The sequence below is a fragment of the Mirounga angustirostris genome, unplaced genomic scaffold (genome assembly GCF_029215605.1).
Source record: "Mirounga angustirostris isolate CCGP_5_RB_7025 unplaced genomic scaffold, mMirAng1.0.hap1 SCAF_15, whole genome shotgun sequence".
Taxonomy (NCBI): domain Eukaryota; kingdom Metazoa; phylum Chordata; class Mammalia; order Carnivora; family Phocidae; genus Mirounga; species Mirounga angustirostris.
Window position 1 is genome coordinate 72,492,625 of NW_026991723.1, and position 144,179 is coordinate 72,636,803.

The 144,179-nt window shown below is 37.4% G+C and overlaps 2 protein-coding genes and 1 pseudogene across 3 annotated transcripts; 1 reads left to right on the plus strand and 2 right to left on the minus strand.

Moving 5' to 3' along the window:
- The first annotated feature begins 5,299 nt into the window (after positions 1-5,299).
- Positions 5,300-39,340, plus strand: GNG10 (G protein subunit gamma 10). 2 transcript variants are annotated; one of them, XM_045882926.3, is made up of 3 exons: positions 5,300-5,455; positions 10,105-10,236; positions 39,070-39,340. In XM_045882926.3, the coding sequence occupies exons 1-2, from the start codon at positions 5,375-5,377 to the stop codon at positions 10,228-10,230; spliced, it is 207 nt and encodes a 68-aa protein (XP_045738882.1). In that variant the 5' UTR covers positions 5,300-5,374; the 3' UTR covers positions 10,231-10,236; positions 39,070-39,340. The 2 variants fall into 2 exon arrangements, with proteins under 2 accessions (XP_045738882.1, XP_045738881.1); XM_045882925.3 differs by lacking the exon at positions 39,070-39,340 and adding an exon at positions 11,260-12,221.
- On the minus strand, positions 18,403-103,148 carry SHOC1 (shortage in chiasmata 1). Its single transcript, XM_045882923.1, has 27 exons — positions 103,104-103,148; positions 100,417-100,537; positions 96,378-96,468; positions 88,705-88,889; positions 80,744-80,906; positions 80,214-80,328; positions 78,652-78,802; positions 76,937-77,038; positions 75,545-75,653; positions 62,554-62,648; positions 61,569-61,838; positions 56,307-56,720; positions 53,926-54,045; positions 52,276-52,452; positions 49,415-49,519; positions 46,319-46,497; positions 45,151-45,223; positions 40,797-40,866; positions 39,131-39,309; positions 37,363-37,480; positions 36,614-36,725; positions 34,345-34,466; positions 30,240-30,333; positions 26,089-26,220; positions 23,525-23,674; positions 21,897-22,857; positions 18,403-18,503 (listed from the first exon to the last, which is right to left on the minus strand). The coding sequence occupies exons 1-27, from the start codon at positions 103,146-103,148 to the stop codon at positions 18,403-18,405; spliced, it is 4,554 nt and encodes a 1,517-aa protein (XP_045738879.1).
- LOC123849899 (casein kinase II subunit alpha-like) lies at positions 63,788-65,233 on the minus strand (annotated as a pseudogene).
- Positions 103,149-144,179: the final 41,031 nt, after the last annotated feature.

A 144,179-nucleotide genomic window follows, 5' to 3' on the forward strand; every position in this document is an offset into this window, starting at 1 on the left:
TCAGATGGTTAAGCATCTGCCTTTGGCTTAGATCATGATCCCGGGGTTCTGGGATCAAGTCCGCATCGGGCTCCCTGCAGTTTGGGGAGCCTGCTTCTCCCTCTGCCTCGGTCTCTCATGAATAAATAAAATCTTAAAAAAAAAAAAAAAAGGACACTGACATTTCTAAAGACTACTGAGATTCTTAAAAACAGTGGAAATTAATAAGTTCTTATTTTTTTACTTCAGTTTTTAAATTCTAATTGACTATATGGTAAAACTGGTTTTAGGTGTAGAGTTGATTAATTCATTACTTACATATAACACCCACTGCTCATCACAAGTGTCCTCCTTTAATCCCCATTACCTATTTAGCCCATTTTCCACCCACATTCCTCCATCAACCCTCAGTTTGTTCTTTATAGTTGAGTCTCTTATGGTTTGCCTCCCTCTTTTTTTCTTCCCTTCCCCATGTAATCTGTTTTGTTTCTTAAATTCCACATATGAGTGAAATCATATGGTATTTGTCTTTCTGACTTCTTTCGCTTAGCATAATACCCTCTAGTTCCATCCACGTCATTGCAAATGGCAAGATTTCATTCTTTTTGATGGCTGAGTAATACTCCAGTGGATATATATACCACATCTTCTTTATCCAGTCATCAGCTGATAGACATCTGGGCTCTTTCCATAATTTGGCTATTGTTGATAATGCTGCTATAAACATTGGGGCGCATGTGCCCCTTCGAATCACTATGTTTGTATCCTTTGGATAAATACCTAGTAGTGCAATTGCTGGGTTGTAGAGTAGCTCTATTTTTTTAACTTGTCACAGAACCTCCATGCTGTTTTCCAGAATGGCTGCACCAGCTTGCATTCCCACCAGCAGTGTAAGAGGGTTCCCCTTTCTCCGCATCCTTGCCAACATCTGTTGTTTCCTGAGTTAATTTTAGCCATTCTGATAGGTGTGAGGTGGTAACTCACTGTGGTTTTGATTTGTATTGTAAGTTCTTATTTTAACCAAGAAAAAAATGTGTAACAAATTTTTTAAATAATATATTGGTGATCTGCGCATTTTAGCTGGGGTAAGGAGGAAAGGATTCTCTGTCCCTGGGCCTCACCTATTTTCAGAGCTCTAGGAATAACTACATCTGTGGGAACAGACTCTACTCCTCCAGATGAGCAGTGACTTCTCTTGGAAGCTAAAATGAAAGTTCTTCTCCCTACTCCCACTTTGTGAGATACTACATAAGTCACTTTCCTTAGTGGCTCTTAGTTTCCTCATCTCTAAAATTGGGATGGATTACATTATATGAAGGTCTCTTCACTCTGAAGTTCCATGATGCAAAAATGATGGATGAGAAGACATTTTGGTAAAGTATAAAGCAAAACACAGATGGTCAGTGGCACCAAGCTTGCCTGTCTATGGATCACTGTGGGAGGCTCTGTGCTAGAACCTTGCTGTTTCTTTCCAAGTCAGACCATTCCTCTCCAAAAGAGTAGCACAATCAATCATACAGAGGAGGGCAGAAATAGTGGGTGTGTACAGCATGAAAAAGGGAGATGGGACTCACCTCTAAACATTTTCTGCTACCTGTGGTTAACACACAAGTATTACATTATGTGTCCCCTCACTCACAGCCCCCAAAGCTGCCTTTTCTAATTGGAGATAATCTCACTGCTTCAGCTGTCATTGTGCTGTGCAGATGTCTCCCATATCAACATCTTGCCACTTAACATTTCTAACCACCTAGAGGCACATAGCATTACAGCTGAAGACTTGGTTTCTCCTAAGCCAAACTCATCTTTGTTCTTTACTCCTCCCTTCAAGCCTAGGCCTGTTTCCTAACATGTCACAGGCACCAGTTCTAGCCTGCTCTCTGCTTCAGAACCTTTACCCCATTTCCTTTGCATTTTATAACCGCCATGGAATATACCTCATTTAGTCTTTTTAATTTGTTCTCCATCCCACCTTTGTAGTCCTACCTAGGGCTTCATTCCAGCCACTCTCCCCACCAAAAAGACAAAACAAAACCATTATTGAAGTCATTTTATTTCAGTTTATTTCGTATCCTCATCCCAGATTAATATTCCCAAAATATGTTACCATGTGGCTATGCCACTGTTTGCTACAAACTTTTCTATTTCTTTTGAGGTTTTCTGTGACTTCCAGTCTTATCAGCTTTGTATCTTCTATTGCTCACTAGAGCCTTCTCCATTCTTCATTCATTCACTCCATATATATATGGCCTGGTCTCCCCTCACTGGAATGCTTTTCCCTGTGCTCTGTGCCATGTGCAGGATTCAGATTTTCAAAGTCTTGGTCCTGCCATTTATGAGGAGCTTTCCCTAACCCTTCCAGTCTATATCTTTGCTCTGAGTTCTTTGCCACACCTTTTTGACACATGACCATTCTACTCTGCCTTACTCACCAATCTAGTAATGTTCCCAACATGTAGTTTCATCTTTTGACTAGAATATAATTTAAGTTTTGTGGTACGGAAACTTGTCACTAGAGAGAGCTTTAACATTTGCAAATCTGCTCATCATAAGAAAAACTTTAACACTGCAAAGACTGAACACATAGCTCACAAAATAAAAAGAAATGTTCAGTCTCAACACTTAAGATACTTAAGAGATTTGAGATGCAATATTTCATCTATTAGGTTAGTAAAGATAAAGAACCACAACATAGAATTGTGAGGGTGCAGAGAAATAAGCAGTCTTCTGGTGGGAATAGCAGTTGATTGCTACCACCTTCTGGAGGATCAAGTTGGGAAAAGTGTAAGAAACTGTTTATATTTTTAGTCCATCAATTCCACTTTTAGGAATGCATTCAAACCCTGCTCCCAAACCAAACATGCACAAAGCTGTATATTTAAGGAGGTCATCACAGTGTTAAGTAATAGGGCAGTAGGTAAGTTATGATCCAGTTGTACAATGGAATATCATGCAGTCATTAAAAGTAATAGATGTAGGGTATATCTTTTCTGACTGCTCTTGGCCCCCTTCTGGGATCAGCATCCGGTTTTCCTTTGGGGAACAACTCTTCCCTTACCCCCCTCAGTCCATGTAGTTTGGGTATCTTAGCTTGGGTTCCTCAGAGAAACAGACTCTAAGAGATTTTCATGCAGAAAGTTTACTGGGGAGAGTGTCAAAATCAACCCCTGTGGGAGAGGCTAGGGAGTGAGGATTGGGCAGAGGGAGGAGGTGAACTGTGAAGTAGTTGCCATAAAGGCCTCAGATGATCCCAGCAAGGAGCTGTAGAGGTGGGATCTTTCAGTGTTGTTCTGACTCGAGGCAAGGGGGTTAGGGTTCGGGTCTTATACATCCCACATCAATTTGGATGAGTGCTGACACTGGGAGGGATGGCTATCGGCTAAGGGCAGTTTCCAGAGAGGGACTTAGCTGAGACATCAGTTGCAGCTACTCCCAGCTGCTGGGGGAATGAGTGCCTCAGTCCTAAATGGGGAAGTTGGGTGGTGCATCCCTCATCCTCCTCCTGGCTAGGCACAGCTAATCTGGGCATTCCAACTCTACATAATGCTTGCTTTCAAATAATGATTGGTTCAGGGTGGGCACATGACTGAATAAGGTTGGTAAGATCCAGTATAGGGGTTTTTTTCGAACAATGAGAAAGAAAAGAGGCGCTCTTGCTCCTAAGTTTGCTAGGTTGGGACAATGAAAGCATGGAATGGACCGTCCTTCACAGTACCTCTTAGAGAAAGTCTATTTGTCACTGAAGAAAATGAGGCCAACACCCAAAAAAAAGCAGAGCCAAAAGGTAGAGAGCCCCAAAGCTAGTATTTGGGCAATTAAATCCACTACTTTAAAGTCCCTGGGCTTTGCAGTTATGTAAGCCAATATATTACCTTTTTGCATTACTCAATTTAAACGAGTTCTGACATATACAGCTGACCTTTGAACAATGGGGGAATAGGGGCACTGACCCCATGCAGTCAAAAATCCACATATAAATTTTGACTCCCCCAAAACTTAACTACTAATAGCCTACTGTTGACTGGAAGCCTTACCAATAACAAATAGTTGATTAACACCTATTTTGTATGCTGTATGTAATTTTTACTGTACTCTTCCAATAAAGCTAGAGAAAAGAAAATGTTAAGAAAATCATAAGGAAGGGGCACCTGGGTGGCTCAGCTGGTTGAGCTACTGATTCTTGGTTTTGGCTCTCATCATGATCTCAGGGTGCTGAGATCCAGCCCCGAGTTGGGCTCCATGCTCTGCAGGAAATCTCTTTCTTTCCTTCTCCCTCTGCCCCTCCACTCTCTCTCTCTCTCTCTCTCTCAAATAAATAAGTAAATAAATAAATCTTAAAAAAAAAAAAAGAAAATTATAAGGAAGAGAAAATATTTTCAGTACTGTACTGAAAAAAAAAAGTATAAGTGGACTCGCACAGTTCAAACCTGTGTTGCTCAAGGATCTACTACTGTACAATGGTGTACAATGATAAAGGCAATATGCACAATACATTAAGTGAAAAAATTTAACACAAAACATACATTTTACATATAGTAATGATGCCGGTTTTGTAAAACAAACTAATGTACACAATTTAAAAAAAAAGAGGGGTGCCCGGGTGGCTCAGTCAGTTCAGAGTTGCCTTCGGGTCAGGTCAGCCCCCCTCCTGGTGGAGTCTGCTTGAGATTCTCTCCCTCTCCCCTCCCCCTGCTCTCTTTCTCCGATAAAATAAATAAAATCTTAAAAAAAAAAAAAAAAAAGAATGCAGCACAACAGAAACAATGTCATAGTTAAATGGTGAGGTGGACGGGGGGTGGGGGAAGCTGAAGTTAGTTTTCTTCTATAGGTTCTGGAAAGATGTCAAGGCCTGGGATTTGAGCCCTGCTTACCCTACTTACCTACCGAGTCAACTGACGGGGTTCCCACGGAACAGTAACAGGTGACTCACAGACCTGTTACCGTTTCAGGGGCTCCTACCAACCGTCCTCCCTCTCCCCCCAGCCCCGTTACAGCAAGGCACCGAAGCCTTCACGAGCTTATTTCAACTCCTTTGCCACCTGGGCTCCAGCCCCACGGAGTCACAGTTCCGACTTCTCAGGAGTGCGTCTCCACCTTCCCGAGCCCCAAAGCCCCCAACCCCTCCGGAAGACCCGCGGCGCTGAGGAGATGCGCCCACCGCGCCGCTCCGCGTCCAGGCGCAGCTGCGGTACTAACCACGTTTAGAGATCAGGGGCGACTCGGGGCCCGACGCCATCGCTTACCTGCGGCTCCTGTCGCGCGGGGGACGGCCACCGGGAGAGGCGGGGCAGCGGGCGGGCGCAGCGGCTTCCCCGCCCCGGGGCGGTGCTCGCGCTCCGGGCCTCGCGGCTCCCGCAGCCCGGCTCCCCCGCCTTCGGAGCCCAGTGCCGCCGCCATGTCTTCCGGGGCCAGCGTGAACGCCCTGCAGCGCCTGGTGGAGCAGCTCAAGCTGGAGGCCGGCGTGGAGAGAATCAAGGTGAGGCGGGCGGCGGCGCCCTTTCCTCAGGGCGCGGTGACGGCGCGCTCCCGCCGTCGCCCGGGAGACGTGAGGGGAGAGGCCGGCTGCCCCTCGCCGCGGCTAGGTCGTGGTGGGCGGCCGTGAGGACGGCGGCCCGGTCCCGGCCAGCTGCCCGGCCTCGGCGGGGATGCGGCCGGTAGGCGGAGGCCGGGCCTGGTGGGCCGGGGGAGCAGGGCGAGTCCTCCGGAGCGTGGCCGGGGCCGAGTGCCCTGGGGGCGTTTCCCAGGCGGCGGTGCGGACCCGAACTCGGGGTGGGGGCGGGGTGGGGGCTGCGGAGCGGGGCGCACGCGCGCAGGCCAGGGATGCGGGCGACGCGGGGCCGGCCTGCTTGGGCTGTTTCGGGAGGATGCGGTCCGGGCCTGCGGAGGCGACGAGGACCGGCCTTAGTGAAGGATTGATGGGACGAGAGCGAGAGCTCGGAGGAAGACGGGGCTCGGGTTTCTGGCGTGGTGACCGGGTGTAGGGCGCTGCCCTTCGCCCCAGCAGAGAGGAGGAGGGAGAGCGGGTTCGCGGAATGAGGAGTTCAGTGTTGGACACGTGGACTTTGCCGAGATATCCAAGTAGGGCTGGAGGCTCAGAGAACAAGGCCGAAAGAAGTCATGAGAATGTATGGGAGTAAAAATTTATTAACGAAAAAACCAGAGTGTGGAACCCAGGACCAGCCACAAGATGGCTGAGAGGAGAGGAGAACCAAGGGAAAGCAAGGAAGGAGGGGTTTTCAAAAATGTGGGGCTTAGTTCTTATGTCTAATGTTTAGTCAGTTGATTGAAAAGCATCTGTTGTGTACTGTGTTGAGCAGCTAGGGTAGCATTATGTATAGAATGTATGTTCGTGTGTATGAATGAACACTGCTGTGATATTCCATGTACCTCCATAGTGCCTTTTCTCTGTAGTTGGCACTATTCTAGGTACTGAGAATATGGTGATAATAGTGGCGAAGATCATCAATAAACACATTAGCCAATGAGTAAAATAATTTCAGACCATAGTGAAGATTATAAAACAAGGTAAAGAGAGTTATGGAATGCAGAAGAGGTTTTAGTAACATATGTAGTAGTAGAAGCAGAATCTAGATTGTAAAAGGGTAGACAGGCCTTTTTAAAAAAGAAATCTGGTTTTAAAGAGGAAACAACTTTTTTTTTAATTTAGGAAATGAAAAGCTTTATTTCGAGGTTGAGGGAAAGGAACAAACTATTTTTAGATTGAGGGGGACCAAATAGAGAAGGAGAATTGGAGGTAGAGGAGACAGGCAGTCTGCCTGTGGGGACATGGCTTGGAGGGGCACCTTCTGAGATAGGAGGAAAGGAGATCAGGACGTGTGTGAAGATAGATGTTTCTAGACATATGGACTTAAGGACTTGTATGATGACAGTTTTCTTTGTGAAATAGGCCAAGTTTTCTTCTAGGGCAAAAGGGAGGGAGCTAATGGAGTCACAAGAGTGAGGGTGGAAGAGAGTGCTGATGGGAATGGGAGAGGAGCCCCTACCAGGCACATCCATAGACACCTTGTGACTCTGAAGACCCAGCTCCTTTGAGATTGGAGACTGATTGCCCTACTTGTGGATTTTTTTTTTTCTCCACTAGCACTTAGCCACCCAGGAATCTGAGTGTCCAGGGTGAATGGTAGTTGATCCAAGTAGTGGGTTAGCAGAGGCGGTATACCAGAAAGATGGAAGTGAGGGCAAAGGGCAAGGAGCTTGAGGGGTTGGCCAGAAGGAGGCTAAACGTAGGCCGGATAGAGAAGGAACTGAGCCAGCCTCCTGGTGATGGGCGGGGCAAAAGGGGAGGAGGAGTTCTCCTTGAGGTCAAAGAAGGGATGTAGTGAGAAGGAAGTAGCATTCTGGATGGGTGGGAGAGACTGTGATCAGAAAGTAGGAAGTTGAAGTGTAAAATTTCAGATGTGGAGCAGTTATACGTGTTGGCTGTAACTGTTGGCATTGAGGAGAAGGCTGTCTGAGGAAAGGAGGTCAGGGAACTGAAACTAGGGTTGTTGAATATGGTCAGGATGATGTTGGCACCTGAGAGGAAAAGGAGAGCTGTGGGCCAGATGCCTGCCTACCTTGTGGAGTAGCTGGGCAAGATATTTTCTACATTTAAAAAATAATTTTGGGTGATGAAACAGACCCAGAGAATTCAAGTGAATTGCTCAAGGTTACACAGATAATAACCTTATTTGTGAGGTGTTCTCATGGTAGTATGGTTTCAGGTGTTTGGTGGGCTTATCTCAGGCAGTAGGAGTCACAACATTCCAGGGTCTAGTTTGCCTCATTGCAGGGCTCAATAATGAATGAGTGCGCTCAGCACACCCACAGATGTCTTCTCTTTAGCAGACTTGCTAACTAGTAAATAAACCAGGACACCAGTTTTCTAGCATATAATGGAGGGCATCCCTTCCCAGTGATTGGAATGCTTGATATCCTTCCAAGGGCCCCTTCTCTGTTTTGGAGAAATCTCTGAGAAGTTGCTGGGTGAGCATGGACTCAAACCAAGGAAAGCCATATAATTTGGGTATCCTACCTCCCATGGCAAATGACAGCTTCTAAGTGTTTGGGCTTGTACTCCACCCTCTCCCCACCCCCAGAGTCTTTTTCCTGTAAAAGTGCTAGAGAAATGCTGACCACTTTTATTCTTCTCTTATTTTCTCTGCATATCCACTCGTCTTAACTTTTTGACCATGTTCTTTAGGCCAGGGTCCAGTTAGTCCCATTTCTCCAGGGATCTTGGAGGATAGTCTCCTTCTACCCATCATGTGTGAGTTCATCTGTTCCCTCTGTTGGAGAGATAGTAAGCATGAGCATAATTGGTTCTAAATTCCTGTGAATTAAAAACTGCTATATATAACCATTAATTCCAGTTATAATTAACATGAAAATGTCAGAACTTCTTTTGAGGGAAAAGGAAGCTTAACCATTAGTTTGATAATATTATTTTGTTTTTATATTTATATAATAAAAACTTACTACATTAATGAAACCAGAATTCCTAAAGCATTCTAGAAACTTAGATGGTAACCATAACATAAGGGGCTGATTTTCCAGTTATTTAGAAGCTTGGAAAATTAACACAAACTAGTAGTAATACTTGAACAGCAACTGGAACCATTTTAGTATGATAGGAGTGAGATTTTATACAAAACACCTTCTCAGTGCACATAAAATGGAACATGAGGAAAGCCTCGATGTACAAATCTGCATCAGATGGAGGCTAAGAAGAAAGGTAGAATAATATTTATCAGTGCTGCCTAATAAACTTCTCCAAAACTTAGTGATTTAAAGCAACATTCATTAATTCGCAGTTCTTAAGTCAACAGTTTGAGCTGGGCCCAACTGTGTACTTTTGCTGATCTTTGCTGGGCTCTTCCCACGCATCTGCAGTCAAATGGAGGGTTGGTTGGTAGCTGGATGATCTTCTCCACAAGATCTCCAGTAGGCTAGCCTGAACTCATTAGATGGTCTTAGAGTTCCAATTACAACAAGAGAGGTAGCAGCAAGGGCTCTTGAGACCTACAGCTTAGAACTTGCCCATTATTTCTGCCACATTTTCCTGGTCAAAGCAGGTCACAAGGCCAACCCAGATTCAAGGAGTCTTAGGTAAAGACTCTACTTCTTGGGGCATCTGGGTGGCTCAGTCGGTTGAGCGTCTGCCTTCGACTCGGGTCCTGATCATGGGGTCCTGGGATTGAGTCCTGCATCGGGCTCCCTGCTCAGCGGGGAGTCTGCTTCTCCCTTTCCCTCAGCCTGCCGCTCCCCCTGCTTGTGCTCTATCTCTTTCTGTCAAATAAATAAAATATTAAAAAAAAAAAGACTCGTGCTCGCTTCGGCAGCACATATACTAAAAAAAAAAAGACTCTACTTCTTGGTGAGAGGAGCTGCAAAATATTGTGACTGTTTTTGTAGTCTGCAACAACTGTATTGCTGACCATGTGTCAACACTATTCTAAGTGTTTTACATGCATTTAGCTCATTTAATTGTCTCATCAACTCACTGAGTCAGGTACTATTACAAAATACATTTCACAGATGAGAAAACAAAAACTGAGAAATTAAGTTAACTTGCCCAAGATCATACAGGTAATGTTGGAGCTAAATAGGAGTCCAGGCATTCTGGTTCCAGAGGCTGCACTCTTAACCAAAAAGCTATCCTGCCTCAAAAGCTTGGTGGAGAAAACTTGTCACTTGTTTTGGGCAGACTGGATAAGGCTCCAGCCTTGTAAATATTAAAACAGTTTGCTCACATGGCAAACCTGACTATATAGTGCACGCTTTGTAAGTGAAAATTTGTAAAGGAAGTACTAGAATGAGCTCTTTCTTTTTTTTTTTTTTTTGAGCTCTTTCTTTACCAATTCAGTCTCAAAACTAGGATTCTAACTGGATAAAGATACATCTTTATTTTTCCTTTATTGAGGAAGCAACTGAATAAAAAAATACCCTTAATCATGGAAATTATAACATTCCCTCTTTCAAGTTCAGTTATTAGAACTTTCAGCAAAAAAGAGACTTTGGAGATCACAAGATGTGGGACCTTTATCAAGTGGTAGGATCATTTTTTGGAGTATCAAATGGCTCTGGCTGTGAGCAGCACGTCAAGCTGTTGTCCCTTTGTTTCAGGTCTCGCAGGCAGCTGCAGAGCTTCAACAGTACTGCATGCAGAATGCCTGCAAGGATGCCTTGCTGGTAGGTGTTCCAGCTGGAAGCAACCCCTTCCGGGAGCCCAGATCCTGTGCTTTATTCTAAAGGCTGGTGAGTAATGAAACACCATGCTATCTTGGGGCCATGGCATTATCACAGGGCTTCCCAAGGGATCGGGCAACTGAGTTTTGAATATCTACTATAGTTGGGGAAATGAAAATAAGAAACAGCAAAATGCACCTGAAGGGTGACTCTAGTCAACATGCCTGTGGAATACATCTCATTAAGGGAGTCTCAATCCTCTTGGGCACTAACTCATGAGATGTTAATATCCTTATGTGCTTGAGCTCTTTAACTGAGTTGGCTGATAGTAATTTCATGACCTTAATCCTACCATCTCTGTCCTAACACCATCCCGGAGTTGTGATTTGCTGCTTGGTGCTATCAGCAGACTTGCTGCTCTCTGGACTAAGGACTCCCCAGAGGAGACTTGTTCCTACCACCAGCTATGATTTCTTTCCTGGAGGCTTTCAGAATATATCTGTTTTAATAGAGGAGGAAATGTAGCTAGTAGGGAAAAGCGTGGGTAGAGTTAAAAGAGCTTTACAAATTGATTACTGAAATGAAAACACCTCTTTGGTGGCATATTAGAAATTTCATGGGTCCTAAAGTGTTGTGTTTCATTCATTCACATTTTCTTTTTTTTTTTTTTCTCCTTTTTTTGGAAGAGGTCAGGGCATAGGTTACTGCAGTCTTTTGGGGCCAGCATATTTCAAATTATGTGTTCTGAGGGGTTTTCATACAGTAAGTAATCATCTTAGGTCCTTTTTCACATATTTGCAAAAGGAAATTATTCATATTAACGGAAGGAAATAATCATGCTATCAGGTACTATTGTACCTTTTAATGGAAAATGTCCACATTTATGGTATTAAAATAATAGTCTTATGCTGGCATAGCATTTTCCTTTTTACAAAGCACCTTAATGGGTGTTACTCATTCAACAATGTAGCTTAGATGTTTTTTATATCGTTACTTTCTACTTTGAGAACACTAAAGTGACCTGTAATGATGACTAGTTAATTATGTGTATAAATCTTACTAACGTGAAAACCTACCTAATTCTCTTTCCAGTAAGGAAGAAGTTCACTGAGGAATGCTTTTAAGCGCAAAGTGATGAATAACTAACTGCCTCCAAGTCTCAAGAAAACACTTTTCTCCAGACAAATGACTCTTAGATATTTCAGACCTTTCCTTGGCCAAGTCCTATAGCCAAAATTCTATAGAAATTGATGAGTTTCTACTCAGATAAGGAAACTGGGTGAGGGGGAAGACTTTAGATAATAATGGTCAGACTCTTGGTAAAGTGCTTTTATATTAAACAAAAATGTTACCACCAAATACACCTCTTTCATAAGCGAATTACTGGTGTTTCTATACCTGGAATATTATGTTTGTTTTATTTACTGGATGTTTACATTTTGGGAAGGCAAACATTTTTGTTTGTTAAAAAATTGAATATTTGTAATTTGTTGTTCCTAAGATTTTTATACCATAACAAAACTGTTCTTTTCTCCTGAATTTACAGTTTCTAAATGAAGACGAGCAAGTGTAAAACTGGGGGAAGAATAGGCTTTATTAATAAAATGATGTCTTGATTTTTCTAAATGAGAAGATTGCTTTATTTTTAACACTAAACATGGGAGCTGTTTCTTAGCAAACTTGTTTGGAAAGATTCATGTTGTGTTGTGTATTAGATTGCCCCATCTTGTGTATCTTCGAAGCAGATTTGGTCTTTGTCTTAAGTTCCTCTACCTTATAGTTGTGGTTGTACTTAAAAAACAAAAAAATACACCATTATCTCATGTCTTTAAAAAAATGTTTAAATATGTTACTCAGAACATTGCAAATGATTAAAAACAAAATAATGTGAAAATATTACGACCTAAATAAATTCTTAATGTCACAAGTGTTTTACGTTGATGATGTGCCTTTGATTTAATTTGGGACACTTTTAAAAGGATACTTTGTGTTTGTAATAATCTTTGATGAGCTTGGAAATAAAATTTCTGCTTAATTCATCATTTTCTATGATAGCAACATTTTCTGTCTGATTTTGTTTTAAGGCGTCATGGATTTTTGTTTCCTTGTGAAATTGAGTGCTAGAAGTGGGAAGTGAGATTTTTGCTTGTAAGTCCTTGTAGAACTTTGTAAAAAAAAAAAAAATATATATATGTATAATTTGCAGAAACGTCTCAATTTCTGGTGACATTTGCACTTCGAAATAGTTATGTATAAATCCATAAATATATAAATGAAAATATCTTTTAGCATAGTGTTACCGAATAGAGAAAATAGAAGCCATCATCTTATGGAAACTCCCTTAATTTCTGGCCACTAAACTTCCAAATCTAAGTGATCTGAATCTCTCCCTTCAATCAAAATTCAGCTGTCCCTTTTCTAACCCTGCTATTTATTCTCTGGATCTGTTTCACCTTCTCTGAAATCACACTATCCATTATCCTTTCTCCTTTATCTTCAGCTACTTTATTGGATCCTTTCTGTCAACATTTAAACATGTTCCAGTCTCCATTTTAACAACAATAAGCATTTTTAAAAATCTCCATTAAAAAATTCATTTTCATTTATAAAAGATAAGTAAGTCCTAGAGATCTACTCTACAGCATAGTGCCCATGGTTAGTATATTGTATTATATACTGAAAATTTTACTAAGAGTTGATCCTAAGAGTTTACTAAGAGTTGATAATAAGAGGGTGGAAGGAAACTTTTGGATATGATGGATAAGTTTATGGTGTAGATTGTGATAATGGTTTCAGAGGTATATACTTACCTCCAAACTCCTTAAGTTGTATACATTATTATGTACAGCCTTTTGTATGTCAAAAAAAAAAATATTTTCTTGATTCCAATTTCTCCTTTGGCAAAAAGTTGGTAAGATACAACAAGAAACCATAGGTGTCTCACTTAGGAATATAGATATTTGCCCTAAATATAAGCAAATCAAATTCACTAGTATATCAAGAGAAGATACAACCTGACAAAACTATTTTGATAAAACCTGTCAGTGTAATTCATTACATTAATGGTTTAAAGTGTAATTCATTATATGAATGGTTAAAGAATCTATGCCAACAAGTCATTTGACAAAATTCAAGGACTGTTCTGAGTAAGAACTAAATGGCTTAGGGAAATTGGAAGAGATGATAAAGACTATCAAAAGCAACAGCAAATTTCATACTACATAGTGGAATGTGGAAGTATTCAGCATGTTAGGAACAAAACAAGCATACTTTTTATCACTATTATTGTTCAGCTTGCTTTCTTTTTTTCCCTTTTTAAAAAAGATTTATTTACTTGAGAGACAGAGAGTGAGCTGGGGGAGGGGAAGAGGTAGAGAAGCAGACTGCCTGCTGAGTGCGGAGCCTGACAAGGGGCGCCATCCCAGGACCCTGAGAGCATGACCTGAGCTGAAATCAAGTCGGATGCTTAAACAACTCAGCGACCCAGGCGCCCCTATTCAGCATTGCTTTAGAGGTGTTAGCTAATGCAGTAAGATGAAAAAAACAAAAGGGGGTAAACATTTTAGAAGCAGTATCTACTTATGGATTATATAATTGTACACTTTGAAAACTGATGAGAATATAGGAAAAGAAATACTCAAATTTGTAATAGAATTTAAGGGGCTGGCTGGATATAAGTATGTGTAGAAAAATGAAAAGTATTTTCTCCACTGGCAATAGCTAGTTAAAAATGGAAATGGAGGGGCGCCTGGGTGGCTCAGTCAGTTAAGCGTCCGCCTTCAGCTCTGGTCATGATCTCAGGGTCCTGGGATCTAGCCCCACATCGGGCTCCCTGCTTGGTGGGGGGCCTGCTTCTCACTCTCCCTCTGCCTGCCACTCCCCCTGCTTGTGCTCGCCCTCTCTCTATCTCAAATAAATAAATGAATAAAAACATTCTCATTAAAAAAATGGAAATGGAAATTATATACCATTTCTGCTTTAATGACATAAAAAATTCTTAAGAATACATTTAGGTGCCCCCCCTGCAAGAATAATTTTTAAAACTGTGTGTGTGTGTATAAAACATGGGAGGGTGAAACCTGTCTTACTGGATATTAAAACTTACTTTGAATATGGGGCACCTGGGTGGCTCAGTTGGTTAAGCGTCTGACTTGGTTTCAACTCAGGCCGATCTCAGGGTCATGAGATTGGCCCCGTGGGCTCCATGCCCAGCGAAGCATCTGCCTGAGATTCTCTCCCTATCCCTCCCCCTCTGCCCCTCCCCAAGGCTCATACTCGAGCACTCTCTCTCTCAAAATCTTTAAAAAAAACCCTTATTTTGAACATGCTGAATCAAAACTATGATTTTTTATTTTAAGATTTTATTTATTTGAGAAAGCAGGGGGAGGGGCAGAGGGAGAAGCAGGCTCCCTGCTCAGCAGGGAGCCCGACGGGGGACTCACTCCCAGGACTCAGGATCATGACCTGAGTTGAAGGCAGACACTGACGGAGCCACTCAGGTGCCCCTTTGTTTTTTTTTTTTAAGATTTTATTTATTTCTTTGACAGCACAAGAGGGGGAGCAGCAGAGGGAGAGGGAGAAGCAGGCTCCCTGCTGAGAAGGGAGCCTGATGCGGGGCTTGATCCCAGGACTCTAGGATCATGACCGTAGCCGAAGGCAGACGCTTCACACCAACTGAGCCATCCAGGAGCCCCTAAAACTATGATTTTTTAAAAAATTAAAAAGAGGGGCGCCTGGGTGGCTCAGTTGGTGTGAAGCGTCTGCCTTCGGCTCCAGTCATGATCCCAGGGTCCTGGGATCGAGCCCGGCATCGGGCTCCCTGCTGGGCAGGGAAGCCTTCTTCTCCCTCTCCCACCCCCCCACTTGTGTTCCCCCTCTTGCTGTCTCTCTCTCTCTGTCAAATAAATAAAATCTTAAAAAAAAAACTAAAAAGAAAACAAAAAATTATTGTGATATAGGAATACGCAAATAAATGATTGGATCATAACAGTTCAGAAATAGACTTGACTTTTCTAGTCAGTAGGAAAGTATGGTTTACTAATAAATGGTGCTGGCATTACTGGCCATCCATTTGGAAGGAAATAAAATTGGGCTTGTATTATGTAATAAAAAAGCCACATGGGTTAAAGAAAAGGGAATACAAAAGCATTAGAAGAAAAATTAAGGGAATAGTTGTGTAACTAAGGTACAAAAGTTAAAAGAGGTCTTCCTAAGCAAGGCACGAAACCCGGAAATCAAAAAAGAAAAGATGTGTATACTTTACTGTATCAAACTTAATTTAAATAAATAATTCAATTTAAATAAGTATTAAGTTAAAACTGTTGTATGATAAAATCATAAACGGAATAAAAAGGCAAAAGACAGAAAAATATGTACTTTTTCAGTCCTCATTTGGGATTGCTCTTTGCATTCTCCACCCTCTCTAATCCATGCTGCTCTATTTATTAAAATCATTGGATCCCTTGTTTGAGGGTCGGCTTATTATGTGGGGGAAAATAACCAACCTATTACTGTTAGAGGCAAGGGGTGAGATGCCCTGGTGTTGATTCCCATTTATACCCTGTATCTCAGTGGCAAGGGAAGGAGTACCTATGTCCATCCACAGTTGGAGGGAGCAGCTGATGTTCTACGGCTGGACCTAGAAACTTGGAGTAAGATCTCTCAAAAGTTCTCAAAAGTGAGCAGCACTATCACAGCAATGGATCTAAGGGCAAGTAACTCTTTAGAACATGAAAAATCTCACAGGGAAATGCTCTCAGAGGGGGAAAAAAAAAATCAAAGTTCCATTGCAAGAGCCAACCTGAGAAGTTGGGGCTGTTCCAAACAATCCCTTGTGATGGGGTGTTTGGAAGAGGATCTTGGAGGCCGGACTGACACTTTTGTTCCCCTAACAAGGGCCCAACCAGACCCTTCGGGGCTTCTATGATCAGCCCAACCTGACATGTGACAATGGCTTCCAGGGAGTGCTCTACTAAAGCAGAGCTCACTTACTTTATCCATTGTTCCCAGACTCCTAAAACAAGACTTGCTTCCCAATACCTCTGACAGAGGCTGTTCCATGCTCAGGCAGAATGTGTCCTTAAACAGCAAGCGCCATTAAGGAATGCCCACAGGAGGACTCATACTTCCACTCCATTTGGTGAGGAAGCAGGGACATGACTGTTAATAGCCTAGCCTCAAGGCTTGCTGTAGTTGATGGCCTATAAAGAAACTCCTCTCCTCTGGAAGCTGATTAAAGGCAGGATAACGGAGATCTGCAAGCTGAGAAGCCTTAGCCTTACCTTAGTTTAGAAGCTATCCTGACAAAATTTTAAGAAAGTAGAACAGGGCGCCTGGGTGGCTCATCGTTGAGCATCTGCCTTCGGCTCAGGTCATGATCCTGGGGTCCTGGGATCAAGCCCCGCATCGGGCTCCCTGCTCTGCAGGAAGCCTGCTTCTCCCTCTCCCACTCCCCCTGCTTGTGTTCCCTCTCTCGCTGTGTCTCTCTGTCAAATAAATAAAATCTTAAAAAAAAAAAGTAGAACAGAAATTCCAATTAGATGTCCAGAAATAGTTTCTCTTTAAAGTCTCCACCCCCACATACCCAAGCAAAACCAAACATCCTATAAATAAAAGTATAATAGCAAGAGGAGAGTAGGAGGAGGAAAGGAAGAGGTGGTGTGAAGCCTGTTTCAAAAAGGACATGATTAACAGTATCAAACGTTGAAGAGAGGTCAAGTAAGGTGATGTCTGCATGTCTCCTGGATCTAAGAAGGTAGAGGTCAATTTTGGTAGTAATAGGGTGATAATTTCAGAAGCCAGGAAAGAGTATGCCTGTGGTCTTCAAACATTTCTGCTGGTGTACCACCTATAATAATGTCAAAAACCCATTACCTCCATTTGAGATGACATATAAAAGTTTTGTTAATAACCGAATAGTTGCAAAGAATATAACTTTATTAGGAATTCTGACATTTTAAAATAAAATTATTACATCTTTAAAAAAATACTCAATGGAATATAAATACCAGAGTAATTAGAAACCTACAATCATCCATTAAAAAATATACAAACTATCCTCCAAAAATGTTGTACCAACAGTATAGGAAAGTGTTCTTTCTCCAATATGCTGACACTGAATATTACTAATTTTCAAATATTTTGCAGATCTGATAGGTGATCTGTTTTCCTTTGCATTTGCCTGATGAGTAATGAAGCTACATATAATTTCAAATGTTTATTGGCTATTTTTGTTTCTTCAGTGTAATATCTATTCATATATTTTGTCCACTCTTCTATTAGGTTGTCTTCCTATCAATTTGTAGGATTCTTTGTATATTAGGAATGTAAATTTTTTTTATTATGTAGGTTGCAAATATTTTCTTAGTTTTAAATTTTTATTTATGAAGGCAACACTTTATTTTTTTTAAGTATTTATTTATTTAAGTAATCTCTACACCCAGTGTGGGGCTCAAACTAATGGCCCCGGGATCAAGAGTTGCACAGTCCTCCGACTGAGCCAGTCAGGCATCCCTGAAGGCAACACTTTAAATGGGAAGTTCTCTCTCTGGTGCCTGGGTGGCTCAGTCGGCTAAGGCTCAGGTCATGATCTCAGGATCCTGGGATCAAGTCTCACATCCAGCTCTCTGATCAGCGAGGAGTTGGCTTCTCCCTCTCCCTCTCCCTTTGTGCGCTCTCTCTCTCAAATAAATAAATAAAATCTTTAGGAAAAAAAAAAGAGAAGTTCTCTAACTTGAACTTTGCCTAGATTTTAACTTTCTTGGTGATGGAGGGTTTACTCTGGTGATCTTCACTTCTTGACTTAAAGGGTCAGACTGAGATGGAGGCTCATTTTAAAAGGCTTGCTGGAGGAAAGATGGGAAGCAGTAAGCCCTTCAGAAGACAACTAAATAACATATATACATTTATATTTATACATATACACACGCACAATACTATATATACTGCTATTGCTCTAAATGTATATATTGTATCTACTGCTTTTAAAAAAAAAGGCTTGCAATGTTCAGGTGAATCTGGAAGATATTTGGATCTTATGACAATTATGCCAATTAGAATATTTTACATACAAAGATGCAAACAATAGGGCAGAATATGTATTTTGAAAATTTAATATGGAAGCACCAAGAACATCTAACAATGTATTTTCTTTAATGAATGAGCAAATCTAAATTATTTTGTTACTAGATTTTCATCAAAAACAAAGGAATGTGGCACAGAACACTATCGTTTCTTTCAAAAAAACCTCAGACGAGTTTGTCCATCAACTCTACCAGGGACTTTTTCATACACTAGACGCCGTTTTTTGAATTGTGGTAGTTGTGAGCACATGAAATCTGTTAAAAGAAGAAAAAGGAAAACCATTTTATTTCTGAGAGTAATAAAATATAGCTATTTTTTCCAGCTATTCTGGTGCATCCTATCTCTTCATCTATCTACAAAGTGTTAAAATTCACAACCTGAGATAAAATGACTATAAAAATTACATTTTTAGCATAAATGCACCTCTACCTAATGGCTCAATACTAATCAGTGTCATGTACACATATTTGTATGGTCATGCTTTGCACAAATAATTAAATCTCCCTAGATTAAAGACTCTTTCATTTAAGTTTTCCCTCATTACCTCCTATCTGTAATGTTGTGGAATTTATCCTGAGCTCTGATATATGATAGGTGGTGATCATGTATGGACTCACCTTCTATGACTGTATTATATATGACACATTAGCCTGAAATATCCTAGATTTGGATTCTTATAGAGGTTAATTAATTAAATCAGTGAAAAAGGAGGCTAAAGTATTTAAAAATGTTTTAGTAATTATTCCTGGGAATATAATCTCATAATTATAAGAGTTGGATGCCATTATAAGCAAATTTAAAAAGCAGTATAGTAGGTAATTTTTATCATAGAGATCACAAATACACATCTATAGGACAAATGGAAAATTATCTTGAGATTATGCCAATGGCTTTGGATAAATTGTCTAGGCCTGCATTAATATGAATTCTAAAAGTGTTACATCTTAAACAATGAAGGTAATGATGTGCTTTGGGAAAGCACAGTAAAAAAGTCAAAAGTTTCCATAGTGATAATGATACTAGTATCAAAGATTCATGTGAACTGTTTGAATAAAATTATTTTATGGAGGAAGTTTGAAAGCAGAAAAAAGCAATATTTCTAAATGAACATTATCCAATCTATGATTTAAAAATATATTTATACTTAATTAATTAAAATGTAAACAGACATTTGACTATTCCATCCCTACCCCCAAGAGCTTAAATATTAAAAGTTATTAGAAATAATTTCTGAGATCTTCTCGGAAGATTATCTTATATATTGGGATGCCCTATGTTCAAGAACATATAGTAATTCACATGCTTGATTTGGTTCAAGATGAAAAAAAATGGAATTTTTAATTCAGTTCATTTATGAAGCTGGAATAAACTTCATGGCAAAATGTGACAGAGCACAAGTAAAGAACACAATAGATTAATTGCATTATGAATATAGATATGAAAATCATAAATAAATATTAGTAACCATATTCAACAGCAAATTAAAAGAATCACTTTTTTTTTTTTAATTTTTAATTTTTAATTTAACAGAGATAGACAGCGTAAGTAGGCAGAGTGGCAGACAGAGGGAGAGGGAGAAGCAGGCTCTCCACCAAGCAGGGAGCCCGATGTAGGGCTCGATCCCAGGACCCTGGGATCATGACCTGAGCCGAAGGCAGCCGCTTAACCGACTGAGCCACCCAGGCACCCCAAAAGAATCACTCTTCAAAAGCCAATTAAGTTTATTATGGAATAATAAGAATGATTTAATATTAGTAAACCTGTTAATATAATCCTTGACATCAATGGATCAATGGAGAAAACATGTTTGATTTTCCCCAATAGGCGCCAAAAAAAATGTGTATAAAATTTGGCATCTATTCCTCACAAATGTTCTTACAAAACTAGGGATAGAATACTTCCCATTAAGATCAGGAACAAAACAAATTATGACTATTAAGCAGGACCAAATCCAAGTTTTGTGAGTCCTGGGGTTTATACAGTTGATCCTTGAACAATGAGGGTGTTAGGGATGCCGACTCTCTCCTTACTCAAAAATTCATATATAACTTTTTTAAAACATAATCTCTGCATCCAACATGGGGCTGAAACTCATGACCCTGAGATCAAGAGTCACATGCTGAGTGAGCCAGCCAGGCACCCCAAAATTCTATATATAACTTTTGATTTCTCTAATACTTAACTACTAAGAGCCTACTGTGGATTGGAAGCCTTACTGATAACATAAACAGTCAATTAACACATATTTTGTATGTTATATGTACTATATACTGTATTCTTACAAAGAAGTAAGCTAGAAAAAAGAAATGTTATTAAGAAATCATAAGAGAAAATACATTTATAGTACCATATTGTATTTATCAAAAACTCTGTGTGTAAGTGGACCCATGCAGTTCAAACCTGTGTTGTTCAAGGGTCAACTGTACAAGTTGGGAGGTCCTCTTTTATTTTATTCTTTATTTATTATTATTTAATCCCAGTATACTTAACATACAGTGTTATATTAGTTTCAAGTGTACAATATAGTGATTCAACAAATCTATATATTACTCAGTGCTCGTCATGGCAAGTGCACTCTTTAATCCCTGTCCCCTATTTCACCCATCCCCCACCCACCTCCTCTCTGGTGACCATCAGTTTGTTCTCTATAGTTAAGGGTATGTTTCTTGGTTTGTCTTTCTTTTTCTTTGTTCATTTGTTTTGTTTCTTAAATTCCACATATGGGTGAGGTCATATGGTATTTGGGGAGGTTCTCTTTTAACAAAACAAAGAATACAAGATTTTCTGGGAGCCTCTCAAGCCTCACAAAAGGGCCTATGCAAAAAAGGAGCTTTGAAGCTTAAGCTTCTCCCCTTTTTATTATTTTTTTCCCCTATCATGGTAAGGCTACGTTTGTATGGCCATTAGAACTTAATGTTTTGTTCTAGATGTTCAAGCCAAGGTAATAGAAATGACGTAGAAAATAAAGGTACAAGAGGTATCATTACCAGAAAAGAGAAAATAAAATTGTCCTTTTAAAAACTGATATGATTAAATGTTCAGAAACATCAATTGTAAAGTAGAGCTAATAGTAATATCTATTTAATAGTATTGTCAGAATTCAATAATCCACATAAAGGGCCTAAAAGGGTACCTGGCCTATAATAAGCTCTTAATAAACGTTAGCCCATTAAATATTCCTGCCCAACAAAGAAGTTAGTTCTTCTAATTCACTGATTTCTCTGTTTAATCTTTGCTAATTTTAGTCTTCAGCTTTATTTAGACTTGTTCTGAGGTTTTATTTTTAACTTCTTAAGTTGAACGCTTAGTTCATCTAAAGCTACAAGAATTTGACATATTTTGTTTGCATTTATTTTCTTAGATGTCTATAATTAGAATTTTGATTTTTTTTTACTCCAAAGTTATTGAAGATTCTTTAAGTACAGTAATTAAAACAAACTTTTTTTTTTTTAATTTAGAGATGGTTCTATCTTTTAAAATTACATCTGCAAGGGGTGTCTGGCTGGCTCATGTTGGAAGGGCATGTGACTCTTGATCTTGGGGTCGCAAGTTTGAGCCCCACACTGGGTGTAGAGATTGCTAAAAGAATAAATAAACTTTAAAAAATTATACCTGTGAGTAGTTTTATTAACGTTAGATAGTGTTACCTGGTAATGATTTCTTGTCTCCTGAGTTAGATGAGGATTCAGAGTGCCTTTTCTGTCCTAAACATTTTCCAGCTCTTTGGTGGAAATAAAGACTGCTGAATTCTTTTTTATTTACATTAGGATCAGAAGCACAAAATAAATCCAAACTGGAGACAGATGGTAATTCTTTCCAGAAAGTCTTTTTAGTCCCAGCATTTGAACTTTCACATATGAAGCCTTCTAACTCATCTGATAGACATTTTTGCTGATTAGTGAATAAATTATCTTTCTGAGAGTACCATTTGTCACATGTAGTCTGCTGTACATCATATTCTAAGTTGAATGAGTGATTCTGTTGTTCCCATACATTTTTCTTAAAGTTCCAGGGAAGAGAAGATTGGGAGCCTTCTAGTGAAAAGCTAGGGGCAGACACTTCTTTATTTATAGGTCCTTTTGCATCATGTGTTCCCTTTTTCTGGTAATTTATAAAATTAGGGGCAACTCTCTTCTGAGTGTCAATTGGTGATACGTTTTCACAGTTCATTTGTGTTAGATCCAAATAAAAGACATCTGACTCTGAATCATTTTGGTTTCGAAAGGAGTTACCAGCCACATTCCTTGATTCTGTATTAACCAGGAAAGGATTGTGCACTGTGTTAGGGTTACAACTGGAGTCCTTCCAGTAGCTGGCCTGATTGTAAGAAGTCACAGGTGGTAAAATGCATGGCATTTCTCTTAGTTCCATAAGGGAAGAGTTATAGTTTGAAGTGCTGTTTGTATCTCTGTGCACTGTCTCTCCTATATCTGAATAGTGGTAATATTCATTATGTTCTTGAAAGACAGAGTTTGAAGAGCCAGAAGCTGAACTCTGGGAGGTAAAGGTACTAGTCTGATTCCCATTTTCCTGAGGTAATGGACTTGGAGGTGAATTTGTTATGGAAGAAGAACTAATCTTGAATAAGGAAGTGATGCTACAAAAATGCTAAAAAATTTTAAAAATTAATTAATATAATACAAATACAATATAAACATCAGTCAAGTAATATAAACAAATACAATATAAACATCAGTCAAGTAAATATAAATAACAATGCTTATCTATATGTAAAGAAAGCAAGATATAAATAAGTAGGGTATTATAGTGATCCATGTCATAAGAAACATAACATAATTAGGCTCTATTAAAAGAAAAACTTATTATAAAATCATTTTCTAATCACTTGTAATAGAATTTTTAGTTACACAAGTTATACATGAATACCATCTGCTTGATAAAAATGTAAAATTTTTACCAATAAGGCTAAAGTTTTCTTTATTACTGTAAGGAAGGGCATCAGGATTGTAAGCACATATGAATAGAGTGTGTGATCACATACTTGTGGGCACAATAACATTTCAAAATAATTTGAAGTGTGATAAGCTGACTGTACTGAATTATCTATACAAGATAGCTTTAAAATGTATAATGTGATTGACATCCAATGAGAGTTCTATGTGAAATTTAGTTCAAGTAAATTATTTCTTTGCTACAGAAAGTCCAAAACAATTTAACTTGGATACCTTCATTTTGAAAACTGTTATGGTAAAAATCAGTACTCAAATGGGAAGGAAATAAACTCATATAAGACTATGGAGTTCAAAAAACTAACCTTTAACACCTTTTCTGGAACTTCAGGTAAAAGCTCCTGAAGTTGACACAGAGTTGCTAATAATATCCAGTGCAGTGAAGGTCCTTTGTTTAACATGAGCTGAGCCACCAATGGGTTAATACATGGAAAGTCAAGTAAGTACATTTCTTCCTAGAAAAGAGTTTAAAGGAATAATCAGCCACTGGTCCTTTGAAAATGATCCATTTTATTCTGCTCAATCTAGAGGATTAAAATTTTTGTCATTGTATCTATCACTCAATTTGAGATGCCTAGAAAAAAGTATGGCTAGTAGGGAAAGGAACTTCTTTGGCAGTTAAGATTCATATGCTCTCAGAATTGAGAAAAATCTTAAAATTCATTCATTTTAATCACTCATCCAAAAATTTTTGTTACAGTTCGCCTCCTTCGAATGACAATTGTTTTACCTAATGGCAGATTTTCTAAAGAGAAACGTTTTAGGGGACTTTTATAACTCAAGATTTCTTTAGCTCTCCCTTATACTTCTATTACTATTTGATTAAGATGAACCCTGTTTATGAGAAACCATGTTTATGATACTTTCAGAAAAGCCTTGCTGTGAAGAGTATAAGAAGAACTTCTATCGAACAGAACTGACCTTGTTGGTCTAAAAATGTGTGTTTTCAGAGAGATCTCATAAAAGTCTAGAAATACAGCAGCCATGTATTACTATTACTGTATTTCCTTTTCTTTCTGGGTTACGCTGGCTTTTTGCACCCTCTTTGATTTTATCAAATGACAGATATGTGAGTAGATTAGACATGCCTTGGTAAGAGGGAAACTGCACAGACATACATACATCCCATAATGAATTATACCCATGTTCTGTTTAAGCATATAAAAATTCTGTGATTTAATATATATAAATATATGAATGTCTGATGAATGTATATGAATACATTAATATTTTATTTATTTGCTTTATAATTTTATTTTATTTATTTATTTATTTTTTTAAAGATTTTATTTATTTATTTGAGAGACAGAATGAGACACAGAGAGAGAACATGAGAGGGGGTAGAATCAGAGGGAGAAGCAGACTCCCTGCTGAGCAGGGAGTCCGATGCGGGACTCGATCCCAAGACTCCAGGATCATGACCTGAGCTGAAGGCAGTCGCTTAACCAACTGAGCCACCCAGGCGCCCCAATTTTATTTTTTAAATAGGTAAAATAGTCACATGGTTCAAAATTCAAAAGGTACTAAAAGGTGTGCAGTAAAAACTCTCATCCTCACCCCATTATCCCAGTTCTCCTCTCTGGAGATAACTAATGTTATCATTTCTTGGTATCCTTCTAGAGATGTTTTATTCATTTACAAACATATAAATATTAATTTCCTCTTGTTTTACACAAGTGGTAGTACACAAGCTCTATGCTGCAACTTCATTTTTCATGTAATATATCTGAAAGATCATTCCATGTTAGCTTCATTATTCTTTTTTTATGTTTTCATGATTTGAATATGTTAAAAATAAAGGTAACAGAGATACTAGGTTGGTATGAGAACTTGGAAAGATTTATGCTTAAACAAAAGGAATTTCTAAAAATTAACTGTGCAATCTTACAAATATGTTACAACTCTACTTTCAGTTTCAATTATGTAACTGAATTACTGACAAAATGAAATGATGGAATTTTGCTATTCTCACATTTACTACTCTTAAATGTTTAAATTTAGGAACTAGAAAAACATGTTTTGAAAATATTAGGCACTGAAGTCATTATATCACCTAATACACTTGATTTGAAAGTTCATTATAAGATCTTGCCATTTGCAACGACGTGGATGGAACTGGAGGGTATTGTGTTGAGCAAAGTAAGTCAAACAGAGAAAGACATATGACCTCGCTGATATGAGGAATTCTTAGTCGCAGGAAACAAACTGAGGGTTGCTGGAGTGGGGGGTGGGGTGGGAGGGATGGGGTGATGGGGTGATAGACACTGGGGAGGGTATGTGCTCTGGTAAGAGCTGTGAATTGTGCAAGACTGTTGAATCTCAGATCTGTACCTCTGAAACAAATAATGCAATATATGTTAAGAAAAAAAAAAAAAAGAAGAAGGTAGCAGGAGGGGAAGAATGAAGGGGGGGGAAATCGGAGGGGTAGATGAACCATGAGAGACGATGGACTCTGAAAAACAAACTGAGGGTTCTAGAGGGGAGGGGGTGGGAGGATGGGTTAGCCTGGTGGTGGGTATTGAGGAGGGCACATTCTGCATGGAGCACTGGGTGTTATGCACAAACAATGAATCATGGAACACTACATCTAAAACTAATGATGTAATGTATGGGGATTAACATAAGAATAAAAAAATTAAAAAAAAAAAGAAAGTTCATTATAAGAGATCTCATTAAAATACTTCTGTGAAGTTGAAAAATACCCATGATTCTGGAAAATGATCTAAATAAATATTGTACATTATAGTTACTGCTATATATGCTCATGCAAACATTATAGGACAAAAAAATGCTACCAAAAAGAGAATTCAAACACATGTATTTATATTTGCTTTGCAAATACCTAATTTACATAATTTAGGAAATGGACCTTAGATGGTGAAACTTCAAGCCAGGATTTATCCAACCATTCATGAGGTTCTCTCTTCGAGGTCATTAAATTGTGATCAGCAATTTGCCGAATTATCAGTGCAGCCTCTTCCACTCCTGGGGCAATTATAAGCTAAAATATATTTTTTATATGTTAGAATACAGGAAATTTTAGGAAGCAAAATATATCATTCAAAAATTGTTTGTAATTAGAAGAAAAAAACCCCAGCAGATTTTAATCTTTGAATATAATTTTAGATATAATTTATTAAAATGTCTATGTGAAATCCAGCATATTTTGTGAGGATAAGCAATTTTCTTTTCTTCTTTAAATATGATATCCTTATAGTTTTCCAATTTTTGGAGCTAAATTTCTTTACTTCCATTTTGTATTTACTAATAAATTTATTTGCAATTTGGATGTCATTAATATTTAATATTTTGGTTTTTCCAAGTTAAATTTAGTAGTTCTCAAAAATAAGAATTTAAGGGGTGCCTGGTGGCTCTGTCGGTTAGGCGTCTGCCTTCAGCTCAGGTCATGATCATGGCATGACCATGACCCCATGGCATTGGTCCCTTGATCCGTGGGGAGCCTGCTTCTCCTTCTCCCTCTGCCTGCCGCTCCCCCCTGCTTGTGCTAGTTCTGTCAAATAAATAAATAAAATCTTCAAAAAAAAAAATAAGAATTTAAAAATACAGTGCAAGATTTTTCAAAATGACATTAAAAGATAAAGGATATTTACAGACGAATTTGATGCTGTATTTAAAAAGAAAAAAGTTGGGGCGCCTGGATGGCTCAGTCAAGCGTCTGCCTTCGTCTCAGGTCGTGATCCCAGTGTCCTGGGATCGAGCCCCGCATCGCGCTCCCCGCTCCACGGGGAAGCCTGCTTCTCCCTCTCCCACTCCGCCTGCTTATGTTGTCTCTCTCTGCCAAATAAATAAATGGAATCTTTATTTATTTATTTACTTTTAAAGATTTTATTTATTTGACAGAGGCTTCCTGCTGAGCATGGAGCCCGATGCGGGGCTCGATCCCAGGACTCTGGGATCATGACCTGAGCTGAAGGCAGACGCTTAATGACTGAGCCACCCAGGTGCCCCATAATTGGAATCTTTAAAAAAAAAAAAAAAAAAAAAGTTTTGTTTTTCAGATTTTATTTATTTATTTGACAGAGAGCACAAGCAGGGGGAGCGGCAGGCAGAGGGAGAGGGAGAAGTAGGTTCCCTGCCCCACAGGGCTCTATCCCAGGATGCTGTCCTAAAAAATCATATCTTAGAAATATAAACATCCTGTCCTGTAGTGAAAATTCAAGAAACAAAGACTGCATAAACCTCATAAAATAATTATGACAATTTTTTCTTTCACAAGATAACAAATACACAACCATTAGTACATACCTGGGGAGTACATGTATTCTAAAGGAGGATTTTCTTTAAATTATATTAAATATGTACAAAAAATTTTTTGAGAGAGAGTGAGCAGTGGCGGGGGGGGGGCAGAGTGAGAGGGAAAGAGAGACTCTTAAGCAGGCTCCATCCCCAATGGAGTGGGGAGCTTGACTGGGAGGCTTAACTCAGGCTCAATCTCAGGACCCTGAGATCATGACCTGAGCTGAAATCAAGTCGTTGCTTAACTGACTGAGTCACCCAGGCACCCCAAATACGTATAGAGTGCACAGAAATAACACTGTTTGATTCCAAATTAATTTTATTGCAGTTCTGGATTTTTTTTTTTTTTAAGATTTTATTTATTTATTAGAGAGCAAGAGAGAGAGAAACAGCATGAGAGTGGAGAGGATCAGAGGCAGACTCCCCGCTAAGCTGGGAGCCCGATGCGGGACTCGATCCCGGACTCCAGGATCATGACCTGAGCCGAAGGCAGTCGTTTAACCAACTGAGCCACCCAGGTGCCCCAGTTCTGGATGTTTTAAGAAGATCTGACCGTTTTATTTATTTATTTATTTATTTATTTTAAAGATTATTTATTTATTTGACAGAGAGAGACACAGCGAGAGAGGGAACACAAGCAGGGGGAGTGGGAGAGGGAGAAGCATGCTTCCTGCAGAGCAGGGAGCCCGATGTGGGGCTCGATCCCAGGACCCTGGGATTATGACCTGAGCTGAAGCAGATGCTTTATGACTGAGCTACCCAGGCACCCCAGAAGATCTGACAGTTTTATTTAAATATAAAATGGCACAATTTTATGGTGATGGTAATGAATATTACCTTAATTTATTAGGGCAAGGATTCTGGAGTCATGGTTAGATTTGGGGAGATTCAGGAACCCCCTAACATTATTTTCAAAGTTTTGCATATATGTTTATCTATGCATTTTTCTACAAAAGGAGTTTATAAAAAATTTATGGAACTGTTTTTGACATTAGAATAAAATATAACACTACTAGCAGTATTTTCTTTTAGTTTAAGAAAATGTACTTAAACTTCCTAATGCTTCCTTTATGGCTAGGCTCTTCAGATGCCTGAAAAATTTTTTTAAAAATCCATACTGATGTGCTCTAACAGGCCAAAAGCCATATTACTAAATAAGTAAGTAAGTAAAGCAACAATATACTCTAAAATAATATGAGTTTAGGGAACCCCCTTTAATGTGGTAATGTCATCAAGTCAGGAGAATAGGAGGCTTGAGTACTGGTGACATCGATAACAGAGCAAATTGGTATTTGTTTCTCAGATTCTATGGAAAAACTGACCTACTTTTAAGATTATTATGTATAACTTGAAAAGCTTTTGGAATAGTTTGATCCAGGTGGGGGCAGACTTTTGTTTGGAATGGATTGTTCCTAGGCATACTTCCTGTGTCATCCCTAAATGCCTTCCTTGGAACATGTCCTCTATGGGCCATATCACTGTCTCTAGAGAGACTCTGCAGCTACTAATTAGGTTACAGTAGTAATGCCGTAAACTAAGTGTGGGGAGGATGAGAAGTTGTGTTTTAGACACGCAGAGTTTGAGGCACCTGTGGGATATTCATGTGGAGATTTCCAGTAGAATGCTAGAATTATAGGTGCAGATCTTAAGAAAAGTCAGGATAATTTTAAGGATTATACTCAGAAATGAAAGCCAAATTTGTGGGAATTCTGAATTTATTTTTATTTTCTTAAAGATTTATTTATTTATTTATTTGCCAGAGAGAGAGGGAACACAAGCAGGGGGAGTGGGAAAGGGAGAAGCAGGCTTCCCGTGGAGCAGGGAGCCTGATGCGGAGCTCAATCCCAGGGCCCTGGGATCATGACCTGAGCCGAAGGCAGATGCTTAACAACTGAGCCACCCAGGCGCCCTGGGAATTCTGAATTTATTAAGGAAAGAGTATAAAGTGGTAACAGAAGAGGACTGAGCCCTGAATTTGGAGGAGTGTCTAAATTTCATAGTAAGACATTGAAAAAAGAACCAAGAAAGGACACTGGTTAGAGATCACTAAAGCAGATAAAAAGAGTGTATGTTTCTTAAGTGAACATTTTTGATCAATGGATATTTACTTTTATTCATATCCTGCCAAGTAGTAATTAAGAGATAAAATATGACTTTAAATTTATTAAAGGCTTTTAATTTTTCTTAAATTTATTTATTTGAGAGAGAGAGAGAGCACAAGCAGGGGGAGCAAATGAGGGAGAAGAAGAAGCAGGCTCCCCACTGAGCAGGGAGCCTGATACAGGGCTCAATCCCAGGACCCCGGGATCATAACCTGAGCCAAAGGCAGACACTTAACCAACTGAGCCACCCAGGCACCTTTCTTTTATTTTTTATTTTTATTATTTTTTAAAGATTTTATTTATTTATTTGACACAGAGAGAGAGGAGCACAAGCAGGGGGAGTGGCAGAGGGAGAGGGAGAAGCAGGCTCCCCACTGAGCAAGGAGCCATACACAGGGCCTGATCCCAGGACCCAGATCATGAGCAGAGCCAAAGGCAGATTCTCAACCAACTGAGCCACCCAGGTGCCCCAAGGCACCCTTCTTTTAGAACAATAGTTGAAGTAGAAAGGATATTTATTAATTTGAAAACTATTCTTTAAAAGGCTTTTAAGCATTTTTTAGTTTACTAATTTAATGTTTCTTTGCACTGGGCACTTGAGTTTGAGTATAATTTTGGTTTATGAAAAATACTTATAAACAAACATTTAAGAAAAGAATACCTTTACATCCAGTTCTTCTGATTTTAGCCCAAATGATATCAAAGCTGCATAAATCAGTGCTAGATGATGAAGTGTTTTTTCTGTAAGATGGTACCTAAAAAAAATTATATTATTATACTGTACTCATTTGATATCTGATTGTACCTATTAGAAGTTCATTTCATTTTCCACATTTCATGTTATGAGAATAATCTGGCTAAGATAAAGCTGTGTGGCAGACTCAGCACTCTTTTAAGAAGATGGTTCCACCTCCATTCTTTAACAATCCAGTTGAATCTAGGGGATGCTGAGAGTGTGTTTGAGGGGAGAAGTTTAATTCATCCCCTTACTGGCTCCAGGGATGGCTATCTAACTGATCCAACTATAATACTCTATCCCCCTGGTCAAAGTAACAAGTTCCGATATGAACACGTGACCAGAGCCAGGATAACTAGACTCCTCCCTGGTCTTTTTCTTGAACTGTTAGAAAAAACACTTTTTAAAATGATCATTATGTGATGTGATAGGGGTGTTAGCTAACCTTACAGTGGTAATCATACTGCAACATATAAATGTATCAAATCAGCATGTTGTAGACCTTAAACACAAAATCTTGTATGTCAATTACATCTCAATTAAAAGAACACTCTTTTTTTTCCCCCTATGGTAATTAAGCAGATCAGATGTGAGTCTTGAGCTATGGGTATATACTTCTACTGCCTTTATCCACTTTAAGTACCCTAAGCAGCAAAAAGAAAATTTATTGGCTCATATTACTAAGAAGTCCAGGAGAGGACATTATTGGATCCAGGGACTCAAACCATGTCATTGAGACAAGGGCTCCTTAATTTCTTGGCTCTCCTTTCCCTTGCTAGTTTTTTTCTCAGGCAAGCTCTTTCCGTAAGAGTGGCTAACAAGAGTGGCTTATTGTGCCTATACTGCTTGTATAAACATGTGGTTTCTGCTTAACACCTGCTTTTCTTCTTGGGAGTCTAGAATTTTGATATGTGCTAGGCAGAGGGTTCCTACACAGCCAATCCTTACTGAAAGCCCTGGGCATTGAGTCTCTAGTGAGTTTCCCTCGTATACAACATTTTAACAAGTGTTGTCACAACTCTTCCCTGTGGAAATTAAGCACATTCTGTGTGATTCTACTAGGAGAAGATTCCTGGAAGCTTCCTTCTAGATTCCTCTGGATTTTGTTCCATGCACTTTTTCCCTTTGCTGATTTTGCTTGGTAACCATTTACTATAATAAATCATAATCATGAGTACAAGTATATGCCGAATCCAGTGACTCCTCTTATCAAATCATCAAACCTGGGGGTAGTCTTGGGACTCCTAACACATTTTCTTAAACAGGAACTAAGGTAATTCAAGCAATTTTACTTTCTATGTTGAATTTTCCTCATTTGGCCAGTTGATTAAGAGACTTCTTAAATGTTTTATACATCTAAAAGTATAAAACTGAGATACCTAGAAGTCTGAAAATAACTACATTTTATAATAATATCTTATTGTGAATAAATAACTCTTCATATCCTGAACATAAAACTATCTCAGACTATTACATAATTGGTTTTTCTTTTTTTAATGAAAATCTGGGTAAAAACAAGTGTGAATCCCCTCTTTTTTGCTGTACTTCAATTACACCTCGGAACATAGGTGAATAGCAATCTAAAAACAACTTAAAATTTTTTTACAAAACAGTTTTATCTATAGGATACTTCCAAGATCTTGATAAAGCTTAAATGCTTTACAAGCAAGTTCCAAGCTTAAAATGCTATACAGCCTTTACTATATCAAAAATGAAGATTTTATACCTAAATTATTATTTTTATTTTTCAATTTTGGTAGAAAGGGAAAAAAAGGTTAAATGACTTGCTAGAGGTTACTGTTAATAGAAAAAGAAATAAGAACCAAGGTGTTTGGACTCTTAAATTTTAACTTATACTTACCCCACATAATAATAATTGTATACAAAGAGCTTGGTACAGTAGGTAAACAAAAATGTAATCAAACTGGAAAGTCAGTAAAGAAAAAAATCACATATGCAATGTCAAATAAGGAAAGATCTCTATACCTTCTCTAATAACTAAATAATGTATTTTTAAAAATTTTATTTATTTGAGAGAGTGAGAGAAAGCACGAGCAGGAGGAGGGGCAGAGGGAGAGGGAGAAGCAAACTCCATGCTGGGAAGGAAGCCTGACACAGGGCTCGATCCCAGGACCTCAGGGTGGTGACCTGAAGGAAGACACTTAACCAACTGAGCCACCCAAGGCACCCCAGACTAAATAATATTTTAAGAACTTCTACTATGAGTGATTTGGTATGTGTTATGTGATACTGTAGAGATTAAAAAAAAAAAGGAGACTAGTTTGAAATTTAGTAGGAAAGATTCATTCATTCAATCAAGGAATATTTACCAAGCATCTATCATATGAAACAATGTGCAGTGCCATGGGGCAAGTACTCCAAATGATAATACATGGCCAAATGTGGTAAATATCAAAGATGAGGAAAAGATAGAGAGCTAAGGAGTTCAAAGGATGGAGAGGTCACAATTAACTTTTGTGTGCATGAGATGGGGGTATTAAGGAAAGATAGAATAGAAAAAGTGATATTTGGATATAGGTTTTGAAAAATAGGCACAATTTCACCAGATCAAATAGTTGGAGGAAACAGAGAATATTGTAGAAAGAGAGAAATGTATCAGCAGAAGTAGAAGTGGCAAAGTAAGGACCATGTTTGTGAACCAATGAGCAATTCTTCTGACTGAAATGAAAAACAGTGAAAATTAAGCCTGAAAATATAGGTCAGGAGTATATTCTAAAGACTTTGAATATTAGGGTGAATAGTATGTATGTATTCAATAGATAATAGGGAAGTCAGTGGGCTTTTTAACAGAGTGAAACAGTAAGAGCCTGGTTTTTGGAATATTAATCGAAGGTATGACAGATTATGGAGAGTAACATGGAGAGCCATGAGGTGGGAAAACGGTAGTTAACAGTCCACATAAGATCTGAACTAAGATGTTGGTAATATAAATGGAGAGAGGGGATAGATAAAAAAGAGACTAGTGGTTACATCCATAAGATATGTTTTCTAATTTCGGTGACTAAAAGAAAGGCAATGGTCATAAATAGTCAAAGGGCAGAAAAGAGGAGATATTGCTTTGGAGGGGATAGAGAATACAATGAATTCACCCTGGAACATGTTAAGTTTGAGAGCCTATAAAATATCAGGGTGGAAATATTTAATAGAAAATTAGAGATACATGTCAGGAATTTCAAAAAGCGACTCCAGCTGCAGATATAATTATAATCATTATAGGCAGAAAGATGCTGATTGAAGCTATGGCAGTGAGTAAGGTTTCTAATGGATTGAATAGAAGAAAGAAAAGAATTCAAATGTATCTGGAGACTGGGACAAGGAAGAAGAGGTAAAGAGAGAGAAAGAGTAGTTAGAGAGAAGATCAAAACTGTGAAGTGTCATGGGACTGAAGAGCTTCAAGTAAGGAAGCACTGACAACAGTCTTCAATACTTTAGAGCAGAGAAAGATAAAAATACTTTTGGAGGTGGAAGTGATCCTGAGAGACAGATTAGTACAGATGTAGGAGAAAAGCCAGACTGCAGAGAATTAAAAAAAGGAGGTGGAAGCTGTGGGTTCGTAAAATTTTAAGATGAAGGAAAGAAGGGACATATAATGATAATTTGAGCCAGTATCTTGGCATGGATTTTTTGTATTTTTTAAGTTAAGCACGTCAATGAAAGAATAGCAAGGTGCTATTTAGTTGGTAAATTTAATAAGCTTTTAGAGAGAAGTGATTTAAGAATGGCATCTTTTAACAGACAAGTCCAGAACTAAAAAGTAATAAAAAGTGAAACACTTAAAGCAGCGACTCTTAGTGAACTAGAGGAGGATGATTTGCACAGAATGCCCAGTGGAAATATATCATCTCCAAAATTCTGATTTGTTTTCCTATGGGCATGCCTCCACCTCGAAGATCCCCACTCAAAGCAAACTAGATGAACAAGTAGAAAATTTGCATAGCTACTTTTATTCAAAGAAGAGAACCAAATAAGGAATATAAACGTAACTTTGGATGAAGAAATGTTTACTTACTCTGAGTTTAATGTTTTTTTTGTATATAAGATTATCCAACAATAGCTGTACTGGAGTGATAATGCCATCAGTCTCATAATGATATTGTCTGATGCCTTCTCACAATTCAATTCTTCTAGGTCCTACCAGAAAAAAAATAAAAAGATTCACTAGGTTGAATAGTTGTTATGAAATTATTATTACCATATTTTAATAATCTATTTTATTTTTTTTTAAGATTTTATTTATTTATTTGAGAGAGAGAGAATGAGAGAGAGCAAGCACATGAGAGGGGGGAGGGTCAGAGGGAGAAGCAGACTCCCTGCCGAGCAGGGAGCCCGATGCGGGACTCGATCCCGGGACTCCAGGATCATGGCCTGAGCCGAAGGCAGTCGCTTAACCAACTGAGCCACCCAGGTGCCCAATAATCTATTTTATATTATATCTATGTTAATATATGTAATAACTTGAGAAGAGTCACGGGTATGGGCTTCCATTTTGTGGAAAAATTAAAATCACACTGGAATAGGGGAAAAGCTACAGTAGATATCAACCAGCAAATGATAGCTTCAGCAAGGAAGGCTCATGAATCTCCCAAAGTCCTAGATATGAAGAAAGCAGCCTATAGAATGCCCCTATTTGGGCAAAGTCCTTTATCGACAGGGATTTGCCTACTCATAAGGGCAATATAAAATATGTTTAAAAACTCATGGGATAATCTGCACTGAATGCTTATTTAAGGAAGATGATAAAGAAGCCATCAATGGACTTCCAGGAATTGCTCTCTAATAGTCTAGAATCTTCTTTTTCCTTTAATGCAATTATTTTTTTTTCAAAGTTACATTCTATTTTATTATGTTCTATTTAATTTAATTTTATTTTATTTTATTTTATTTTAGAGAGAGAGCACACACAAATGGGGTTGGCTGGGGCAGAGGGAGAGGGAAAGAATCTTAGAGAATCTTAAGCAGGCTACATGGAGCCCAACTTGGGTCTACAGTTAATTTTTGATAGAGTGAATGATTCAGGAAGTGTCTTACTCTAACAATAAGTTATGTAACTATGAATTAAATTTAAAAGTCTCCCAAATGGTATTTCTCCCTAAATAATTGTTTTTTAAAAAAACTTTAGGGGCACCTGGGTGGCTCAGTCAGTTAAGCATCTGCCTTTGGCTCAGGTCATGATCCCAGGGTCCTGGGATAGGGCCCCACATCAGGCTCCCTGCTCAGCTGGGCATCTGCTTCTCCCTCTCCCTCTGCTGCTCTCCCTGCTTGTGCTCTCTCGTTCATGCATGCTCTCTCTCTCAAATAAATAAATAAATAAAATCTTTTTAAAAAGCTTTAAATATGTAAGACATGGTAACTCTTAAGAAACCCTCTAACAGAGCTTTGTGTTTCCATTATATAATTCTTACACTGTTAACATTTGCTCACAATCAGACTTCTACCTTACTATATTTGCCATTAATTTATATTCCATACCATTCAAACTTAGTTTCTGCTCCCCACTTCCACCCTAGTGAATTAATTTCTTTGTAATTTGTACTCCAATCAAGCAAACTTATCAGGGAGATTCAGTCAAGAATTTGTACATCTTAAATTTCAACTACAGGGATTTTTTTTTGAGAGAATTTTTTTTCTTGTTTTTTTAACTGGTTTACTTACAGGCAATCCCCACTTACCTCAGAGGAAATCCCGTATTACTAATCATGGATTAAAATACTACCACCTTTTAAGAAACATAGTGACTAAGATTTGATTTTTAAGGTTTTCAACACTGTAATTATTCTATAAATATATTTTAAAATAGGTCAATATTAACATTAAAGATTCCATACTTGCTTTGTCTTCTTAAAGTATGTTAAAAATTATAAGGCATTAAAGAAGCTTGGTAAAAGTCATTTTCCACAGTGATGATTTTAATACTTGTTATCTATTTGCAAAGTTTTGGAAGAAAACACTAATGGGTTATAGTTAAGCTCTCTATAGTAAAGCTAATAATAAATTACATGGTTATATATATTGTACTATATTTATTTATTTATTTATTTATTTAAAAGATTTTTATTTATTTATTTATTTGACAGAGAGAGACACAGCAAGAGAGGCAACACAAGCAGGGGGAGTGGGAGAGGGAGAAGCAGGCCTCCCGCCGAGCAGGGAGCCCGATGTGGGGCTCGATCCCAGGACCCTGGGATCATGACCTGAGCCGAAGGCAGACGCTTAACGACTGAGCCACCCAGGCGCCCCTGTACTATATTTAATTTATATTCTTTACTATATAATTTTACCTGCAAAATTATGGCAGTGTGTTCATCAACTGTCACCACCACGTAACACTCTGTACATCCAAAGAGTTTCAACGACTCACTGCAGCATCTCTCCACTAGTGTGATATTGTACCTGTAAAATACCATATTTTGGGGTGACATAATGAAATGCTAAGAAAAATTCCTTAAGAAAAGCTGTATTGTCCTCTTGCATATTAAATTATTTGAACTACTGTGCTTTTTCTTTCATACATCAATTTATTCTACTTTATAAATTTGAGGAATGAAATTATGATTTATTCAGTATATATGACAAATTAGTTGAGATGTGCATTGCCTTAGGTATTTCACTTAAAGCTTCGTAGTCCTATTTCCCATGCAATATTTAAAGCCCTTTAATTAAGAATACTCATTCTCAATATTATCAATGACCCAAAGATAGGACTATAAAATTCGCAGGAAAAAAAAGACAGATAGTGTTCATATTTGCTGGTAACAAGAGAAACGAAATTAAGATATAAATTTAGACAATAATGAAATATTTTTTCTTCACATGATTGATATATATTGCCAAAAAAGATAATATTCAGTAATTATGGTGGTGTACTATAGGGAGAGAAGTGTAACTTGACATAAACTCTCTGGAAAACTATTTCTATGTGATATAATTGCACACTTCAATCAGAGAGAAATATGCCACGTATATAGCACAATGTTTAGCCATTTAGGATATATATACCTTTGCTAAAGTTATGAAATCAATAACTTACTTGGATTCCAGCAACTGAAGTATTTCTGGAGTATTAAGAAGTCCTTCAGATGCAAAAAACACATATGGAACCTGAATTTCCAAAAGAAATCCACCAAAACTATCCAGCAAGGTGCTTCCTAAATAAGAGAAAGTTTATAAATATTTCTCTTTTTTCTTATCCTTCAGCTCTTTCTCTTTCTTACTAAACATGAGAATAGCAAGTGTATGTTCAAGGAGTAGTACAAAAATAAAACATAGTCATTGTAAAAAATCAGAAATCAGAATAAAGAAAGGTCTGAAGAATAAAATAAAAACCATATGTTATCCTACTACCTAAAAATAAAACAGCATTAACAGAATTTACTAAAACTAATATGATACGTTAATAGGAAAATAATAAATACATCAATAGATAAATGGACAAAGAACATTAATAGGCAATTTACAAAAGAATGGCTATACAAGATCAATTCACATCTGAAAAGATATGGATAATCTAAGACATTATCTGTAATTAACTAACTATAATATAACTATAAAATATTTTATGCCTATAATTCTGTCAAAGATTTAAAAGAATAATAATACCTACTTACAGTAAAGATATTGGGGAAAAGATTTTCTTTACTTTCTGCACAAATATGAATTGAGATAGCATTTCTGGAAGGATATTTGGCAATATATAAATGTATGTATACCTTTGACCCAGCAACTCATTTTACTTCTTAGAACAAGTATACAAAAATAAATAAGACATATAAGCTACTATAAATCTTATATTACAATAGTGGAAAATTGAAGCATTGTAAATGCTCCAAATAAGGAATTGGTTGAATCAATTAAGTTCATCTTTTTTTTTTATTTTAAGATTTTATTTATTTGTCAGAGAGAGAGACAGAGCATAAGCAGGAGGAGTGGCAGGCAGAGGGAGAAGCAGGGAGCCCAATGCAGGACTCGATCCCAGGACCCTGGGATCATGACCTGAGCCGAAGGCAGTTGCTTAACCAACTGAGCCACCCAGGCGCCCCAATTAAGTTCATCTTTGAGAGAATGGAAGGAGCCTCTACATATAAACTGGGATATTTATCTTTTATCTTTTGGGGGGCCCTTATTTAATCAATTTAACATTTAATTTCATATATCAAAGATTCCAAAGTAATCATTATGGTGACTGTATTTTTAGAATTGAATTGGAATATCTCAGAATTCAAAACTTCCCACTCAGACTTGAAGTGGACAGAAAATAACTTAAGGCAAGTATTGAAAGGGATGCACTGGGACTAAAAGTGTACAGGCTTTTTAATTTAATGGATGTGAGAATTCACAACCTGAGTCATGTGAAGTGTTGCTGAGAAATACAAAGAAACTGAATGATATACAAAGTGGTTTTAAACTCTCTTTGAAGTGTTTATGTATAATTTTTTTTGGCACATTAAGTTTTCTGAATCAGTCAACATACTACGACAGAATTTTCCCCTAAAATTCAATAAAAAATACTACTGCATAGAAGTATCAGGTGAAGATTCGATATAATTGTAATAGATTGTGCTATTATAAGTAAAATTTAGAAGGTAAAGGGATGAAGACAAATATAACCAGTAAACCTTACTTTACAAACGAGGAATGAGAGGTAAGGGGTAAAGAACTGGCCCAAGGTCACATGGAGTGCTGAGGTTAGAGTTTGAACTCAAGTCCTCTAATGCCATTGCTCATTCTCTTTCCACAGATCAGAAGCAGAAAACAATTTCCATTCTACTACAACAAAAGGATTTAGTTTATATCCTTACTCTTTAAAACTGTGTCTGGAAGAATCACTTTGAAGACCTTGTGAGGAATATTCAATTTCTCGCAGTGTTTAGTCCAACAAGAGTTTTCTACAAAATTGTATTCCACCACAAATGAGAAGTTACTCCAGGGGAAATCTGATCCAATATATTGATTATGTACAACTACACAGGAACTTGTACTGAAGACAAAATAAAGCCAAGAAAATAGAATTATATTTGTGTCATTACTTACTTGGGAGGCCAAAAGATGACTGTCTTTGGCTATTTTATTCTTCTCTAGTCTGTGCCTACTTATCTTGGAAATGCACTCATGTATTTTCTGTTGATTTGTTCTCCAATTGTGCTAATTCCTTTTTATCTTTCTTTTTGATGGTCATCCATTTTTTAAAAAATTTTAAAGATTTTTAAAAAAGATTTTATTTATTTATTCTAGAGAGAGAGCCAGCCCAAAAGGGAAAGGGGCAGAGGGAGAAGCAGGCTCCCCACTGAGCAGGGAGCCCTACGATGAGGGATGAGGAGGATGATGACGATGACAATGATGACGATGATGACGATGATGACATGGGGCTTGATCCCAGGACCCTGGGATCATGACCTGAGCCAAAGGCAGACGTTTAACCGACTGAGCCACCCAGGTGCCCCTTTTAAGATTTTATTTTTAAGTCATCTCTACATCCAATGTGGGGCTCAAACTCACAATCCCAAGATCAAGAGTTGTGTGCTCTTCCAACTGAGCCAGCCAGGTGCCCCTATGGTCATGTATTTTTTAAAAAAACAGGATCTAAAAAACTGTGGACTACTTCACATTCTCAAATGCAAGGGACCCTAATTTTATTAACTGAGTCCTATCAATAACAGACAAGTCACTGTGAGAATTCATTTTCTTACACATGTGAGGTTTCATCTTTGAGGATCTACATAAGAGAATATTATCTGACAACTTTGAAATGATTTTTCTTTTTCTCAATGAGCTTCATAGGTGATTTAGCAACAACAAAAAACGGATACTTAAATATCATAAGTTTATCTTTCCTATCTTCAAATTCCATATAATAGCACTTATTGTAATGAAAATATTCTACTGCTGCTTTCTATTTAGAGCAATCTAGATAGATAACAGACATATGTTAAATGCTTTTATGGGCTTCTATTTGATTTACAACTTCTCTTTTTATTATCTGGATCCCAATATTAGAAATAAAAATTTCTACATAAAATAAGGCAAAATAAAAACATTTTTAGACAAGTCAACACTAAATTTTATTATTAGCATGCTTGCACCAAAAGAATTTCTAAAGAATGTACTTCAGGAAGAAGGAAAGAAAGAAGATATAAGAAACAATGCTGAGCAAAAAAACCCCAAAACTGGTATAAACAAGGGTAAATCTAAATGGGTACTTCCTGTCCTAACAGTAACACTGATAATGATAAGTTGGGGATATTAAAGCAAGACTGAACTAAAATTCTGGACAACAATAATAGATAATACACAAGGCAATGTGAGTTCAAGTATTCTAATGTAAAACACTTTTCAGGAAGAGGAGAGATACATTGATTCATTTCAGGTTTTATTAAACCTTTTAAAAAGTTAAATTCCAGGAGAAATTGTGCTTTTCCTGTGGAACTGGTATGCTTATTCCCCATAGGTGAAGAAATACATTTTTACCCATTTAAAACACCTTCAGATTCCACAAAATCTTTCCTTCTGTTTGAATGTAAGACAGTCAATGTTAAACCTGTTGGGAAAAAAAAAAGAGTAATACAAAAAGTGTTTTTCAGTGTTTTGTTCATATATAATTTTTAGGTGTTCATATATTTCACTATCATAAAAAATGAACTGGAAGACCTTGAACAAGGAAACTGCTTAAAATACAATTTGCTGGATTATTTTTCTGTCTGTGGGTGTCTGAAAGTTTGAAGCATGGGCAATATTTCTGTTGTGTGTATATGTTTTATATGTATAAGCATGGAAATTCTGAATTTATTATGTAAAATAATAAAATGTATCAAAATCTTAATTTTAAAGTAGCCAAATTAAACACTCATCAATTCTGTGCATTTAATTTTACTTTGCTAAAAATCATGGTTGATTTTACCTTTTTTCTCTAGTCAAAAATTTAAGTACATAACTAAATAGCAAGTGACTACATTTTGATGTTGTTTTTTCCCTTCTACTGGCTGTATAAGAAGTAGAAGACCTACTGGGTGCCATCTGCTCCTCAGAGTCACTTCTGCTTCTTAACTGTAATTTAAGTTTCTTATGTTACCGATTTTTTAACAAAATAGATTTCAAAAAATTCTGTAGCCACACATATAGTTTATTTTTGGTAGACATCATTGGTTTAAGAATAACTGATTCTAGTTAAAATAAATTTTACTCTCGATTGGTGTATGTTTGTCAGTTGTAAAGTTGACAAAGGCATGATGTGATAATGACAGAGTAATGCTTAATAATTTAATGTTTACTTGGCTTGATATGACAATAGTTTTGGTAGCAATAAGAAGAGGATGAGTAGTATTTCTCTTTTGTATATAAATTTATAAAGTCATATTATTATTATTATTTTAAAAGATTTTATTTTTAAGCAATCTCTACACCCAACGTGGGGTTCAAACTCACAATGCTCAGATCAAGAGTCGCATGGCCCACCGACTGAACCAGTCAGGTACCCCAAGCTCATACTATTTAAAACCTAATCTCTTTAGCTGATTTGTTTTAGCTGTAATCTCAAAGCAGATTACTTGCTAAATGCATTACTAGGATCTTGCAAGCAGAGAAGATGAAACCACATTTCTACTTTCTAACCCTAGACAGAAAAAAAAGGGCTCACTCCTAGACACAGAGGATAGCTGCTTGTTAAAAGATAGGAAACACATTTTTTTTTCAGCTTAGAGAGTCAAATATTTTTGTGTCAGTTTCAACCTTGTTGAAATAAAATAGCAGAGTAGTGATGATATAATCCCCAAAGCCAAAAGAAATAGAATGTTCAGCATGAAGCCTATATAAGAAGTAATATATACAATAATAATTTGTCCATGTGTCTTAAGCACATCAAAGGAAAAGATGCCCCATTAAGTAGGGCTAAGTATTCTTCTCTGTGGGGCAGGCATATTTCCTCAGCCTCTTCACAAAAGTATTACCTCAGTTACCCAAATCCCTTTGTTTCTTAATGCTACATTGCTCAGCACTTTCCTAATTAAAAAAAAAAAAAAAGTTTTCAGTTACCCTGATTCCAGACAGGTGTGGCAAGTACAGCCTCACAATTGTTAACTACTACTTTAACATTTTGGTACTAGTAAAATCTTGTGAATTTGGTGGATAAAACCTCATCTTCCCAGGCCCAGAAAACTGGATGAAATAATAAGATCCAGGCTGGCAAATCTGGACTCTAGACACATGATAATGTCTAGAAATAGCACCTTATAAAGTTCGACTGCAAAAAGTCTTCCATTCTCACATTGCTATAATTTAATAGTTAATTTTGCTAAGTGCACTGATAAGCAGACGTTTGTAATATTTGTATATAGTTCAGTTCAATCTTTTTCACTAGTCTCATTCTACTAGGTATACAGAGAGGCATTCATTAGTTCAGTTATTCAATTCATTTACATAAAGTTCCTTCTATATTCCAGGCATTTTTGTGGATGCTGGTAATACAAATTAGGGCATGGTCCTTACCCTCCAGAAAGTGACATGCTAGTGAGGAAAACAGACAATAGAATCTCAGTTGTTATAGCCTAGGATGGTAAGTAGGGCCTTAGAAGTATGCACATAATACACTAAGAGCACAAGGGAAAGCATTTATTTATTTATTTATTTATTCATTCATTCATTCATTTTTTTTAAAGATTTTATTTATTTATTTATTTGAGAGAGAGAAACAGCATGGGAGGGGAGAGGGTCAGAGGGAGAAGCAGGCTCCCCGCTGAGCTGGGAGCCCAATGTGGGGCTCGATCCCAGGACTCCAGGACCATGACCTGAGCCAAAGGCAGTTGCTTAACCAACTGAGCCACCCAGGCGCCCTAGGGAAAGCATTTAAATCAAGGCTTCCTGAACAAATGCGAAGCCAGAGGAAACTCTGGTGGAGGTCCGAAGTGGTCCTGTTTTAACTAATTTTTAAAGGATGTGTAGGAGTTAGCTGCTAAAGAAGGGAGAAGAGCACTATGTAGCAGAAACCGGAGGTGTAAAGGCATGGAGATGAGAAATAGCATGATAAACAGTTTGGTAGGGTTACAGCAAAGATATATTTGGAGATGGCCAAAGATGCAGTTTATGGAGGGAAGAGAAATAGTAAACAAAGGGTGACATAGGTTGAGGATGGATTTTATTTTTAATACTGGAGTGCTTAAAGATTAAGGGAGAGTCACTGGAGAGGAAGGTTGGGCGAGGAAATAACTGATGGGAACACACTGATGCGGGAAGAGATGGGATCTAAAGCAGAAGTGAGAAATTGTTTTTCGAAGGGAGGAGGTTCACCTCCCTTATAAAGAAAGGAGGAAAAGATAAAAGAATAAAAGAAATGAAGGTAAGTTTGTAGATGGTAAGGTTGTAAGATGAAAGGTTGTTAAGAGGTATTGAGAGCTGGGGTGCCTGGGTGGCTCAGATGGTTCTGGGATTGAGTCCCGCATTGGGCTCCCTGCTAGGCGGGGAGCCTGCTTCTCCCTCTGCCTCTGCCTCTCTCTCTCTCTCTCTGACTTTCATGAATAAATAAATAAAACATTAAAAAAAAAAAGAGGTATTGAGAGCCCATACAAGGTCAGAGAAGTTAAGTTTGTAGTCGTACTAAACTATCTGATTTTCTCTAATAATGCTCAGGAGCTCAGGTATAGGAACGGAGAGGTTAAACGTCTTGATGGATTCAGAGCTGAGATTTAAATGGAAGGTACAGTAGAAGGACAAGACTGATTAAAGTCATGGGCACATCACCAAGCCTGGAAAGAGAAAAATGTGAAACAAAAAAGGAGTTGATTGATTACAGATCTCTAAGTTGTTGAACATCATGGAAGAGGTAAGATAGCTGTGGACAGAGAGCAGTGTGTCAGAGTTTAAAGTTCAGAAGTAGCACAGCTCTGCATTATTACAAGGTTAATGGCATAGCCAAGGAGTGAATATCATTTCTCCTGTGGAGGCCAATGAAACTATAAGGTCAGGGTATTGAATGAGCCATTCACATTAAAGACACCTAGGATAATGGCAGGACTAGGAGTGAAAAGAATACCATGAACCAGGTGCACAACTGTCCATGGATGATGGGGAATGTTTGAGTGGCTACTACGTGATGGCAATATGGAGTCGTAGCGAATGGTGTAGCAATATGGCCTAGCCTCAGAGGATAGAGAAATAATAGTATTTTGGAAAGGATAATGAAAAGCAAGAAATGGCCCTTTCAATCCTATGATATATATATCATATATAAGAGGAAGAGAATTATCAGCTTCTATATGAAAGGGATACAGGGGAAGCTGTATCATCTGCGAAAAGCTGGGTTCACTTAAGACAAGGAGATAAAGGAAAATAGTTTACATATAAGCAAGGGGTTCCATGGCACAGGGTGGAAAGGGTTGGCAGAGGGGGCAATAGTTGGTAGAAGAGTTGAAGAATGACACTAGAACAAGACAGACCTTGGTTCAAATCCTGAGTCCCTCACTTACCACCTGTGAGGTGCGGCATGTTACAACACCTTTATGAACTTTAGTTTCTTTATTTGTAAAACTGATTTATAGAGTTGTTGTAGGTATACAGAATCATTTAGCAACTAGTAGTCAATCAATAAAACGTGTCAATTGATAATAATAATATACACAAAAGTACATATAATGTACATATAAGTACATTATAGGATATTTATATTGCACACTTAAAGTCCAGATTTATTTAAAAACTGGTTAGATTCCACTGAGTTATATACTTTTAAAGAATGAATTTTATTATTATATCTTAATTTAAAAACTTAGATCACTACATTTTTATATGTTCCAAACATCTGTTATCAAATGAAGCATAATTTAAAACTCCCTACCTTCCATTTTGTTAAGGATTTTAATGAGTAAATGTTTTTCACCATCTGAGTCCATTCTTACTATAATCAGCACCTGATCAAAAATAAGAATTTCATATATCTCTGAATAATTATTCTTTTTCATAGTTTTGCTACTGTGACAAAATAACAAGCTTGATTGGTTACATGAAACTATTGGCAAAAAGATTACCAAGTAAATATTTGTGCTATAAAAGATGTCAGTGCTTAAACACAAAGGAATAAATTCTGGTAAGATCAAATATCAATGAGGAAAATATTCTGAAGTGGGGCATTCTTAGCATCCGTGTACTCCCATATGGGTGACTGTATACATAAATTGTCTCTACCTGCATTGTTAGCATAAATTCAACCCAGACAAGTTTGAATTGATTGGGAAAAAAAACCAATGATTTGTTGCTATACTTTCCTAGTTATCATTATAGCTTTTTTTGGTGGTGGGGGGGAGAGGACAACAAATAAATTCCAATTCTTAAATTTCTTACTATTTTACTTTATTTTAATGACAAGCAAGTTATCTAAGTAACCACAGAGTTGGAGATAAAGACACAGGAGGGACAAAGAAAAAAAGAAGAAAAAGGCCAAATTTATATCCAGATTTAGCGTAAAGCACTTGAAAAGTTTTCTGGTTTGAAAACATTTAAGAAAGTATTTCCTCTTAAGTCTTTATCAATGTAACCTTCATACGCTTGAGGTAGGGTGGACAAAAATTTCCAATATAATCCAAAGCATAAGCTAATTGCTTTTTTTTTTTAAATAGAATCATATAAGATGAGATTCTGGCTTAATATTAAAAATAAATTATTGTAGTTCTGTTATTTGGTATATGTTCATGAACTTAGATGTACCAGACAACAGTTTTGAAATTTGGAGAGCCAATCCATAGAAAACTGCATATAATAAAAATTAAAGTATTTTTAAATTCAAAAAAAAAAAATTAAAGTATTTTTAAATTCAAGATACATGAACAATGATGCAAATCATCCTTTCTCTGTGTCTGATTCTGTTTTGTTAACTTACTTAAGGAGAAAACCATCAAGGGACCAAATAGTCTAGACTATTTCATAATTTCTGAGTTAAATGCAAAAATTTCTTACATACAATTCTTGTTTAAGCTGATTACCGTTATCTGCTTTATTCCAGCACTTACCTTAATCTGTTGCTCACTTTGCATCCAATTTAGTATCTGACATTGCAGTTCTTGTATCTTGTAGTTGGTTTCAGGCTTTTTTTCCCTAATAAACTGTACAATCTCCAGCTGTCTCCAAATGTCATCCAAATAGGAGCCTAAAATGCTTCTGTAGATATCTTTTGCATTTGACAAATATCCTGTTAAAAACAAAAGCAGGGGGAAAAGGCATATCTTTTTGTTCTTTGAGAAACTCCATGAGTCATAACAGAGTTAATCGTCTTCCAATTTTGATCAAAGATATTGACTAATGAAAACCTTTAAACTGAGTGAAGCTGAAAAATATGTACCAAATGTCTTCTTTTAAGCTACATAATGACATACTCTATATATCCTCTGAATATATCCCATCTTTTCCTGCCTTCTGGCTTGGTCTACACTTACATGCAAGTCATATGGAAATGCCACTTCACTGGAATTTTCTTGGTATTTTATCTATAAAGCTTTTGTACTTGATTTCTTATTTATGTATATGACAATCTCATTAGTCTATAAACTCTTGGGATATAATCCATGATATTTATGCATAAATCACTTATATAGCTGCTAAAACAGCAGAGCCTAAATTCAGACTCACTAAAGCAGTTTCTAAACACAGAATCCTGAGACCAATCCCTGAAAGTTCATATTCAATAAATCTAGACTCTTTCCCAGGGATTTCTGCCTAAAAGCTCTTCCTGATTCTCTAGACCTAATCTTCTGAAAGAGAAGCCTAATCCAGTAGCATCCCTGTTTCAATGGCTCCTTATCATCTACCCAGAATAAGGTCTGAACTCTTTTGTGCAGTTTAAAAGGCTATTCATGATTTGTCTCTTTGTTATGTTTTCAGGCTTAGTTCCTATACCTTTCTACCTTATACTCTTCGATTTAGCTCTATGCAGCACACCCACTGGGTCATTCTTCTGGGCTCTCAATTCTGCCTATAAGACCCTTTTACACTTTATTTATTTGGCAAACTCCTACTTGTTTTTAAACAAATATTCAGCTTTAAGTTAACAGTCTCCATCCTTTGTGCCATAGTACATATTGTTGCTATAATATCCATTACACAATACTGAATTTATTTCTGGGTTAAAGCTCAGAAGTGAAACTCTATGCCTTTAATCTTGAAACTCATTAACTTGCTAGCTTGGGAGAGGTAGCAAACTAGAAACTGGGAGAAAAATAGAGAATTCTGGAAGGCAGCAGGGCAGACAGCCAGACCCCCATGGATCTTTCTTTCTCTGACACTATGCAGAGAAAAAGAAAAGAGGACAAACTAACTAACTCTTTGATTTTGAGAGGTTTAGAGGAGTGAGAAATCTCTCCACTAAAAATGTCCAAGGTGGCTAGGTTATTCCTTATGGCTTGGTACGTAGGGCTTAAGAAGTTCGTTTTCCAACGAGGATTTTACTTTCATAGTATTCCTCAAGGTAGCCAAATAGCAATGTCCAAGTTTGATTTGGTGAAAGTACTTCTTTGAGGAGTAAAAATTATTCAGCCCAAGTACATGGTTCTTAATGGTCTCACCTTATCCTAGGGTAGACTGTAAGAGTACTTAAAGGTGAATATATCTCAAGCAATCCTCCATAAATATTATTTCTCTAATTCTAGCTCTCTAATAAGTATTAAGCAGCAGCGAGTCATAATGCACTCTCTTTTTTTTTTTTTTTTAAGATTTTATTTATTTATTTGACAGAGAGAGAGATAGCAAGGGCAGGAACACAAGCAGGGGGAGTGGGAGAGGGAGAAGCAGGCTTCCCGACAAGCAGGGAGCCCAGCCCGATGCAGGGCTCGATTCCAGGACTCCGGGATCATGACCTGAGCCGAAGGCAGACGCTTAACTGAGCCACCCAGGTGCCCCCACAATGTACTCTCTTTACAGCACTGGGAGCTCAGGTAGTCTAGATTCTGACATTCTGCCTTACACTATGCTTTAACAATCAGCTTAGCTTTTGATAGAACTGATGATTTTTTATGGAAGCTGAAAAGACAGGTGACGAAATAGAAGGGCATGTAATACTACACCCTTATACCAATTCCAGGTACTGTAAACTAGGGCGAGAGCCCCCAATCCATACTTGATGGAGATGGAGGTAAAACAACCCAATCAGCATCAACACCCAAGTGGTTTAATTGGAGAGAAAAGGAAAAGCACCATGTTGGGCTTTCTAAAGGTAGCTGTAATTTAGTTATAATACTTGGCCAGATAATACTAATATAATGCTTGGCCAAATATAACTCCCAGTGCCGTAAAGGGAGTACAGTTGTAATTCACTGCTGCTCAGTACTTATCAAAACCTTGGATTAGAGAAATACTTGTCTGGGTCACAGATAAAACAAAACCTCTGGGTCACAGATCAGAGCAAAATTATTTTCACTTTATATTTTAAATAGGTTCTAGAAATTCTAAATTATGAAACAATCCTATAAGCATACCATTACTAAACAAGTCTAAATAATCCTGCAATAAGGAGCCTCAAGCAGTAATGTACTGAGACAGATATTTAAATGATTTTCACAGTTTAGAAAAAATTTCTACAATCTTTAAATTTTCCAATGTATTCAAAATAGTTTGATTTTTATTCCTCCAGTAATTCATATCCTAATTTACAGACAAAACTAAAAAAGAAATTGCAAAATATCTTACTACTAATAATTTGGTTATATTAGTTATGTATATTCACCTAGCAAAGATTCAAAGCCACAAACATTCAATGAAGACCTAAAACGTACATGGCAAAATATCACCTTACATTAAAAAGTCGTGCATGACAATGATTATACAATCAAATCTGTTTAAGGCATTATGACTCTATAATTCAGGCCTAGATTAGAGAATCCTAAACCTATTTTTCTAAGGGATGATATTTGTTACAAATGATTTCTTTTAAAGAATACAGGCAGAATAAAAATATATATTCTATTATAATTATGTCAAAATGTATATAATGTTTAATGCGGAAGTAAAAGAGGCTACATCATTTCTTATAATTTCTTTTTCAGAAAAGTAAAAGTTATTTCAGATGAAATATTTCAATAGGAAGAAAAGGGGAAATAAAAATTTCCCCCACTAACCCAACGCTGTGTCCAAGCTACATGTTAAAAGGACATCTCTAATTGTTACCAGAAGATGTAAGAGAGCAGCATGCTTGAACGTCATTTCTTTCTCATCATTTGTACCTAAGCAAGCAGAAACATATTTAAAAACATAAGATACACATCAGAATTTTTGAATGTGTATCAGAATGCTTAACAATAATAGCTAACATTCATTGTCAGGTGCTTACTATGTGCCAGGCTGTATGTAAGCTGGTTATTTCACTGAATCTATAATGATAACCCTGTCAGACAAGTTTATTATGAGCCTCATTTTTTGCATGAGGAAATAGTCTGAACAAGGTTAAGTAACTGTCCAAGGTCAATATGTGAATAAATGGTGGAGCTGGCATTCAAACCCAGATGGCTAACCTCAGTGTTCATACTCCTGTTGCTTTCCCACTTAGGAAAAAAGATCAGTGATTCCCAGTTATAAAACAAGAAGAAAATTAAACTCATAACTTGCCAACTGGTGAAGATAAAGATGGGTGATCATAACATAAAGCAATACCTTAAAATGAAGGTAGAGACACCTGGGAATAATTGTCCAAAGATATGATTCAAACAAGAGATGTATTCACAGGGACAGGCCAATTGTCTACTTAATGTGTTCCATGTAGTTCTAGAGCTTTTTGAAGATGACAGATTGGATTTTACCATGTGCAAAAGTGAAACCAAGAAGATAGGAATCTAGGCCCATTGTCCCAAATCAACCAGAAAAGCTCTACTTTTCTCTGTTTTATATAGTGGGATCCCATGAAATATTTATTTGTACAAAATGTTCTGCTAAAAAGTTTGAAACTGCTCATCTAATCAATCAGTAAAGATCAAGGCAAATATGAAGTAGTCACTGGGAACCAAGAGGCAACAGGAGAACCATTTCTGGGTAGTATATCCAGCCCCTGTAAGACTTGTGGAAACAAGTCAATCATGACCTGGAAGGGATGAGAGCAGAGCAGAGAAACCAGATTTGGCACCATTTTTCTTCTTTCTTTAGGAGAATATTTCTTGAACATCTCTTATAGATTTATTTGAGAGAGAGAGAGAGAGTGGGGGGAGGGGTAGAGGGAGAAGGAGAGAGAGAACCCTCAAGCAGACTTCCAGCTGAGTGCAGAGCTAGATGCAGGGCTCAATCCCAGGACCCTGAGATCATGACCTGAGCCGAAATCAAGAGTTGGTTGCTCAACTGACTGAGCCACCCAGGCACCCCTTCTTTCAGTATTTTAAAGATTTTACTCCACTGTCTTTTCACTTGTACAACTTCTGACAAGAAATTACATCATCCTTATCTTTGCTTTCCTTATGCAACATGTTTTCCGTACCCCCTCTGGCTGCTCCTACAATTTTCTCTTTACTACCAGTTTTGAGCAATTTGACTATATGCCTTGATGTAGCTTCATTATGCATCTTATGCTTGGGGTTCACTGAGTTTCTTGGATGTATGGGTTTGTAGTTCTTAACTAAGTTTGGAAACCTTTCAGTCACTATTTCTTCGAATATTTTTTTCTGTTTACCCCCTTTGCCTCTCCTTTGAGAACTCCACTTACTATTACGTCAGGCTATTTGAAGTTGTTTCACAGTGCACTGATGCTCTTTTCTTCTTTTTTTTTTTTTTTAGATTATTTTATCTGCCTGTGTTTTATTTTGGAATAGTTTCTATTGCTATGGCTTCAAGTTTACTAATCTTTTCTTCTGTAATATTTACTCTGCCATTAATCCAGTGCAGTTTTCATCTCATACACTGTATTCATTTCTAAAAGGCTGATTTGTGTCCTTTTTCTATCTCTAACTTATTGAACATATGGAACATAGTTATAAGAAGTTTCAGTGCCCTTCTCTAATAATGCTAACATCTTTGTCAGTTCTGAGTTTGCTTTGATGGAATATTCTCATTATGGGTTGTGTTTTCCTATCTCTTGTCATGCCTGGTAATCTTTGATTGGATGCCAGACACTGTGAATTTTACCATGTTAGGTGCCCCACAAATTATGAGTTTTTCTAATCTAGCTGATCGGAGCAGGCATTACTCCCTGCCCTGTGTGAGTGCAGAGTACTACTCCCTCTAATCCTTTCAGATGGTTTGCTTCCCCAACCTCAGGTGGTTTCCTCACATATACTCTGATCAGTACTCTGCTCAATACTCTGTGTGAATCTCTCTCTGTCTCTCATATTCTATCCTTTGAACTCTAGCTGCCTTGGTCTCCCTGGACTCTCAGTTCTGTTTCCTCAACACAGATTGTCCACTGGGCTCTGCCCCTACTATCTCTCCCTGTGCTATGGCCTGGCAACTTTTTCAAGGCAGTAAGCTAGGGCAATGGTAGGGCTCACCTTACTTGTTTCCCATCTCTTGGGAATCAGGGTGCTTCACTGCCTGATGTCTAGAGTCTTAAAAACTAGTTTCATGTATTTTGTCTTTGTCTTTTCTTTTTTTTCCTGAAAGGAGTGTAAATTCAATCCCTCTTACTCCATCTTGGCCAGGAGAAAAGTCCAGGGTTGACTTTAATTAATCTATTTTTGACATCCCCCCGACCTTGGGAGGGAACTAGGTGGTTCAGATTTAACAATAATAGGGTTAATTTGGTTTTTGCACTAGGAATCTGTCAAGTAATATAAGTCAGTTAGGAGCATTATTGAGAAGCAATGCCAGATGTATTTGTTACCTTTTTCTCCTTACTTAGCTGACCCTCCAGTATTAGTTTATGGGTGTCATATTCTGAATTAAAGTTATGTCTTCATCCATGACTAATTTCTATACCTTCTATATTCAATTTTTACTCATTTGATACAACAACCCATAAATTTTTATCCTTTTAAATAATATGACTTTTATTTGTACTTACCTTGCTGAATAGCATCACTTATTACTTTTTCTTGTTCCTTTAAGAGGAACCTTGTTTGGTCAAAAATGACAGTGGCAAATGTCCAATTAGCAGCAGGGAGAGTACAGAGGCATACAAGTTTTTTTAAGATAGGAGTAGCTGCTGCTTCTAGGAGACAGAATGCTTGGCACTGGCTCTCTGTGAAAGTAAAAGCATTAAAGATAGTGTTTGATAAGGATGGCATGTCCTTTTTGACAAACCAATTAAACATGTCACTTCATGGAAAACTGAACTACATCCAAATTATTTTTTTTTCAAGATTTTATTTATTTATTTGACAGAGACACAGTGAGAGAGGGAACATAAGCAGGGGGAGTGGGAGAGGGAGAAGCAGGCTTCCCGCTAAGCAGGGAGCCTGATGCGGGGCTCGATCCCAGGACCCTGGGATCATGACCTGAGCCAAAAGCAGACGCTTAATGACTAAGCCACCCAGGTGCCCCTCCAAATTATTTTCTGAGTTAAAAATCGTAAGATTATATAGAGGTTCATTTTAGGATATTTATTCTAAATAAACTAGTAACAAAAATAACAAAAAAATAATAAGAAAACAAAACAAAACAAAAACCATCTGTAGAATTTGTGTAGTTTTATGGTTAATTGTATAATTTTATGGTTAATATGTATAATTTTATGGTTATTCTGCTTATTAGAAAATATGTATTCGGTAACTAATATGGCAAGTGTGAAGAGCCATATAAAGAGAATCACATATTTTTTTTTTCCCTCCACAATTAGCTTACAACCTTAAGCTAAATAAATTTACCACAATGACAAACTGTTTCTAGTTTTCACTAGAATAGCAATACTTTAAGATTTGCATTATCATCTAAAGGTCATAAATAAAACTGAACCGAAAAATGAAAAGATATTAAAAACTAGTGTCATATTTCCTTATTGATTTTAATAATGAGCATGATGTTCTTTTAAGTAGGCTATTCTTTAGGAGTCAAAGAATATTCTTCTTCACAGCAGAAGCAAAAATTTTAATCACTATAGGAAACAATAATAGCTTTTTTAACATCACCCTGACAGTGGGCAAGAGAACAGAGGGAGTAAGCCTCAGCAGTTCATTTTTCCTAACTGGGCAGAAGAGTCTGAGCAGCTGCAGTCTGCTGTTCTCTGATGAATGTAGGGAAGCAGCAGGTTATTTATTTTTTTATATTTTTTAAAGGTTTTATTTATTTATTTGAGAGAGAGAGAGCATGAGAGAGAGCGCATGAGAGGGGTAAGGGTCAGAGGGAGAAGCAGACTCCCTGCCAAGCAGGGAGCCCGATGTGGGGCTCAATGTGGGACTCCATCCTGGGACTCCAGGATCATGATCTGAGCCGAAGGCAGTCGCTTAACAAACTGAGCCACCCAGGCGGCCCAGGAAGCAGCAATTTAAATGAAGGAAGAAATAACAGTGAGTGGAGTGGAATAGGGCAATGGAAAGGGGCAGAGGCAGTGAATGGGGTGTTCAGGTGTAGGAATATCTTAAAAGTAGGAATGGAATGAAGAAACATCTGAAACAAATGAAGAAAATTACATGGAAAATCAGGTATGTCCTAGATACTCAGGAAAAGGCTTTCAAATTTACTTAATTTGAATGCATTTTAAAAGCATACAGCATACCTGATGCTTGAATTTCAATGACATTATCCACTCTCCTTTCCTGATTTATTTTCTCTATGGCTTTATTAGTACAAACAGGAGGACTTTCTTCCTGAAGAGTCAAAGAATGTTCTTCTTTATCTTGAAATTCTAATAAAAATTATTAATTTGCATTATTCAGGGAAACTTAATGTTGCTTTACTTAAAATGCTTTCATGTAATATGATCACAGTTGTTAAAGTTCTTCCTTGAAACATGTCAGTGTTAAGTTGAACAACTATTCAGGTCAATGGATATAACACAGTGCTGAAGGCAATCGTGGACAGAATCTTGACATCGAATCACTGTTTCAATCTCAGTTCTGACACTAGCTTCAGTGTCCTCATATGTAAAATATAGATAAACATACCTATTTTGAATATTGTTATAGGGATTAAACACCAAATACAGTTCCTGACACCTGAAAGGCACAAATGGCTCAATTTCATTTCTCTGTGACTTTCCACATACCCCTCCTTCTGCTACTAATCCTCTCCTATGCCCCAAGCCCTCCCTGGCTTCATCCTTTCTTAATTAGGTCAATTCTTACCACTTACCCTTCAGCTCTCAGGCATTTTCTATAAGCCTACTGTACTATGTTGTAAGCTTCTCAAGGTCAGCAATGGTATCATCTTTATCTCTAATATGTATTTTAGTGCCTGGCGTACAACATTCAAATGTCAGTTTTCTTCCTTCTTTCCTAAGTATTGTGGAGGATTACAAATATGTATATAACTAATTAATTTATTTATAGTTACTTATATTAACTAGATAGTAATGTTATCTATTAATAATATGATTACAGGGTAATTTTAGAAACACAATACCATCTTAAAACATTTTAATATATGAGCTTTAAATACATGGTGAAAAATAATGGAGTAAAATATCCTAAACTAGATTATGTTATTATTTTCAAGTATACTTTTAATTAACTATAAATAATTGGAATAGCTAGGGCGCCTGGGTGGCTCAGTTGGTTAAGCGACTGCCTTTGGCTCAGGTCGTGATCCTGGAGTCCCGGGATCAAGTCCCGCATCAGGCTCCCTGCTCAGCAGGGAGTCTGCTTCTCCCTCTGACCTTCCTCCTTCTCATGCTCTCTGTCTCTCATTCTCTCTCTCTCAAATAAATAAATAAAATCTTTAAAAAAAATAAATAATTGGAATAGCTAGGATTAAATAATACAATTACTAGAGTTTTTGAGGGGGCCCAATAAGTTGTAACATTCTTTCTTGCCCCTGAATTGACTATAAAATAAGGCAAGAAGTAAAATATATACCAAAGTATTACCTCTGTTACTAGTAAAAGCTAAGTTGCATAAAGGAGCTTAGTTTGAGAGTCAAATGGCCTTATTAACTAAGCAGCAGAATTTTATGTTAATAATATATGAGACCATAAGACCTAACTATGCTGTAACTCTCATACATAAATTTTTTTTTTTTAAGATTTTATTTATTTATTTGACAGAGAGAGACACAGCGAGAGAGGCAACACAAGCAGGGGGAGTGGGAGAGGGAGAAGCAGGCCTTCTGCAGAGCAGGGAACCCAATGCGGGGCTCGATCCCAGGACCCCAGGATCATGACCTGAGCCGAAGGCAGATGCTTAACGACTGAGCCACACAGGCGCCCCTCACACATAAATATTTTTGTACTTAAGGTCAAGTGTGCTCTCATTTTGTAAGTTTTCTCCCTCTCTCTCTCTCTTTTCCCCTAAAGGTCAGAGCGGGGGAGCAGTGGGAGATTTATTCATGTAATAAAGTGAAGTTTGTGACAAAAAATATATGTATTTTTGTACTTAATTCTTCTGGGCAATGTATGTCAAACATATTCTAGAATACTTATTATTTCTTTACCAGAAGTGAAATGTATGACACGTACTACCTTTGATATGGTTATAAGCAGTGAATGTAAAACAATTACAACTCACACAGAAACTCTTTGGTAAATTTAAAAAGAGTAATAAGCAATCAAATTGGCAAAGTGTTCTTAAGTACACATTAAAATGTAATACTGAGAACTGTCAGCTAAAAGAGAAAAAAGAATGGCAGAATGATCAATAAAAGTTAGAAATACTGACTCTGTATGGCCAAGTTGCAAAAGCAAGTTTTACAAATAGTGGTTTTTCTTACAAGTTCAAGTGTACTTTTAAATTTTTTGGAAAATACATATCTACATCTATATCTAAATAGCCACATCTATCTCCATACTCAATAAGTATCATGAATAAATGACACTTTCTTTGACTTTGAAAAAGAATATATTCTATTTGAAAGAGCTTTAAATTTTCTTACCTTCTGTAATAAATTATACATTTAGACCTTAAAGCTATCATATCTGTGCCAAAATATTACCAAATTACCCACCATCATCTTCTTTACTGTCTGTGACTTCAGTCTTTGAGGTGCAAGTTTTATATTTATTTCGCAGCATAATGAAGTCACTCAAAAGGTCCAAATCATTCTCCCATTTTTTACCATGTTTAAAAGATGCTTTTTCAATTTTTGGAGAGGAAGATGATTCAATAGATGGTACTGTGCAGTCAAGTTCCAAGTAATCTTCATTTTCTTTATTTTGGCTTATTCTATAAACTAGTTCTAGATCATTCTTTGGTTTTTCTTCTTTTGGTCGTTTAACAGAAAAATTGTCATCAGAAAAACACAGGTCTGGTACTTCTTCTGCCGGAGATGAAATCTTTTGTGGAAGTAATAAATGATCATTTGTAGATGTCTCATTAATAAGTACAATAGGTGAGGAACAACTTTCATGTTCTAGCCATGCTAAAAACAGAAAATAAAAATATCCAAATGACTTCCATGCATAAATGAGTGTTCTACTAGGGTATTAGAATAACTTTTATTTGTAAGTTCTTATTGATATAATTTGATCCTTGGAAGTACTTTGTTTATTGCTTTGCAAATCAATTTTGGCCTGAATAATATAAATTTTTAAAAAGGGCAAAAATTCAGACCTCTTTTTCTTAATCCTGGAACTAGGTTACCAAACAAAGAAAGAATTCCAGAAAAGCCCTATTGCCAATAGGCTTGCAATTAAGTCTAAAGGTAAAAACCTTAGGTACCAAGCAATCCATAGACCAGAAGAATATACTTGCAATACATACACTTGAAAAAGGACTGTATTCAATATATCCAAAGAACTCTTATAGCTTAATATTTAAAAAGAAAGCCTATTTAAAATTTGACAAAATATTTGAACAATACTTCACGTAAGATATGTACATGCTACAACATGGATGAATCTTGAAAACATTCTAAATGAAAGAAGCCAATCACAAAAGACCATATATTGTATGACTCCATTTATATGAAACATCCAGAGTCAACAAATCTATAGAGACAGAAAATAGATTAGTGGTTCCGCAGCTGGGGAAAATGGGGAGTGACTGCTAATGGGTACAGGATTTCTTTTGGGAGATGAGAAAAATGTTCTAAAATTGATTGTGGTGATGATTACAACTCTGTGAATATACTAAAACCATTGAATGGCATACTTTAAATGGATAAATTTATGGTATGTGAATTATATTTCAATAAAGCTATAATATATATGTATATTTTAAAGGTGTATTTATTTTAGAGAGAGAGTGCATGTGCAAGTAGGGGGAGGGGCAAAGGGAGAGAATATTCAAGCAGACTCCCTGCTGAGATTGGAGCCAGCTCCTGGGGCTTGATCTCATGACCCATGAGATCATGACCTGAGTTGAAGCCAAGAGTCAGACACTTAACTGACTGAGCCACCCAAGTGCCCCTATAATATATTTTTTAAAGGAAGATATACAAATGGCCAATGACCATGTAAAATGATGTTCACCATCATTAGTCATCAGGAAAATACAAATTAAAACCAAACTGAGATACCACAACACACCCACTGGAATGCTAAAATTAAAGACTGTCAATACCAACTGTTGACAAGGATATAGAGTAACTGGAACTCTTACACATTGCTAGTGTGAATGCACAATGGTGCAACCACTTTGGAAAACAATTTAGTAGTTTCTTTTTTTGTTTTTAAAGATTTTATTTATTTATTTGACAGAGAGAGAGAAAGAGACAGCAAGAGAGGGAACACAAGCAGGGGGAGTGGGAGAGGGAGAAGCAGGCTTCCCGTGGAGCAGGGAGCCTGACATGGGGCTCGATCCCAAGACCCTGGGATCATGACCTGAGCTGAAGGCAGACGCTTAACGACTGAGCCACCCAGGCACCCCATCTTTCTTTTTTTTTTTTTTTTAAATTTTATTTATTTATTTGAGAGAAAGAGAGAGACAGAGATAGCGACAGAGATAATGAGAGAGAGCACAAGCTCTCGGAGCTCCTTCCCAGAGAGGGAGAAGCAGGCTCCCCATTGAGCAGGGAGCCTGATGCAGGGCTTGATCCCAGGACTCTGGGATCATGACCTGAGCTGAAGGCAGACACTTAACTGACTGAGCCACCAAGGCACCCCTTTAGTAGTTTCTTATGAAGTTAAATATATACCTACCATAAGACTCAGTAATTGTATTCATAGATATTCAATCAAGAGAAATGATAACATATGTCCACAAAAAAACTTCTAGAAGTTTTTTTCCTAATAGTAAAAATCTGGGAAATACATCCAGGAGAATTGATAAGCAAACTGGGGTACATCCATATGAAAAATTCCTCAGTAATAAGAAATGAACTAGTCGTACACATAACATCATAAATGAATCTCAAAAGTGTTATGCTGAGTGGAAGAAGTCAGACACAAAATAGTTACTATATGATTCCATAAATGAAATTCTAGAACAAGGGACACTAATACATAGTGACAGAAAGTACACATGGGTCTGACCTGGGATCAGGGGTGAAGGTTAGACGAAGAGAGGAATGTAATGACTACAGAGTATAAAGGGGGAAAGGAAACATTTTGGTGATAGAAATATTCTATATCCTTGGATAAAGAAGAGGTGGTGTATATATAAATACACACACACACACACACACACACACCAGAATATTACACAGCTATCAAAAAATGAAATCTTGCCATTTGCAATGACACGGATGGAACTAGAGGGTATTATGCTAAGCAAAATAAGTCAATCAGAGAAAGACAATTATCATATGATCTCACTGATATGTGGAATTTAAGAAACAAAACAGGTATCATAGGGGAAGAGAGGAAAAAAATAAAACAAGACGAAACCAGAGAGGGAGACAAACCATAAGAGACTCTTAATCATAGGAAACAAACTGAGGGTTGCTGGAGAGGAGGGTGGGTGGAGGGATGGGGTAACTGGGTGATGGACATTAAGGAGGGCATGTGATGTAATGAACACGGGGTGTTATATAAGACTGATGAATCACAGACCTGTACCTCTGAAACTAATAATACATTATATATTAATTAATTGAATTTAAATAAAAACATGTAAAACAAGAAATATTCTGTATCTTAATTGTGGTGGGTTGTTTCATTGGTATGCACATTTGTCAAAATGCATAAAACTGTACAGGTAGAATGGGTGCATTTTATTATATGTAACTTATACCTTATAACGTTTGAGAAAATCTTAAATGTCTATAGGGCCAGAGAAATAAGGTATGTAAATGAATGAACTATATTGCCAGTGCTTAAGGGCACCTGGGTGGCTCAGTTGGTTAAGCAACTGCCTTCGGCTCAGGTCCTGGAATCGAGTCCCACATCGGGCCTCCCTTGCTCTGCGGGGAGCCTGCTTCTCCCTCTCCCTCTGCCTGCCACTCTCCCTGCTTGTGCTCTCTCTCTGTCAAATAAATAAATAAAATCTTAAAAAAAATATTGCCAATGCTTAAATCATAATCTTGAGGAAGATAAATTTTGAATTTTTTCTTCCAAATGCAGTCTGTAATTTTGATTTTGCTTTTATTAGAGATATTGGTTTAAGAAACATTTTACTTTCCTTCTAACTATACTAAATGTAAGACAAAAGTGCAAGAGTAATGCTAAGTGCCAACTAACACCTGGAGTCAATTTATGAGGGCTGGGAACTATGGTGAACTGGAGGTGGGGAGCTATTAACGGCCTGTCTAAAGTGGTGAGCTGCTATTGGTTCCAACCAATTGTTGCCATATAAGAGTATGGGTCTGGTTTTTGGAATTTTTAAAGACAATCTCAAAATACAGATCCTTTATCTGCAACCCTCCAAACTGTAAATGTTGGTAACTAATTAAAACACTATATGGGTCAATAATATATGGGCTGACTAGGATCAGAGGCTACCAATTCGAAACCTCTGAGATATTTTCTAGAGACATCCTGGTATGTTTAGCAAGCAAATATGAACTGTTTATTATTTCCCTTTTCTGATTATTTTCTTCTACTTCTCTCTGTTTAATCACCCGTATCCTGACAACTTGGCAATGAGCTCCTGATAGAGTTCTTGCTTTTATTTATTTTTGTTTTCTTTTCAGTTATTGCTTTTTAAACTTCATAATTAAACTATCATCATAACTCTGTTGGATATCAAGGTGAATTATATGTTTTAACTTCAAAATAGTTACATACCATAATAAAGACTTTACATAGTCTTATAATACATTATTCTGGATATTTGAAGACCCCATAAAATCTTCCTCTCCCTTTTCTTTGTCTAGCAATCTGACTTAATCTCTTTTAAAATTCTTCTGAGTACCCACCTGGGCCTTAGGACAGATAGACTGGTGTACAGATTCTGAAGGTCCTGGATTATTATCACAGCATGGGAATATGCACAAATGTGAAGCCCCATAATGTCATGATTGATCATGAGCACAGAAAGCTACGACTAATAGACTGGGGTTTGGCTGAGTTTTACCCTCCTGGTCAAGAATATAAGGTCAGAGTTTCTTCCTGATACTTCAAAGGTCTGTCTTTGAAACATCTCTTGCTGATAACAATTCTTGCCCCACTTCCTATCCCCTTAAAGCAGTCTCCCAACACACACAATAATATCTAAAATGCATTTTTAAATATATTTACTTACTCTATAATAAACTAAAAGTGAACTTTCCCAACTTCTTTAAGATCTAAAGCTGTTGCACAAACTGATTTAAAAACAATCCGTATATACTTCAAAAATGTGTAATTCAGACTAAGTATGTTCCATTTATTATAATGGCATATATAACAACCAAAATAACTCAAAATATAGATACTCAAAAGACATTTTGCTGCCTTAAATTGTATAAGTAAAAAATGTTTACTGAGTAAACGCTTTGGAAACAAAGGAAGATTATCTATTGTTAAAGAGAGGTTATTAGATACTATTGAACACCCAGAGTTCACCTGTCAGATAGAAAAATAACAGTGCTGCTTTGAGTCTAGTCTGATATTAATAAACACTGGGCTAGCAATTAATCATTTATAAAAAGAAAGTCACTTTAATTGAAAATGGCTAGAAATTTTAAAAACTGAGACTATAGAATTTTAGGACAACAAAGGATTTTAAGATGAGCTAGTCAAACTTCCTCATTTTTTTTTCAAGGAAGAAAATGGGGCTTAATGGAGCTCAAAGTCATAAATTCTGGCAGAGCCAGGGCTAATACTGAATGCTGGAATTTCGTTTCATTTTCCCAATCACCTGGTGGAAAGCCAGTATCTAACATTTTCTCATTCTGAAAAATTCACACAAGTGATATTTACTATTGCGTACTTATATTCTAACTGAAGCACTTTTGTTGGCAAAAATATCTCCATTTTAGTATCATCAGAAGATAGATCATCATGACACAAATATGTATTCAGATGTTCCAAAGTTTCTGCCTCTTTCAGATTTAGTCCTCCTTTTCCCCACCACTCTGTGCTTACAGGATTAACTACAAGACTTTCTTCTTCAATAGAAAATATCTTTTTCAAATCCATAACTGAATATTGACTGTTGGGCTCTTCACTTCTTGGTACTTAAAAAACAATAACAAACCAAAAACAAATAGAAGCAGTTCATAGGGTAAAAGAAAACACAATAAATAGAACCACACTGAAAATTCCTTATGAAACAGATTTTCACACATTGGTAAAAAAGTGAAACTTGAAGTTATATAGCTAGTATTTTGTCTTCAAGATGGTAATACTTGTAAAAGTCCAGAATATTATAGCAATAGAAGTCACATAAGGGATTTATTTCAATCTATGGAAATATCATAAAGTTAAAATTATTCTAATATTTACTAGGAAATAGAACCATTATTTTGTTTGAACATTTTAGTAATTACTAAATTAATACATTTGATAACATTTTAAAGAATTAAAGTAAGATTTACTAAATTTGAAATTCTATTTTATTATAATGAACCTAAACTAGAAGATATATTTGACCAGATTTTATGATGACTATCCTCTTAGATACTGTGGCACAGAACTTTCTACCTCATTACTTTTAATCTAAATAATAACAAATCATAATGTATGGAGGAACTGAAGTAGCACAACTACTTTTATCTGCATTATAAGCACCAACCCAAAATTAAGATGAAAAATTCTGAAATCCTAATTTTGGAACTGTGTATTTATGACAGTAACAATAATAAAAAATAATAAAGCTGACAATGCATTTCTACTAATTATACCTTCTCACCTTTACTTTTTGTTTAGCATTCAAAATCAATTAATCTTTACCTGTAAGCAAAAATGGTTTCAATGAGCTTCTGCAGCTTTCTAACTGCCACACCATCCAGTTTTTGTTAGCTGATTCTTCAGCAGTAAGCAAACTACTGAAAAAGAAGAGTTAAAGCCTAATATATTAATAATATTGAGACTTTTGTATAATAAAATTTTATTTTTTCTTTTTTTTAAAATTTAAATTCAATTAGCCAACATATAGTAGTATATCATTAGTTTTTTTTTTTTTTTTTTCAGGACTGTAACAAGAGAGTTTATAGTTTTCCCACAATTACAGGTCTACCATTTCAGTTTCACTGGAGATAGAGGCTCTGCTCCTACCTCTCAGATACATTTACAAGACTGAGGGACAGGTCTTCTCACTGGATGGCATGTAAAGGAAGAGGAAGAAAGGAAGAAAAGAAGGCAGAAAGCTTAAGATGAAACTCGGGGTGGCCACATCTTCCATTAGCTCTTAAAGAGTTGCTAGCATGAAACCCATATAGACAATGTTTTTCTTTTGTAAAAAGCAGTAAGTTAAGCCCAGTAACTAACTGAATTCAAAATGGCCAAGTCAAAGAAAACTGAAAAAGACTTTTCCTCCCCCTCCCACCAGCTATAGAGCACATGGGGAGATGAAAGGGGAGAGGACCAAGGTAAGGAGCCTGGGAGGGAAGGTATTATAATCTTAAACTGAACTGAAACTAAAAGTAGAAGTGAGTTGGATTTAGGGTTAGGTCAATAAGACATGATTCCTACTGAACAGAAGTTTTCAGGACCTGTCTGCACTTTGGGTAGATTTTCAGCATCTCAATGAAACTAAGACATATTTCCATGAGATTGACCAGGACAACCCCACTGAAGCACTTGGAGTAAAGTGAGAAAAGTGACAAGCAATACACTGCTCTTTTAGCTTGGGCCCTCCCTTCCTCCTTCCTTCCCACCTCCCTTGAAGAACCTACATTTCTGTAATCTCTGGAGAAGAGCATGAGATATAAACCCCCCATAGTGTGGGATGGTTGGGGAGCAATGGTGGACATGGGAAGATATCTCCACCCAAATGAAGCAGCCGGGATTGAGGTTGGTTCATCTTTGTCCTTTAGCGATGAGAAACTGAATTTGAAAGGGGGGAAAGATGTTGTCCGTGAAGTATTCTACCTACAGGTAATTTTTCAGGGAATCCCGAGTTATGAAAAGTTCAAGTTAAAAAAAAAAAAGAAAATCAGCGTATTATAATTTTTTTTTTTTTTTATGACTGAACTACTGCAAATCCACAAGAAACGGTTCAGACACAGTGCTTCTGAAGTATTTCACCCCTCCCCGCCAGGTGCAAGCTGCATCAAGGAAAGTGAGGACTCCCCCACCTCTGCTTAGGCATCAAGAGACAGAAGGGGCCATTACTGCTGAGCACCAGCAGCAGCTGGAATAGGCATCCCAAGGGGGCTGGCAGCAGCAATCACTGGTGAGCCTGCCGGAGGTCCAAGGGGTGAAGGCGTTGGCACTGAAGAAATCCCTGACATCATATTGGTGCTGCGGACAGGTGTACTGCCCCCCGGCATGCTAGACAAGCCCATTAGAGCCTGGTCCTTCACAACAGTATAGAAATAGGGGTGCTCCACGGCCTCTCTTACGGTAAGCCATGACTGGTGGTCGTATCGCAGCAGCTTGTCCAAGAAATCCAAGGCCTCAGGGCTGACCAAGTGCTGGTTTTCACTGTGGACAAAGTGTTCCCATCGCTTACGGGAGTGTCTGCCCAAGATATCGTTGAAACGTGGATCTAATTCAATGTTATATTTGTCAATATAGTCATATAAATCTTCTGTCCCCAGAACCTTGGCTGTCCTCACCAACTGATAATTATCATGGCCATGGAAAAATGGCTCCTTCCGGAAGATCATACTTGCCAGCATACAACCCAAGCTCCACATAGCCAAACTATAATCGTACATCTGATAGTCTACAAGTAGCTCAGGACCTTTGAAGTATTGGGAAGAAACTCTGACATTATATTCTTGACCAGGAGGGTAAAACTCAGCCAAACCCCAGTCTATTAGTCGTAGCTTTCTATGCTCATGATCAATCATGACATTATGGGGCTTCACATTTGTGCATAATTCCCATGCTGTGATAATAATCCAGGACCTTCAGAATCTCATATATGTAAAATAGAATATCATAGTCTGTTAACGTCTGGTACAATTGCTTGAAGTCTGTGTTGTTTACGTGTTCAAAAACCAAGGCAGGGGTTCGTGACACAGGGTCTTTTACAATGTCTGCCAGTGTGATGATATTGGGACCGCCTCATAAATTCTCCAAAATTTTATTTCACGCTTGATTTTCTTCTTCTTTACTGGCTTGAGAATTTTAACAACTTTGTCATTATTTGTGATGTTGATGGCTTCAAATACTTCACTGTATTTACCCCGGCCTAATTTTCGAAGCAGCTGGTAGTCATCTTGATTACCCTACCCTCCACCACGTGTGACTCGTAATTCCAATACGCTCTCTCGGGGTCTGTGCATATTAACATCTGTGTAAACTCTGGCCCTGCTTGGCACGGGTCCCGACATGTCTGACAGGTTGGTGAACGAAGGTGGACTTGATGTTTGGAGATGTGGTGGTCACTGTGTTGGGAAGCAGCTGGGGGTAAGACCTTGTTTCAGACCTGTTTTCTTTAAACTCTGGTGGAAGCGGCAGCGGCGGCTCTCCCCTCTCCTCACACAGACAATATGGCGGTGGCAGAGGAGGAGACACAGCTTGGCTGCCTGCCACAGGGACCAGAGCAAGGCTGCAGCCGCCCATCATTAGTTTTGATGTAGTGTTCAGTGATTCATTAGTTGCGTATAACACCAGTGCTCATCTCACCATGTAATAAAATTTTATTTTAAGAAAATTATTTTTCTAAGTATTTTTTTACACTCAAAAGCAAGTGAAAAATTTACTCTATAAATGTTAAATTGAAGTAGAGTTTCATAGACCAAATTTCATATACTTACTTTTCCTCCCTTTGGAAGTTTTGGCAATTTGTTAGCCTCTTTAATTGCTCCTGCTTGCCTATACCTTAACTCCTACCTCTATCTCCCTCAATGAAACCTGGAGCCAAAGGAGGCTGACTTAGGAGGGTTTTAGCACTTCTTTCCATGAAGTGTGGCAGCACCAACCCTATAAGCCACCCAAATTAAAAATATAATTTAAGTAAAATTACTGTACTTTCCATACAAGACAGTAGCTTTAACAATTTTTTTCCAAAATTGCTGTCCCCAAGTCCATCCTAAACAAATTCTGGAGCCTCTGCTGGTTGAGGATCAGAATTATGAAAAAGTCCTGTCTGCTCTACCTTCTTAGGAAGGTAAAAGTTTAGTGCTAAAGTTTAGTTCAGGTGCTTCCATCTTGGTGGGTGTGTGAATGAGTGATGTATGTCTGTTTGCATGTTTTGGGGTGCTAGGAAGAGAAAGGAAGATGCATGACAATTAGTGTAAATCACAGCTTATCAGTAGCTATGAAGTTACTAGCCTTGGTAGGGAAGATAACATTAATCCTCAAACCCCTTAATCTATGCCCCCAAACCTCTCACTCCAAGGCAAGAATTGATTGTGTTGTTTCTCTGTTCATATGGAACAAATGTGGGCATGCTAATTATAAGTACTGCTAGTTGAGTTGACAGTCCTGGGCCGCAGAAAGCTGTTTTATGTCTAAGCTATCCAATTTACCTACATAATCTAAAATCTAGGATGAGATGACAAACTGTGAGATTCTAGATAATTCTTGAACCTTACCAAGATCTCTGACAACCAGACACCTCAGATTATAGGCAATTACTTTAAAGCAAAAGGAAAGCAAGCCAAGTCCAACAGAAGGCCATAATATAAACAAATATTCTCACTCTTAATGGAACTTTCTGAAGACATGTCTGAATTTGATATATTGTTTGGTCATATATAAAAATATGTTCAGAATTAAGTAACCAGTATGGAAATAAAGTCCGGTGTTACACAGACTTTTCTTTTTAGCGCCATAAAATCTAGCACAGGGTTTGACATGTGGTAAGCACCCAAAATACTTGTTAACTGGATATATTTCCAGCCAAAATGTTGTATTCTGAAATAAAAGTAATTGGGGCCATAAAAGCAAATTAAGAGTACAGTAACATTACACATTATTTTCCCCTTCTGTTGTTTTTTTTTATTTTAACACTTTTTTCTTTGTTTTTAGATTCACAGATGAGGTGAAAACCCATTTTTAGAATAGGAATTTTAAGGTTTTTTTATATTCATAAACCAAATGGAAGTGATTTACCTCTTGCTAATCAATATAGCAGTGATGAAATGACCTCTTTAAGTTGTTTCAAATGGCCCCAGAACCTTTGGCTAATTTTAAAAAGTCTTTTTTGTTCTAACTTAGGCAAATCATAATACATAGATAAGATTTAAATTTCATAAATTCTAATTAGTTGAGTTTCAATAAGTAGATATGTAACTTGTGTGATTAACAGGAATTTTTGATAGTTAAGTAAATGCTTTTAATATCAGATTGAAATTCAAGATTGTACTAATTTCTGCTAGTTTCTCTTTCTGATTGTCAATCTGCCTTAACAGATGAATTAGGGTATGTGGAGTAAAAGAGCACTAAAAAAGACAGTACAGGTCCTGCAAATAAACATCTGCACCTCAGCAAAGGGATAAAAGTATTTAAACAAATTAGAAGTAGGTTCTGTACTTGTTCCATGAGATTTTTTAGAGTTCATATCTGATATGGGCAGTTCTGGTTCATGGTAGAGTTTTGTATATCACAGATTTATCCCCCAAATGACACAATTCTTTGCCAGAAGATAAAGGTAATTGGGGCTCTCAATACCAGGCTCCTCCATCGTGTGCTGTGACACCTTCCTGAGACCATTAATAGAAACCTGAGCAGTTAGTGATGAGTTGTTCCAGTTGCTCCCAAATACGCAATAGAAGTCTCCTTTGACAGATTAGTCAATCATAGCTAAAAAGTCAAAACTCAGTACTCAGCTCCCAAAGCATCCATTCTGGGAACAATTCATTAGAGACTTGTAGACTTTCCTGTAATTTTCCTGATAATGTATTGTTTTAGGACACATTTAGTTTCAGGACTACAGTGAAGAAGAAAGAGGCTGTACTGGTTATGTTCCTAGTTTTGTAACTGGTGTAAGAGCAGGGAAATGGAGTGACAATTCCAGGATAGCAGACTAATCAAACTTAGAACACATTAAGTTACATGTATGCCACATGATAAAAGATAGCAACCAAAGCTATCTCAGACTCCACTGGAGGGCAAAGATGCTGGGCCATTAAGCTATACAATTTTGGCTCAAACTAGAATATAATGATCCAGCCCTGCAGTGTCAATTCTGAGATTACAGACCATTCTGTGCAATAACAATGGGGTATTGAGCAGATTTGTGGATCAATACTTGGTTCTACATGTCTAGTTCCCCAACACCAATACCACATCGACAGAGGTAAACAAGGTCAGTGGATGTCCTGTGTTAGAGACGGGATGTGATCCCTAGTACTCCTAGGAAAGTAATTTGATAGACAAATCTATTGATGGACCCCTATCCACACTGCCCTGTGATCCTTGGCTATTCCTGGTCAGAGAGCTATGACAATCTTTTAGAAGACCTCATAACAACCCTGAAAGGTATATACTATTAATATCCCAATATTACAGATAAGGAAACTGAGGCACAGGGCAATTAAGGTCCGAGCTGGTAAGTGATACAGCCGGGAAATCTGGCTGTAGTTCAGGGCTCTTAACTACTTATTATGGGCTAAATTCCAATCATATCGAAACCCTAACTCGCAGTGCCTCAGAATATGACTGTATTTGGATATAGGGCCTTTAAAGAGGTAATTAAGTTAAAATGGGGTGGTTAAGATGGGTGCTAATCCAATATGCACAGGACATTGGGACACAGACATGCACGGAGGATTGTAAGAAGAGAAAGGTAGATGGGGCACCTGGGTGGCTCAGTTGGTTAAGTGACTGCCTTCAGCTCAGGTCATGATCCCGGAGTCCCGGGATCGAGTCCCGCATTGGGCTCCCTGCTCGGCGGGGGGGTCTGCTTCCCCCTCTGCCCTCTTCCCTCTCGTGCTCTCTGTCTCTCATTCTCTCTCTCTCAAATAAATAAATAAAATCTTTAAAAAAAAAAAAAAGAGGCTGACTCTAGCTCAGGTCATGATCTTGGGATCCTGGGATGGGGCCCTGCTTCAGTCCCCACATTGGGCTCCACGCTTAGCAGGGAGTCTGTTTCTCTCTCTCCCTCTGCCCCTCCCCCTGCTCATGCTCTCTTTCTCTCTCTCAAATAAATAAATAAAATCAGAGATAGTCCAAGATGGCAAAGGAGTAGGAGACCTTAGTTTCATCTGGTCCCAGGAATTCAGCTAGATAGCTATCAAATCATCCTGAACACCTGCAAACTCAAGCGGAGAGCTAAGAAAAGAAAAGCTGCAAATCTACAAATAGAAAAGTGACCACTTTCTGCAAGGTAGGAGGTGCAGAGAAGTGAATCCGAGGTGATATATGGGGAAGATAAACTGCAAGGGGAGGAAGCCTCCATAAGCCGGCACTGGAAAGTGATATAGCAGTGGAGTGCAAAATCAGCACTTTTAGATGTCTGCTCTGGTGAGGGACATCCCTGACTGAAAGGTGCTCAGGTGGTGAAGTGGGGGTGGAATCCTAGGTGGGACAGTGTGGTCTCAGGATCCCTGGGGTCACAGGAAGACTGGAGGTGCCTGAGTGCAGAAGAGCTCCCAGGCATCAGAGCAGGAAAGCCGGATGCAATCAGCGAGCCCAGAAGTGGGCTCTCAGCTCAGGGTTGCCATATACCATGAACCACCACCCAGTTGGGCTCAGCAAGCAGCGGAACCATAGCGAGACCCCTTCTTTCTCTCCTGGCTTAGAGACTCGAAATGGGGTTGCATGCCTCAGATAGAAACGCTTGGTCACAGGCTGGGTGAGCACTATGTGTGGATGGAGACCAGCAAGACAGGAGTGACTGACTGCTTTTCTCTGAGGGCACTCTGAGGGGGTTTTGGCTCTGGGGCTGGAGATTGGGAGGCCGCCATTTTCATTCTCATCCTCTAAAGTGGCACAGAAAACCTTCAGGGAACAAAAGCCACATAGAGCAATCTGGAGCAGCTTGCTTAGCCTGGCCCCCAGTGCAATTCCACCCAGGGCAAAGACACCTGAGAATCAGTGCAACAGGACCCTCCCCCAGAAGATCAGCAAGAACATCTGGCTAAGACTAAGTTTACCAATCATACAGAACTGCAAAACTCCAGCACTAAGGGATAATAGTATATAGAATTCATGGTTTTTTTCCCCATGATTCTTTAGTCTTTCAATGTTAATTTTTTTCTCTTTCTTTTTTCAACCAATTTTTTATTTTATCAACTCTTTTAAAAATATTTTTTAATTTTCATTTTTACAGTTACATTCTATACTTTCATTGGATTTAATTTTATTTTTGTATAAGTTATTCTTTCTTTACAATTTTGGTATGCAGTTTCTTCTAACAAATAGACCATAATACACCCAGAATCTAGTGTATGGCTCTGTTCTTTTCACCTGTCTGATCATATTCTCTCTTATTTCTTCTTCTTTTTTTTGTTGAAGTCTTTTTAAATTTTCTTTACAGTTACATTCTATCCTCTCAATGTATTTGATTTTATTTTTGTATATATATAAGTTTTTCTTTCTTTACAATTTTGGGATGTAGTTTCTTTTAACAAACTGACCAAAATACACTCCGGATATAGTGTATTGCTCTGTTCTGTTCACCTGTTTATATTCCTTCTTTTTTTACTTTTCTTTTATCTTTTAATTTTCATTTTTGCAGTTAAATTCTATCCTTTCATTGTATTTAATTTAATTTAATTTATTTTATTTTTTTTTTAAAGATTTTATTTATTCATGAGAGACAGAGAGAGAGAGAGAGAGAGGCAGAGGGAGAAGCAGGCTCCCAAGGAGCAGAGAGCCCAATGTGGGACTCGATCCCAGGACGCTGGGATCATGACCCGAGCCGAAGGCAGACGCTTAACCATCTGAGCCACCCAGGCGCCCCTAATTTTATTTTTGTACATATATAAGTTTTTCTTTCTTTACAGTTTTGGGATGGAGTTTCTTCTAACAACAGACCAAAATACACCCAGAATCTAGTGTATGGCTCTGTTCTCTTCACCTGTCTGATCATATTCTCTCTTTTTTCTTCTTCTTCTTTTTTTTTGTTAAAGTCTTTTTAAATTTTCATCTTTACAGTTATATTCTATCCTTTCAATGTATTTGATTTTATTTTTGTACATATATATAAGTTTTTCTTTCTTTACAATTTTGGGATCTAATTTTCTGACAAACAGACCAAAACAAACACAGGATCCAGTGTATTGCTCTGTTCTGTTCACCTGTCTGATTATAGTCTCTCTCTCTTTTTTTAATTTTAATTTTTTTTCTTGGTTTCAGGTCTCTTCTGAATTAGAGAAATTAGAGAATTAGAGAAAAAAATTTTAATTTTTTTCTTGGTTTCAGTTGATTTGCTTAGTGTATATTTGTCTGGGGTCATTATTGCCATTTTAGTATTTTGTTCTCTCGTTCATTTATTCTTCTCTGGACAGAATGACAAGATGGAAAAACTCACCTCAAAAAAGAGAACAAGAGAGTACTGACTGCCAGGGACCTAATCACTATGGACAAAAGTGAGATGTTGGAACTAGAGTTCAGAATAACGATACTAGCTGGCTTGAAAAAAGCATAGAAGACAGTAGGGAATCCCTTTCTGGAGAAATAAAAGAACTAAAATCTAATCAAGTTGAAATCAAAAGGCTATTAATGAATGCAACCAAAAATGGAGGCTCTAACTGCTAGGATAAATGAGGCAAAAGAGAGAATTAGTGATATAGAAGACAACATGATGGAGAATAAAGAAGCAGAGAAAAAGAGAGATAAACAACTACTAGATCACAAGGGGAGAATCTGAGAGATAAGTGATACCATAAAGCAAAACAATATTAGAATAATTGGGATCCCAGAAGAAGAGGAAAGAGAGAAGGGGGGAAGGTATATTGGAGCAAATTATAGCAGAGAACTTCCCTAATCTGGGGAAGGAAATAGGCATTCAAGTCGAGGAGGCAGGAGAACCCCCCTCAAAATCAATAAAAATAAGTCAACATCCCGACATATAATAGTGAAACTCGCAAATCTCACAAAGAGAAAATCCTGAAAGCAGCTCGGGACAAGAGGTCTGTAACCTACAAGAGTACAAACATTAGACTGGCAGCAGACCTAGCCACAGAGACCTGGCAGGCCAGAAAGGCCTGGCATGATATATTCAGGGTGCTAAATGAGAAAAATATGCAGCCAAAAATACTTTATCCAGCTAGGCTGTCATTCAAAATAGAAGGAGAGATAAAGAGCTTCCAGGACAAACAGAAACTATAAAGAATTTGTGATCACTAAACCAGCCCTGCAAGAAATATTAAAAGTGATCTTTTAAGTGAAGAGAGAGCCCAAAAGTAACATAGACCAGAAAGGAACAAAGACAATAAACAGAAACAGTGACTTTACAGGTAATACAATGGCACTAAATTCACATCTTTCAATAGTTACTCTGAATGTAAATGAGCTAAATGCCTCAATCAAAAGACACAGGGTATCAGATTGGATAAAAAAAGCAAGACCCATCGATATGCTGTCTGCAAGAGACCCATTTTAGACCCAAAGATACTGCCAGATTGAAAGTGAGGGGGTGGAAAACCATTTATCATGTTAATGGACATCAGAAGAAAGCTGGGGTGGCAATCCTTTTATCAGACAAATTAGATTTTAAACCAAAGACTGTAATAAGAGGAGGAAGGACACTATATCATAATTAAAGGGTCTATCCAACAAGAAGATCTAACAATTGTAAATATTTATGCCCCTAACATGGGAGCAGCTAATTACATGAACCAACTAATAACAAAATTAAAGAAACACATTGATAATAATACAATAATCGTAGGGGACTTTAACACCCCTCTCACTGCAATGGACAATCATCTAAGCAGAAGATCAACAGGGAAACAAGGGCTTTGAATGACACTTTGGACCAGATGGGCTTCACAGATACATTCAGAGCATTCCATCTTAAAGCAACAGAATACACATTCTTCTCAAGTGCACATGAAACACTCTCCAGAATAGATCACATCCTGGGTCATAAATCAAGTCTCAACTGGTACCAAAAGATTGGGATCATTCCCTGCATATTTTCAGACCACAATGCTTTGAAACTTGAACTCACTTACAAGAAGAAATTTGGAAAGAACTCAAATACATGGAAGCCAAAGAGCATCCTACTAAAGAAGGAACAGGTCAACTAGGAAATTAAAGAAGAATTTAAAAAATTCATGGGAACATGAAAATGAAAACACAACTGTTCAAAACCTTTAGGATGCAGCAAAGGCAGTCCTAAGAGGGAAGTATGTAGCAATAAAAGACTTTCTCAAGAAACAAGAAAGGTCTCAAATATACAACCTAACCTTACACCCTAAAGGAGCTGGAGAAAGAACAGCAAATAAAGCCTAAACCCAGCAGGAGAAGACAATCAATAAAGATTAAAGCAGAAATCAATGAAATAGAAACCAAAAGAACAGTAGAACAGATCAATGAAACTAGGAGCTGGTTCTTTGAAAGAATTAGTAAGATTAATAAACCCTTGGCCAGACTTATGGAAAGAAAAGAGAAAGGACCCAAATAAATAAAATCATGAATGAAAGAGGAGAGATCACAACCAACACCAAAGAAATACAATTATAAGAACATATTATGAACAACTATATGCCAACAAATTAGGCAATGAATCATTGAGCACTATATCAAAAACTAATGATGTACTATATGTTGGCTAACTGAACATAATAAAAAAAAGAAATGAAAGTAAAAAAAAGAAAAATAAATAAAATAAACTATGACATCTGAGACAACTGGAAAAAAAAGAAGATATGGTATATATATATACAATGGAATACTACTAAGCCATCAAAAAAATGAAATCTTGCCATTTGCAACACATGGATGGAACTAGAGGGCATTATGCTAAGTGAAATAAGTCAATCAGAAAAAGACAAATATCATATGATCTCACTCCTATGTGGAATTTAAGAAACAAAACAGAGGAGCATGGGGGAAGGGAGGGAAAAATAGAACAAGATGAAATCAGAGAGGGAGACAAACCATAAGAAACTCTTAATCACAGGAAACAAACAGGGTTGCTGGGGGGGAGGGGTAAGGGAATGGGGTAACTGGGTGATGGACATTAAGGAGGGCATGTGATATAATGAGCATTGTGTAGTGTGTAAGACTGATGAATCACTGACCTCTACCTCTGAAACTAACAATACATTGTATGTTAACTAACTGAATTAAAATTTAAAAATTAAAAAAAGAAAAAAATAAAGCTCAAATAAATAAATAAAATCTTTAAAGAACAAAAAAAGAAGAGAAATGTAGAAGATAGTTACCTAAGATGAAGCCAAAAAAAGACATTTCATAATGAATCCAACCCTGCTAATATCTTAATCTTAAGACTTCTAGCCTCCAGACTGTGAATAAATAAATTTAAATTTATTTACCATAGACTGGGTGTTTAAGCCATTCAGTCTATGGTATTTGTTAAGGCAGCCTGAGCAAACGAATATACCACTACACTGTCTTTCGTAGCAGTGAGTGCCAATGGAGGCAGTACCCTTGGCAGGTATCCAATGGCAAGATCCTAAGCAAATAGTTGTAGTGCCAGAATCTTCACAATTTTTCAAGTTGTTTATTTTTAATGGTAACATGTTCACATTCAAAATACTAAAACTATAAAAGAACTGGCTCTATCACTTGCTAGCTCCCATATTGCCAGGTCCCAGTTCCCTTCCAGACACAACCAAAGCTACCTGATTCTTGTGTGTCTTTCTAAAGATATTCCATAAATATAAAAACAAGGATGTACAAATGGCCAATAGACACATGAAAAAAATGTTCAACATCACTCGGCATCAGGGAAATACAAATCAAAACCACAATGAGATACCACCTTACACGGGTTAGAATGGCTAAAATTAATTACAACAGATGTTGGCAGGGATGCAGAGAAAGTGGAACCCTCTCACACTGTTGGTGAATGCAAGCTGGTGCAGCCACTCTGGAAAACAGTATAGAGGTTCCTCAAAAAGTTGAAAATAGAGCTACACTATGACCCAGCAATTGCACTACTGGGTATTTACCCCAAAGATACAAATGTAGTGATCCAAAGGGGGACCTGCACCCCAATGTTTATAGCAGCAATGTCCACAATAGCCAAACTATGGAAAGAGCCCAGATGTCCATTGACAGATAAATGGATAAAGAAGATGTGGTATATATATACAATGGAATACTACTCAGCCATCAAAAAAATGAAATCTTATCATTTGCAATGAGATGGATGGAACTAGAGGGTATTATGCTAAGCGAAATAAGTCAATCAGAGAAAGACAATTCTCATATGATTTTACTCCTATGTGGAATTTAAGAAACAAAACAGAGGAGCATGGGGAAAGGGAGGGAAAAATAGAACAAGATGAAATCAGAGAGGGAGACAAACCATAAGAAACAAACTGAGGGTTGCTGGAAGGGAAGGGGAAAAGGGGATGGAGTGGCTGGGTGCTGAACATTAAGGAGGGTACATGATGTAATGAGCACTGTGTATTATATAAGACTGATGAATCACTGACCTCTACCTCTGAAACTAATAATATGCTCTATGTTAATTAATTGAATTTAAATTTAAAAAATAGTATTAAAAATTTTTTTAAAGTATGTACATATATATTCATATATTCTATTTGCTTACTATAGACATTGTCCTCTCTTACTTTTTTTTCACAGAGGTATCTTGTAAATTGCCTTTATATGGAGGGATTTAATTAAGGACTAGTTATTCTGAATTGCAATTTGAGTTCTAGCTATAATCTTTACTTACATTTTACAAATAGGAGAAAATGGAAATGTCTGAAGTCCTGTACATAATGAAGTCACGGAAGAATGTTGGTTTGTTAGATGTAGATGAGTTAATGGCATTTCTAACTCTACTAGAATACAAAAAGTTTAAAAAATAATTAATTACATAAACATTGAATAAAATTAAGTATAGTTTAGAACTTTTTGTAAGCAACTATGATGTTGATCATTCTGCTACAACAAAGATTTTCAATAAAAAGACATTTCAGTTACTTGAAATACAAAATAACAGTTTTAAATTTCCATCTAAGGAATTACACATATGTCACATGCTATCTCAACAGTGATAGTGGTGATTTTTAAAAAATACATTGACAACTAAACTTTATTGTTTACTGTATGATATAAATTCTAAGAGTTTTATGTGAAATAATGCTTTCAATTCTGACAACTTATGTTGTCAGTACTTAGGAGACAGTACTATTTTTATCTTCATACTAAATATTGGTGATGTTAAGTAAATAGTATTAATGGAGACTAATTCTTCATCTTAGTAAGTCTGGGTGGCCCAGCACAGAGTTACATATTTATAGAGTGGGCTTGAGAAACTGAAACTAATTTATTCATAAGTAGTGTTTCTATCACTTTCATAAATAAAGCAATAAACTTCCAAATAGATGATAAATGTGATTCGATTATAAATGTAACTAAAGGAGCACCTGGTTGGCTCAGTCGGTTAAGCGTCGGACTCTTGATTTTGGCTCAGGTCATGATCTCAGGGTTGTGAGATTAGGCCCCACACTGGGCGTTGGAGCCTGTATAAGATTCTCTCTCTCCCTCTCCCTCTGTCTACCTCCCCCTACCACCACTAAAATAAATAAATAAACAAATAAATAAAATACATGTAACTAAATAATAGTATCATCAACATAGTTAAGAAGCAACACAACTTGGCATTACAGTGGAACAAAAGATGATTCAGAGTCCAAATCTGGTATGATAATAACAGTAACAGTAATGATAGGATTGCTTTGGGTGATTAAAAAGTTAAATTTACAAAAGTGTAACAAGGGTCAGCAAGATTACTAATACTGAGATAAAATATAAAATTTTATTTACTGAACTATAATATGATTTCTGATTTTAATATTAATGCTATTTCCTCCATTCCTTTTCCTCAATCTTTGTAACTCTCTGTATATTATTCAGTTTTGATGCTAGAAGGATAATGAGTAACTAATAGTAACAAATGTAAATGGACAGATATGAGAAAAAAATGACAACTTGGATTGCAATAATCAAATTTTAAACATGAAAACTGTCTCATAGTAGACCTTCCATGTGAATGTATTGTACTTTTACATCAGATATGGGTAACCACTGATAAACTCAATGATTTATCCAAAATTTCTACCTGGTTCACTGTACTCTGGTTCACAATAGCTTTGAATGGCCAAAATCTCTGTGAAGCTGCATTTTATATCCTCAATGTCAATTCCATGCTTGGTAGTAAGATCTGAAAAGAAAAGTAAGAAAGTCTACTATCAGCATAAATACTACTGTATCAGTTTTTTTGTAATGTTGTCCGTTCCTCTGTGGCAATGACTGTTTTATTTAGTATACCATCAGAGTGAACTGAAGGCTGAGAGTGTACCACCACAGTCCTTCAGTAAAGTCAAGTGCCCTTTATATTAGCATTCATGGATCTGTGTCCTGCTAATAAGCCAATGGGTAACCCTGCAGTTTTAAGCTCTGCTATATTTATAAGTTCTGGTATGAATTTGATCAACTTACTCAGGCTGACTTTTCATTCCCTTGCTTTCACTTGTAGGCTAATCAGTAATTCACTTGATTTAGTCTTGTCTATAAGAATTCCTTCAGGTTTGTGGTCTAGTAATGGCAAGCATCCCTCTTCTCAATGGATATCATAAATCTCCCTTCACTCTTCCCTAATATATATCTTTGATGATTTCAATTGGAATTTATAAAAGGATAAATATTTGGGCTTCAATTGTCATTAGAAAGAATTCAACAATATTTACTAAGTCTAACTGGGATAAAAGCTTCTACATTTTAGGTTATGATTCTCCCAGTCATCTGATTCCATGAATCATAACCTCACTCTGAGCTTCTCTATATCTAACTAAAGTCAGCATAGAAGTTGTTAGTGCTTTGGGGCGCCTGAGTGGCTCAGTCGGTTAAGCGTCTGCCTTCGGCTCAGATCATGATCCCGGGGTCCTGGGATCGAGTCCCGCATCGGGCTCCCTGCTCCGCGGGAAGCCTGCTTCTCCCTCTCCCACTCCCCCTGCTTGTGTTCCCTCTCTGACTGTGTCTCTCTCTGTCAAAAAAATAAAATCTTTAAAAAAAAAAAAAAGAAGTTGTTAGTGCTTTGTCATTGTTTATAAGAAAACAACTTTAAAAAATTAGTAGTCATAGGTGATTTAGTTTATTTGTATAATTATCTTGAAATGGTTAATTTTAGAGACGTTTTAAGTTTGTAGTTATATAAGTTAACTTATATATATATATACATATATATGTTAAATTATAAAGAGAAAGACAATGAGAAAAGAGTCTCATCAATAATAATTCTGAGAGTTCAACATGTAACCTGAAGAACACTTCTTTTTTTTAATTAAAAAATTTTTTTTAAATTTTATTTTATTTTATTATGTTATGTTAGCCACCATACATCATTAGTTTTTTTTTTTTAAAGATTTTTATTTATTTATTTGAGAGAGAGAGAGAATGAGAGGGAGAGAGCATGAGGGGGGTAGGGTCAGAGGGAGAAGCAGACTCCCTGCTGAGCAGGGAGCCCGATGTGGGACTCGATCCCGGGACTCCAGGATCATGACCTGAGCTGAAGGCAGTCACTTAACCAACTGAGCCACCCAGATGCCCCATCATTAGTTTTTGATGTAGTGATCTATGAATTCATTGTTTTCGTATAACACCCAGTGCTCCATGCAGTATGTGCCCTCCTTAATACCCATCACCGGGCTAACCCATCCCCACACCCCTAACTTCTTAAAAAACTGGAGGTTCAGAAAACAGTTTAATCAACATATTTTTATAACAAACATTATTAAGTAGTTTTTACAAGTAATAGATTTTTAAATTTATTCTCACCTATTCTGAAAAGCTTTTCACTTTCATCTGTATAATTTATTATTTCTGGCATTAAGTTTAAGGATTCCTTCAGTTTGGAGAGTGATGGAATATCAACTTCTTGTTTGAGGCTTGTAGGTATTAAGAATTCACACTCAGGCAAAATTGATGGCTGAAATAGTATAAGTAAAAGAAGCTTTTAGGGAAGTTTTCCAGATAAATATTTCTAGACTTATAAACATAGATAATTTGTTTAATTGGTGTATCAAATTTTAAACTAAACATTCAAAATTTTTAATGTTATGAAAACATTTAAAAAAAAACAGAGGTATAGTAGTAAAAAAATATATTACAAGCAATGTTCTGAGTAATGTCCTTTATGGCCACTGATTACACTAGTGATGTACAGTATCCTAGATGCAAAAATATCTTCTTTTGGGCTAATAACAAATTTTTAAACTTCTGAATTAAAAATAATCACTGCAGTAGATAAGAGATGGTTAATGGGGAGAAATAAAAAGGGTAGATGAAATGGAATGGATCTTCACTACACTCCATTAAATATGCTTCTCTTTCATTCCTACAGAACTAGACTCTACGTGCATAATTCTCAGAGCTAATAGGTGAGGGAGAGGGGGACTAGAGAAAAGGGGCCAATAAGTGAATTAATATACTGTCACCGTGTGTGTGTGTTGTTTTGTTTTTTTTTACCATGTGTGTTAAAATTTTTATTTGTAAGGAAACCCTTTAAATGCCTTAAGATATCTATATCTGTGTCTGTATCTCTATCTATATCTACAACTATATCTATCTCCTTTGAATGTTTTAAGAAAAGCCCCAAATGTGAAATATTTTCAGTTGTCTCAAAAAAATGTTTAAAGTAACTTTGTAAATGCATCTAATCTATGTGGGCCTAGTTTTTCAAGTTTGTTAAACTGCAAAAAGTTATTTGCACTCTCAACTGCTAAAATTCTTTACACACTAATATCATAATAACAATTTTGTGTGCTATTAGAACTGTACGCTAAAAAAGAGGGGCTGCCTTTGAGGAATTTGATCTTTAATATGCAAAGATGCTATCTTCCTTATTAACCACTGGCAGCATCTAAAATGAAGTCTCAGACCATCTTTATTCTTACTACTTCAATGAGATCCCTTCTCTTACATAATGTAAGTGCTGTTTTGTGTATAACTCACAAATAAAAATAAACATTTCTAGCTCTGATTTCCAATTTTTTAACTAGAATATGACCACTTAATGTCCTATACCAGGTAGATTTATTAACATCATTAAGAGACGTTTTTTAATTCACTATACCTGGGCTGCACAACAGACCAGTTCAATCAGAATATATCTGAGTAGGACCCAGGCTTCAGTATTTTATTAAAACTCTCCAAGTAATTCCAATGTGTAGCCAAGGTTTAGAATCACTATCTTAAGGTAAATTTGACTTCATTATTGATATATTCAACCCACTCATTACCAAGTCTTTTTTAACTTGACATTAGTAGATGGTCAATGCATATTACTAAAATTATAAATTACTAACTTTTGTAAAACTATTACTGAAAGCAAGTATTACAGTTTGATTTAAACCTACTGTATCTTCTAGCTTTTCCTGACTAAAGTTCTCTTTATCCATGTAAAAATCTTCTTCCACTAGACCTTTCAAATCTTCTTGAAAAGAGAAACATTCCCTTAACAAAAAAAAAATAAACATTAAATTAGTGTTTATTAAAAGCAAGGTACATACTAAATGTAGCCAAATTAAATAATAATTTAATAAAATGATTAAAACTGGAATTGATGTAAAGCAATGATAATATATTATTATTGATAACATCTAGACTTTGGAGCATACAAAGAATATTTTCTTCTTTAAAAATATTTACATCGGGGCGCCTGGGTGGCTCAGTCGTTAATCGTATGCCTTCAGCTCAGATCATGATCCCAGGGTCCTGGGTTTGAGCCTCTCCTCAGGCTCCCTGCTCAGCAGGAAGCCTGCTTCTCCCTCTCCCACTGCCCCTGCTTGTGTTCCTTCTCCCACTTTGTCTCTGTCAAATAAATAAATAAAATATTAAAAAAATATATTTACATCAGACAATTAAGTACCTGAAGAAATTAGCTTCTGTGAAGATCTGTCCTTTGAAATCTAAAATGGGGTCCTTTACCAAAAATAGTTTTAGCCTACTCAACAAAGTATGCAAAGTTGGTAGCTGACTTTTATAGGCCATCAAGTTATTTAAAAAAATTATTTCTTCATCAATAGACAAATCTGAAAATAAAAGAAATGTAAAGGAATAAGAAAAAAATCTAAAAGTTACACAAAGAGATCTTGATAGTTACTGCAGTCAGCCATTCAGACACACTTTAAATTCTTTAGTTCATTGTGTATATAAAGCATGCAGCATAGGATTAGCATATAGATAAAAGCTCAATAAATTTTAGTATTACTTAGTACACTCACTAGTAACCAAATATCCTGAAAGAGTTGTAATGGTTCATTTTCTTTTCAACAAAGATTAGTTTAATCAATGGAGTAAAATATCTTGCAGCCTTATGCTTCAAAACAACCAGGGGTAGCCTAAGCAAAGTTGTAAAGAAATAAAAGCATTTGACTTTTATGGAACCTAGTCTTTTCTTTGCATCATTGTACCTCTTAAAGTCTCTAATTCATCCCTAGAGACTCTGAGATGTAGGAAAAGGAGATGGTCTACAAAACCTACAAATGAGATCAATCGGGATTCTATCATTGTAATGACAAAAAAAAAAATTGTTTCTATTGTAAAATAGTTATATGGCAAAGTATCTACTTGTGAAGTGTGATACATCTTATACATTAGGAAACACTACTGCCAAGAGTTAATTACTGGAATAAACTTTTCCTGTTTATCCCCACCCTACTATGTTCAGGTTACTTTAGAATCTTAGCCAACGGGCGCCTGGGTGGCTCAGTTGGTTAAGCAACTGCCTTCAGCTCAGGTCATGATCCTGCAGTCCCCGGATCGAGTCCCGCATCGGGCTCCCTGCTCAGCAGGGAGTCTGCTTCTCCCTCTGACCCTCCCCACTCTCATGCTCTATCTCATTCTCTCTCTCAAATAAATAAATAAAATCTTTAAAAAAAAAAAAAAAGAATCTTAGCCAACTGTGTCAGTGCTTTAACAGTTTCTGAGCCAAGGGAGAGAACATAAAACCTGCTCCCATTCTTCAATAAGCTCCTGAGTGGAAAGAAGAAAAGGAAAATATAAGTTCAGATGAGGAACTGCTCAGAAAGCCAAACTCCCCAAAGCAAAAGCTACATTGAAGAGGGAGCAACAATTTCTTGTTCTGGGTAGTAACCTTTCAGTTAAGTAAATTTAGAATGGCATGAGAGAGGAATAGCATGAAGTGATGTCTCCCATGACCAATTACATCATTGGTATGCATATGTTTAATAAATATGTGGTGTTAAGCAGGAAGCCAGGAAACACCCCTTTGCCTGGTGTTACCTTGAAATGCCAACAGAGAACTTGCTCCGTAAGCTAGCCTCCTAAGAGATTACTTATCTGAACCTGCTAAGTTCCTGATAATTTTGTGGCCAAGAGCTTCCCATGACAAATTTGGCATAGTTCTTTTATATACCAAAGAGAGCTAGCCAATCAATTCCATATCTAAACAGGGCTTATGTGAGACAATTAAAGATGGTTCATTTGTACATCCACTCTGAAAGTATTAATGAAGTCATATTAATAGTAAAAACCCAAACAGCATTTATTTATATCCCTGTTTCCACCTTCCACTTCCAAACACAGGTCCTCTAGCCATCTTCCCTTCCTACAGGCTCATCCTAGTATTTCTGCAAGTCCAAGGAAACAAACATCTATCAGTTATGAGAACTTGTTTTCCAACCACCCATTTTTGATAGAGCCGCTTGAGGGCAGCATTGTAACTACACAAAAGTTGTCTTATGAAGGGTGCTAATTCCTTATATTCTTAAGGTTATACAACACTTTCTGGAGTTCTCTTTATTACAGCTCTTCTATTACCAACACAGATATGAGGAGATTGTTCTCTATTGTAAAGAAGTGTTAAATTGTTACAAAGAAGCAAAATTTTACCTATGAAGAGAAAGAGAAAATAGAGGTCTACTGACAGGAAAGACAAGTTTATTCTTGGCAGAAGATTCCTATGTCTACCTAGAAAACCCAAGGTAACTAAGTGAAAACAAATAAAGGAGTTCACTAGGTGTCTGATAAAAAATTTATAAAATCTCTGGTTTTCAAACATACATAAACACCCCCAAAATTAATGGAAAAATTCATTCATAATGGTAACAAGTATACAAACATCAAAGAATCAACATAACAAAAATGTACAGATAGCATATGCAGGAAACTACAAAACTTTAATGAGGACCATTTTAAAAAGCTGAATAAAAGGCAAGATAAACCATCCTGGCTAGTAAGACTGACTATAGTAAAAAAAAAAAAAAAAAAAAAGTAAAAAAACATAATGACATTTCAATTTCTCAAGAGATCTGTTTTGGAACTTGAAAAACTGATTTGCTGAAAGTAAATCTAGAAGAATAAAAATGTGAGACTAGGGGAAAAATTTAATAACAAAAAAGGAGAGACTATTTATAAATGTTATAATTACAGGTATGATACAATAATAGACAAATCAATAGAACAAAACAGAAACTCCAGAAACACTCTAACGTGGGTAAGGATTTAGCATGTTTTCTAAGTGGCTTTTCTAATCAGTAGAGAAAGGAAAGACTATTCCATAAATGATATTGAGATGACTGCCAAAACATTTGGAAAAAATATTTTTTATCCTTACTTTTAAACATATATCAAAGTCTTAAGGAAAAACTTAAAGAAAATGTGAATAAATATTTATCTAATTTAAAGAAGAATTTTCTAAGTATAAAAGCAATGAAAGAAACCTTAAAGGAAAACATTGATGGTACTGGTTAGTTTTAAATTAAAGATTAAATATATCTTTGACATATACAGATAAAATAGAAGAATAGAAAAATAGATAAAAGAATCATTTCACAAAATAAAAATATGCAAATGGCCAGTAAGCATGAATAATTTTTAAAAAGATTTCATTTATTTATTATTTATTGAGAGAGTGTGAGAGGACACACCAGTGCGAGGGGGCGTGGAGGGCAGAGGAAGAGGGAGAGTAAGAGAAGCTCTTGCAGACTCCCTGCCCAGGGTGGAGCCCCATTCAGGGCTTGGTCCCACAACCCTGAGATCATGACCCGAGCCAAAATCGAGAGTTGGATGTTCAACCAAAGAGCCACCCAGGCACCCCAAACATGAATAATTTTTAAAATCCAAGTAAAAACATAATTTTTGCCCAATATATCGGGCAAAATGTATTAACACAATAGCAGTAGTAATATATCCAATGATGATAAGGCTGGTGTGAACAGGATATTCTCATATCATGCTAGTGGACGTATATATAGTTAAAAGAAATATCAAATAATTCCATTTCCATGAATTTAGTCTATGGAAAGAACTGGAAATGGAAGCATACAAATTTATGTCCATATTTGCAATTAAAAACATTAGTGTTCTCAAATTGGGAAATGTATGATACATACATAAGATTTAAAACTGCAGTCATTAAAAGCCATGCTTTCGAAGTCAAGCATATGGTGAGATGTTCCCAAGATAATGTTAACATTTAAAAATAAGATAATGTGGGGGCACCTGGGTGGCTCAGTCATTAAGTGTCTGCCTTCAGCTCAGGTCATGATCCCAGGGTCCTGGGATCGAGCCCCACATCGGGCTCCCTGCTCCGCGGGAAGCCTGCTTCTCCCTCTCCCATTCCCCCTGCTTGTATTCCCTCTCTCACTGTGTCTCTCTCTGTCAAATAAATAAATAACATCTTTAAAAAAAAATAAAAATAAAAATAAGATAATGCAGACACAATATGATCCCAATAGTAAAATGATTTATGTTTAGATTATAGGTTTGGAAATTTTTAATAAAGGGACATCCTACATATTTAGGATGTATATATCTTAATAGATGTAGAAAACATTAATAAAATTCAGTTCTCATTCATGATCAAAAGCTCTTAGCAAACTCAGAACAGAAAGAGCTTCCTCAACCCAATAAAGGAAATTCTTCTAACACTTAACCCTTGAAACTGACGTAAACATTATAAATGATTCACCATTGAAATGATATTTACATCATTTTTAATAATGAAAGTTAAAGTATTTCCTTTACTGTCAAGAACAAGACGAGGATGGCAACATAATTGCTTCTATTAAACAATGTACTGTAGGTCCTAGTCAGCACACACACACACACAAAGACATAAATGTTGTAAAGGAAGAAACAGATGGCCAACAAAATCACTGTCTTAAAGAGATATCTGTACTCCCACTGCAGCATTATTCACAACAGCCAAGGTGTGGAAACCATGTAAGTGTCTGTCCACAGATAAATGGATAAAAAACGTGTTGTAAGGAAAAGATATGTTATACACACAGACACAAGAAAATATTGTTCAATGTTAAAAAAGAAGGAAATCCTGCCATTTGCAATATGGATGAACATGGAGGACATTTTGCTAAGTGAAATAAACCAGGCAGAGAACAACAAATATTGCATGGTATCACTTGTATGTGGAATCTAAGGGGGAAAAAAGTGGAACTCATGAAAACAGAGAATAGAATGGTAGTTGCCAGGGACTGGGGCTGGGCTGTGGGGAAATAGGGAGAGGTTGGTAAAACGGTACAAACTTGCAGTTATAAGATGAATGAGGTGTGAGGCTCTGATGTATAAAACGGTGACTATAGTTGATACTACTGCAGTGTATAACTGAAATTTGCTAAGAAAATAGAACTTAAGTGTTTTTACAAAAAAAAAAAAGGTAAATATGTGAAGTGATGGATGTGTTAATTCAATGATGTGAATCTTTTACGATGAATATGTATATTAAATCACCACATTGTACACCTTAAATATATTTAAAAAAGGGAAAAAACATGTGGGTGGTTGAAGTCAAAGGACTGCTGCTTTTTATTATAAATTTTGAGTAACTATTTGATTCTCTAAACTGCATGTACAGTTTTTTTTTTAAAGATTTTATTTATTTATTTGAGAGAGAGAGAATGAGAGACAGAGAGCACGAGAGGGAAGAGGGTCAGAGGGAGAAGCAGACCCCCCGCTGAGCAGGCAGCCCGACGTGGGACTTGATCCTAGGACTCCAGGTTCATGACCTGAGCCGAAGGCAGTTGCTTAACCAACTGAGCCACCCAGGCGCCCCTACAATTTTCTTTTAATTAAAAATAAAGGGATGCCTGAGTGACACAGTCAGTTAAACATCTGACTCATTTCGGCTCAGGTGTTCATCTCAGAGTGGTGGGATCGAGCCTTGTGATGGGCTCTGTGCTCAGCTCGGAGTCTGCTTAAGACTCTCTCTGCCCCTCTCCTCTCTCTCTCAAACAAATTAATAAATCTTAAAAAAAATAATAAAAGTTAAATTAAAAATAAAGCTACATTTGCATTTGCTTATATATTCCTTGGAATCTGAATGGATATTCATAAAATAATTACATTTATTGACAAATATGTGAATGTTGTAGAAATATTAGTACATATCAACAAACCAATAAATAAAAGAAAAAAATTTTTACAGATTTGATTGATTTATTTGAGAGAGAGTGAGCAAAAGAGAGAGAGAGCATGAGCACTGGGGGAGGAGCAGAGGGAGAGGGAGAAGCAGAGTCCCCACTGAGCAGGGAGCCTGACACTGGGCTTGATCCCAGGACTACAGGATCATGACCTGAGCTGAAGACAGACACTCAACCAACTGAGCCACCCAGATGCCCCACAATAAAGAAAATTACCCACTGTTTTTATATCTTAAAGAAATATATGTTTTGAAATTAACTTATAATTTAGTAATTAACTACATTTAAGACAGAAAATTTATAGTATCAATTGAATTTCAAAACATAATGCATTCCTTTGGATATAGACACTGAGACCAAAGTATCTATAAATCTGTCAGCAATCAATATAGCTGCAAAGACAATAAATGAAATTGCAAATCTAAATGTATAAAATGATGTCTAATGACACAGGACCCCTAAGGCAATACAGGATACGGACAATTTATATGTATTTAGGAAACTCAAGCATATTCAGTGAATAGTAGTTAAGGAAGCTTCTGACTCTGGTTGATGATAGATATTATGAGGTTTGCCAATAACGGCTCCTGGTTTTCCACATTAATAATAATAGCTATGTTTGGATATCTGTTATTTTTTATAAACTATCTCATTACATGTACAAATATATTAGGTGATCCCCACAAACATTTTTATAAGAAATTAGAAGTTAAAAGAAAATCTAGAAGAAAATTGAAAACCATAAAATTTTTAATAACTGTCCTCAAATTGCACCACTGTTTCAGAGTAGATTTGGACTATGATCAAATTTTCATTTGGACTATGATCAAATTCAGATTATTCCTAATATATCATGTTCTCAAGTTTAGTCTTTATTCTCTCTTAAATATTTTATTTATTTATTTTTAGAGAGAGAGAGTGCATGCGCGAGCGGGAGTAGGGGCAGAGGGAGAGAAAGAGGGAGAGAAGCGAATCCTCGCTGAGCGCAGAGCCAGGCCTGGGGCTCCATCTCACAACCCCAAGATCATGACCTGAGGCAAAATCAAGAGACAGATATACTCAACAAACTGAGCTCTCCAGGTGCCCTTCAAGTTTAGCCTTTATTTATTTTTTAAATTTATTTTTATTTTTTTTTAAGATTTTATTTATTTATTTGACAGAGAGAGACACAGCGAGAGAGGGAACACAAGCAGGGGGAGTGGGAGAGGGAGAAGCAGGCTTCCCGCTGAGCAGGGAGCCCAATGTGGGGCTCAATCCCCGGACCCCGTGATCATGACCCAAGCCGAAGGCAGATGCTTAACAACTGAGCCACCCAGGCGCCCCTGAAGTTTAGTCTTTAATGCAATCTCTCACTCTTTCATCTCAAGCTAAGAGGGATTTAACTCTATGTCATCACACACCTATATGCCAACACAAAAAATTTTATACACAATTTGTATATTTACATAAAAACAGCCGTAAAAGAACCAAATTATTATATATTCTATTAGATTATCATAGCTGAAGCTATAGCGTATCTTAAACTTTTTTTAAATAAACATATAATGTATTATTTGTTTCAGGGGTACAGGTCTGTGATTCATCAGTCTTACACAATTCACAGTGCTCACCATAGCACATACCCTCCCCAGTGTCCATCACCCAGCCACCCTATCCCACCCACCCCCCTCCACTCCAGCAACCCTCAGTTTGTTTCCTGAGATTAAGAATCTCTTATGGTTTGTCTCCCTCTCCAATTTAGTCTTGTTTCATTTTTCCCTCCCTTCCCCTATGATCCTCTGTCTTGTTTCTCAAATTCCTCATATCAGTGAGATATGATAATTGTCTTTCTCTGATTGACTTATTTCGCTTAGCATAATACCCTCTAGTTCCATCCACATCATTGCAAATGGCAAGATTTCATTTTTTGATGGCTGCATAATATTCCAAAATGTACTTTAATTATTAATTATGGTAAATTTGTAAAAATGAGGTGAATTTCCTGATCTAATACTGCAACTATTCCATCTCTACTTTGAATTATGGTTTCACATCAATAAGATGAGATTGAAAATCTTGAGCATATTTTGAAAATAAAATACAGCCATCATTTAGTGATCTACTATTTTAATGTTATACGAGATTGCTATGTCATCAGATCTGGTTACAGTAATATGGTGTGAGCAGACAATGATCAAATCCCTGAGGCTTTTTTGATGACCAGCATGCACAAACTCCAAAAACAACCAAATTCACAAAAAGGGGATTAATATGAAAAAGAAAGTATTTCCCTAATGTGGCAAAGCTTAGAATTATAATTTTGCAGGTGGATACCTTTAATAAAATAGAAAAATTAAAAATCCAATAAAACAGAAAAACACTCACAAAAATGACAATCTGTTTGTTAGTAAGAAATGTTTTATAATAATAGAAACAATAAATGTTTTACCTTCGTCCTGTGTTTGAAGTGCTGGACATTTTTCTAAACCGCTGACAAGTGTAAAGACTTCAGTGTAGTCCTTATGGGTATATAAACTGGCTTCTTCTACTTCAGTTTGGGAGTTTGGGTTTGAACTTGGAACAACTTCCTCAAACCCACAGTCAATCTGAGTCACCATTCCTGTAATTGTTTTTCTATGACATTATAAAATTACTGATTTTATGTATGTCCTATTTTAAAACATCTTTATTAACAAATAATGTTCATTGTAGAAAAATTACAAAATTCCAACAGATACAAAGTTACCCATAGCCCCAACGCTCAAGAAATGAATTCAAAAATTATATATTTTCTCAATTACTTTTGGACATTTTTTAACAAAAGTGGATTCATGTACATAGTATTATGAAACCTGCCTTTTCTGATAAACAATAAAACATGAGTACAATTATATGTCAGTCAATGTACATTCACTTCATTTTGGATGAACAGGATCCCATTGTATTGGTAGGCCATAATATATTCAAACAGTTCCCTATTGTTGGCAATTTAAATTTGTTGTAATCCTTTGCTATTAGAATGCAAGGAATATCTTTGTGCACTTGCCTGTTTTCTTAAAATAGGTTTCCTAAAAACCGAAGCAATGAGATTAAAGGTATACAGATTTTTTTTTTTTAAGATTTTATTTATTTATTTGAGAGAGAGAGAATGAGAGAGAGCGAGTACATGAGGGGGGGAGGGTCAGAGGGAGAAGCAGACTCCCTGCCGAGCAGGGAGCCCGATGCAGGACTCAATCCAGGGACTCCGGGATCATGACCTGAGCCGAAGGCAGTTGCTTAACCAACTGAGCCACCCAGGCGCCCAAAGGTATACAGATTTTTACACTTTTCCATGCATTGCCAAGTTGCCGTTGTATTGGATATTCAGTGTTTGCTTTTCCACATGATTAGCCAACCTTTTATATTCTGTTTTTCAACCTGAGAGGCTCATCTCTATGACTGAACTAAGCTCCCTTGCTCTCTGGTTTCTGGTTGGGTTTAGCCAATAGGAAGCATTGGCAGATCAAAGGTGGGAAGAGAGACAAGTTGAGATATTATTGTTCCCAAATCCCTCTCCTGGGCCACAGTTTGGAAGTGGCTGCATTTTTCTACCAACAGTTACATCTCTTGTCAGACAGCCCCTCTCCTACAGCTAGCCGTAGTTCTTACTGGGTTGATTACTGTTCAGTCCCCTTGCTCCTACAAGCTTAGAGCATTAACAACTTCCTGCTGTTTTGGGGCCCTTTTTTTTCTTGGGGGGCTCCCTTGACCTTGCACATACCTTGCCTGTTGCCTGATTCATCCAGGTAATCTGCCACTGTCTGTAACATTGGGAGAGTTTGGATTTCTAAGAGATCTTTTTAATGAATTTTCTGACAAATAAATATATTATTGGCAATTTAACTACACATTCTAATATATCTTTTCCCCCCTGATATCCTAAAATATTTTAGCCTCAATAATCCCCTACACAGACTGAGAACCAAAATAATATAACCTCCTAATGTAATTGGAGAAAAATGAATATGCCATATCTTCAAGTCATAGAAAAATCTCTAAAGTTTCTCCTTTACTAAGAAAATACAAGGCACAAGAAAAAATATTTCAACTTACCCAGGTCCATATTACTCTTAAGACCATTGATTCCTATGTGAATCTTTACAGACTTCTAAATTTAGCATTTATATTGCAATTCTCTCTTTTGTTTTAAATGTTACTAATAGGGTCAGCACTTTGTAATAATCCTTGGTACTACAGTTTTGAGAAAAATCAGTCAATTCTCTTTCCCTAGATATAAATGTTCTATGAAGAAAAGTATTTCCTGGATCTCCTCCTACCTCCGTGTCCAATATTATCTCTTCTTTGTTCACTGGTGTCTCCTCCTCCACCTAACCTGTGGTACTGGTATTTCCCAGGATTCCAATCTAGATGGTGTTTGCTTTCTTTCCACATCATTCTATCTGGGTAAGTTCGTCCACTCCAATTCACTAATTCCTTAACTTAAAAGAAATATTTATTGAGTGTCTACAGTGTGCTAACACCATTTTAGGCACTGAGAATGGAGTGGTAGAGCAAAACAAAGTTCTTACCCTCGTGAAGCTTACCTATTAATGGGATGATAGACAAACAAACAAACAACATAATGTCAGGTGGCAAAAAATTGTTTTGAATAAAATAAAATATTAGGACATCAAGTAACAGCCTGAGAGTTGATAAGAGGTCTGTTTTAGAGAGTGGCCAGGTGAGGAGCTGATAATTCCACAGTTACCTGAATAATGGTAGGGAGTGACCTATACAAAGGCCTTAAGTGGGGTAACAAGTTTGGCATAATCTAAGAAAAGCAGAAAGGTCAGGGTGACTGGAACAGAGTAAGGTTAGATAGGAAGGAAGGGACCAGATCATGTTGGGCATTACAACACCTGGTAAGAACTTTGGATTTTATTCTATGTGCAATGGGATACTGTCAGTAAGTTATAACAGAGACAGTTCGTGATCTGATTTGTGTCTTAAAAAAAAAAATTCCAGGCAAACTCTTAGAAGAAAATAGAGGAGTAAATCCTCATGACTTTGGATTAGGCAAAGCCTTCTTGGATATGATGCCAAAAGCCCAAGTGACTAAAGAAAAAAAACAGATAAATTGGACTTCATCAAAAATTTTCAAAAACTGTGCTTCAAAGGATACCACCAAGAAAGCGGAAGGATAATCCACAGAAGAAAATATTCGCAAATCATGTGTCTGATAAGGGACTTGTATCTAGACTATATAACAAACTCTTAAAATTCAGTTATAAAAAGACACATAAACCAACTGGAAAATGGGCAAAGGACTTAAACATTTTCTTGAAGAAGATAAACTAAAGGCCAATAATTACACAAAAAGATGCTGAACATCATTAGCCATGAGGGAAATGCACATCAAAACTACTATGACATAAAATAAGCGAACCATTAGGATGGCTATAATCAAAAAGACAGATAATAACAAGTGTTGGCAAGGATGTAAATAAATTGTAACCTTCATCCACTGCTGGTGGAAATGCAAGATGGTACAACTGCTTGGAAGATAATTTGGCAATTCTTCAAACAGGTAAATAATGAGTTACCATATGATCTAGTAATTCTACTACTAGAGAAATGAAATCATATGTATGCACAAAAACTTTTCCACAAATATTTATAGCAGCATTACTCATACTAGCTAAAAACTGAAAACAACCTAAATGTCCATCAACTAATGAATGGATAAATAAAATGTGCCATGTCCACACAATGGATTACTATCTGGCCATTAAGAAAAAAGGTAAGTGCTGAAACATGCTACAACACAGATGAACCTTGAATACATTATGCTAAATGAAAGAAGCCAGCCACAAAAGATCCCATATTGTATATGTCATATTGTGTTTTAAATAAGAAATGTATATTTGGTCTTCATCCCCATTCCTGGCAAGGAAATCCCAAAGCCCTTGGAATTTCCTAAGTGTTTAGAGTGATAAAGGTATATTTGGTTATGTTAATGAGGTGACTTTTGGAAAAACCTCTCTGTTGCCCAGAGAAACAACCATGTGATCAGAGGGCTGGAATTTCAGCCCCATCCCTCTGACCTCCAGGGAGAAGGGCTAGAGGTTGAATCAATTGCCAATGGCCTATAATCAACATGTATGAAATGAAGCCTTCATAAGAACCCAAAGGGTGGGATTCAGAGAGCTTCTGGGTTGGTGAACACAAGGAAACGTTGGGAAAGTGGTGTGAAGGTACAATGTATGGAAACTCTGTGCCCCTTTCCCATTCCTTGCCCTATGCATATCTTCCATCTAGCTGTTCCTGAGTTATATCCTTTTATAATATTCTGGTAATCCAGTAAGTAAAATGTTTCTGTGAATTCTGTGAGTCTGTCTAGCAAATAGATCAAATCCAAGGAGGAGGTTGCTGGAACCTCCAATCTATAGCCAGTGGGTCAGAAGCACAGGTTATTACCTGGACTTGCAAGTGGAGTCTGAAATGGCAGGAGAGGGGAGATAGTCTTCTAGGACTGAGTCCTTAACAGGTGGTATCTGACACTATCTCTGGGTAGATAGTGTCAGAATTGAGTTGAATTATAGGATACCCAGCTGGTATCAGAGCATTGCTTGTTGGTCTGGGGAAACTACATCCCCTCCCTATGCTGGAATTGGTGTATGATTTTACTTTGATTCCATTTATATGAAATGTCCAGAATAGCAAGTCTATAGAGGCAGAAAGTAGACTAGTAGTTGCCTGTCTGGAGGAGGGGGAAAAACAGGGAGTGGATGCTAATAAGTATAAGATTTCTTTTTGTGTTGATGAAAATGCACTAAAATTGATTGTGGTGATAACTGCACAACTCTGTGAATATACTAAAATCCACTGAATTGGACATTTTAAATGGGTGAATTATATGGATATGAATCATATTTCAATAAAGCTGTAATATAAACCAAACCAAACCAAAGAGTATATAGGGTTTGAAGTCAGACAGACTAGGATTTGAATATTTGAATAGCTCCAACTCTTGACTGTGGACAAGTTATTTAATCTGAGTCTCAGTTTCTCATATATAATATTGGGATAGTAATATCCACCTCACATAATAGTTATGAGGTATATGGGAAATAAATATATGTGCAATGCCCTGAATTCAACTGCATTCATCAGAATATAGCAAGCCACAGAGGAATAGGGGATATTGTTATACATTCTTCCTCTTATTCTACTTGTTCATGTGCTCTCTCCTGGAAGCTAGAAGTTTATTGCATGGTTCTCCCTGATGTTTTTGCATTTTGCCCTTGTCTCCATGATTTGATAGCCTCAACCCCTTCTTTATTCTGTCCATCAAGCTAAAATAAGTGCTATATTTACTCTAATATGTATATATTTATTAGGAGCTTAATATGTCTTTTAAACTATGCTGGGGGTTTTTTTGCTGGTGGTTTTCTAAAAATTAGAATAGTTATTATTTTTGTTAGTGCTCTGTCACAAGTTGTAGCTTTGACTACAGAAGCCAATTTTCTTGTATGTCCTGTTATTTTTAGTGTGTAATTTTGCAGAACATAAGATTTCTTAGGAACACACGGCAGAAAATACCCACATATGTTAAAACACAGCACACCAACACGTTAGTAAAAGAATTGAAGTCTTAGAATCAATATTAAGAAGTAACAAAAATAGAAACAAGGAACAAAGAAAGGGGAGAAAGAGAGGAAAAGCAAGATTTAGGGACTCTATGTAGTGCTAATGATCAGAATGTTTATTCCTAAAATCCATTAGGTAACAAAACTGCAGTAACAGAATTATTTAAAATTAAATTTTAACACGGAAAATCTCTATACTTTCTGCTCAGTTTTGCTTGAACCAAAACTTCTCTAAAAATAAAGTCTATTAAAAATTAAATCTTACTGTATGAGACAAAATTGAAGTTAATAATAGCTTAAACACATATAAAAAGTGGACTTTAGAAGTTCATGGTTAGTAAAGCAGCTTGCAATGTGTCAGAGACTAAAGCTCTTTTTGTTCCACTCTTTCACTTCCACATTTAGTTCTTGTCAGTATAGTCCAAGCTGGTTGCTGGAGCCAGTCATTACATCTCTATTCCAGCACTCGGAAGGAGAAAAGTGAAGGAGAAAAACATGCTGCTTCCTTTTAAGGACATTCCCCGGAAGTTGCATAAGCCTCTTTTGCTTAATATCCCATTAGGAAGAACTTAGTTGCATGGCTATATGTAGTTACAGAGAGGCTGAGAAATGTAAAAGTGATTCTAGGTGGTGCCACAGGTCCACCTTCTTTGCCATGGACTCTATCTTGGTACTGCAAAATGAATGGAAGGTCAGATAAGATCGCGCATCCATTCCTTCAGGGCCTCCCATTTCTCCCACACATGAATCTTGTTTGAGTCAAAGTAGCTAGATCATTGCCTTCACTGAGGACTTACTGCGTATTCTTGCTCTATGCCTTCAGACTTGCTGTTCCCTTTGCCTGAAAAATTTTCTCTCAAGTTAGTTTTTCCTTCAATGTCCAGCTCAAGCTCAATTCCTACTTCTTTGTGAAGCTGATCTCTCCTGCTTATAAATGCACAGCCTTACCAATCTAACTCATAAAGTGAAAAGATCTTAGAGATCATCTTGTTTCTTGTTACTTTAGGTAGGTTCTTGGGCCAGCAGTATCAGCATACCTAAGAGCACATTAGAAGGGCAGAATCTGGGGTGCCTGGTTGGCTCAGTCAGTTAAGCATCTAACTCTTGATCTCAGCTCAGGTCTTTATCTCAGGGTCATGAGTTCAAGCCCTGTGTTGGGCTCCATGCCGGGCATGGAGCCTACTTAAAAAAAAAAAAAGTGCAGAATCACAGGCCCGGACACAGACCAACTGAATCAGGATCTCCATTTTTAATAAGATTGTCAGGTGATTCACATGCACATTAAAGTTTGAGAAGCACTGATCCAGTATCATTATACTGATAGAGAGTGAGGGTCAGAGAGAGAAGATGACTTGTCAAGTAGATAGTACTTGACTTTTCAAATCACGACTTGAAATTCACATTTTTTTTTTTAATTCATGGAGCAGAGCTCTTTTAACTACACCTTCCTGCTTCCTCAGTGCTCAGTTTAGTCATGCAATAGGCACTTTGTATTTTGGCCTTATGCCTTGTGATAAACTTTATGATGGTCATCTGATATTATCATTTAATTCTTACATGGTTAATTTTTTTATGTCTATATATTATCTTCCTAACCTGACTTTTAAATTCCTAGATGATGGAAATGGTATATTGGGTTTCTTTGCATTTTGAGTCTGGACACATTTAAATTGGTTATTTGTTTCTTTCCAGCACAATTAAGGAAAACTTAAATTACTAAAACCTGAAAATGTGAATAATAACTAAATCCTTCCTGGGTCTTAGCACTCTTTGTACAGAGTGAAGCAACATAGTAAATTATTTACCTTTGCACTGAAATCTCTAATTTATGTCTATATTAACAATGTAGACTGGGTTAGATGTTCTTCCTTGTATTATGTACGCTCTGTGTTCCTATCTTTGTCATTACACTTCCCATATTGTATTGTAATTATTTATTTATAAATCTGTACTCCCTTGTGTTCTTTGAAAGTAGAGACTGTTTTCTTGTGTTCGTTTAAAGTAGAGACTGTGTCTTATTCATTTGTGTATCCTGTATCCAGCACACAGGATTGTATATAATAAATATTTGATGAATGACTGAACTAGTAATAAATAATGTTTTGACAAAGTTATGTTAGAAAATACCCTTAAATCTGCATTTATACTATAAGAAAAAAGACCAGTTTTAATATAAAGTGTCCTATAGACACATTCTACAAGAAGTTTACTTATTGATTAAAAGCATAATAACATATTTGCTTTATTTCTCTGTGTGTTTTATAACACAAATGCATAGAGAACAGTTAATATGTGATAAATTAGGCCAAAATAAAAAGGGTATAAATCACTTCTATTAACCTCTCTTTTGTGGCTCAGATTAGGGCTTTTTCTTCAGATAAAAGAATAAAATCTCTGAGGATACAAAGGAAAGGATCTTGTCTCTGCAGAGGTCTGGAGAACTTACTATTTCTCTTTTAGATGTAAAGGGGAAATTGAGGTTAAGGACACATACTTCTCTAGGAACTCCTCCACAAAGAGACTTGCTTTCCATTGATCCAAGACTGAAATATCATCTGTCATTCCCCACACTGAAACAGCTGAAACTAGAAAGGAGAATGGTAAACATTAGCTTCTAGAATTTTCTTTTGCACTTACTACAAGCCAAACATGAACATTTTATATTATGGTGTTATTTGTTCACAAATGTAATTTTTCCCAAAATTTTATCAAATTCCAAACATTTAAGTAATCTTTCTCATTATTACAATTCACTCCCCCAAAACCCTTCAACTAGTCAGAACAATATCACCTGAACATACCATCCTCATTTTTACAACCTCTCTTTTGCTAATACAGCACTACCATCCTAGATAGTCCTGTTCAACAGCTCATATTAGTCCTCATGAAGTTTTATTATTAACCATTTCAGCTTGTTCTGATATATTCTCCTTGAAGGGCCATAATTGTCAGTAGCACTCACTCTGGCACATGATCATACACAGCCATATTTAAAAATTTTAGGTATCTATAGCTTGTCTCTCAAATTAGACCACCGGTTCCTTAAAAGAGAGATCATGTCATATACTAATGTCAGAAGAAGCAACTGAGTGAAGTCAAAGGACCTGTATTCTACCACCAATGTTATGTCTTACTAGTTTTGTTATCTTGAACAAATCACTTAACATCTGAGTCTGTGTGTCATTGAAAAAAATACAAAAGTTTAGTGGTTACGAATATAGGTTCTGGAATCACCCTGACTAGATTTTATTTAATACTTGTAGTGCTACTTAGAGTAAGTGTATAAGCTCGGGTAAACCTCTTAATCCCTTTGTATCTTTATTCCTTATCTACAAATTAGGGATAATAATAATGGTCTTTTCCTAGTGTTGTTAAGATTAAATGCGATGAGACATATAAATTGCTTAGAACAGTGCCTTACATATTGTAAACAAATTTTGGCTGTTAATGGGGACGCCTGGGTGGCTCAGTCCATTAAACGTCTGCCTTTAGCTCTGGTCATGATCCCAGGGTCCTGGGATGAGTCCCACATTGGGCTCCTTGCTCAGCGGGGAGCCTGCTTCTCCCTCTGCCTGCCACTCCCCTTGCTTGTTCTCTCTCTCTCTCTCTGGCAAATAAATAAAATCTTTTAAAAAAATTTTGGCTGTTAATGTTATTATTGTTTTTAAAAAGAGAAAAAGAAATAGGAAAAAATGATGAACTCATTTTTCCTTCTGTACATTTATTTCCTTCTGTACTTTTAGATAAGCAGATTAATGAAAGCTATTCTTTATCTTACTTCCAACCTGATTGAGATTCACTGCCTTTTTACAATATTCATTGTAAAATGAAGACTTTCCTCCCTCATGTCCTTACTTCCTTTCTTACACACTTCAGTTTCCATAGCCAGTCACATAACCACTACCTTACAAAGACCCTTGATTCCTTTGCCTCTCTTTCCCTTGTACTAACTCAGGAAAACCCCTACTCTCCACCTTGTGTACATACACTAGAACAGCTGAAAATTATTGGAAAAAGATCATCCAGTCATGCTGAATGAATTCATTTCAGATTATGACCATAAATTTCAAATGGTCATCCAATATTGACAGATGATAATAGTACACCTTCCTAACCAAACTGGTTTTCCTGTTCTTTTTTTTAAATATATTTTTTTTAATTTTTATTTTTAAAAGATTTTATTTATTTGGCAGAGAGCAAGACACAGCGAGAGAGAGAACACAAGCGGGGGGGTGGGAGAAGGAGAAGCAAAGCAGGCTTCTCACTGAGCAGGGAGCCCGATGCGGGGCTCGATCCCCTGGGATCATGACCTGAGCCGAAGGCAGACGCTTAACAACTGAGCCACCCAGGCGCCCCTATTTATTTTAGAGGGAGGGAGAAAGTGAGCATGAGGGCAGGAAAGGGCAGAGGGAAAAGGAGAGAATCTCAAGCAGACTCTTTGTTGAGTGTAGGGCTTGATCCCAGGACCCTGAGATCATTACCTGAGCTGAAGGCAGACACTTAATGGACTGAGCTCCGTGGGTGTCCCTATCTCACTTGTTTTCTTACCTGGTTCTGCCTTTAACTGTTGGAGTGTTCTAGGGCTTTGTCCTAGGCTCTCTGCTCTATATATACTCATGCTCACAGTGACTTCATCCGCTTCCATAAGTTTATGTGCAATCCATATATGATTACTCCAGTTTGAAACTCCAGCAGTGCTCAAGATTTATATAATAAATTGCCTCCTTGATGTCTTCATTTAGATACCTAAATAGGCATTTTAACCTGGCCAAAGCAGAGTTTTGACTCTAGCCACAAACTGGCTTCCCCACGAGCCTTTCCTTATCTTGGGAAATAGCACTGCCATCCACCCAGTTGCTCAGGTCAAAAACCCTAGAAGACATTCTTTATTGTTCTATTTCTTCTTTAACCCTCTCACTGTTGGCTGGATCTCTAAAATAATCTCAATTCAACCACTCCTCACACCTCCCATTAATATAAGCCTAGTTCAAGCCACTATCATCTTTTATGTAGAGTGTAGATTCACTTAGCAATCTAGATTCTGAACTAATATGATAGCTTTCTGATTGAATTTATCATTTCTACTCTTTCCCAATCCCTACCCCTTCCATACTCCAGACAACCAGAATGATTTTTCTAAAGCACATATCAGATTATGTCACTCCCTTTTTAAAAACCGTCCAATGATTTGCTACATTAGCCATAATATAAACAAGCAAATAAACTCCATATTATGGCCTAGAATGCCTTGTATCTTTCAGAGGCTGCCTACTTCTTCGATATCCCCTTTTCATCAACCTGTCACAGTGGCTTAATTTTCTGGTCCTAAAACTCATCAAGTTTATTCCTGAGTCAGGAACTCTGCATTTGCTTGAAAGGTTTCTCCCCCATATCTTTTCATTGTTGTTGCCTTCTCATCATTCAGATCTCAACTCAAATGTCCACTTCCTTCCCTAAGCATCTTAGGAAATAGTGCTCCCCACTAAATCTTGTATCACATTACCCTATTGTGTCTTTTCTGCATATTTATTAATACCAGACATTAGCTGATATATTTAATGGTTTTATTGCTGCATACTTCTTACCAATCTGAAAACCCACTGAGGGAAGGAACTACTTCTGTCTTATTAGTAACTGTCCTTAGCACCTATAACAGTACCTGGTACATAATACATGCTAAATAAATGTTGTTAACTGACTTGACTCCTCAATGGAAGCTACCTCTTTCTTAAATCCATGACATAAGAGCAAAAGATAGTATTTTGTACTTATACATTTAAAAATAGTTTTATATGCGGTATATCATGACATTTTAAAGTAGCCCTCCTATAGTTGAGCAAGACCCTATTACAATACAACAAATGTTTAAAATGCTAGAATATTTTAAGACTTCATCATCTATGTATCTTTTATTTGTTCTATTCATATCTAGTATAAGCTTCCCAATTCCCTACTTTGTCACCTAAATTCTGTCATAAAAATATTAATTTGTAACCTTGAGTTCTTTTTTTTTAAGGATTTTATTTATTTATTTGAGAGATAGAGCATGAGAGGGGGGAGGGTCAGAGGAAGAAGCAGACTCCCCGCTGAGCAGGGAGCCCAATGTGGGGCTCAATCCTGGTACTCCGGGATCATGACCTGAGCCAAAGGCAGATGCTTAACTGACTGAACCACCCAGGCACCCCTTGGAGTTCTGATATGAATAAATGCAATGCAGTTTTATTAGGGCGCCTGGGTGGCTCAGTTGGTTAAGCGACTGCCTTCGGCTCAGGTCATGATCCTGGAGTCCCGGGATCGAGTCCCACATCGGGCTCCCTGCTCAGCGGGGAGTCTGCTTCTCCCTCTGACCCTCCCCCCTCTCATGCTCTCTCTCTATCTCATTCTCTCTCAAATAAATAAATAAAATCTTAAAAAAAATAATAAATGCAATGCAGTTTTATTAATAAGAAAAGCATGCTTTCTTAATAATTTATGGTGCTAAACTCTGACATTACTTTTAAAACAGATTTTTGAGAAATAAAAATAAAACATACCTCTCATCCATGGCCTCCTAAACTTATTATCAATAACTCCTGCATAATTTCCATCTTGATATAAACATGAAGGGACTTGAAGCAATAAAGCATCTCTGCAAAACTTCTTTCTAACTATATTCTATGTAAGAAAGTAAGATTATAAAATCTTTTAATATATTTATCAGATGCAACTATCAATATTCAGAATATTAAAATTTTTTATTCTTTTAAATTCATATTATTTTTATTTAAAGGTAATACCTGCTCATTATAAAATATAAAATAACACAGAACACATAACTGAGAAAGTCAAGGTCCCTAGTAATATAAGTAATACTTTGGCATGTTTTCCACAGACTTCCTTTTCTAGGCTAGGCTAAAATGTGTGTGTGTGTGTGTGTGTGTGTCTATGTGTTTGGACAAAAAGGAGATCACATCATTTATACAGTATGCCATTTAGCAATGTGCTTTTTTTTTGCTTAACAGTATAATATGGCTGTCTTAATTTTGTTTTCTATGTCTTTGCATTATTAAACTTGTGACAACCAGCAAATAAGTTTCTAACTTAAAAAAAATCAACAAATAAAACTATTTCTGGGGCGCCTGGGTGGCTCAGTCGGTTAGGCGGCTGCCTTCGGTTCAGGTCATGATCCTGGAGTACCGGGATCGAGTCCCGCATCAGGCTCCCTGCTCAGCGGGCAGTCTGCTTCTCCCTCTGACCCTCCCCTCTCTCATGCTCTCTGTCTCATTCTCTCTCTCAAATAAATAAATAAAATCTTAAAAAAAAAACCAAAAACCTATTTCTTAAACCTCATAGTCTACGGTGTGCCTCTGAAAAATGTCCCACTATTCTTCTCAGATTATCAAAATCCTATTTATTAAAAAAAAATCCTATTTATCTTTCAAGGCCCATCTTAAGCAATATCTCCTCTATGAAGCTTTTCCTCAGTAACTCTCAACTTCCCACAAACTTCATTATTCTATGTATTTGGACAAATGACAGTTTCTTGCATTATTTCCCAAGAGTTTTATGTTTGCTGAAGGTGTTATAGATATTAAATAAGAGGTCTTAATTATTCAAGAATAAATGGTACAAAGAAAGAAGAGTTAAAGTAATTTATATAAAACAAGGACCAAAGGTTCATTGCAAAACAGAAAAAAAGCTTGATTAATACTTTGTCTAAAAAAAATGAAATAGTTATAAAAATAAAATTTTATAGCTAACAAAATTTTGGTTATAATTAGTTTATAACCATAACTGGTTTTTTGTCAAAATTTTCCCACAAACTGTATTATATAATGATATGCATATTAGTCATTACTTCACCTTTGATTGTAAAGAAGATATTTAAAAAAAATATTTAACCAAAATATTCCCAAGGCATCTCTGACTCCTTTTTTTTTTTTTTTTTAAAGATTTTATTTATTTATTTGAGACAGAGAGAATGAGAGAGAGCACATGAGAGGGGTTATGGTCAGAGGGAGAAGCAGACTCCCCGCCAAACAGGGAGCCCGATGCGGGACTCAATCCAGGGACTCCAGGATCATGACCTGAGCCAAAGGCAGTTGCTTAACCAACTGAGCCACCCAGGTGCCCTCTGACTCCTTTAATATTCAAACAATTCTCTTCCTCTTATCTGTAACTAATGAATGTTGCAAGGTCTTCATTTCACAATAGCTTTACCTGTTGAGTGGTTCCCCAACACTGTTTCCATGAACTTTACAAAATTCTACAACTTTTGCAAGAAATGCCATCAATCAGCATCATATTTGTACTGTATCATGGGGTGTGATCCACCAGCAAGAAACTAAGATACCATGGGCACAGATAAAAGTTAAGGATGTTTGAATACAGACTAATTTTGAAGTGACCAATATATTCATAAATATATTTGGTTAACAATGACTTCTGATTCCCTACCATGAATATGTTATAATAACACATTTACCTCCCACAATTATGAAGAAATACAAAACCTGAAGATGTGTAAATGTCTTTCTTATTTCCTATAAAATGAACAGTTTTAGTTACATTGGAGTAATTTTTTTTCCTGGTAATGAGGTCAAGGTTATAAAGAAAATCAAAATTTAACTTATCAATTAAGATCATAAGAACAATGATTTGTTGTATGACTAGTCCAATTAGTTTCTTAACAATGTACTGGACTTGAATCTTAGCTTTGTATAAGCTGTTTAAGTTCTCTAGACATCAGTTTCCTAACCTGTAAAATTGTAAAATCTAGCTCTTGAAGTAGTTATGATGATCAAATGGCATAATCCATCAAAAGAGCAAAGGATCAAATGATATAATCCATCAAAAGACCAAAGTATCTGGCCCATACAAGTGGTCAATACATGCTGCTACTGTTATTTCCTCATAAAGATAACTGGGACTGCTTTTTCCCCCCACTCTTTTCAAGGAAGATCACTCAAGAATGTTCATATAAAAGCAGCCAAAATATGCCAAGTTTCCATTTTTTTCTGCTGACAGCTTCAGATCCACAATACATTGTCAATAATTTCCTTCCAAAAGTGGCATTTTTAAGGTATATTGGAAGTGGGAAGAAATTTTAAATAAATCTCCAAGTAATTAGACTAAAGATTAATCTAAGGACTACGGCAAAATTATCATAATCATGTAGTGAATGCAGATAGTACTTTTCATATCATAATTCTTAGTAGTTAGTGATCCAATAATACTCTACCTCATATAAATAGTCTATTGCACAATATTTGAATGTTGAAAACATGTCTTCTTTCTTTGAAAGCAGTACAAATTTCAGTATCTGGAAATATAAAAATTAAAATTAAATGTTGGTAAAATAGCAAAGCAAGGAGTAGAAAACCATTCTTAATCACAAAACTTTGGTTCATTCATTTTTAAAAAGGCACTGAGTGTTAAAAAAGTTTACTATAAAAATAACATTTATTACTATGATTTAAATCTAATATGAAAATAATGTATGTTGATATAAAATTTTTCATCTATTTTTCATACATGTTCATATATTGTTTAATCCACACAACTTCTGGTTGGTGGACTGAAATATATATTCTGTGACCATTTTGTTGCAAAAGAGGCAGGAATTCTCAAGACTGGTACAGTGGTTTTCTCAGGATAACCATATTTCTTAAGTGGTCTTGAAACAGAATAACCACACATAAAACTGTGCAGAAGCAGGGGAGAAGAATCTGGGAAATTCAAGTCTCTTAAAAAATAAAAAGCCCAAGGGCGCCTGACTGGCTCAATTAGAAGAACATGTGACTCTTGATCTTGGGGTCATGAGTTCAAGCCCCTGTTGCGGGTAGAGTTTACTAAAAAAAAATAAATAAAAATTTAAAATAAAAAGGCTGAAGTTAGAATTCCCTAATAGCTCATTTGGAATAAAGCCACTAAGACATAGTATTCCTAGGTCAATGGATCATTATTGATAAATAAACAAATTCATCTAATGAAGCAGTAGGTAAAATTTAGAATGCTGAAAAAGTCCAAGATGGTTCTCATTTATGTGAGAACCAGAGCAATTACAGCTTATAAGAGTCACTCTAGGACAGAGTCCAGTGTATCAGATAGTTCTTAGCATTTTGATCAGTTACTTAAAATGTTTTGGGGAATTCAGATGTAAGCTAGAAGTCTTCATAAGGTAGTTTGTCAGTAAGTTTTTAATGAGTGAAATAAACATTTTAATCCGAATGGTTCTGCCTTAGTTTCATTATTATTTTAAACTTATTTGAGGTTTACCTGTTTCCTTCTCTATGGTGAAGGTACTGCACCAGAAGATCTTAAGAGTTCATCTACATTAATTAGCTATGAATCTATTCCTATTTTCAGTCATTATCAAGTGAACATTCTTAACTACTCAACTACTGTATTACAAAATCTAAGAGCAAACTGGTCCCAGAATACAATTACTTTATTTGATTAATGAATCAGAAGACATTTTGGGTATCATAAGCTTTCCAATGAAAACAAACCCAATAAGCTACGTGAATTATTTTTAATATTGTTAGGTTCTGTGGTATCAACAGATATGGGGAGTACATAGTACTCTTAATTCACTCTTTCACTCTTAATTAAACAATATCAACATAGCGTTTTCTTACTGGTGATTGCTTCTCTGGAAATATTTTCCAATCATTGTACTTCCATACCTTTTCCATATGGTGTATCACTGATCCTTTGAGCCAAATATTAATTTAGAATTTCCATTTCTTGATATTGTGCTTTCAAAAAACATTATCTGATTGTGCATCATTCTAGAAGTTATTTCAAAAAATTTAAAACAACCAATCTACTTAATCCATTCAGTTTTATCAGCATTTATCTTAAATTTTCCTTTCTTGTGAAGCCTATATTTCTACTAGCTTCAGATTCATTCACTCTCAACTACCTTAAACAATAATTACTGTTGTATTGAAATTAATCATTTAAATTCATGCTGAACATACAGTACTTAAATAAGATACTATATATCATATATATTCATAGAATTCCTTTCACCTGTCAACTTTACTTCATTGCATTACAGGTATTTGATCCCATCTTATAATAGTGGATGGATAGGAAGAGAGATAAATCGGCCTTATTTCTAAAGTCAAAGGGAGAAAAGCAAAATCATGGCTAAAGAGAAGGTATTTTAAAAACAATCAGTCAATCAACCAACCAATCAGGAATTGCAGCAATTCCTGAAATATTTTTCCTTACCTATTCCTAAAGATTTCATTTCTCTTGTGCTACCTCCTGATCGGGGCCAAAATGGAAATGCGTATAAGTAATCAGGTTCGGCTCTTATGCACAAGGCCAGAGAAGTAAGGCACAAGATTTTCTCCACCCAGTTTTACTGAAGTATCACTGAGGTAAAAATTTTACATATTTAAAGTGTAGGTATATATACTGGGATATTATTTCCAAGATTATTTAAGACACATACGAGTGAATGTGAATTTTAGGGCTGGCTCCCCATCTCCTCTCGCCAGCCTAAGGCGTATGGAGATTTCTCCCCTTCCTCCCTCCTTTGCCTAAAAACCACACTTTAACCACGTAAAATCGCAGAGGAGACAAGGTTCACACATTTTCTCGTATTGTTTAATCTATACAACTTCTTGTTAGTGGGTTGAAATCCCACTGGCCTTTCCGTGCCCTTCACAACCTCTATTCCCGCCTCATTAGGTTACGTGGGCCCTGGTTCTGGGGTCTTGTCCCCACAGAGCCACATCAACCGGGCCTCACAGATCTGTTTTCCAGCAATTTTGGAGCTGCCATACTCTAGCCCCGTCCTGACCTTTTCTTCTCCTCTGCTCAAGAACACCTTCCCTCTCTCCTCTCTTCAGCCTCTCAGGGTTGCTACCGAGGTAAAATCGCCACGTACCCGTCTTCGCCTGAGAAAATTCCCGCCTACTGGGCATGTGACCTCTGGCCCCGGGCTCAGCGCTGGCATTGGCCAGCCAGGCGAGGCCCCGCCCCTCGGGCTCCCGGCACTTCCGCCTGCGGTTGCCCAGTGCCTGCGGTGCCCGGGTCCTTGCGGCTGAGCGAATCCTTTACGGCACGCAGTGGAGAGTGACCGCGGAGAAGGTGGCAGGAAGCCAGAAGGACCCGGTATGAAAGGCAGGGACGAGCAGGCCAGGGAGTCTGGACTTTAGCTAATCCTGGCCAAACGGGACAGGACCAGAGGGAAGGCAAGGACAGAAGCGTTCCAAAGGTAAAACAGAGATTTTAGCCATCAGATTCAGGAAGAAGGAAAGCGAAAGGGAGGAGGGCAAAATGATTCAGGTGTCTGGCTAGGTACTGGCCATGCCTTGAAGGCGGAAGAGCATTTGAGGAGGGGCAGGAAGATATGTACAATTGGGACATGCAGATTGTACACGTTGATTGATAGTCAGCCCTTCACAAACACACTCATTTAGGAATCACTAGACCCACCAGATCAGGAAGAATTGTCGCTGTATTTCTTAACTCCTTTCTTTCCATGATGTAACTTGGTATTAAATTTCTTCCCAGAATATTGCAAGAAGTAACATGCATTTATTTATTTTACTAACACATGGGTGTCTTTCTAGTTAATTACTAACAAAATACTAATTATGAAACATCAGTGGATAAGCCACATTACTCTCCCAAGTTATTGACTTCATTCTATTTTGTACAGGTTTGTGCAGTTTGCTTCACTGATACGGATTTAATGTTTGGCGGTAATCAATATAAAGATGTTCATCTGGCATTGAGGTACACTACTCTGCATTCTTGGATGTATACCTTTCATTAAAACTAATTTTAAATTAAATAATTTTGTAAAAATTACAAAAGTAACACATAGTTATGCTCATTGTAACCAGTAAAACCATCCTAAGATGAATACAGAAAAAGTAATCTCTATTACTAACCCTATTCCCAGATAACCAAGGTTAGCAATCTGGGGTGTATCTTTTTTAAATTAAATTAAATTTTTTTATTTAAAATCAATTAATTACCATATTACATTATTAGTTTCAGAGGTAGAGTTTAGTGATTCATCAGTTGCATATAACACCCAGTGTTTACTACATCAAGTGCCCTCCTTAATGCCCATCACCCAGTTACCCCATCCCCCCACCCAGGGGTATATCTTTTCATACCTCTTACACGTTCACACAAATTTATATGGACATGCACACACAAAATAGTTCAGCCAATTATATAAAAATGGGTGACTTAATTGTCATCCTTCTTTACTAAACAATACATCATGAACAACCTTCCAGATAAAAATATATAGATTTAACTCGTTTTTAACGGTTGCATAATATTTCATAGTAAAGATATGCTGTAATTTATCCAAACATTCTGCTACTGATGGATTTAACAGATTGTTTTCAGGTTTGCTTTTTTTTTTTTAATCTTGACAAATAATGCTGCAATAAGAATTTTTAGACATAGGGTTTTAAATATTATTGCTGTTATTCCTATGGTATAGATTTGTGTTGCTTTGCTGCCGTAAGTGGTAAGAGCATTTCAAATTTAATAGTGCCAATTTACCTTCCAAAAATTTATAGCAATTTATGTTAACAATACTTGAGAGGGATCATTTTTCTGAATACTCAACAGAAATGAATATTTTGCTCTTTGAAAATGTTTGCTGGTCTGACACATGAAAAATACTCTCTCATTATTGTTTTAATTTGCATTTTCCTAATTACTACTGAGATTAAACACTTTTTAGATATTCATGAACCCTTCTGATTTCTTCTTCCATGAATTCCCATTAATTGCATAATTGCGTGTGTGTGTGTGTGTGTGTCTGTGTGCAAGATCAGGCGATTTTTCTATTTGGTAGGTTCTCTTTTGAAGATCTTGTATATAGGTACTTTAGTTACTGTCAGATTTGACTATGTGGATAACAGAAAATCTCCAAGCAATATAAAATTTATTTCTCTGTCATGTAAATGAGGTACGGAAGTAAAAGGTTCAGGTCTGATATGGCAGCTGTGCCCCACAAAGGCCTCAGGGACTTAACCATCCAGCTCATTACTCTGATATTCCTGTGTTGTGGTCCTTGGTCTCATGGTCTCAGGTGGCACTATTTATGTTTCAGGCAGCAAGATGAAGCAAGGAATGAAAAAGAGGAGAGGCCAAGGGCACAATGTTTCTTTATGTATCTGTAATTAAAATTGTGAAATATAATGTTCATATAGAAAAACACATAAGAAAATCTATAGCTTAAAAAATTATTTTAAAGGGTGCCTGGGTGGCTCAGTCGGTTAAGCGTCTGTCTTTGGCTCAGGTCATGATCCCAGGGTCCTGGGATCGAGTTCCACATCAGGCTCCCTGTTCTGCAGGGAGCCTGCTTCTCCCTCTGCCTCTCTCTCTTTCTGTCTCTCATGAATAAATAAATAAAATCTTTTTTTTTTTAAAGATTTTATTTATTCATTTGAGACAGAAAGAGAGAGAGAGCATGAGCAGGGGGAGAGGCAGAAGCAGGCTCCCTGCTGAGCCAGGAGCCCGATGCGGGGCTCCATCCCAGGACCCTGGGATCATGACCTGAGCCAAAGGCAAACACTTAACCATCTGAGCCACCCAGGTGCCCCAATAAATAACATCTTTAAAAAAATTATTTTAAAGAAACATCCATGCAACCTCCACTCAAAGTAAAGAAACAGAGCATTACAAGAATTTGAGAAGCTATGTTTCCTTTTCTAATCACAACTCTCCCTTGAGGAAGTCTCCTCCTAGACCTAGAGATTACTATAATCCTGACTTTATGGTAATCACTGCTTTGCTTTTCTTTAGTTTCACCCAAGTATGCATTTCTAAATGATATAGTTTTGCTTATTTTTAAATATTGCTGTTTGTGTTAGTTTGGTTCTTGTTTCTATTCAGTGGATGCCATTGTATGTATGTATGTTAATTAAATTTCATTGATGAATACACCATCGTATAAATATACTTCAATTTATTTATCCATTCTATTGTTGATGGACCTTTGGATTATTACAAATTACAAATAGTGCTGCTATCAATATCCTTGTACATATATCCTAGTATACGTATACATTTTTCTGGAATATAATTTTAGGAATGAATTTCTGGATTATTGAGTATGCCTATCATCACATTTATTCAATAATGGCAAACTGTTGGGATGCCTGGGTGGCTCAGTTGGTTAAGCGACTGCCTTCGGCTCAGGTCATGATCCTGGAGTCCCGGGATCGAGTCCCGCATCGGGCTCCCTGCTCGGCGGGGAGTCTGCTTCTCCCTCTGACCCTCCTCCCGCTCATGCTCTCTGTCTCTCATTCTCTCTCTCTCAAATAAATAAATAAAATCTAAAAAAAATAATAATAATAATAATGGCAAACTGTTTTCCAAAGTGATTGTACTAATTTACACTCCCACCAGCAACGTTTTAGAGTTCCTATTGCTTTTTGTCCTTACCAACCCTTAGCAGCTTCATATTATTTAATTTTGAGTATCTGGTAAGTATCTAGTTTCTCTCAAGGAAGGTTCCCATAAGCTGCCACATGACACTTCTGCTTACATCTCTTTGGTTAGGCCCTAGTCACCTGGTCACTCTTGGCTGTAGTAAAGGCTAGAAGAGTCATTGTTTATTCTGGACAGTCATGTGCATAGTTACAACTTGGAGACTCTATTATTAAAATAAGAAGGAAAGAACAGATCTTGAGAAATAGTTTCTGCTACATTAAGAATAATAATTTAAAAATAGCTAACTGGGGCGCCTGGGTGGCTCAGTTGGTTAAGCGACTGCCTTCAGCTCAGGTCATGATCCTGGAGTCCCGGGATCGAGTCCCACATCGGGCTCCCTGCTCAGCAAGGAGTCTGCTTCTCCCTCTGACCCTCCTTTCTCTCATGCTCTCTGTCTCTCATTCTCTCTCTCTCAAATAAATAAAATCTTAAAAAATAAAAAAATAATAAAAAATAATAAAAATAGCTAACTTTTATTGAGCGCTTACTATGTGCCAAGCACTATTCTAAAACACTTTACTTATAAATTAGATAATATATTACAAACCCCAGTTTACAGGTAAGAAAACTGGGACATTGAGAATTTAAGTGTCTTACCCAAGATTAAGCTAGAAAGTATGAGACAGAATTGCAAACTCACGTGGTCTGGTTCAAAGTCCATGCTTTTAGCTGGGCCATATACTCTTACTTTATTTTATTTTTTTTTAAAGATTTTATTTATTTATTTGACAGAGAGAGACATAGCGAGGTGGGAACACAAGTGAGGGAGTGGGAGAGAGAGAAGCAGACTCCCTGCTGAGCAGGGAGCCCGATGCGGGGTTCGATCCCAGGACCCTGGGATCATGACCTGAGCCAAAGGCAGATGCTTAATGCCTAAGCCACCCAGGTGCCCCTGGGCCATATACTCTTTAAAAGGAGTATTTGTTCTTGGTCTGCCATATATTTTACAGAGATTTTCCTCCTGCTTATCTTTGGAAATTTCTAAAAGTAGTTTTCTGTTTTATAGTGAATTTCACCTATATATCTAAGTCATCTGTGTTTTTTTCTCAGTAGATAATATTTCTGCATCATTTTTTAAAAATTATGTGTATGAAAAGACTCTTAGGACAATTACTTTTCCCTATAAGTTTTAATTCACATTATTTATGTTACTGTTATTTTGTATCTAGGTGGAAGTAAATTTAAACACACTTGAATATAGAGATCTTATTTATTTATTTGAGAGAGAGAGAGAGAGAATGAAAGAGCATACACAGGGAGGGGCAGAGAAAAAGGGAGAGAGAATCCCAAGCAGACTTCACACTGAGTGCAGAGCCCGATGCAGGGCTTGATCTTACAACACTGAGATCATGATCAGAGCCAAAACCAAGTCAGACGCTTAACTGACTGAGCCACCCAGGTGCCCCTAAACACACTTGAATGTAAACTAAGCTGAGGAGCCATAAAGGAAGCTGGAAAAACCCTTTACTATCCAGATCAATTCCATACATTTGTGGAAATCCCTTATAATAATATTAAGCTTCATTGTTGTATTCTCACGGTATGCTGTTGAGGACAGAGTAATAATGTTTAATGTTTACTGAGAACATACTTTGTGCCAGGCACAATATTAGGCACTGAAGATGCAAAAATAAGGAAAACAGATTTTAGCCTTTGAGAATCAGCTCGTGAATCCTTGTCTGGGGTTATTCTTATTTTTCATCTTTTCTTCAGACAATTCTGTATATTGCTGCCAGGACGATATTTCTAAAATAATTAATTGAGACTATCACTCCCCTGCTCAAACTTCATAATTTATCACATACAGGATGAAATCTGAAATTTTTAGTGTGGAACAATTATTCCATCCCATTTACTTTGGAACCCTGAACCATTAGCCATTCTTTGAACATCTCCCAGATCCTTCAACTTCCAAGTCTTTGTTCTTGCTGTTTTATTTGTATTCTGATCACATGTTGAAAACCTATTTATTCTACAGGGTTCAGTTCAACTGTTTCCTCTTCCCACTGATAATCTCAGAATTAGTTGTTACCTTTTTGGCACTCTTAACAGTTTTTCTCAGTGTCCCACTTTGGGTAGTTTCCATGCTTTACATTATAATTGTTTTGTTTATGCCTGCCTCTCCTACCAGGTTGCTGTGTTCTTAAGATCATGGGCCATGGACCATGTCTTAATTATCTTTATATGCTTTGTATATACTAGCACAATGCCTTATCTAGAGCAAGCTCTAAAATAGATATTTAATTCACTACTTGAAATTTGGCACTAGGTCATTTTGAAATAATAAAATTTTTTTTTTGCATTTTCTAGTAAATGTAGGTTTTCAGTGTTTTTGCAGAAGCATTAATGTGTATGAAATATTACCTACACATACACACACATCAGCCAGAGGAGACATGGCATAAATATGGTAGATAATCAGTTTGAGACAGAGTTGCAGATTAGTCTGAACCAGATTATGCAGAAAATCTGGATATATGGAATGAAATAATATTGCACAAATGTGTTGCATAAGTAAATTGTCTTGTGGTTGCTAATTTATGGGTGTAGTCTCACATACTATCTTTTGATCAGTAAGGAACTATTTTTTTTTTAAAGATTTTATTTATTTATTTGAGAGAGAGAATGAGATAGAGTGAGCATGAGAGGGGGGAGGATCAGAGGGAGAAGCAGACCCCCTGCTGAGCAAGGAGCCCGATATGGGACTCGATCCTGGGACTCCAGGATCATGACCTGAGCCGAAGGCAGTTGCTTAACCAACTGAGCCACCCAGGCGCCCAGTAAGGAACTATTTTACATCAATAGATTGAGAGCAAACATTTTGGCACAACATATTTAATCTAATTAAACTAGATAATAATGCTAGAAACAAGCTGTGGTAGCATCAGCATGTAAAGAAATTTTCACAAGTATACAAGGGAAACCTAATATTTCATATTTATGTAGTTTACCTTTTTTTCAACTACAGAAGCCAGATGTTATTGTAGCCTATTTTTGCAACATTTGTCTCTATAAACACTATCACTTTTCTCTTTTTCACATGTAGAACCCCTAAACATTTTTCTGATTATGAGTCACCTCATACTTTATGTGTTTATTGTATCTTTTACATACATTGAAAAATTTACTTAAGCTAAGCTTCTGGCTAGGATAAAAACATTATCCATGCTTAGACTTGACTCTGTTCCCCTAAAGAAGCCTTAGGCTGGAATAAACAGTTATACTTGTGTCCATTTCCTTCTGAAAAATGGAACGGCTAGCTCTATACTTTAATATTTCCCTGGGTAACATTCACCCTAACACCTCTCATATTTTATGGTCCATTGAAATTAAGGCATTTGCCAAAGATAACATAGGTGGGATAGGAATATAGGTCTTTTGACTTCCACCCAGTGAGGTGAAATTGTTCACTCATCGATTTATCCATCAATTTCTTTGGGGGGGGAGGGGCAAAGGGAGAGGGAGAGAGAAAATCTTAAGCAGGCTCCACACCCAGGGCAAAGCCCAACAAAGGGCTGGATCTCATGACCCTGAGATCATGACCTATCTCCAATCAAGAGTTGGGACGCTTAATCGACTAAGCCACCCAGGTGCCCCTATCCATCAATTATTTTTGAGCACATATTATGTGCAAGGAACTATGCTAGTTGGGGAGAGCAAATGATTCTACTCTGTCAGTGTGGCAGGGGAAATAAGACATTTACATAAAAACTAATTATTCCCTGAGGAAATTAATGTCATAAGAGTTATGGGAGCTTAAAGGAAATAATGCTTTATTGTTTTAACAAATAAGTTGTAGAGATACAGAATAATTGAGTAAATATCTCATTTAGATATTTCACCAGGTTAACTACACCTATGGGAAATCTAGCTGTTTGAACCACAAAAGCATAACAACACCACTGTGTATCTAATAGAAAATGAACCAACTTATAAAGTAAATAACTTCCTAAGGTCTAAACTGCAAATTCAAACTATAATAAGTTATAACAAATCACCAATATCCAGGGTAGCCAATATCATCCTTATACAAGATGGAAAAACTATTTTTCTCTCCAAAAGAAGTCTTTTTAAAAATTATTTATTTATTTTTACTAGAGAGAGAGAGAGAGAGAGAGAGAATGAGCGGGGGCAGGGACAGAGGGAGAAGCAGACTCCCTGCTGAGCAGGGAGCCTGATGCAGGACTTGATCCCAAGACCCTGGGATCATGACCTGAGCCGAAGGCAGACACTTAACCGGTGAGTCACCCAGGCACCCCTCTCCAAAAGAAGTCTTAATGTTGTTTCATAAACAGCAATTCTCACAACTTCATATTTTGAATTTAGACCCAATCTCATACCTCACAATGTAAATTAATTTAACAAATAATTTTTGAACACCTAGTACATGCTTGGTATGTACAAACTTAGCAGATTAGCAGCTTGGTTGTCTCTTATAGGAAAAAAGAAAAAAAAGTACCCAGAAACAATAATATCTAACACTATTGAGCACCTTCTCTTTTATTTATTTTTTTATAAGTTGTTTTTTTAATTTGTTTGTTTTTTATTATGTTCAGTTAGTCAGCATATAGTACATCATTAGTTTTTGATGTGTTCAACAATTCATTAGTTGCGTGTAACACCCAGTACTCATCACAACGCGGAGCACCTTCTCTTTTAAATATCTTTCTCTTTAGGTTTCTAGCTTCCTGATTTCTCTCACCTGTTCTGTACCTAGAAAATAAATATATATATGAGAGAGAGAGTCTGCATGTGCCAGCAATCTTCTGAATGTGAGAAAGAGTCTCAAGACAATGTCCATATCTTTAGGCTCCTTGTCATATTCCAACAGCTAGACCAGTGGTTCTCATTTGAGGTGATTTTACCTCCTAGAGGACATTTGGGCATATCTGGAGACATTTTTGGTTGTCATAACTGGGGGAAGGATTGCTACTGGCATCTAATTAGCAGAGGCCAGGATCCTGCTATGAACATCCTAAAATTAAGAGGGAAGTCTACCACCGCCCTTAAATAAGAATTAGCCAGCCCAAATTATCAATAGTACAAAGGTCGAGAAATCCTGATCTTAACTGATTAAAGACTAAACGATATCCACACTCTTCTAGTCATATATATATAACTTACCCCATTCCCTGGAGATGACTTCATCTTCTTGAAAGAGAAATTGTGTTCCTTCACTTTTCTCTTTTTATATCAAAATGTCCATATAGTCTCATTTGGCATTTTCTTACTTCTTTCTGTGGATAAATATTCTTCTTTCTTTCCAAGACTAATCTCTTCCAATATTTATGCCCTACCCTATTTTCCAAATTATTTATGCTGCTGCTAAGAATGCATTCTGTATCACAGAATAAAACAGGTAAGAAATCAAGCAAAGAGTACTGTTTCCTCTGGATTCTTTATCTCATCCCCACTCACCAGCTCCAGAATTTAGTTCACAGGTTATTTCCTCTCATGTATCTTCATTCTTTCCCCTACAAAAGGTTCTCTCTGTGTCTAAAAAGTATTTAATTATATTCTATCTTAAAATATTCTTTAAAACTCTTACTTTGATCCTTCTGTTTTTTAACTTATCTGTATCCCCTAGGACTCCTATAATTTTCTCCTAACTGCTCTCCCAGCCTCTAATCTAGTATCGTTGTGCTGTAGAATTTAGATTATGTCAACTAGTCTCATCAAAGTCCTTCAGTAGTCAACCAGTGCCCATACACAATAACTATGCCACATCAAGCATTTTTTATTTACAAGATACTATGCTTGGAACTTGACTTAAGTTAGTATTTAATCTCCATCATATAGATGAGAAACTGAAGCTTAGAGAGGTTAAGTGTCTTGGTCAAAATTCTATAGCTAGGATGTGAGGAGCCGATTCAAATCCAAGTCAGTCTTATGCCAAAGTCTTGGTGTACATTTTACACAACTCTTTATTCCCTAAGGCGTCAAGTCCAGACTGCTGATTTTGGCTTCAGGTCTCTCTGTGTCTGGCTTCAAACTTTTTCCAGCTACTGCCGACCTTCATCCACCCTACACTCATGTTAAAGTACTGCTGTTCTCTGCATACTCTCTTTGCTTTCTTTTCTTCTCTTTGCTCCCATTCGTATCATACCCTCTACGTTAATCTTCTCATGCATCTCTAGAGGTCCAAATACCCACCCACTTTCAAGCCCAACCCAAGCTTCCCAGCTGATCTTTGATCTTCCCCCCTTTTTTTTTCCCCTAGTGGGCTTTTTCTCGCTTACAAATTTTGATATTATAAAGTATGTATATGCTTTTTTGCCCTTTCTCTATTTTTACCTCTTTTAGAATAGGGAGCTCATTATGTGATAGTAACATATTTTTGTGTAGAATTTTATAAGCACTCTTTCAAATATGTTAACCTGACAAAGAGCAAGAGCTCAATAAATGTTTGCTTGTTTGGTTCTAATCTTCATAGCAATTCTCCAAGGTATTATTATACTTTACTAACAGATAAGAAAACTGAGGCTCAGAGAGATCAAGTGATCTGCCGAAGGGCAGAAATATTCCAATAAGACCCAAGCTCTAACTCAAGAGTTCTAATTGAGGGTTCTTTCTACTATACTACCTAGGGCTTCAGAATTTTGGCGCCCCAGTATATCCTAACTCTATACCTTGGTCATCGTAGTTATTGAATATGAGCTGAATGAATGAGTAAATGTCTGTTAAGAACATACTTTTTGAGGGGCGCCTGGGTGGCTCAGTCGTTAAGCATCTGCCTTTGGCTCACACAGTTCCAGGTTCCTGGGATCGAGCCCCCCATCGGGCTCCCTGCTCCGCGGGAAGCCTGCTTCTCCCTCTCCCACTCCCCCTGCTTGTGTTCCCTCTCTCACTGTCTCTCTCTCTGTCAAATAAATAAATAAAATCTTTAAAAAAAAAAAAAAAAAGAACATACTTTTTGAGGTTGAAAGTCATGAGAGGTTTATTGACCACCAAGAATAACAGCACTTTAGGATGTGACTCATCCTCACACATAGTATTTAGGTAGAAAGAAAACAAACCCTCCCATTCTGATGAAATATCTTAGGCAGCATTAGGTTCAAGTCTGTATTATTATACACCTAAGAACACCCGTGCCACACACCTTTAACAAACAAGTTTTTATGTTACTTAAAATCAGCAGGTAGAAAGAAAATTGAGAGTAATTTTTCAATTTTTGTTTTTCATTTTTCTGTAGCCAAATTTATCATTCTCTTTCCTTATCGTCTCTGCTTTTTGGGTCATTTTAGAAAGGTCGCCTCTATCCCAAAAATTATACAGATACTCAAATATATTTTCTTCTACTGTTTTTATCATGTCATTCTTTCCATTTAGAATCTCTGGGATTATGTGTCTGTGCATGTGTGAGTGTTTCTATACATGTGTGTAAGGCATGTAATAGGTTTATAATTTAATGTTTTTCTTATATAGTTGAGTGAATTATTTATTGATTTTCTCTTCTGATTTAAATTACATCTTTATCATATATGTCCATATATAGATTATTATATATGTAAACTAAGCTTTCCAGATTTTTAATTTATTCTATTGATGACTTACTCCTGAGCTGTTTTTATTTATTTATACTGTTTTAATTATTATTATTATTATTTAAAGATTTTATTTATTTATTTGACAGAGAGAGACACAGTAAGAGAGGGAACACAAGCAGGGGGAGTGGGAGAGGGAGAAGCAGGCTTCCCGCTGAGCAGGGAGCCCGATGCGGGGCTCGATCCCAGGACCCTGGGATCATGACCTGAGCCGAAGGCAGACGCTTAATGACTGAGCCACCCAGGCGCCCCAACACTGTTTTAATTATTAAAGTTTTAATTTCTGGGCAGCAGTCTTGTTCACTACTCTTATTTTTTTTACTTTAAAAAATTTTTAAAGATTTTATTTATTTATTTGAGAGAGAGAGAAAGAGAGCAAGTGGGGGGAGGAGCAGAGGGAGAGGAACAAGCAGACTCCACGCTGAGCACTGGAGCCCGTCTTGGCACTCGATCTCAGGCCCACAAGATCATGACCTAAGCTGAAGTTAAGAGTTGGACGCTTCACTGACTGAGCCATTCAGGTGCCCCCACTACTCTTCTTTAAAAAAATATATTCCTAGCTACCCTCTAAGGTTTATTCTTTTTTTAAAGTTTATTTATTTTTGTATTAAGTAATCTCTACACCCAACATGGGGCTTGAACTCATGACCTCGAAACCAAGAGCTGCTTGTTCCTCTGACTGAGCCATTCAGGCACCCCTCTAAGGTTTATTCTTAAAAATAAATAAATAAATAAATATTTTGTCAAGATCCCTCATTTTCTTTTACTGGGATTCTGATTGAGATGAAATAAAAGTGATAGATTAATTTGGAGAATTGACTCATTCTAACAAGCAGTCTTCAGAATCAGAGAACTTAATATGGTTTTCCATTTTTTCAAGTCTTCTGTCATTTTTCCCAAAGATTTTATAATTTTACAATTTCTTTTTTTTAATATGTTTTTTAAGATTTTATTTATTTATATTAGATAGAGAGGGAGAGAGAGAAAGCAGGAGAGGGGAGAGGGTCAGAGGGAAAAGCAGACTCCTCGCTGAGCCAGGAGCCCAATGTGGGACTCGATTCTGGGGACTCCGGGATCATGACCTGAACCAAAGGCAGACGCTTAACCAATTGAGCCACCCAAGCGCCCCATTTTTTTTTCAAAGATTTTATTTATTTATTTGACAGAGCACAAGCAGGGGGAGCAGCCCAGGGAGAGGGAGAAGCAGGCTCCCTGCTGAACAGGGAGACCAACTCGGGGCTTGATCCCAGGACCCTGGGATCATGACCTAAGCCAAAGGCAGACACTTAACTAAGTGAGCCACCCAAGCGCCCAATTTTACAATTTCTGTGTATTTGTGTGTGTGTGTACACTTTAATAGAGCATTGTGCTTTAAGTTCATATACACAAGAATCAACTGCCTGGGTTCCAAACTCAGCTATGCCATTTACTAGCCATGTAACCTATTCTTTCACCTTTGTGTACTTGTTCTTTATTTCCCCCTCCTATAATATGGGGGATGATAATAATAGTGCCTCCTAGAGTTATCATGGAAATTAAATGGGTTAATATATCTAAAGTGCTTAAAAAAATACTTGGCACATAGTAAGTACCCTATGAGTACTACCTATGATTACATGATTATATGGTATATAAAAGAAACATTTCATGTCTCTTATTAAATTTGTGTTTTATGTACTGTTATTAAAAATTGATTTTTTTTCTTATTCTTTTATTGGTGGTCATTTTATTAATTTTGAGTATGGAGTGCAATCTTAATAAACACTACACTGAAATTTCAGCCTCCAGAGGGCTCCCCTTTCCTGTGAATTACTATCATTTCCCATAACTTCTTTTTCATAAGAATTTTATGTCACTTAGAGCCAAGTGATGAAAAAGAAAATGTGTGTCTGATGCATTTGAAAGGTCAAGTAAGATAAAGCAGATCAACAGCTAGTTCACTGAAAATACTAAGAGGACAAATAATCCTCTTGCAAAACTGAAGAAAGAGAAAATGCAAAAAAAAAAAAAAAATGGAATTAACAGATGCATATAAATATCCAAGAAGTTTAAAGATTACAAGAATACTTGAAGTTTAACCTATCAATAAAGCAAAAATTTTGACAACATAGGATATTATTTAAGAAATATAAATTATGAAAATTGATATAAGAAGAGGCAGAAAACTTGAACTGATCAAAAGAAGAAATGGGAAATGTTACCAGTTCTACCTCTGAAAAAGGCACTAGGTCAAGATTTTTTTTTTATATCTTATGTATGTATGTATGTATGTATGTATGTATTTGACAGAGGGAGTGAGAGAATGGGGAGGGGCAGAGGGAAAGGGAAAGAGAGAAGCAGACTCTACACTGAGCATGGAGCCTGATGCGGAGCTTGATCTCATGACCCTGAGATCATGACCCGAACTGAAATCAAGAGTTGGACGCTTTTAACCTACTGAGCCACCCAGGCGCCTCTAGTTCAAGATGTTTTAAAACATGGATTCTATCAAAACTTTTAGAAACAATGTTATTTACAGAACTTTGAAAAAGATGGAAAACTTGTAACTCATTATACAAGGCTAACATAACTATGAAACCAAATTAGTGAGGAATAGCAGAAGAAAAGAAAAAACAATAGGACAATTAATAATGAAATAAATGCAGAAATCCTAAATAAAACATTAACAAATTGAATACAACAGCATTTTTAAAGTTGAATGTACTGTGACCCAAATAGATTTTATTTCAAGAATGCAAAGATAATTCGATATATTAAGACATGATCCTCTAATGATTTACAGCTAAGTAATAAGTAAATCTTTAAATATTTCATAGCATTTTTTCTCCTAATGTTATCCTACTTTGCTACCTTGTTTGATCATCCCTGCTTAGAACATTTTCTTCTAAAACTACTTCTCTTTAAAGACTCAACTCGGGTCACTTCTGGTTCTTCTCTGACCCCTCCCTACTGAGGCTAAGAAGCTCCTGCTCTGTATACTTCCACAATACCTTGTAGTTACCTCTATTACAGACTTACCATACTGTTCTGTAAATGCTAGTTAACTTGTTTGTCTCCCCAACCAAACTGTGAACTCCTGAGATAGAGTCAGTTTATTTCTGTGTTTTGCAAGCCTGACATAAAAATTTGGCAGAATCCATTGAGAAATACACACAGATCAAAACTGGAAATAAAAAGTGTTAGCTAATTACTATAAGAGCTGTATTGGAGGGCATGATTTTGATGTCTAGACTGGACTTCTTAATACTTCACCTTAAAATCAAACTTCCTTATCCTCTTATAGGCAAAGTTGGGCAACCTCAGGCCTCCCTGAAGGCACTAGCTTCTTATCACATAGTAAGAACTGACTAGTGTTAACCTTCTCTGTAGGGAGCCTAGAAGATGCTAATGTATTTATTAATGTACTAATCAAAAGTACTAATCAGGTCAGTTCTTCTTCTTATGGTGAAGTGATTGGTGAAGAGAAAGGCCAGGAGTATTATTCTAGCTGAAATACTGCATGGGGACATGAAGCCAGAGAAATAGAGGATACCCTTCTGTAATAGCTACCTAACTTAGAATATTTTCCTTTAGAACTTAGCTGCCTACAATTTCAGAGAAAAAATTTCAACTGCAGTGACTATATTTAGCTTGAGTACTCTCATTTAACTTAGCAGGACTTTGTTCTTTAATTTATAATTTGATTTGTATACTTCCTCAAATTTCTGTTAGAATAGGTGGGGTAAAAAAAAGTAACCAAAAGACATGGAAAATTTCCTCACAAATCTATTTACATTCTATTATGTTCTCTGTACTTTTTTCTAGTTAATGCAACATTGCTTTCAAGGCACTCTTAAGCAGGTGAACTGTTCCTTGTGTAGCCTCATGAAATTGAATGAGAAGGAATTGTCATCTGCATATATCTTGGATCTATTCAATCTAAGAGCATGCTTGGCTAACACTGCCAGAGGGGGCAAGGGCCAGCAAAAGTCAGAAAGTGAGGACAGTTTTAGAATAGGAGTCCATTCACTTAGCATTTGTTTCACTAGCTTTTTTTCCTTTGCTACCAATAGAACTAGTAGATAAATTCTGGAGATCTAATGCATAGCATAGTGATTATAGTCAACAATACTGTATTATATACTTCAAAATTGCTAAGAGACTAGATCTTCAATGTTCTCACCACAAAAAAGAAATGATAATTATGTGATGTGATGGAGGTTTTAGCTAAAGCTATGGTGGTAGTCATGTTGTAATATATACATATCAAATCAACACATTGTACACCTTAAACTTATACACTATTACATGTTAGTTATATCCCAACAAAAAAATAAAATAAATATATATCATAATTTGTTCTCACCTCTTGATGGACACTTAGGTTATTTAGCAACTATCCCAAATAAAGCAACTGTGAATGTTTGTGTACAAGTCTTGGTGTGGATGTGTTTTCATTTCTCTTGGATAAACACCTAGGAGTGAATGGCTGGGTCTTATGGTTTGTGGACCTATAATTTCTTACTGTGATATAATTGACACATAATATATTAGTTTCAAGTGGACAGCATAATGATTCAATATTTGTATATATTGTGAAATAATCACCTCAATAAGTCTAGTTAACATCCATCACCACACAGAGTTACAAATTTTTTTTCTTGTGATGAGAACTTTTTTTAATTTAATTTAATTTTTTTTAAAGATTTTATTTATTTATTTGACAGAGAGAGACACAGTGAGAGAGGGAACACAAGCAGGGGGAGTGGGAGAGGGAGAAGCAGACTTCCCGCAGAGCAGGAAGCCCGATGTGGGGCTCAATCCCGGGACTCCAGGATCATGACCTGAGCCGAAGGCAGTCGCTTAACCAACTGAGCCACCCAGGCGCCCCGAGAACTTTTTTTTTAAAGATTTTATTTATTTGAGAGAAAGAGAGCACAAGCAAGGAGAGGGGCAGAGGGAGAAGCAGACTCCCTGCTGAGCAGAGAGCCTGATGGGGCCTCCATCCAGGACCCTGGAATCATGACCTAAGCCAAAGGCAGACACTAAACCAACTGAGCCACTTAGGCACCCCACTGTGATGAGAACTTTTAAAATCTATTCTCTTAACTTTCAAAAACACAGTACAGTATTATTAATTGTGGTCAACATGCTGTATATTACATCCCATAGGACTTACTTATTTTATAGCTGGAAGTGTGTTCCTTTTGACCACCTTTACCCATTTTACCCACTCCACACCCCTGCTCTGTCAACAATCTGTTCTTTGTATCTGGGAGTTTGTTTCTGTTTCTTTTGATTTTTAGATTCTACATATAAATGAGTCATATGTTCATACTTACATATATATGATCATGTTATACATCATATGTATTTGTCTTTCTCTGTCAAACTTATTTCACTTAGCATAATGCCCTCAAGGTCCATGTATGTTATTGTAAACAATAAGATTTCCTTCTTTTTTATGGCTGAATAATATTCCTCTGTGTGTGTGTGTGTGTGTGTGTGTGTGTATGTGTGTGAGAGAGAGAGAGAGAGAGAGAGAAATCACATTTCCTTAGACACTTTGGTAGTTTCCATGTCTTGGCTATTATAAATAATGCTGAAATGAAATGGGGGTGCAGATATCTTTTTGATTTAGTGTTTTTGTTTCCTTCAGATAAATACCCAAAAGTGGAATTGCTGGATCATATGGTAATTCTATTTTTAATCTTTTCAGGAACCTCCATACTGTTTTCCATAGTGGCTGCACCAATTTGCATTCCCACCAACAGAGCACGAGGGTTTCCTTTTCTCCACATCAACACTAGTTATTTCTTATCTTTTTGACAGTAGCCATCCTAACAGATGTAAGGTGATATCTCATTGTGATTTTGATGTGCATTTCCCTGATAATAAATGATGTTGAGCACTTTTTCATGTACCTGTTGGCCATCTGTATACTTTTTTGGAAAAATGTCTGTTCAGATCCTTTGCCCATTTTTTAATTGGATTGTTTGTCTTTTTGCTTTGAATTGTATGAGTTCTTTATTTGTTGGATATTAACCCATTATCAGATAGATGATTTACAAATATTTTCTCCTATTCGGTAAGGTTACCTCTTCATTTGCTGTTGCAGAAGCTTTTTAGTTTGATGTAGTCCCACTTGTTGATTTTTGCTTTTTTTTTGAAATCCAAAAATATCATTGCCAAGACCAAAGACAAGGAGTCTACCCCCTATGTTTTCTTCTAGGAGTTTTATGGTTTCAGGTCTTATGCTCAAGTCTTTAATCCATTTTGAGTTTATTTTTGTGGTAGTGAAAGAAAGTGGTCTAGTTTCATTCTTCTGCATGTGGTTGTCCAGTTTTCCCAGCAGCATTTATTGAAGAGACTATTCTCCCCCATTGTATATTTTTGGCTCCTTTGTCATAAATTAGTTGACCATATATGTGTCATAAATTAGTTGACCATATATTTATTTCTGGTTTCTCTATTCTGTTCTATTGATCTAGGTGTCTGTTTTTTATGCCAATACCATACTGTTTTGACTCATATAGCTTTGTAATACAGTTTGAAATCAGGAAGCATGATGCCTCCAGCTTTGTTCTTCCTTAAGATTATTTTGGCTGTTTGAGAGCAACTTTCTTAATCCCTCAAATCTTATAGTTTTTTTAAAGATTTTATTTATTTATTAGAGAGAGAGAGATCGAGTGAGCAAGAAAGCAGGAGCAGGACAAGGGGCAGAGGGAGAAGCAGACTCCCCACTGAGCAGGGAGTCTGATGCAGGGCTCAATCCCAGGACCCTGGGATCATGACCTGAGCTGAGGGCAGACATTTAACTGATTTAGCCACCCAGGTGCCCCATTAATCCCTCAAATCTTATTGAGAACAGGCTCTTATTTCCCATCTTCTCTCTTTGCATCTTTCCTCCCCAATGTTTTCTTTTCTTATTTCTCTTATTAAAAAACTTTTTTTTTCTGGGCGCCTGGGTGGCTCAGTTGGTTAAGCGGCTGCCTTCAGCTCAGGTCATGATCCTGGAGTCCCGGGATCGAGTCCCGCATCGGGCTCCCTGCTTAGCGGGGAGTCTGCTTCTCCCTCTGAACCTCATCCCTCTCATTCTCTCTCTGTCATTCTCTCTCTCTCAAAAATAAATAAAATTAAAAATATATATATTTAAAAAAAACAAAACAAAAAGAACACTTTTTTTTTCTACCTCTGTTCCTCATCTTCCTTCTTTTAACTTTCACCCTCATATTCATGTCATTTCTTCTTTTCTGTATTTATTTAACATAAATTATGGGTTGCTTCTAACTTAAGTGGCAAAGTGGTACCAGATTACAGACGTTCATGAGTATAGGGAGAGTATTGAAAGATGCAATGAAGAAATTAATTGGATTGTCAGTACATATAATGATGCCTGAGATGAGAAGAAGTTGGGAAGAGTATAGCTCTCCTCAAAGTAAATATATACTAAATATCCCTGCAAAATATCACAGAAAGAATGGAGCTGTGATATTGTGATTTATATAAGAAATAAGTATTTTATCTTTATTCTGGTTCCCAGCATAGGGCTTTTTTTTTTTTTAAGACTTTATTTATTTATTTGAGAGAGAGAGAGCACAAGCAGGGAGGAGGGGCTGAGGGAGAAGCCCGCTGAGAAGGGAGCCCAATACTAGATTCGATCCCAGGACTTGATCCCAAGACTCTGAGATCATGACCTAAGCCCAAGGCAGATGTTAGCCAACTGAGCCACCCTGGCACCCTGGCATAGGACTCCTTAAACCCTTGGAATTAACTATGCAGGAAGAGATAAAGGTGTCTTTTATTATGTTAATGAGGAACTTTTGGAAAGCACCTAAGCCTAGGGCTGGTTGCCTGTGGAGCCAACCTTGTGATTTGAGGGTTGGAACTTTTAGTTTAGTCCTCCCCCACCTCTGGGGAGGGGAGAGGAGCTGGCGGTGAAGTTCAGTCACCAGTAGCTGATGATTTAATTAATCATGACTATGTAGTGAAGTCTCCATAAAAGCCCCAAAGGACAGGGTTCAGAAAACTTCCAGGTTGGTGAACACATGGAAGTTGTGGGAGAGTGGTATGTTCCGAGAGAGGATGGAAGCTTAGTGTCCCTTTTCCCTTACCTTGCCCTATGCATCTTTTCAATTTGGCTGTTTCTGAGTTATATCCTTTTATAATAAACTGGTAATGTAGTAAGTAAAATGTTTCTCTGACTTCTGTGAGCCACCCTAGCAAATTAATGGAAACTAAGGACAGGTCTTTGGAATGTCCAATCTATACCCAGTTGGTCAGAAGCATAGGTGACTACCTGTATTTGAAATTGGTGTCTGAAGTGTGTGTGTGGTGGGGGCCGGGGTGGGGGGATGGGGTGCAGTCTTAGGACTGAGCCCTTAACCTGTGGGATCTGATGCTATCTTTGGGTAGATAGTGTCAGAATTGAGTTAAGTTGTAGGACACCCAGCTGGTATCGGAAATTGCTAGGTGTGGGAGAAAAACCCCATACATTAGAATTCAGCGTAGAATCTTAGCAGCACACTCACCCTTTGAGTAATTTCTGAGAAAATAATCCAAAACTCTGGTTAGGAAAAACTAAGAAAACAATGTTCTATAGGCTTTAGGTGGCCTATTACTGATTTCCTATAATTTTTTTTTAAAGATTTTATTTATGTATTTGACAGAGAGAGAGACAGTGAGAGAGAGGGAACACAAACAGAGGGAATGGGAGAGGGAGAAGCAGGCTTCCCGCGGGGCAGGGAGCCCGATGCGGGGCTTCATCCCAGGACCCTGGGATCATGACCTGAGCCGAAGGCAGACGCTTAACAACTGAGCCACCCAGGCACGCTTGATTTCCTATAATTATGGAGACTTCCACTAAATCCAGAATTGAGGGAATTTAAAGGACCTTGTAATATAATCACCCCATGATTTTTGATATGTGCTGAGGTTCCTGTTAGCCAACAGTAATTTGATCTGGCCATTTGGTAAAACTATCTTGGATTGAAGTAAGAATGCTGAAAGATTTAACTAATTGCTTTGTGAGGACCACCTAACAATAAGAGGCAGATACCAGGCAGGCAGGTAGGCTTTGTCTAATGAGGATTGCTGAAGCATTCTGTCTACTACTACTCATTTTTTGTTGTTGCTGAGCTATGTTGTGTGGTTGAGCTCTGATCTAGTACCACTCTATTCCAGCAGACACATCTATTTTACAGAATAGGACTATGTATTCTCAACTCTTATACCATCCTATCTCAACCAGTCAGGTGTGAAGACAGAAGGCAAGACCAAAAAAGAAAAAACAGTTCTAAATAGCCCTCTACATAATTTGACTTTGGATATCCTATGACTACCTAAGGAAACAGAACATTTTATATGATCGGGAAGTATGTGCTCTCCAATTTCTACTACAGCTATTTAACTTACATTAATTCAGCTAATTCAGGAATGTTTGCCAGAACCTTTTTAGAGTGGTGCCAACATTTATGTAATCACCTGTGTATGAGGAAGGTTAGATGTAAATACAAATTTTGACTTGCTGAAATGTAATCCTCGATAGTTAAAAAATACTACACTGACATGAAACCAGAACTTGGGAGATTAGATTATAAATAAAGTGATCATAAAATTTGTTGTCTAAATCTGACACTTTTGAGAACGAAAGAAGCAAATTAATAATCATACCATGGCAACAGGAACAAACTGAGGTTGTCCCAGGCAAAACAGGGAATATAGTCACCCTAATTATAAACTACATTTTGTGTAAACATATTCAGGATTTCACAAGTGAAGGATGGAGTTCTGGAGAATTTCTCTCTCTGTATCTACTTTCTCACTTTCTTTCCTCAACCCACTTTCCCTAAAGTTTTTTAATGTTTCCTTCAATATTCCAGCCACTTTTTCTCATTCTTATCTACAAGAATAGGAAGTGAATAAAACATTAAAACTAGTTTCACACATACTTGAACTTCAGCTGCTCTCTATCCTAGCAGCAAAACAGATGTAGTTTTGAGTTCCCACAAAAGTTTTGAGTTCCCAGTACAGCATTTATGTAAAAGGTTAGTCTGTCTTTCCTATTTTCCTTTAGAGAAGGAACTTTATGCCCCCATCTGATGTGTAAAAATCAACAGAATTAGAATGTTAATCTGAAATCTCATAAAGTTTTATGCAGAATAGCTTGTAGATTAATAAAGTACTCTTGATTCTTTTTTTATTGAGATATAGTTGACATCATATTGTATATGGTTAAGGTGTACAGCATGCTGATTTGATACATTTATGTACTACAGTATGATTAACACTGAAGCATTAGCTAATACCTCCCTCATGTCACATAATTACCATTTCTTTTTTGTGGTGAAAGTACTCTTGATTCTATCCTATGTGGCACTCACATGGCCTTTCATATCTCCCCCAAGCAAAGCAAGAACAAGTCTGCCTTATTCATAAATTTGTGTATCCATGCTGAATGCTTTAGATGTATGGACTGTGCATGTCACAAGACATAATTGTGTCTTCATAAGGTTGTAGAAAGAGGTAAACCTGTGACAGCCAGCCCAGTGCCCTCTGGGGACTTCAAAAAAATGTCATCAACTTCACAACTGACAGAAAGGTCAGAGGAAGGGCATATGATAGGAGGAAGACATACTTTCTTTCGTTTTTTTTTAAAAGATTTTATTTATTTATTTGGCAGAGAGAGACACAGCGAGAGAGGGAACACAAGCAGGGGGAGTGGGAGAGGGAGAAGCAGACTCCCCGCTGAGCAGGGAGCCCGATGTGGGGCTCGATCCCAGGACTCTGGGATCATGACCCGAGCTGAAGGCAGACGCTTAACCGACTGAGCCACCCAGATGCCCCGGAAGACGTACTTTCAAACAACTTTTGAAAACTGGCTTTTTAAGTGGGAAACACGGTGTCCTCACCTATAAATTGGACAAATGCTTGTTCTCAAATTCCTGGTATGAATGGGATCTGGAAATTGAAGGGGAGCAGAAGGTGCCACAAAATAATCAAGATGTGGATTATTTTGAGCTGAAGTCAATTAAGACCCAGAAGACTCAAGAAAAACTTTTACCTCTCAAATACCTAAAAGAATTTAGATAAGGAGGCTGGCCCAGAAAAAGAGCTATTACCAGAGATAACTTTTTTTAATGTATTCTTTTTTAAAATTGAAGTATAGTTGATATGCAATATTACATTAGTTTTAAGTGTACAACATAGTGATTCAGCAACTGTATACATTATGCTGACAAGTGTAGCTACCATCTGTCCCCATAGAATACCATTGACCATATTCCCTATGCTGTACTTTTCATCTCTGTGACTTATTTATTCCATAACTGGAAGCTTGTATCTCCCACTCCCCTTTACCCATTTTGCCTATCCCCTCGTCCCTTCCCTCTGGCAATCCTCAGTTTGTTCTTTGTATTTATGCATCTGTTTTATTTGTTTGTTAATTTGTTGTTTTTTAGATTCCACATGTAAGTGAAAAATGGTATTTGTCTTTCTTTGTCTGACTTATTTCACTTAATGTAATACCCTCTGTGGCCATCCACGTTGTTCGAAATAGCAAGATGTCAGTCACCCCCGCATCTCCTTTATCCATTCATCTGTCCATGGACACTTGGGTTACTTCCATATCTTGGCTATTGTAAATAATGCTTCAGTAAACATAGGGTGCATATATTTTTTAAATTAACATTTTCATTTTCTTTGAGTAAATACTCAGTAGTGGAATTACTGGATTATATGGTATTTCTATTTTTAATTTTTTTTTTAAATTTTAAGTAGGTTCTATGTCCAGCATGAGGCTTGAACCCCTGAACTGGAGATTGAGTCGCATGCTGTACTGACTGAGACAGCCGGGCACAAAGATCTTATTTTTAAGTAATGTCTACACCTAATGTGGAGCTTGAACCCACAACCCCAAGATCAAGAGTTGCATGCTCCACCAACTGAGCCAGCCAGGTGCCCCTAATTTTAATTTTTTGAGGAACCTCCATATTGTCTTCCATAGTGGCTACACCAGTTTACATTCCCACTGACAGTACAGGACGGTTCCTTTTTACCAGAGATAACTTTTTATCTAAAAGACCTATCTGTAGGGCAGGGCAAACATCTAATTACCAAACATATCTTATTGTCTTGTGAATTACCCTCCTTCCCTTTGAAGCCCCAGGCCCCTATCCCACTCCTTAACTCAGGATAGCATATAAGCCTCAACTGCTCTACTCACCTTTGAGTGTCATATATCTTTGGGACTTCTGTATGTACAAAATTAAATTTGATTTTCTCCTGTTAATCTGTCTTATATCAATTTAATTATTAGACAGTCCAAAGAACCTAAAAAGGAAGAAGGGAAAAATTTTCTTCCCCTACGGAATGAAGTCATCTTCAAGTAGTGTCTCCACATTTGTCCCAGCACATGGGAATCATTGTCAGAAGAAAGAGGGAGCACTCTTGAGAAACACTGTAATGTATAATAATGACTTAAAGAATATCCAGCATTTACATGGGACTTACTATAAATCAGGGACTGTTATTAATACTTTTCATATATTACCTCAGGAAAAACCTGGGTTTGGAGTCCTACAGGTCTGAGTCTGAATGCTGGTTCTGTCAGTTTATAGTTGTGTGGTCATAGGAAGAAGGTTCTTAAACTCTAATATTAAGTTTCTTCAAATGCAAAGTACTCCTAGGGTTGTTGTGGAAATAAATGAGATCAGGTATGCACAAGCTCTAGTAGGTGCTGGCACATAATGGTCCTTTCCCTCTTTTGTTTGTTGGTTACCCTGTGAACCTTCGGATGACAAAAATTGGTGCTAAGTGAACATTGTCTGTTGGCCATTCTGATATCACATGATATGGGACATTCACATGAGTGCCCATTAACTTTAAAGAGTTTATGTGTCAAAAAAAAAAAAAAAAGAGTTTATGTGTCTCCATCTGCTTGGGAAAAGTAGTCCCTGTTTCTATGACCTGATTTCTGCAAACATGGAGAAGTTTGGAAACAAAGAGCCTGGTAGGATTCACCAAAGCCACAGGAGACATTACAAGAATGGCAAAGACTAAAATTATGAAGATGATGAACTTAATTTGCATTTTTAGTGTCCTGAGATTTAAGATTTTTATTTTCCCAGGAGGGCATTCATGGAGAGATACCTAAGTGTCTGCAGTGTATAAATGAAACATTTATTTCTTGTGAACTAGTGCTTGTTGAAGGAGAGTGACCCTCACATGGTTTTTTTTTTTTTTGTCAAAACCTTCAGATATGTGATATTTATATCCCCACCCATACAGTTACCAGTAAAGAGTATAGATGGTTTATATTGATAAATCCTTAGTACTAAAAGACTTGCTAATTAAAGCAGTCAACAACCACAAACCACTTTGGGAGTGAGGCTGGTCCTTATAATTAACCTCATTTTGCAAGTGAAGGAACATGAGCACTGAAACAATGTGACCAAGCCAAAGCCACGACAAGTTAAGGGCAGGGATAAAGACTAGACTTCAACAAACCCCCAAAATCAAATCACAGTTGTCTTGTATAATCAACTTTTGTTAACCTTCAACAATTTTATGGTTCTGTGGTTGTGCTTGTGGGATTCAGAATTGGGCTTTATTGTTGTTCCTTGGTATGTATAATAAAGAAGCAAAGGAAATTGTGCCTAAAATCAATCTCTCTTTCTCTCTCTCCCCCCCTCTCCTTGCCCCCCACATCCACACATAATCTATTGAGAAAATTCCTTCCTAAACAATAACCTACTAATAAGTACTTTTAGATAATCAAAGGATAAGTACATCAAAAGTATGTCCTGCTGAGTCCCTTTAGGGGGACTTTTGGGCTAAGATGTTATATACAGAGGTACTAGGAACATTTTAGGATGTAAGGTAGTTTACTTCCATGCTGTGTGTTACCCTGTTTCTGGCCCTTGTGATTTAGCCAGCCCATAGAGAGTGTATCAAAGTCAGTCGCCAGTACCAGCTCTCAATGCCAGCAGTATTTACCTAGGATCCTGGCATTTGCCTAGTTAGGATCCTCATCCCAGGATGATGAGTATCCTATTACTCTGAGTTCTCAGATTTCAGAGCTCTCTCATGTTCTCTTATACTCTGGTTTTGAGAAACTGTCTCAGGCTCTTCTCTGGCTGACTGGTTTCATACCCCTAGTAACTAAGTAACACACTTTGTGTCCATGACCTGTGGTACAGCCAAGCAAACAGCTGTAAAATATTTTGAGGTAATGAAGATTGTTTCCTTTTGACCCTTGTGCTTTCTTGAACAAGCTATTGCATGGCAGCAATCACTTCTAAAAGTACTGATCTAGAGGGTTTGGCCTATACAGTCAAGAACAAAAAGTCAAATTCTTGGCTTTGAATTCTAAAGTAGGCTGTTGAAATTGATAGCAGAGAAAACAGGCTTGCAAGCACAGACTTATAAATTGCAATAGTTGGGCTGTTTGAGAGTGAAAGTATTTTTAAAACCAGAAACTTGTCTTTGAAAACCAAGAGCCAAAATCCAAATATAAAGTTTATACCATAATTATCAGATTTTGGAACAATATAGAATGCTGGAAGAGCAGTTTTCCTAGCCAAAAGAAAGTAAGATTTCCAGGACTTGGCAGGACAAAGAGAATTGGAGAGGACATGAAAGGAACTTGTCTTTATGGGTGTAGTTTCTATCCTTAACACTCTTCAGGTTGAGTCCCAAGAGGGATATTGAAGAAACTCATCAGCTAGCTATTCCACTGAGATTTAGGGGGCTGTCATGGCAGGAGAACCATCATCAAACTCCCCAGAATGTTGCCTGATGAGATGGCACACCTTATAGTGAAGGCTTAGTCTCTAGGAGAGCATCTGAACTGAGGAGGAGCAATTGCTAAATGTCACCAGGTAGCTGGGCCTGAGGCAGCTTCTGGTGTTCTGCACACCCCTGCGTAGTGTGAGAGAACCTTCAAAAGTTCCTATGCCACAGTATGATAGTTCCTCAAAAAAGCAAACACGATTATCATTTGATCCAGCAATTTCACTTGTAGCTATATACCCCAAAGAATTAAAAGCAGAAACTCACACATAATTTTTGTAATCATGTTCATAGCATTATTCACAATAGCCAGAAGGTAGAAACAACCCAAATATCCACTGACAAGTGACTAGATAAGTGAAATATGTTATATACACACAATGAAATATTATTCAGCCTTAAAAAGGAATAAAATTCTGATGCATGCTACAATAGGATTGAACCTATAAAACATTATGCTAAGTGAAATAAGATAGACGCAAAAGGACAAATACTATATGATTCCATTTATATGGCATATTTAGAATAGTCAAATTCAGAGACAGTAGAATAGTGATTACCAGGGGCTTGGGGGAAAGGAGAATGGAGAGTTTAATAAGTATTGGTTTTAGTTGAGGTGAAGAAAAAGTTGTAGAGATGGATAGTGGTGATAGTTGCACAAAAATGAGAATATGAGGGGTGCCTGGGTGGCTCAGTAGGTTAAGCATCTGACTCTTGATTTCGGCTCAGGTCATGATCTCAGGGTCGTGAGATTGAGCCCTATGTTGGGCTCTATGCTCAGCGCACAGGGTCTGCTTGAGAGTCTCTTTCTCCCTCTCCCTCTGCCCCTCCTCCCACTTGCATGTGCAGCCTCTAAATAAATAAATAAAATATTTTAAAAAATGAGAATATGAATAATAATGCCAATGAACTGTACACTTAAAAATGATTAAAATGGAAATTTTGTGTGATATATATTTTACCAGAATTTTTAAAAATCAAGGGGGAAAAATTTCCCATGCCCCCAGTAGGAAGACAAAAATGACTGAAAGTCAAGTCAGTGGGTCAGGACAGGGGAGTATAGAGTGACTTGTGAAGCCCTGATGACTGGTAAGCCAAGCTGACACACAGTTTGGCATGGTAATAGTGGGAATGGGCAGCTACTACACAGGAAATGGATTTTTCCTCTCAGCAGAAGCCATTGGGTGGTTTGCTAATGACTGCAAAACATATTACTCTCCCCCAAAGTCAGGGTGATAGACTACCCAGGACTCGGATCATCCAGATCTTAGATGACTACTAGAATGTGACGGAGAAAGGTGAAGGGAAAAAATACTAATTTGACCATTTATCCAAAAAAGATTGAGTTTAAAATAGAATTTACCAAGATTACTTTGGATTACAGAGTCAGGTTTTCCATCATCAGTGCCATAAGGACTCCAGAGCTAAAGTAAGTTGAGTTATAAGTAAGTCATTCCCATTTTGCATGCATGAATGTGCATGACAATGAAATGTATTCCCATTACATCGCTATATGTCTTTTCCAAACCTAAAACTAAGGTGCTTCTCAAATCTATGGCAATTTTGGAGCTGTTCTGTGAGAAACAGGGAGTTCTGCCTGGTGCAAGATTAGTTCAGCTTCCTTGGGCTCACCATCAGAGATAGCCACACAGTTTCACTGATGGCCAACCTTGAGACCAACCCCAGAACATGGGTGATCGTGAAGCTGGATCTTTGGGGTACCTACAATTAAAGCAGTTAACAAACATGACTCTCCAGGTCCCATGGTACATGTTGGCCTTTGAGAACACTCTTGGACTACTGGGACTGTTGGATAACCCTCCCACCATCATCTTCCAGTGGTTAGTGATAAGGTTAGTGATAAGCTCCTAAAGTAGGGCCTCCTAAAGTAATAGCTATTAATAACTGCTAATCTGTATTACAAACGTATTCTCTGCTGGCACTATGCTGCTAACTTTACATGATTATCCCATTTAGGCCTTACCACACATCTGTGAGGTTAAGTACCAGTATTAATCACATTTTGCAGAAAAGGAAACTGAAGATTAATAAAGGCAGATAACTTGCTCCAGGTCACCCAGCTAGTAAGTAACAGAGCGAGGAAGAACCCAGAAACCTGACTTGACAGCCCAAGTGCTAACCATGACAGTACATTACATATTGTTTGGGGACATCCTCCTATTCTAAAAATCTAGCTTGACATGGATATTCCTGGACACAGTATAGTAAAAACTGGCTTAACTGTTAGATTTGTGTTTGAGGACTCACAGGCTGATTACTGGTCCATATAGACAAACAAGGCTTAAATGTGATACCTAGTAATTTAACAATGGTTTTGGAAATAGGACTTTTTCAAAAGCATTTAGCATATCTTGGGGTTTATTGTTTTATGAGCAATTCATCAGCCCAATTTTATCCAAATCACCTCAATAAAGAGAACATGCTGCATCTTTAAGCCATGAGAACTCCCATTGTTCCAAGCCTTCCCCACCCCCATACTGTTGGAAGCTTTACTTTTATCCATGGTATAGGGTTATCATATTCATATAGGCACAGATGACTGACTTCCACAACTACCTCCTGTGGGAGTGAGCGTTAATGGTTTTAAAGGCTGCCTTAGAAGCGTGAGGGCTAATTTCAGGGAGTAAGCTTGGAGCAACTGAGATAGACCTGGAGGCTTACCTCACGTCCTACAAGGTGGTCCACCTTTTTGTTTCTGTCCTGTAGGCACTGGGCAGGCAGATAGATAATGCCTTATCTCATAAACAAGGGAAATAACAGTACAAACACTTCTCTATTCCTCATTCCCTCTGTCCTGTGGTATCTTAGCAATCCAGCCCCAGTGATGACTGGGAACTGTTTGGTACAGGAAACATGCAGATGCTCTGTACCTGAGCTTGATTATGACCGCCCAGCCATCCAGAGCTTGCCTGTGGGAATGCAGAATTCAGAGGGGAACTGTTCTGACCAGGAACAGTTATGAATGAAATGAAATTCAGGCCAGAGAAGCCCATTTCTGGGTGTTTTATTTTTGTCCTAAAATGAATCTAGCCAACCTCTCCAGATTATCCAAAGCCCTTAACATGCCCCACAGAGACATCTGATAGCCTGACATATCCCCCCTTCTAATGTTCTCACACTTATGGCACCTTAACCAGATGTAAAGACAGGCCTTCAGAGGCCTAAGTAACTGCTCACCTATTTCTGATCATGAATGTCCCTGGGCCAACTTCCAGAACATGTCCCTCCATATAAAGTCCTTCCAGAATGTTAAAGTTCTGAGGAATGATTATTTTCAAAATATAATCCAACACTGAGCAAACTATTAATCAAGGATAAGGGAAGAAAACATCTTTTCAGACATGAAAAGACTAAAATTTTACTTTCCAAGTAACTGTTTTTAGAACTTACTTGAGGATATACCCCAGCAAATTTAGAGAACAGACCAAGAAAGATGAGATATGGAATCCAGAAAAGAGTGTACCACTCTAACTCAAAAAAACACAGAGAAAAGAAGTTCCTGGATGAAGTAATTAGCAAGTCTATAGAACAGGTACTCCACATTGAAACTGCAAGATTAAGGGCTCTTAGACAAAAGTTTACAGAAATAAAGGGAACCCAATATTAAAGAAAATATTTTTGACAACTTGGAAAACTTGAGGAAACCATAAATACAGATAAATCAAGAAGAAAGAAAAGCCATGAGAAATCCTAGGAAAATAATTAAGAAATATAGAAAAAAGTCATGACTCTAATGTGAAGCAAAAGACTTTCTTTTTTTTTTTTTAAAGATTTTATTTATTTATTAGAGAGCACATGAGAGGGGGGAGGGTCAAAGGGAGAAGCAGACCCCCCGCTGAGCAGGGAGCCCGATGCGGGACTCGATTCAGGGACTCCAGGATCATGACCTGAGTCGAAGGCAGTCGCTTAACCAACTGAGCCACCCAGGCGCCCGAAGCAAAAGACTTTCAGATCAAGATGGTACAGTGGATTTATACCATGAAATCCCACTTTGCTCCATATACATAGCAATAATAAAAATATAAAGAAAGAAAACCAAAAGGCATAAGTAGGCTCAAATACCAGATAAATGCAAAAAATCCCAAAAGGAACAGAAACTCAAGCCAGTAAAAAGGACTAAAGCTGGTCCAGCTTGAAGTTTGCCTTTTATATAGTGAAAGGGATTGAAAATACGCCTATGAGATAGAAGACTGGAACCAGACACGTAGCTCAGAACCCTGAGCAGTAGTGGTGCATCTTCGACACCATGAAAAGAGAATGAAAATTAACTACTGCTAACTGCTGCCTGGGACCATAACTTCTAATGAACTGCAGGCCTAAGGAGGCCAAAGGTCAAGATCATAGCCTTGCAACCAGGATATAAGCCAAGACACCCAATGGTACATGACTCGATCTGCCTTATACTTAATATCAGCTCTGATCCACTATTATGAGACCTAGTTCTGAATTAGGGACCCAGAGGGCTGAGTGGAGGTAAAAAAAAAAAAAAAAAAAAAAAAAAAAAAAAAAAAGATAGGCAAGGAGAGAGGTTAAGAGAGAGAGAGAGAGCCATAAAATAAATGACAAATTCTCACTTAAGATGAAATAAAATTTCAAGACACAAATTTATTGCTAATAAAGATGGCTACTAAGCAGAGGGTGGATAGGAGGATGTGGAGTATTGGTGGGATGCAAAAAAAAAGGTGGCTACTAAAGCCTAAGGGAGACTTACTTTTTTAGTCTATGCTTTGGTACCTTTCAAATTTGGGGAGTGAATTTTCTTTTTTATTCAAAAAGTCTATGGAAACCTACCTGCTTCAATCTATAAATCTAAAATTGATAATATTCCTTATTTTTAAGGCTCTCTCCGAAGGTTTTTTAAAGAAGAGAAGGTCTTTCAGAACCTCGGCCCAAAGATCCTGTTGACAGTTTTACACAGAAGGCACCCAATAAATATTTGCTGACGTTGGTGTTGTTATTGTTGATAATGATTATGATAGTGCCAATGATAAGATGAGCAAGAACTCATTTCATCACTACCCAAGCCAAAGCACTGGAGCTTTGTGATTTCCCCAGAATGGCATTTCTTTGCCCATTTCCTTTGGGGCCGGGCACTGCCCTTAACATGACTTCTACTTGCTGCAAGGAGTCTCTCCTGTTTATTCTCTTAGCATATCATTCTGCCCCCAAAATGGGTTTTCGGACATCATTAAATCTGGTAGCCATGGCTCTCATAATTCTCTCCATTCAGTAGCTGATGCTGTGGTTGAGAGTGACCCGTGCATTTGGGGAACCTACATTTCAGGAAGCTGTACGTACTCACTAGTCAAGTGAAGAATCTCAGAAAGCATATTATTAAGCAATGCGTTCTTATCTCTCGGGGGCCAAACACATCCACTACAGCATTGTCTGGCAATTGCAGACATGCAAACCAGGGGTAGGGGGAAAGACATATGGAGATCATTGCCACACAGCGTACCATTGAGCCCAAATTAATCCTGCATCCACTCTCTGAATAGAGCGTGGCCCAAGGCTGCTCCTGAAATTCTGTATTCTTCATCATATAGATATGATCTCTGTCACAGAGGATTCTCCATCCTTGCTCCTTCCCCCACCCCTACCCCTTTTCTTTTGTCCCTTTTTCCTTCCTTCACTCACTAGGCGTGCTTTGAGCTATGCATGTCAGACACCACTCCAATAAGAAGGTGGTAAGAATCACATGCCAACTTTATTATTATTATTATTATTATTTAACAAAAATACAAGAGAACAAATCTACACCTTTATTTACTTTTCTTTAAATTTAAATCCTTGAGGGGTACAGCATCACACGGATTCTGTGGCCAATGGCTTTAGCAGGAAGATTGCTTCGGAATTTGGCACAAACCATGCCACTGTTTCCATGAGCACTTTTCCCCAGATTACTCTGGTTTTGTTTGGTTTGCCACCAGGAGTCACTGTGTTGTTCTTTGCTTTGTACTCATAAGCACATCTCTTGCCTAGATAGAATTCCGTTTCGGGGCACCTGGGTGGCTCAGTTGGTTAAGCGACTGCCTTCGGCTCAGGTCATGATCCTGGAGTCCCGGGATCGAGTCCCACATCGGGCTACCTGCTCGGCAGGGAGTCTGCTTCTCCCTCTGACCCTCCTCCCTCTCATGCTGTCTCTCATTCTCTCTGTCAAATAAATAAATAAAATCTTTAAAAAAAAAAAAAAAAGAATTCCGTTTCATCTCGAGCATAAACACCTTCGATTTTAAGAAGAGCTGTGTGCTCCCTCTGGTTCGGAGACCCCGCTTATAGCCAGCAAAAATGGCCTTGGACCACAGCCTTCCAGACATTATTTGGCGTTATAGGAGTCCTGTTCCCAGCAGGCCTCCACAGACTCCAAGATGGTGGGAAAAAAAAGGCCAACTTTATTTTTTTTTTTAAGATTTTATTTATTTACTTGAGAGAGCGAGAGAGAGAGAGAGAGAGCACAGAGGGAGAGGGAGAAGCAGACTCCCCACTGATCGGGGAGCCCTGCTCAGGGCTCCATCCCAGGACCCTGAGATCATGACCTGAGCCATAACTGACTGAGCCACCCAGGTGCCCCACATGCCAACTTTAAATTAGGAAAGTCTGAAAGACCCCAATATTAGGAGCTGAAGTGGGTTTTTTCTCAGACTCTAATTGAGGAATAAGTGGAACAAACTCCAATTAAAACTGAGCAATTCCCATCAGAGTTGCATATACTTGAGTAACGCCCTCTCCTACACCCACACCTGATTTGTTGATAAGATCCTGTGCGCAGTTGTAAGTACATGGATAGAAAGATTCCCCTGAGTTATCTGGGCTCTTTGAAGGAGGAAGAGAAAAGGCCAGTGCCCAGTATTGTTGTGTAAGTTGCTATGCAATGGAGTGCCTGGAGGAGGAGAGTCAGGGCAGAAATCTAGCCTGCGCTCAGCGCACTAACCCGTGAGGCAAGGACTGCAGGGCATGGGCACATTTTTCTCATTGCCACAAAAGTAGTGTATGTTGTAGGAAGCAGATCCATGTTCTCTGATTGTAATTCTCTGATGGGAAGGTCAAGGAGTTCTTTTTTTTTTTTTAAAGATTTTATTTGACAGAGAGACAGCGAGAGCAGGAACACAAGCAGGGGGAGTGGGAGAGGGAGAAGCAGGCTTCCCGGCGAGCCGGGAGACGGATGCGGGGCTCTATCCCAGGGCCCTGGGATCGTGACCTGAGCCTAAGGCAGATGCTTAACGACTGAGCCACCCAGGCGCCCCAAGGTCAAGGAGTTCTAAACCAGAGTGGGAACACTGGCTGTATGGAGAGACACAGGCTTTACAAAGTGAGGTACTGAGTGGTCATCACCATCCACATCAGGTTCCCTGCTTTGAAACAGCCTAGAACCAGGGTTTTTCTGAAGATCCATTTCTAACCTGGAATTCTGACTTCATAATGGGTCTTCTGGTTTCTCGCCAGTCATTCCTCACATTAGTGTTATGGATATTTATCTCCCCTGAATGTGAATATATGCGCTTTATCCTCACTGACATATCTTTGTATGGGGAATTCTAGAGAATCCCCAGGACGATGCAACTGAACTTGAACACTAAGCATTTGAGGAAGTGTGGCATAGAACTGCTGATTCCCCAGGGCCAACCTTGCCTGGAAAACACGAGGTTCCAGTTGTGGTTTTAATCATACTTCTGTGCCTGCTCTTGAATAAGTCCTTACCTCTCTCTGGGCTTCAGTCTCTTGGTCTATATGATAAGAGGATTGGGTCTTTGTTGTTCTGTCAGGCTGTGGTTATACCCTGCTTGGCTTTCAGAGGTTGGAAGCATTAAAGTGACTTGGCAGCAAGGACTGGTTTGTAGTCGCATGGAGCCCACATCTAGGACAAGAGGAAAGATATGGTTGGAAGGCACAGAGCCCTGTCTTCTCTCCCTATTCAGCTCATGCCAAGTGAATCAAGGATATAATTGTCCTTGGCATACCAAACATCACTACACTTACTTCAGTTCAACTTCTTTTATTTCTTAAGCCCTTGTGGAAGTTGCCATCCCTCCCACCTGTACATGAGTGTGCATTTTGCTACAGTAAAAACCCAGGATTTTTGAAGTCTCGGTTTCACCCCTTCATAATTATGTGACTGATTCCCAGTTTCCTAATCTGTAAAGTGGAGATAATAATGTTTATGTCATTGTTGCTGTGAGGATTAAGTGAGATTCTGTCTAAAAAGCATATAGCATAAGGCCTGGCTGATACATGACAACTTCTTTCCTCTCTTACCTATCCACTCCTCCCCGGCCCTGCTGCTGCCAACACCCCACCACCAGTGTGCACATGTCAGTAAAGACTATTAAAATTTTGCACCCTGGAGGGGTGAATTGACTGTCTAAGGACACGAGTTCAGGCATGAAACAGGTATGCCCTTGGCTATTTGTGACTTGAAATCTCGCTCCTGCCATTTTTTCACTACAGTTTTATCTGAAGAGATGTCTCATTAGAAAGATTAAAAAAAAATGTATGTTTTTCTCTCTGAAGTGATAGGTTCCTCCAGTTATGCTGGACTTGATAAATTTGTGTGTGTGTGGAAGAGGTTAGCATCCAATGGGTTCACTTAAATGGCATTGGGAAGTCCCCTTAAATTTCAACCTCATTGCTCCCTGGTAAGTTGACTTATCTCCCATCACTCATCTGTGATTTGAAGCCTCGTTGTGTTATTATTGATACCCAGAACTGAAGAATTCTCCAAGAATTTCACTCCCTCCACTAGGCAATCATACACTGTTCCTATCTCTATAAAACAAGCAAGCAAGATAGTATAATGTACTGGTGAAGAGCAAGGTCTCCATATTCAGACTGTTTGATTTTGAAGACCAACTTTGCTACTTACTAGCTTTGTGACCTTGGGTATAGTTAGTTAATTTCTCGATTTCCTTATCTAAAAAAATGGAGCCAACCTGATAAAATTGTTGAAAAGATTAAATGCATCAATATCTATAAAATGTCTGATACATAATAAGTTTTCATAAATGTCTATTATTAGTAATAATGGCAAAGAGCTCTTCTCCACATGAGAACTTGTCATATCCTAGAATGAAGCTGAGAATGACCCAGTTAACTGCAGTAGAACTGGGTAGCTGAGAGAGCCAGTACCGAGAACTTGAACCATCCATTTCAGAGATATACCCAGCTGCAGGTCCTAGAAACCTTATCTTGAGACAAACCATTGTAACTGGAAGGAAAGACCATAGATAGTATGTGGATGATGTCAGTGAGAAGAGCAGTTTTCTGCTTATTTATCTCCTGACTGATCATGTAAGAGAGCTCAAGTCCCTCTCTCTGCCAGGTTGGACACCTGAGCACTGTAAGATCAGAATGGCTGTGAATTCCTGACCATCAGCCATCTTTGCATTCTTGGTTTGATGACCGTGAACTTCTAGACCATGTCCTTTACCTCATACTGCTTCTATGAACAGTCTGTGCATCTTGTGTCAGTTACCAAATGGCTCCACCAGGACTTGGGAGTACCTGATTAAGAGAATTTCTTGGGAGAAAAGGAAAATGAGATCCCTCTGGCTCTGACCTCATGCCTAAATCCTAAGAGTATGCTTGCTTTTGGTGCTGAAGGCCTGAGTTTTTAGAAAGTACACAAAGAATCTGTAGGTAAAGGTTTATCTGCCTTTTGGTTTACCCTGCTATGTGAAAAAGGGGGGGGTGCGGAATCAGGGTATGTTAGGATTACTAAGGCTTCTTGGTAGTCAGAGCATGCAATAACCACCCACACCTGATCATTCTCAACTTGCTGGACCAATTGAGGAAAGCTGGAATATTCACAAAGTCTTAACTCAGGTGTAACATCAGAATCTAGGAGGATGCCTGGAAGGCAGCATTCTACAATGAATCAGGCAGTCTGAATACTGAGGGATGCCCTTCAGTTTCTGCACTTGAAGACATTAATTTTTAGAAGTGCAGAGAATATAGGATAAATAAAAACTGGATTGGTGGGGAATAGTTCCCTATGGGAAGTGGTCCACATTCTGTACTTCCACTTCCAAGACCAGCTTCCCCATTTTCCCCTCACTCCTACCCAAGATTATGTTAACTCAGGTCCTCTACATCTTTGACCTCTTCCTTTTGACCTAACAGACACAGGTTCTCCCCAAAGGACACTACTTCCCCTACTGCCCTTTCCACACTCCATCAACCACATGTGCCAGAAAAAAACCGCATCATTCTTACATCTCATTGTCATTTGCAGGCTATTACTCCTATACCCTCAAGTAGAACATTTTCCTCTGTTGAATTTCAGGCCACTAGGTTATACCACAGTTCCCTTCCTTGACTCAAACTACTGTCTTCCTAGTCCTTCCCCCACATTTGCCTCTAGCCCCTGATCCATGTCCAGTCCCTTAATATCCATGGGTGACCACCGTGTCTGGGGGGAGCACCTATCCAATAACTTCTTGACCTTCTCAATGTCCTGACCTCCATGTAATTTTAGTCACCACCCCCCCAGTCACAGACAAAACTTGGATCTTGTCAATTGCCCCAAACCACACCTCCATAATCGTAACTCTAGTACCCTCTGGCTTCAGTATTCCACTTCTTTCACTCCTTGCTCTTTTAAACCTGGTCTTTGATCTTAACAAGACCTCCAGTATTTGATTTTTCCATTTTCTTCCAGTCTATTTGTCTCTCCCCTATCTAACCTAAATTCTCAGCTCTTCAGATCAATTACTGATTGGCAAAATTTTCTGTTCTTTTGTCCCCTTAACTTTTTATCTAACCCATGTGGAAAAACGGCTGGACCTTCCATGACACATCACTGATCAGCTGTCCTATTCCTCATTGAAGTTTGAGTTATTTTTAATTTCTCTATTCTCTGCAAACTCTCTACCCCTTCTGTGTCTCACCTTACCTCATCACTCTTACAAGATGGCCGCATTTAATACCTTACACAGAAAATAAAAAGTGTTAAAGAGCAATTACCTTAAGTCTCTGTGCCTCATCTCCAGTATGCAAAATTATCTTCATCTCCCTCCTCTGGTCTAAAGCTAATCCTCTGATCTAAAGCTAATCTAAAGCCAAAACTACCTGTGGTCTGAATTTTATCCCTCTCTACCTCCTCATGGGCCTTACTCTCTGGTATCATTAATGTCTCCCTCTTGACTTGCATTTCAGAAGCTTCTATACCAGGTAGGTCTCTGTTCCCTAGGCTTCTGCCTTATCTGGGAAATATCCACTCTGAGCATCACTTAAGGGATGCCATTGATAGAAATAAGGAAGTTAGAAAAGGGGAAATATTTTTAGAAGCAGGAATTAGGAATTGGGACTTTGGGGGGGAGTTGTTTAAGATTTTATTTATTTGAGAGAGAGAGAAAGCATGAGCAGGGGGGCAGAAAGAGAGGGAGAAGGACAAGCAGACTCCCCTCTGAGCACAGAACCCTATGCAGGGCTTGATGTAGGGGACCCCGAAATCATGACCTGAGCTGAATCAGACGTTTAACCGACTGAGCCATCCAGGTGCCCCTGGGACTTTAGTTTTTTAAGTACAGTTTGATAGGCTATTCCAGTAGAAATGTAAAGTAGAAGGTTTGGAGATGCATACATGTATCTTTAGGAGAGAGATCAATTCTGGATATCCTACTTTCTTCCTTGCTCTGACACATCAAGGGCATAGAACTATCCATTAACTTGGGTAGGACAGGGGTGGGGCTTATCCCTAAGTATTTCTTTTCCTAGTGCTTTTCTACAAAGGGCCTCTAAGTTTTGGGCATATTAACATATTTATTTTAAAGGTACGTCCATGGTGTTGAAAACCCAGATTTTACAACTTTGAATTTCATCTCAATCTCCAGATGTGGAATCTAGAAAAATTTCTCTAGTCTTATAGCAGAAAATAACTATAATTCTGGATCCTTTTTAGGATTTCTTACATTTTTGTATAATTGAGGAAACCCTTACAGTCAATGTGCAGCCATATTTATTAAAAGAAAGGCTCCCCAAACTCTTGTTAGAAAATGACTTTACTAGGGCACCTGGCTGGTTCAGTCAGTAGAGCATGCAACTCTTGATCTCAGGGTTGTGAGTTCAAGCCCCACGTTGGGTGTGGAGTGTACTTAAAAAAAAATAAAGCAGCGTTTTCTTTCTTTCTTTCTTTCTTTCTTTCTTTCTGTCTTTCTCTCTCTCTCTCTCTCTCTCTCTCTCTCTCTCTCTCTCTCTCCCTCCCTCCCTCCCTCCCTCCCTCCCTCCCTTCCTTTCTTCCTGGGTGACTCATTCAGTTAAGCATCTGCCTTCAGCTCTGGTCAAGATCTCAGGGTCCTGGGATGGAGTCCCATGAGTCTGACATCAGGCTCCTTGCTCAGTGGGGAGCAAGGTGTACAATATACATGATTCAACAATTCTCTACATTACTCAGTGCTCATAATAATAATTGTACTCTTTAATCGCCATCACATATTTCACCCACCCCCCACCAACCTCCCCTCTGGTAACCATCAGTTTGTTCTCTATAGTTAAGAGTC

What these genes read in the sequence shown, in the direction of transcription:
- GNG10 (XM_045882926.3), top strand. Translation starts at nt 5,375, where the DNA reads ATGTCTTCCGGGGCCAGCGTGAACGCCCTGCAGCGCCTGGTGGAGCAG. An exon ending in CCGGCGTGGAGAGAATCAAG is followed by an intron (nt 5,456 to 10,104) that starts GTGAGGCGGGCG and finishes CCTTTGTTTCAG; the next exon opens with GTCTCGCAGGCAGCTGCAGA.
- SHOC1 (XM_045882923.1), bottom strand. Translation starts at nt 103,148, where the DNA reads ATGTTTTCAACATTCAAATATTGTGCAATAGACTATTTATATGAG. An exon ending in TCCAGACACAGTTTTAAAGA is followed by an intron (nt 37,481 to 39,130) that starts GTAAGGATATAA and finishes TCTCTTATTTAG; the next exon opens with GAAGCACCTTGCTGGATAGT. An exon ending in TTGAAGTTTCACCATCTAAG is followed by an intron (nt 23,675 to 26,088) that starts GTCCATTTCCTA and finishes ACTCTTTTCTAG; the next exon opens with GAAGAAATGTACTTACTTGA.